The following is a 121,896-nucleotide window of genomic DNA, read 5'->3' on the forward strand; positions in this document are numbered from 1 at the left end:
AGGACAAACCTTGCCAATCTGATTTGGCTAATGGTTGGCCATTTTGTTCAAAGGATGTCAAGGCAAAGAAGCAATCACAAGGTAAAACAATGTTCCAGCATATGATTATTCCATGCTGTGCTATAGTGTTTTTTATAGTGTTTTATTCCCTGTACAGCTCCTTGACGCTTGGACTAGATTACAGGGTTTGCAGAGCACACTGTCGGCTCAGCTTGTACAGCAACAGGTTTCGTGCTGCGATCCTGCACCTTGACTGGGAGGCAGAGGTCCATTTATACAAGATGGACTTGGGCTCCATAATATCCGCACACCCACTCCTGGCAGGGATCCGCAGTCCTCTTCGTATTCATGAGTCAGAGCCGCGTATAGCTGGGGATTCGGTAAGCCTTGTTCATCCGTCATCTAAAATTATCTCACAATACGGTGTTGTCAAAACCACCGAATATTGAAATCTACTCATGTGTGACATTAAAAATTAAAGAGCACCTGTATTCTCAACACTACACAGACCTGGAAGAACACCGTGTGGATATTTGTATTAACCACTTCAGCCCCGGAAAGATTTACCAACTTCCTGACCAGGCCATTTTTCGCGATACGGCACTGTGTCGCTTTAACTGACAACTCCGCAGTCATGCGACGTTATACACAAACAAAATTTAATGTCCTTTTCCCCCATAAATAGAGCTTTCTTTGGTGGTATTTGACCACCTCTGCGGTTTTTTTTTTGTGCGCTATAAACAAAAAAAGACCGACAATTTTGGAAAATAACATTTTTTTTTTTACTTTTTGCTATATATATATATATATATATAAAAAAAAAGTTAAAAAACGAATTCCTTCTTCAGTTTAGGCAAATATGTATTCTTCCACATATTTTTGGTAAAAAATAAATAAAAATAAATAAATCGCAATAAGCGTGTATTGATTGGTTTGCGCAAAAGTTATAGCCTCTACAAAATAGGGGATATATTTATGGTATTTTTATTATAAATTTTTATTTTTACTAGTAATAGCATTGATCAGCGATTTTTAGCAGGACTGCGACATTGCGGCGGACAGATCGGACACTTTTGACACTTTTTTGGAACCAGTGACATTTACACAGTGATCAGTGCTATAAATAGCCACTGATTACTGTATAAATGTCACTGGGGGGAGGGCGATCAAGGGGTTAAGTATTCCTTAGGGAGGTGTTTCTAACGGTGGGGGGAGAGGACTGACTGGGAGAAGAGAGAGATCGCTGTTCCTGATCACTAGGAACAGCAGGGCTCTCTCTACTTCCCCGGCAGAAAGGCGATCTGTCTGTTTACATTGACAGATCCCCGTTCTGACATCCCGGCCACGCGCATTGGCTCCAGCGGCGCGCACATGCCCCCTAAGTGGCCGACGTACAACCTACGCCAGTTTGTGCAGCCGTGCTACAGTATAAGAACGACGGCTGGTTGGCAATAGACCTTGGATATAATTTCATTACACTTACTATCCTGATCTGCATGCTTCTACCTGGTCAGTGAATCTAAAAGTAATAAAGCCAGGGGATGAGCATAAAAGCCTGGCAAATGGCATTCCCACCCAGCCTATAGGGGCTCCCCACCCCAGTACTTACTGCCACACTTAACAGTGCTCACGCAATCATTAAAAGAGACAGTCTGCAACTCCTTGCTGCTCTTTAAAATCTTCATAATTTATTGGTTCTCCATAAAAGGACACATTGGGGTTAATTTATTAAAAGGCAAAAAAAAAAAAAAATTTGCTCCAGAGCTTAGTAAATGAGGTAAAACTGCACTTTGCAGTAGGCAATCCCCCCTTTTTTTATTTTATTATTATTATTGTTTTATATACTTTTATTAAAGGGCCCAGAGGTCCCCAGATGGAAACCCCCCCCCCCTCCTTTTTAAAAAAAAAAATATTTTTTATATATATATATATATATATATATATATATATATATATATATATATATATATATATATATATATATATATATATATATATATATATATATATATATATATATATATATATATATATATATATATATATATATATATATATATATATATATATATATTATATAAAATGTTATAATTTTTTTTTTATTAAAGGGCCCAGAGGTTCCCAGGGCCCTGGATGGCAACCCCCCCCCCTTTTTTATTTTTCTATAAAAAAAAATATTAATTTTATTTTTTATATTTTTTTTTTATTAAAGGGCCCTGGAGGTCCGTGGGCCCCGGATGGCAACCCCCCCTTTTTTTTATAAAAAAAATGTTTTTAAATGTTTTCTTTATATATTTTTTTCTTTTTTCTGTTTATTAAAGGGCCCAGAGTTTCCCAGGGCCCGAAGGTCCCCAGGGGGCAACCCCCCTTTTTTTTTATTTATTTTTTTTATTTTTATATATACCGTACAATATATATATATATTACGGTATATATAAAAAAAAAACAATATATATATATATATATATATATATATATATATATATATATACACTAAAAGGGCCCAGGGGGAGCCTGCACCTTTCTAAACAAGTCAGCGCGGGGAGCCTGCGCCTTTCTAAGCAAGTCAGCGTGGGGAGCCTGCGTCTTTCTAAACAAGTCAGCGTGGGGAGCCTGCGTCTTTCTAAACAAGTCAGCGCGGGGAGCCTGCGCCTTTCTAAACAAGTCAGCGTGGGGAGCCTGCGTCTTTCTAAACAAGTCAGCGCGGGGAGCCTGCGCCTTTCTAAGCAAGTCAGCGTGGGGAGCCTGTGCCAAGTCAGAGCGGCCCCAATACTTTCATTCACCACGCAAATAACTAACTTTGACGTTCTGAAGAGTAAAAATGCAATCCAAAAGCACTTAATATTAATATGTGAATTCATAATGCTAGATTACTGCAGGTTACTAAACTCCAGAGAATCGCTGACCCAAAAAAAATGGATTTGCTAAGCAACAGTTTGGAACGAATTCTGGTAGATGAATGAAATAAAAGACATTCTAAACAGCAGCAGTTCGAGGAGAAACTTTACTACAATTATTACTATAAAACGTACAGAGATCACACCAACATCGAGAGGCCGTGAATATTATGTGTTGCTTGTAGAAACCCCCAATTGTCAATTTTCTCATTATGACCCAAAATGGCGAAAGGCACATCATTCTCGCCCAGAAGACAAAAAGGGAACAGTTACTCGAAAAACGGTAATTGATGGTCGGACTTTAGAGGCAAGACGGGAATATCAAAAAATATAAATTTTATTACAAAAAATAGAAAATTTACAAAACAGATCAATAAAAAAACATAGGATATATGATATGGAAAATATCCTCTGTGCATCGTCTACGCATTTCGCCATTGGGCTTCCTCAGGACGAGCAGAATAAAGTAATAGTAGAAAAATACATTTCATTATCTTAGAGTAATCCGGATCACATGCATATATGTCGAGAAGAACAGAAGTTCCATATATAGTAGAAAAGAGCCAGAGATATCTCCAAAAACTCAAAAAAAGGGGCTCCCTCTACCTAGAGTGTCGGTTGTGGAAGTGCACCATAAGTTCAGAGGACCAGTTTTAATGGTTCAAAGATATATGAACATTGGCCCAAACTTGCGCCGGCGTAACGAGTTCTCCTGATTCAGAGAACTCGTTACGCCGACTGCAGCCTAAAATCTGCGTGGCATAAGGCTCTTATGCCACGCAGATTTTAGGCTGCATTCTTGCGTTGACCGCTAGGGGGCGCTCCCATTGTGGTGAGCGTATAGTATGCAAATTGCATACTTACGCCGATTCACAATGTTGCGCGGGCCCTGCGTACGCAAGGTACGGAGTTTCCGTACGGCATCTTTAGCGTAAGGCTGCCCCTTCTAATAGTAGGGGCAGCCAATGCTAAAGTATAGCCGCCGTTCCCGTGACGTGAAATTTGAATTTCACGTCGTTTGCGTAATTGATTTGTGAATGGCGCTGGACGCCATTCACGTTCACTTTGAAGCAAATGACGTCCTTGCGACGTCATTTGCCGCAATGCACTTCGGGAAAGTTTCCCGACGGAGCATGCGCTCTACGCTCGGCGCGGGAGCGCGCCTAATTTAAATGATTCCCAATTTTGCCGGCGCGCCCTCGCAATTTACGGAGCTACTGCTCCGTGAATCGAGGGCAGCGCAAAATATTTGCGTGGGCTTAGGGCAAAATCGTTGCCCTGCGCCTCCGCAAATATAGCGCAGATCTCTTTGAATCTGGGCCACTGATTCCAAGGCAGAACAAAGAGAGAATAGCGGAGACACGTAGGTGTCCGATAAAATGCAGCCAGGTACATCAAACCTAGATCCAAGTACCTGTGTACTAGAAGCCCTCAAAAGGTGAGACAGCCAGAACAATATTATAAGCTGAGTGACTCTGTATGCCCCGGGGGATATCACAGGCTATTCCCCCGGGGCATACGGCGTCACTCAGTTTTGGAGTTTTTAGAGATATCTCTGGCCCTTTTCTACTATATATGGAACTTCTGTTCTTCTCTACATATATGCATATGATCCGGATTACGCTAAGATAATGAAATATATTTTTCTACTATTACTTTATTCTGCTCGTCCTGAGGAAGCCCAACAGCGAAACGCGTAGACGATATTTTCCATATCATATATCCTATATGTTTTTTTATTGATCCGTTTTGTAAATTTTCTATTTTATGTAATAAAATTTATATTTTTTGATATTCCAGTCTTGCCTCTAAAGTTCGAATATCAATTACCGTTTTTCGAGTAACTGTTCCCTTTTTGTCTTCTAAACTTACGGATGTGGCATATGTGAGTGCTCCCCCTTTTTTTCACATTTTTTTAATCATTCTGCCCACTTCCTGTGAGCCCAACCTGCCATAGTCAAACCCATGGAGGTGCATCATCCTGCAGGTGGTGTTTACTATAGTAGAGGACTGAGCAGCACTCACACTTCATCATGTGGGCACTGCCCGGTCCAAGGGGAAGGCCCACCACCCCCCATGACCGAGAAACCTTCCATGATACTAAACCAGCCAGAAGACTCTGGGCCGGCTCATGCAAGTGATGCACTGCTTGTTTTTTTTAAACTTTATTACAAACCTCAGACATGAAATATGAACAAAGCATATCACTCTATAGCAGTGGTCTCCAAACTGCGGCACTTTGCTTGCCTTCATCCAGCACACTGACACCAACAAGGGGGCACTATTCTTCCCACTGACACCAACAAGGGGGCACTATTATTCCCACTGACACCAACAAGGGGGCACCATTCCTTCCACTGACACCAACAAGGGGGCACCATTCCTTCCACTGACACCAACAAGGGGGCACCATTCCTTCCACTGACACCAACAAGGGGGCACCATTCCTTCCACTGACACCAACAAGGGGACACCATTCCTTCCACTGACACCAACAAGGGGGCACCATTACTTCCCACTGACACCAACAAGGGGACACCATTCTTCCCACTGACACCAACAAGGGGACACCATTCCTTCCACCGACACCAACAAGGGGGCACCATTCCTTCCACTGACACCAACAAGGGGGCACCATTCCTTCCACTGACACCAACAAGGGGGCACCATTCCTTCCACTGACACCAACAAGGGGGCACCATTCCTTCCACTGACACCAACAAGGGGGCACCATTCCTTCCATTGACACCAACAAGGGGGCACCATTCCTCCCACTGACACCAACAAGGGGGCACCATTCCTTCCATTGACACCAACAGTGGGGAACCACATCAGCAATGGGGCATAATTCCTTCCACTAATACCAATGATGGGGCACTATTCCTCCTTCTACTGACTACAGGCACTATGTCATTGTTTTACTTCCACTGGAAATGGGGCATTTTCTACTTCCACTGGCCCCTCTAAAGTCTGGAGGACAGTAAACCGGCCCTTGCTTTAGAAAGTTTGGAGACCCCTGCTCTATCTGCTATCAGCATGAATCATTTCTGAAAAGTTTTCCTGACACCAAGAGAAAAAAAAGTGACTGGGGAGGGAGCTCCAGCACACAGCCTGTGATTTGACAAGGGTGTGTGGGTCCCTTCCCTCCAATTAGCTCTCAGAGCTCTCCTCACTGAGCTCTGCAGTGTTTAATTTCATCTCTCCCCCCCCCCTTTTTTTCTGGAAGCTCAGATAAGCCTTATCACTTAAAACAGCTGTAGAGAACCTGCAGATAAACAGGTACAACTTATATAGGAGGATTTGTTTCATCTCTGTGTATCACCGGAGACCAGTCACTACACTGGGTATATGTCAGGGTTTACAACCCATTTAAATTATACTTCAGTCAACCCTAGGCGCAACAGCATGTCACAAATGTAAGCCTGCATTATTTTATCACATCACACACAAGCAGTGTATTAGTGTGAACAAGGGCCCGGATTCAAAGAGCAATTGCGCCTGCGTAACCATAGTTACGCAGCACAATTGCTTACTTGCGCCGGCGCGACGAATGCTCCTGATTCAGGAACCTCGTTACGCCGACTGAAGCCTAAGATATGCGTGGCATAAGGCTCTTATGCCCGCATATCTTAGGCTGCATTCTTGCGATGGCCGCTAGGTGGCGTAAGGCTTGCCCTGCGCCTCCGTAAAAAAAAGCGCAAAGGTACCTGAATCTAGCCCAGGGTCTATACAAAGCAAGGCTTTTTGTCTTGTCCTTGCATTGGGACTATGTTGGGCATCTCTGCCAAAATAGGTCTGGTGTTAGGGTTGTCCCGATACCACTTTAAGACCGAGTACAAGTACCGATACTTTTTTCAAATACTCGCCGATATCAATACTTTTTTTTTTTTAATGTCATGTGACAGTTTTCAAAGCACTATACAGATTAGGTGGCACCAATATGCAGCACTGATGGGCACTGATTAAGCAGCACTGATAGGATTAGGTGGCACTGATTGATGGCTAAAACTGACAGATGGCATTAATAGGTGGCACTGACAGGTGGCTGGCACTGATAGGCATTGGGCACTGATAGGTGGCATTTATGGGCACTGAAGAACAGGCACTGAAATGCTACAAGAGGAAAGGCTGCCTGCGACGCCCATCTTGGTACTCCTTGCATTTGGCCACATAAAAGCAGCAGTGGCCATCTTGTTACACCCAGGCCGAACTTTTTTGGCTGGGTGTAACAAGATGTCCGCTGCTGGCTTACTGCGGCCAAGTGCAGGATGTACCAAGATGGGCGTCTAGCCGCCGACGTAGACACGGCACGTCACTTTCATTGTTCTGCCCACCGATTTCCGGTTGCGCCGGGTTGCCTAATCTCTCCCAGGTATCGGATCTGGCATCAGGAGCATTTATGAGAGTTCAAGTACTTGCGCAAATGCTCGGTAGAGGGACAACCCTAGCTGGTGTGGACAAGCCCTTCACTGAAAAGGGTTGAGGGGGCTTTAGGGATAGGAGGGGAGGTAACCAGGGGGATTTACTAAAACTGGTGCAGCTGTGCATGGTAGCCAATCAGCTTCTAACTTCAGCTTGTTTAATTAAGCTTTGACAATGAAACCTGGAAGCTGATTGGTTTTTACGCAGAGCTGCACCAGATTTTGCACTCTCCAGTTTTAATAAATGAATCCCACAATGTATCCATAGATGGAGCTTCACTATAAAGGTTTATAGTGAATATACATACACAAAAAGAGAAAAGCAAAGAACTATGGGCCAGATTCACAGTAGAGATACGACGGCGTATCTCCTGATACGCCGTCGTATCTCTGAGATACGCTTGTCGTATCTATGCGGCCGATTCATAGAATCAGTTCCGCATAGATAGCCCTAAGATCCGACAGGTGTAATTGACTTACACCGTCGGATCTTAGGATGCAATTCCAGGCCGGACGCTAGGTGGCGATTCCATAGCGGTCGGCGTAGAATATGCAAATGACTAGTTACGGCGATTCACGTACGTACGCTTTACCCGTCGCTCTAACTTTACGTCGTTTCCGTATAGATACGCTGCGTAAAACTAAGGCTGCCCTCTAGGTGGACTAGCCAATGTTAAAGCGGGGGTTCACCATATTAAAAAAAAAAAAAAATGTTTTTTTTATTCTAGCATAAAATTCGGCATCGTAGCGCGAGCTACAGTATGCCGGTCTTACATTTTTTATCCCCGTACTCACTGTTTAATCCTACCTAGACGATTCCGACTGCCCACGGGGAATGGGCGTTCCAATCCAGACGGAAAGTGATTGACGGCCGGCTCTGGCGCGTCACGCTTCTCCGGAAATAGCCGAAATAGGCTTGGCTCTTCACGGCGCCTGCGCATAGCCTGTGCGCAGGCGCCGTGAAGAGCCGAGACCTACTCCGGCTGTCTTCGGGGAGCGTGACGTGCCAGAGTCGGCCGTCAATCACCCTCCCTCTTGCTAGGAACGCCCATTCCCCGCGGCAGACGGAATCGTCTATGTACGATTAAACAGTGAGTACGGGGATAAAAAATGTAAGACCGGCATACTGTAGCTCGCGCTACGATGCCGAATTGTATGCTGAAATGTTGTTCAGCAGGGTGAACCACCGCTTTAAGTATGGCCGTCGTTCCCGCGTCGAAATTTCAAAAATCACGCCGTTTGCGTAAGTCGTCCGTGAATGGCGCTGGACGCCATTTACGTTAACGTCGAAACCAATGACGTCCTTGCCGCAGCGTAACGTAGTTCTTTGATAATCTGGCCCTCTATTTCAATTAACTGAAGTACCCCAAATACACCGCACCCCTGCCCACCCCCACAAAAAAGCACTCGCCAAATAGCACATTTTGTAAACAGTGTGCCATTGGGGGCCACGCCTGACCTTGCATGCCTGTCAAATTAAGACAAGCGGCTGTGTCCATGAAGCAGATGTATCTCCATTCAGTAATATAAGCTGCACCAGAGGAACTCCATCCGTATAAACAGATGACTCATTCATGCTGGACGGGCCTAGTCCATGTGAATGAAGCCTAAGTGCACTTCAAAACAAAGTGCATTCATCCTTGATGTCGCTTTCCCCTGACCTAACATAACGCCCCCCTCCCCTCCCGCCACAATTATCTTCACCAACAGCCCCAGTTCTGACCTGGCTCTGTGCTCCTTCACTTCTAAATATTCTGAATAGGTGATGAATGGATAAGTGAACTTTAACCACTTCACTTCCGGAACATTTACCTCCCTTCCTGACCAGGCCATTGTTTTTGCGATACAGCACTACGTTATTTTTACTGACAGTTGCGCAGTCATACGACACTGTACCCAAATACAATTGATGCCATTTTTTTCCCCCCACAAATAGAACTTTCTTTTGGTGGTATTTGATCACCTCTGCGTTTTCAATTTTTTTGTGCTATAAACAAAAAAACACTGACAATTATGAAAAAAATATATATACTTTCTGCTATAAAACATATCCAATAAAAAAAAAAAAAAAATTTTTTAGCCCAGTATGTATTCTGCTACATATTTTTGGTAAAAAAATCCCAAAGCGTATATTGATTGGTTTGCGCAAAAGTCATAGCGTCTACAAACTATTGGATATATTTATGGTATTTCTATTTATTAATTTTTTAACCAATTAATGATGGCGATCAGCAACTTATAGCAGGACTGCGACATTGTGGCGGACAAATTGGACACTTAGTGACACTTTTTTTTGGGGACCAGTGACACTAATACAGTGATCAGTGCTAAAAAATATGCACTGTCACTGTACTAATGACACTGGCTGGAAAGGGGTTAACATCAGGGGCATTCAAAGGGTTAAATGTGCGTTTTCTAACTGTGGGGGAGGTGCCTTTACTAGGGGAAGGCATGGATCCATGTCCCTGCTTTGCAGAGACACGGGATCCATGCCTTCCCTACTGACAGAACAGAAACCTACCTTGTTGACTTTGGCAGATCACCTTTCTGCCTGTGTACAGAACGATCATCCTGTACACAGTGCACTCCTGAACGCTGCATTCTGTATGGTGCTCACCCCATGATTGACACACCCTGAACACTGCAATAATGCACCCCTGGTATTTAACAATGTTCCTCAGCCCCGGAAGGACCAGGCCATTTTTTGCGAAACGGCACTGCGTCACTTTAACTGATAATTGAGTGGGCAAGCGATGGTGTACCCAAATAAAAGTAAAAAAAAAAAAATTCCCACAAATAGAGCTTTCTTTTGGTGGTATTTCATCACCTGTGGTTTTAATTTTTTGCGCTCTAAACAAAAAAAATTATATATTTTACTTTCTGCTAGAATACATAGCCCAAAAAGATATATAAAAAAACTAAATGTATTTATCAGCTTAGGCCAATATGTATTCTTCTAGATATTTTTGGTAAATAAAAATCCAATAAGCCTATATTGATTGGTTTGTGCAAAAGTTATAGCGTCTACAAAATAGGGGATAGATTTATGGTATTTTTATCATTATTATTTATCATTTTTTTCTACTAGTAATGATGGCAATCAACGATTTTTAGTGGGAAGCGACATTGTAGCTGACAGATCAGACACCTAGCTGACATTTTTGACACACCAGTGACATTATTACAGTGATCAGTGCTAAAAATATGCACGGACATTGTACTAATAACATCAGGGGCGATCGAGAGGTTAACTGTGATTACCAACTGTATGGGGGATGGTGTGACTGGGGAAACACATAGGTCCATCTTCCTGCTTAGCAGGAAAACAGATCTCAGTGTCATCCCCTGACAGAACGGAGATCTGCCTTGCTTACTTCCGCAGATCCCCGTTCTGTCTCTGCAGGGAACAATCTCAGGTGGATATCGAGTCCGCCGGACACGCTGATTGGCTCCCCCACTGGCCAATCGGAGCGTGCGTGCGGCCACGAAAGCTAGTGCACGGATCGCCATAACGCTGCAGCGATTTGCGCAGCTGAGCCACCTTGTAGCAGTACATCTGCGGCGGGTGGTCGGCAAGTGGTTAAGACCATCCAACTGTCAGTGTCATTTAGGGTCAGTTGGTGGGCTCAGAGGTTCCTACACCGATTCTCTGAGGAAAAAAATCTCTGCTTACGTGAGGCAAGTATGTATCTGTGGAGGATGGGTCAGAGGAAGAGGCCACTTATCTTTTAATTACCTATTCAGATTACTCAGAAGTGGAGGAGTATGGAGCCAGACAGGAGCAAGGTCACATAGAAGAACATTAAAATAAAACCCTTTATTAAACTGATTTCATTGAAATGACACCGGGTCACTTCCTCAAATCTAGCGGCTCCATCCGGCGTTATCAGCAGTTCCATATACTTTTTTTTTTCCTCACAGAGCCAGTCCATTTAGCATCATGATGTTGTATGAGAATAAGCGATCCATTAGGAAACATACTACTGTATGTATAAAGTAACACAAAGGTTACTGACCAGGCAAATGCAAGAATTTAAAAAAAGGAGATTCCAACTCTGTCCTTACAGTGAAACAAAACTGTGTTATAAAACTAAAATATTTTCTATCCCCCAACACCTATCTACAACTTAAAGGAGAACTAAAGTCTGCGATGCTCAACTCTCCTTCATCAATGCAACCCTCGGAACTAGGGTTGCCACCTCATCCCTTTAAAACAGAACACATATGAATTACACAGGTTCTGTGGCTGATTAAGGTGGTAATTGAACTCAAGTGGAGCCTTATCTAAATTAAATTAGCCTCAGAACCTGTGTAATTCATATGTGTTCTGTTTTAAAGGGATGAGGTGGCAACCCTACTCGGAACTCCCTCACTAGCTACATCCGTCCTGTGTAAATGGAGTCACTAAAAAAAAAAAAAAAGGGGGGGGGGGGGGTCTCGGTCAGTGTTGTGGGGGAAAAAATGCAGTGGTGTCGTTATTAGTGAGAGGAAATAATGCTCTTGTGTCAGTGGTGTCACTGGAAGGGATGAAGGCCCCTGTGTTGGTGGTTTTGCAGGAAGTAAACAATGCCCCTGTGTTGGTGGTGCCACAGGAAGTAAATAATGCTCCTGTGTCAGTGGTGTCGCTGGAAGTAAATAATGCCCCTGTGTTGGTGGTTTTACACATACCTCCCAACTTTCGGAGATGGGAATGAGGGACACCTATTAGCAAAAATATGTAGGCATAGGACACACCCCATGCCACGACTCCATAAAGGTATATTATACAAAAAAAATGATTAGTTGAACCCACTACCACAGAAAATCCTTTATATTAGCTTTTGGAATTCACAAATGCAGAAATTTAGAAATTGGATGAAAGGTTTAGTTCTGGAAAACACTTTTTGAAAGATGAAAAGTGCACTTTATATACAACTATTATAGATCAGACCAAAATGAGGGACAAATAAGGAGGAAAGAGGAACAGAGGGACTTTGTTCCAAATCAGGGACAGTCCCTTGAAATCATGGACAGTTGGGAGCTATGGTTTTACAGGAAGTAAACAATGCCCCTGTGTTGGTGGTGCCACAGGAAGTAAACAATGCCACTGTGTTGGTGGTGCCACAGGAAGTAAACAATGCCCCTGTGTTAGTGGTGCCACAGGAAGCAAACAATGCCCCTGTGTCGGTGGGGTTGCTGGAAGAAAATAATGCCACTGTGTCAGTGGTGTCGCTGGAAGTAAAAAATGTCCCTGTGTTGGTAGTGTCACAGGAAGTAAACAATGCCCCTGTGTCGGTGGTGTCACAGGAAGTAAACAATGCCCCTGTGTCGGTGGTGTCACAGGAAGTAAAAAATGCCCCTGTCTCGGTGGTGTCACAGGAAGTAAAAAATGCCCCTGTGTCGGTGGTGTCGCAGGAAGGAAATAATGTCCCTGTGTTGGTAGTGTCACAGGAAGTAAACAATGCCCCTGTGTCGGTGGTGTCGCAGGAAGGAAATAATGCCCCTTTGTTGGTTGTGTCAATGGAAGGAAAATAATTGTCCCTGTGTCGGTGGTGTCACTGAAAGGAAAAAAAATGCCCATGTCAGTGAGGTCACTGGATGCTGCTCAGTGTACATTCAAACAAAGTTTACAGAATGGAAAGAAGCTTTTATTGCAAAAAAAGGACATATTAGATCTCTTCTGCAATAAACAGCCTCCCAGCTCATACATTTCCTTTTATAAGAAATTCTATGTGAAGCTGCTCTGAGCTGTGAAACCCTCTCCTGTACCTGCTCTGCTACCCGAGGATAGCTGCAGCAGGGAAAGTGACAAAAGGAGAGATATGGTAACACAGCATAGCTCTTTTTTCTTTGCTGTATTTTTTCCCAGGCCTGTGCAGCAAGTGCCAGTTCACACCAGAACGCAGTATGGGAAAAGCACGTTCCTTTCCGCACATTTCCCACACTGCATGTGTATGCACTGCCCTTGCAATCTGCATGCGGGTGCCAATGCATGGTCACTGCCATGCCAAAGGGTAATATCTGGGTTACCATGGTACACATAAAGTGGATTTATAAAATATATATATATATATATATATATATATATATATATATTTTATTACACACACATTATTATATATTTATAAGTGTATTTTCTTTTATTATATTTTTATTTAGTATGTATACAAGAATGCATGACAATCATATAGCTTTGATGTTTGGCCAACAGAAATTACATAACCGTTTTTATTATTTTTAAATGCCCAAAACCTGTTTTAAACCAGTGGTGCACCGAAATAAAAATTTTGGTGCCGAAACCGAAATTGACATTTAAAAAAAAAATATAATATATATATATATATATATATATATATATATATATATATATATATATATATATATATATATATATATATATATATATATATATATATATATATATATATATATATATATATATATATATATATATATAAAATATATATTTTTTTAAATGTCAATTTCGGTTTCGGCACCAAAATTTTTATTTCGGTGCACCACTGGTTTAAAACAGGTTTTGGGCATTTAAAAATAATAAAAACGGTTATGTAATTTCTGTTGGCCAAATATTTATTATTATTTTTTTTTTTTTATATATATATATAAATAATTGTAATATATTCGACTTTTTAATTAATATCATGAATTTAAATGGAAATTCAATTATTGTCGGACATTATTGGAACCTTTTAAAGCGGTGTTAAAAATCCTGCTTGCTGCACATTTGACAAACCGCACCTCCCCACACGACCTATGAAAAACAACATGAGCAAGGTAAAAATCGCTGCTAAATCTTTTTCCCTCCCTCTATTTTCACCTGGTGATCTGCCCAGTAACACACTTCCTGTATTAGAGTGCCTCCACTCTGGATGAAGGAGTACTGGGACCTTGGACAGCAGCACTGTCAGTCTGGGGGAGGGGAGTGTTAGATGTACTAACAGATTTAAATATACTAACAAACTGAAGCCAAACTGAAGCTAAGACTTGTAAGCGGTTACGGCACACTGATTTTTGGGGGATAAAGGTTTTACATAAATAAATAAAATCTGATCATTGCAAGCACCCCTGTCAGTGGTAAATGGTTTATTTCAACCCTCTAACTGCAACAGAGCTTGTTCTTTTGAAAAAAACTGACTGTCAGCCTGACAAGTCGCGTTCCATTCAGTACAATTAAACCGTTTTAATAGAAGCGACTTAAGTCGCTTTGTATAGAAAAACGTTCCCTTTACTACTTTGGGCGGCGACTTCAAGGAGGCTAGCATTGACTTCTATACAGAAGTCGTTTTGCAAGTCGCGCTGAAGTCACACTGTACGGGACGGCTTCAGAGTCGGCGAGTCAGGCGACTTTGAAGCCGCACCTGTGTGAACTGGCACTTACGGTTAGGGGTGCAACGGATCACAGTTGATCCGTGATCCGAACGGGTCACCCCCTTCGGATCGGAACACACTGTGATCCGCGGATTGCCACGGATCCGGAGCTAGGCCGAAGCCGCGGCCTTTCCTAATGTTACGGCGGCGGCTCCGGAGCTAGGCCGTAGCCGCAGCCTTTCCTAATGTTATGGCCGCGGCTTCGGCCTACCTCCGGAGCCGCGACCATAACGCTAGGAAAGGCCGCGGCTTCGGCCTAGCTCCGGAGCCGCCGCCATAACATTAGGAAAGGCCGCGGCTTCGGCCTAGCTCCGGAGCCGTGGCCATCTTGGTACACCCGGCGGAGGCCCTCCTCTGTTTACACCCACAGAGGAGGAGCCCGCACTCGTGTGACACGCCGCTCGAGACACTGTCAGTACTAGCTGGGGGGGGGGGGGGTCCCTGCACTGTACTGTACTCAGAAGGGGGTCACTGCACTCAGAAGGGGGTCACTGCACTGTACTCAGAAGGGGGTCACTGCACTGTACTCAGAAGGGGGTCACTGTACTGAGAGGAGGGGGGTCACTGTACTGAGAGGAGGGGGGTCACTGTACTGAGAGGAGGGGGGTCACTGTACTGAGAGGAGGGGGGGTCACTGTACTGAGAGGAGGGGGGGTCACTGTACTGAGAGGAGGGGGGGTCACTGTACTGAGAGGAGGGGGGTCACTGTACTGAGAGGAGGGGGGGGGGGTGTCTGCACCGAGGGGGTACTATAGTTGGTGGGGGGGGGGGGGGAAGATGTGGATATTACAGTGGGGGGGAGATTTTTTTTTTTTTTTGCCGATCCCAAAAATGATCCGATCCGTGACTCCTGATCCGAGGAACGATCCGAACCGTGAGTTTTTTGATCCGTTGCACCCCTACTTACGGTGCAGATCACCAGATAAAAATAGAAGAAAGCTAAATCAGCCATCACATCCATAAATTGGTAAGCTGCAATATAATAAATGTTTGCTTTGGGGTTTAATACTGCTTTACGAGTAATGAAAGAAAAAAAATCAGATGACGCTCAGCCTTGTGATTAGTCATATGCTGTATAGTTCTTTATTAGAGCTCCAGAAGCTATAAACAATGTATGTCTGCCTTAGGTTCCTGTTTCTGATATGTTGTTCCTGTTTATGCAATATTACAGCAAATCTCTGTCTTAGCAATGGCTGTGTGCCAAGTTCTAAGGCTCCATTGACAGCGGATTGGCAGTGCGACCAAACACGCACATTTCATGCGTTGCTTTTAGGGCAGCCCATTCATTTCCATCGCCTGCCCTATGCCCAAAATCACGACACACCAAATCGCATGGCTCACTGGTGGGAACGAAGCCTAAGCCGCCTAGGTTTACATTGAAGCCATTTGGCATGCGATTTGATATGTCAAATCGCATGCCAAATCGGCGGCTATTGCCAGCAATAGAACAGTCTGAACCGGTGGGACATGACTTTGCCGTACTGATTTCCAAAAGCAGTTCCTGTACTACTTTTGGCAACGTCGGGGGGCGATTTGTATAGACATCTGCAGGAACCCGCACAGACGTCTGTCAAATCGCCTCCTGAAGTCGGACTGCATTGCCAGGTTGAAAGTTCAGCTGAACGCACACACCAGGGTGGATTTGATTTAAATCATGATAAGCTAGTAAAAAGGCTTGATTTAAATCAACTAAAATCCTAAATCATAATTTTTAAAGAGCAACTGTCATCTCTGTCCCCCAGACTGATTTAAAAAAATAAAAAAAAAAACATTAATTTTTATCCACCCTGACTCGCATAATTTCAAACCCGTCCAATAAGAGCCTAGGCTTATTATATGATCTGGGACTCCAGTGTGGTCATTGAGCTTGCTTTCCACTTGCAAGTCTGCGGTCATGGAAGGCAGGGGAGACACGTTTAATTAAAGAGAATCGGTTTTAACAATTTTATATCATATAGGGGACTATTCGTCCCCTATGCGATAAAAATAAAAATAATTTTTTTTTTTTATAAAAAAGCAGTTAAAAAAAAAATAGCAACCCAATAAATTTTAGCCCACCAGGACGTGAACTCACAAAAGTAAAACGCAACTGTTGAAGGCGAATATGTATGAAAATGTTGCTTGCGATACACAGGATAGATTATCTATCATATATATATATATATATATTCAATAATGTGACCGAGCCTGGACACAGATGGTTTGCGTCCTGGGTCATAAATTGTTGGCCAAGTACATGCTGGAGGCTGTTAAAGTGGTTGTAAACCCAATCTGACAACTTGCACCTACATGTAAGCCTAGATTAAGGCTTTCCTGTAGGTGCAAGAAATATCTCCTAAACCTCCACGGTTTAAGGAGATATTTGCAGAAAACACTGCACCGTTGTCTACGACGCGTGAGTGTCCCGGTTTTATGAATGGGATCATGCCGGTCATACTTTAAGCACCTGGTGTGTATGTGCCCATAGCATAGAGGGGCACAGCAGAGAGTCTTGTGGAAGAAGGCCTGATATATGATCTTCTATACAGACCCCCTGATCAAATTATAATATGTATGTGTATGACCAGCATTAATGGAAACCTATCCAGAGTAATTATTAACCCAGGGCTCGACAATTTTTTTTTTTTGTGAGCTGGCGCCATCTGGTGGTGAGCCGTTGGTATTACAAGTTATTACCACCAGATGTGTGAGCTGGCGCCATCTGGTGGTGAGCTGTTGGTATTACAAGTTATTACCACCAGATGTGTGAGCTGGCGCCATCTGGTGGTGGCTGTTGGTATTACAAGTTAAGCATTACAAGTTAAACAGCAATTCTAATATCATTTTTCACTATTTTCACTGCCATCTTCTTCCCTCTAATTAGAACCCCCCAACATTATATATATTTTTTATCCTAACACCCTAGAGAATAAAATGGCGATCGTTGCAATACTTTGTCACGCCGTATTTGCGCAGCGGTCTTACAAGCGCACTTTTTTGGAAAAAAAATTACACTTTTTAAAATTAAAAAATAAGACAACAGTAAAGTTATCCCAATTTTTTTTAATATTATGAAAGATAATGTTACGCCGACTAAATTGATACCCAACATGTCACGCTTCAAAATTGCATCCGCTCGTGGAATGCCGACAAACTTTTACCCTTTAAATTCTTCATAGGCGACGTTTAAAAAAAAATCTACAGGTTGCATGTTTTGAGTTACAGAGGAGGTCTAGGGCTAGAATTATTGCTCTCGCTCAAACGATCGCGGTGATACCTCACATGTGAGGTTTGAACACTGTTTACATATGCAGGCGCTGCTCACGTATGTGTTCGCTTCTGCGCGCAAGCTTGTCGGGACAGGGTGCGTTTTCTGGCTCCTAACTTTTTTAGCTGGCTCCTAGATTCCAAGCAAATTTGTCAAACCCTGTTTTAACCTATCCTGAAACTACCCGTCCTTGCAATCTTCAGGCCTCCATACATGATAGAACTGATCTGGAACGAGCTCTAGTGAACTGTTGTGAACTTTTTTAAACTTTCAACACACAGATCAGCAGCTCAAAGTATTTTGGCCAGTGACAGCCAGAGAGGAGGAATTTTCAGGAGGCCAGCACAGGCACCATGTATAGATTTAGCTCAGATACTTTGAAGAAAAATCACAGCGATGATGAAACTACAAGAATGCGACAAAATGCAATGTAACAGTGCAGAAACCCATAACAACCAATCCTCTGCCTATATCCCACATAGATAGAAGTAACGTCTTGTACATAGTCTCAGAGAAGCACAACACGTCCTACGGAACGCATTGCAGCCGGTCTGATATAGATTACACTGCAGAGCCAACAGTCTTGGCACATCGTAAACATCCAGATCCCCATACGCCTTGTCATGTTGACTGACCCCCATACGCCTTGTCATGTTGACTGACCCCCATACGCCTTGTCATGTTGACTGACCCCCATACGCCTTGTGATGTAGACTGACCACCATACGCCTTGTGATGTAGACTGACCACCATACGCCTTGTGATGTAGACTGACCCCCATACGCCTTGTGATGTAGACTGACCCCCATACGCCTTGTGATGTAGACTGACCCCCATACGCCTTGTGATGTAGACTGACCACCATACGCCTTGTGATGTAGACTGACCACCATACGCCTCGTGATGTAGGCTGACCCCCATACGCCTTGTGCTGTAGACTGACCACCATACGCCTTGTGCTGTAGACTGACCACCATACGCCTCGTGATGTAGACTGACCACCATACGCCTTGTGATGTAGACTGACCACCATACGCCTTGTGATGTAGACTGACCACCATACGCCTTGTGATGTAGACTGACCCCCATACGCCTTGTGATGTAGACTGACCCCCATACGCCTTGTCATGTAGGCTGACCCCCTTACGCCTTGTCATGAAGACTGACCCCCATACGCCTTGTGCTGTAGACTGACCCCCATACGCCTCGTCATGTAGACTGACCCCCATACGCCTCGTCATGTAGACTGACCACCATACGCCTTGTCATGTAGACTGACCACCATACGCCTCGTCATGTAGACTGACCCCCATACGCCTCGTCATGTAGACTGACCACCATACGCCTTGTGATGTAGACTGACCACCATACGCTTCGTGATGTAGACTGACCCCCATACGCCTCGTGATGTAGACTGACCCCCATACGCCTTGTCATGTAGACTGACCCCCATACGCCTTGTCATGTAGACTGACCACCATACGCCTTGTCATGTAGACTGACCACCATACGCCTTGTCATGTAGACTGACCCCCATACGCCTTGTCATGTAGACTGACCACCATACGCCTTGTGATGTAGACTGACCACCATACGCCTCGTCATGTAGACTGACCCCCATACGCCTTGTGATGTAGACTGACCCCCATACGCCTTGTGCTGTAGACTGACCACCATACGCCTTGTGATGTAGACTGACCACCATACGCCTTGTGATGTAGACTGACCCCCATACGCCTTGTGCTGTAGACTGACCACCATACGCCTTGTCATGTAGACTGACCCCCATACGCCTTGTCATGTAGACTGACCACCATACGCCTTGTGATGTAGACTGACCACCATACGCCTCGTCATGTAGACTGACCCCCATACGCCTTGTGATGTAGACTGACCCCCATACGCCTTGTGCTGTAGACTGACCACCATACGCCTTGTGATGTAGACTGACCACCATACGCCTTGTGATGTAGACTGACCCCCATACGCCTTGTGATGTAGACTGACCCCCATACGCCTTGTGATGTAGACTGACCCCCATATGACAGTTGATGTGCCATTACCCTCTACACACCTGACACCCCCCCCCCCCCCATAGTGACCCATGTTCAGCACCTTCCCCTCCCCCGGTATACATTGATTTTACAAGACCAATGAAAAAACACTCCGGTGACAAGCCGTAACCCATAGCAGCCAATCACCTGTCCCCATTCTGAATGCTGGAACTTAGTTGTCGCCCCCCACAATGATATGGAGCTCAGACTGTATAAAGTTGCGTGCCCCATTTCTTCAAGTGACCATCTCCCAGCAATACACCTGTGTGAAAAGGCTCTGATAGAAGCAGCCATTCCTAAACCCCAGAGAAATGCTCAGTGCCAGGCTTAGCTGGAATAAGGGCATGGCAGCATCCATCACAGCCTTACCACACAGGCCACACATTCCTTTTTTAGCAACCATAACAAAGCCCGGTAGCTGGCAGCAGCCAATCAGTGATCTGCTAGCAGTGCCCTGGCTGAGCGGAGCCGCAGAGAGGCGGCATGTGATTGGTCGGTGCGGTCTCACCTGCACACAGTGATGAGGTTCTTCCTCTCCACCCCGGCATTCCTGGAGGAGTTCTTCTTCCTGGAGAGGCTGAGCGCTGCCATCTCCTCCTTTGTCTCCGGAGAAGTGATGACAGTCCGGGGCTGATGATCAGATCTCCATTCAGCGCCTCCCCCCCCCTCCTCCTGTCTGATCTCACTCCGGTCCCCGGCGGATCATCCCCCCCCACCGGGTGTATACAGGGACCGGGGGACGGGTGTACACAGAGCGGGGACGGGACGACGTGTGAGCTCCGTACAGCACGGGGATGGATGGAGGAGAGCGGACTGATCTCATGTGACTGAGCGGAAGTGAGAGCGATCTGCCTCCGCTATCAGTGTCCGGCCTGTGCTGGGGGCTCACTGTCATCTGACTGCACCCCGGCACACAACCCACTGGAGGGGTACAGGGAGAGAGAGACACCTGGAGGGGTACAGAGAGAGGCATACACCTGGAGGGGTACAGAGAGGGAGAGACACCTGGAGGGGTACAGAGAGAGGCATACACCTGGAGGGGTACAGAGAGACATCCACCTGGAGGGGTACAGAGAGAGGCATCCACCTGGAGGGGTACAGAGAGACATCCACCTGGAGGGGTACAGAGAGACATCCACCTGGAGGGGTACAGAGAGACATCCACCTGGAGGGGTACAGAGAGAGACATCCACCTGGAGGGGTACAGAGAGAGGCATCCACCTGGAGGGGTACAGAGAGAGAGAGACACCTGGAGGGGTACAGAGAGGGAGACATCCACCTGGAGGGGTACAGAGAGAGAGAGAGACATCCACCTGGAGGGGTACAGAGAGAGAGACATCCACCTGGAGGGGAACAGAGAGGGAGAGACACCTGGAGGGGTACAGAGAGAGAGACATCCACCTGGAGGGGTACAGAGAGAGAGACATCCACCTGGAGGGGTACAGAGAGAGACATCCACCTGGAGGGGTACAGAGAGAGACATCCACCTGTAGGGGTACAGAGAGAGAGAGACATCCACCTGGAGGGGTACAGAGAGAGAGACATCCACCTGGAGGGGTACAGAGAGAGAGACATCCACCTGGATGGGTACAGAGAGTGACATCCACCTGGAGGGGTACAGAGAGAGACACATCCACCTGGAGGGGTACAGAGAGAGACATCCACCTGGAGGGGTACAGAGAGAGAGACATCCACCTGGAGGGGTACAGAGAGAGACATCCACCTGGAGGGGTACAGAGAGAGACATCCACCTGGAGGGGTACAGAGAGAGACATCCACCTGGAGGGGTACAGAGAGAGAGACATCCACCTGGAGGGGTACAGAGAGAGAGACATCCACCTGGAGGGGTACAGACAGAGAGACATCCACCTGGAGGGGTACAGACAGAGAGACATCCACCTGGAGGGGTACAGAGAGAGACATCCAGCTGGAGGGGTACAGAGAGAGAGAGACATCCACCTGGAGGGGTACAGAGAGAGAGACATCCACCTGGAGGGGTACAGAGAGAGAGACATCCACCTGGAGGGGTACAGAGAGAGAGACATCCACCTGGAGGGGTACAGAGAGAGAGACATCCACCTGGAGGGGTATAGAGAGAGACATCAACCTGAAGGGGGTACAGAGAGAGACATCCACCTGGAGGGGTACAGAGAGGGAGAGACATCCACCTGAAGGGGGTACAGAGAGAGAGACATCCACCTGGAGGGTGTACAGAGAGAGACATCCACCTGGAGGGGTACAGAGAGAGAGACATCCACCTGGAGGGGTACAGAGAGAGAGAGACATCCACCTGGAGGGGTACAGAGAGAGAGAGACATCCAACTGGAGGGTGTACAGAGAGACATCAGGTAAACCAGAAAGTGCATCTCCCCTGCAAGATATAATAGTCTATGGGAAAGTGCAGCTAACCCACAAGTGCAGGTAAACCACTTCACATTAGTATGGACGCGGGTTTAGGCCCCTTTCACACGATTGGTCCAATTAGGTCCACCTGTCCGTTTTTCAGGTAAACCCTCCATTCATTCCTTTTAGCTAGATTCAGGTAGGGGCGCGCAACTATAAGGCGGCGTAGCCTAGCGTATTTACGCTACGGCGCCTTAAGTCAGAGAGGCAAGTACTGTATTCTCAAAGTACTTGCCTCCTAACTTAGGGCGGCGTAGCGTAAATGCGGCGGGCGCAAGCGCGCCTAATTCAAATTCAGCTGAGGGGGCGTGTTTTATGTTAATATGCTTTGACCCGACGTGATTGACGTTTTTTTGGAACTGCGCGTGCGCCTACATTTCCCAGTGTGCATTGCGGCTAAGTCCGCCGCACGGGCCTATTGATTTCGACGTGGACGTAAACGACGTAAATCCCTATTCACGGACGACTTACGCAAACGACGTAAAATTTTTGAATTCCGAAGCGGGAACGGCGGCCATACTTTAACATTACAAGTCCAGCTATTTGATGGAATAACTTTAGGCGGCCTATCTCTTACGGAAACGGCGTATCTGTACTGCGTCGGCCGGGCGTACGTTCGTGAATAGGCGTAACTAGTGATTTACATATTCTACGCCGACCGCAATGGAAGCGCCACCTAGCAGCTAGCCAAAATATTGCAACCTAAGATAGGACGGCGCAAACCGTCGTATCTTAGATAGGTTTAAGTGTATCTCTGTTTGAGAATACACTTAAACTAACTCTACCTGAATCTACCTATTTGTGTCCCTTTACACCCGCCTAGGTCCAATCCGATCCGCAAAAGAACAACTTTTCTGAGTTTCCGTGTATTTCTCACCCTATGTACCCAGATGCAGTGTGTAGCCAAGTGAAGGAGATGGAGGATGCTGCAGCTGGAGGTAGAGAGAGATTCTGATGAGGAGCTGTCCAGCACTCTCCTGCTGAACTAGAGCCATCTTTATAGTTCAGCAGGAGAGTGCTGGACAGCTCCCCATCAGCATCCTCCGTCTCCTTCGCAAGGATACACACTGCATCTAGGCATGTGCAAAAGGGAAAAAATTGTTTTGTTTAGTTTCGTTTTAATTCGTTATTTCATTAATTTCGTTAAGTTAGATTTGTTACATGTGTTAAATTCGTTTTCGGAATTCGTTCGTCTTCGACCGAATTTCGAAAAATCCTGTCGAATTCGAAAATATTTAGACCGGATTCGATAATATTTCAATTGGATTCGAAAACAAATTCGAATCGAATTCGAAAACAATTCGATTCGAAAACAAATTTGAATGAAAATTGAAAGCAAATTTGAATCAAAATCTAATAAATATAAATCGATTTTTAAAAAAGAATACAATAAAATAGAATATAAAATAATAAAAAAATAGAATGAAAATCAAAGAATAGTAAAGAACGGAATGGAATTTAATAGAATGTAATCAAATACAATAGAATATGACCTGGCTTCCTCTATCTATCTTCCATTTTCTGAAATTCGAAATTCATATAGAATGAACTCAAATTCGAATAGAAAAATATTAGAAGAGTAGAATAATAAAAAAAAAGAAATATATATATATATTTTATTCTACTCTATTCTAATTTTTCTATTCGAATTTGAGTTCATTCTATATGAATTTCGAATTTCAGAAAAGAGAAGATAGATAGAAGAAGCCAGGTCATATTCTATTGTATTTGATTACATTCTATTAAATTCCATTCTTTTCTTTACTATTCTTTGATTTTCATTCTATTTTTTTATTCTATTCTATTTTATTGGATTCTTTTTTAGAAATCGATTTATATTTTTAGATTTTAAATTCAAATTTGCTTTTAATTTTCATTCGAATTTGTTTTCGAATAGAATTTGTTTTTGAATTCGATTTGAATAGAAGTTGTTTTCGATGTTCGATTTGAATTCCATCCGCGGGTTTTCGATTCGAAAACGTTCGTTCGGATTCGGTAAATTTGTTAATATTACAATTCGGGAATTCGTATGCATCCGAATGTCCGAATAATGAAAAATGTGTCCGAATTTCGATTCGGAACGAAACAAAATGCACATGCCTAACTGCATCTGGGTACAGAGGCCCAGATTCACAGCCGAGATACGACGGAGTATCTCAGATACTCCGTCGTATCTCTCAGAGTATCTATGCGACTGATTCATAGAATCAGTTACGCATAGTTAGCCCTAAGATCCGACAGGTGTAATTGTTTTACACTGCCGGATCTTAGGATGCAATACCGCGGCCGCCGCTGGGGGGAGTTCGCGTCGTAAACCAGCGTCGGGTATGCAAATTAGTAGTTACGGCGATCCACAACGGTTTTTCGCGTTCGCTACGTCGCTGCTAGTCTAGTTTCCCGTCGCAAAGTTAGTCGTCGTTTTTGGTGCCCTAACTTTACACAGCACACTAGTGCTGTATAAAGTATGGCCGTCGTTCCCGCGTCGAAACGTGAAAATTTTTCCTTCTTGCGTAAGACGTCCGAGAATACGGAAGTACGCTACGCACGTCGCCGTTCGAAAAAATGACGTCACTTCGCGCAAAGCTTTGAATTACGCCGGCGGCCGCCGGCGGAAGTTTTCTCACAAGTGCTTGGTGAATCAGGCACTTGCGATGAAAACTTGCGGCGGTGTAACGTTTCTATGATACGTTACGCCACCGCGATTCTACGTGAATCTGGGCTATAGGGTGAGAAATACACACTGATTAAAAAAATACTGATGACTTGAGACCCAAATGCAAATTATTAAGTGAAAAAAACAAAAACGGAGTGCAAAAAAATAGTCCAAGTGAAAAATAAAAATGAGTAAACAAGGTGACTAATAAATCTATATCTTGATGGAAGGGGACCAAACATCAATCCAACGCCGAAAAAAATCAAGGAAAATATTTCTAGATTGGCCGCTCACCTCCAGGTATGACCAAAAGGTCCAATAAGGCTGAACAGATAGCAGATGGGGAATCCTGCTGATACGCCTACGAAGACACCCTCCGATACCAAGACAAGACATTACTCCAGATGTAATCATGGGATCAGAACATCATGCGATCATCGCTGTGTGTTCCCACAGGTCTAAGCAGGCTCGCTCCAATAAGAAATCTTCTTGTAGTGCGGTATTGCCAGTAAAATTAACACTTTTATTAAAATATCTGCTTGCATGAAAGTAAGATGACATCCGCAGTTAAAAAATAGGAGTAGTGACACAACCGCCTCCTCACCACGCTTCCGTTCTCAATAGACATCGGAAGTGATGTCACAAGGCTCCACTGACGCCTTGCGTCACTGGTCACCTGATTTCCTCAGGGATCTTCCTGCAGGTTTGGTGAGCTTTCAGAAAGTGCATCTCCCCTGCAAGATATAATAGTCTATGGCAGGGGTGGCAAACTCAAATTAATCGGGGGTCGCATTAGCAGTATGGTTGCCCTCAAAGGGCCGGTTGTATCTGTAAGACTACGTGTCCACTATTATCATAAATAATTGTCACTGCATTTGTTTATTACTGGTTTTATGGAGCGCAGGATTCAGGAGTTTGCTATGGACCGTGTGCAATATCTGACCTCTGCACCCTCCACTCTCCTTCCATCCACCCTTGGATTGGGATGGGGTAGGATGAGATGGGATGACATGGGATGGGGTAGGATGCCGTAGGACGGGATGGGGTGGTATAGGATGGCATGGGGTGGGGGTGAAGTGGGATGGGATGGGGGTGGGGTATGGTGGGATAGGGTGGGGTAGGATGGGATGGGCTACCTGACATACATGAACCTACCTGACATACACAATGACTTCACCTACCTGACATCATGTGTCACAGCATCCAGCCAGACAGAAAGTGTTGTCATAGTGTTGTCATATTCTGCTCCCTAGTGCATGGTGTCGAGGAGGCTTGTAATTGCCGCATTCTGGAGTCTGCGGCGCCTATGATGGACGTCACACGTCCCGCGGTCCTATGATTGGATCTCCAGGACGTCCATCATAGGAGCCGGGTGTACCAAGATGGCCGACCACTCCAGAGCAAGGCCGAAGCCGCGGCCTTTCCTAAGGCTGAGGCAGCGGTGTGCTCCGCGGATCACGGATTGGTCACGATCTGTTGCATCACCAGTGGCAACAGACGGCCCGTTGCGTGGGCCACATGGCAAGGTCTCGCGGGCCGGATTCGGCCCGCAGGCCTTGTGTTTGCCACCCCTGGTCTATGGGAAAGTGCAGCTAACCCGCTGCATCCACAGTGCAGGTAAACCACAGCGCATCAGCATGATGATGTCAGCACATCGCTCCCACCGACGCGTTTCATCACAATGTGACGTCGTCCTGGGGCCAAAGTACATTTTGTAGCACTCTGCCTGTGACAGGAGGTGGCGCTATACAGGAAGCATTGGCTCTGCTTCCTCTAGTGCCAGCTCCATTCTTCAAGGAGATGGCGGTCTGGGAACCCGCGATCTGGGCTTGCTGACCCACCATCCCAAGGCAGGAGGTGGCGAGCCACATCAGAGTGCACCGTGGGCCAGCGGTTGGGCACCCCTTCTATAGGGATGCACTAAAAAGTGACTTAGCTTGGGTATAGAGGCTTAAAGATCTCTATAGGCAACCTGGACTCCAGGCTACTCAAATGATTGCATGAAATTAGGTCTACTCATAGTGTAGATTTAGGTGATGTCCCCTCTGGCAGAATCTTTTTTGGTCTTATGGAGCTCTCCCTATTAGCTTATGCTGCTGGCCTTTTATTTAGAAAGTCTAGGTTTCCATTCCCACATGGGCGTATCCCTTTACCTCTTCCTTTCTATATTAGTTTCTATGAGAGAAGCATTTTCTAGCTCAAACTCTAGATGGCACATACCATAGGGCAAATATTAAGAAATGTATTAAAATATCTGCTTACAGAGGCAGAGTAGTGGCACACTCGCCTCCTCACCACGCTTCCGTTCTCGATTAGAAACCGTAAATGACGTCACAAGGCTCGACCCGACGTGTTGCGTCACTGGTCACCTGACTTCCTCAGGGATATTCCTGTGGGTTTGGTGATCTTTCAGAAAGTGCACCTCCCCTGCAAGATATAATACTCTATGGCAGGGGTACTGAATTAAAATTCACGGGGGTCCAGTCGGAAAAAAATTCTTCCAGCGGAGGTCCGAATGCCAAATTGGTGCTATGACGCCACATGATATCCTCCACTTGACAACCTCCCATCACAGCGCCCCCCCACCACCACACACATGCACACACCTTTATGACCCACACACATCGCACTTTTTTTTCTTTCAACTTTATTGAAATGTAAAAATACCTTTCATTCATTTTTATGCACCACAGTTCAATTGCGGTGCATAAAAACAATGCATTTTGCAACACACTGCTCAGTACGCAGGGGCGCTGTTGCAGTGTGAACAGGACACATAGAAAACAATTGTTTTCTATTGCCCTTGCAGAGACTGACGCATCACAGCCCCCCCCCCCCCCTCATCACAGACTGACCACCAAAATCACAGACCCCTCATTACAGCCTAATCCCCCCCCATCACAGACTGACCCGACCCATCACAGACTGACTCCCCCATCACAAAATGCTCCTGACCCATCACAGACCTCCTATCACAGACTGACCCCTCCCCCAAACCCCCAACCCCCTATTACAGACTGACCCCCCCAAATCACAGACCCCCTATCACAGACTGACCCCCATCACAGACTGACGTGACCCATCACAGACTGACCCCCCATCACAAACTGGTCCTGACCCATAACGGACCCCCTATACATAACAGACCCCCTATACAACAGACTGACCCCCCAAATCACAGACCCCCTATCGCAGACTGACCCCCCAAATCACAAACTGGTCCTGACCCATCACAGACTGCCCCCCCATCACATTAGGGGCGCATGCGTGCCGTCGGAGGCGCGGGTGCGCCCCCTGCTCGCCTCTGGTACCGACACGTGGGCGCGATCACCGCTGGGCACATGCGATCACTCGTTACAGAGCGAGAACCGGGAGGTGTGTGTGTAAACAAATTACAAAGCCGGCAAATTTGAAAGTACGCCGGAGTATCAGCAGATACTCCGGCGTACTTCTTCTCTGAATCTGGCCCTTAATGTTCACGCAAAAAGATAAAAAGCTGGCTGGCTACGATAAAACGCCCGGCCTTCCAGGAATTCAAACAGCGTGATGATGTCAGCACGTCACTCCCACCGACGCTTTTCATCACAATATGACGTAGTCCTGGGGCAAAAGTTAATTTTGTATCACTCAGCCTGTGACAGGAGGTGGCGCTATACAGGAAGCATTGGCTCTGCTTCCTCTAGTGCCGGCTTTGTTCTTCACACAGATGCTCGGGTATGGCAGGCCGGGGCGATCTAGGCTCGCTGATCTGCCATTCCCATAGCAGAAGGTGGCGGGCCACCTCAGAGTGCACCGTGGGCCAGCGGTTGGGCACCCCTGCTATAGGAATGCACTAAAAAGTTACTTAGCTTGGGTATAGAGGCTTCAAGATCTCTGTAGGCAATCTGGACTCCAGGCTACTCTAGTGACTGCATGAAATTAGGTCGTCTACTCATAGTGTAGATTTAGGTGAAGTCCCCTCTGGCAGAATCTTCTTTGGCCTTATGGAACCCTCCCTATTAGCTTATGCTGCTGTCCTTTTATTTAGAAAATCAAGGTAGCCATTCCCACATGGGCGTATCCCTTTACCTCTCCCTTTCTACATTAGTTTCTATGAGAGAAGCATTTTATAGCTCTAACTCTAGATGGCATGTATGTCTCAAGGTCAAGCTATTGTTGACTTCTATTGATGTAGCCTGGGTGCAGTGTGCCTCTAATGCCGCGTACACACCATCACTTTATGTGATGAAAAAAAACGACACTTTCTGTGAAGTAAAAAATGACGTTTTTGAAACTTCAATTTTCAAAGACGAAGTTGCCTACACACCATCGTTTTTTCACAATGATCTTGCAAAGTGAGGTTACGTTCCACCACTTTTTTCCATTGAAGCTTGCTTCATAAGTAGCTTCTGGGCATGCGTGGATGAAAAAACGTCTTAGAAAACGATGTTTTTTGCTACACACGGTCAATTTCTGTGAAGTAAAAAGTGCACTTTTGAAAAACGACACATAAAATTGAAGCATGCTTAAATTTTTTTTGGTCGTTTTTTACAAGACATAAAACAACGTTTTCCCCCACACACAGTCAATTAAAGTGACGTTTTTAAAAACGTCATTTTTTTTCATCACATAAAGTGATGGTGTGTACGCGGCATAAGGCCCCGAACACACGACCGAACATGTCTGCTGAAACTGGTCCGACGGACCAGTTTCAGCAGACATGTTCGGTCGTGTGTACGGCCGACCGGACAATTGTCCGGCGGATCGGACAGCTTCCAGCGGACAAATGTTTCTTAGCATGCTAAGAAACATGTCCGCTGGAAGCCTGTCCGTCGGACATGTTCGGTCGTCTGTACAGACTCACCGGACATGTCCTCTCGGCCCAAAGCCCTCGCATGCGTCGGAGTGATTCGACGCATGCGTGGAAGCATTGACCTTCCAGGGCCGCGCACGTCGCCGCGTCATCGGCGCGGCACCGCGTATCCTGTCCAAGGGGATTTCTGTTTGATGGTGTGTACAACCTTCAGACAGAAATCTCCGAGCAGACATGTCCGCTGAAAACGGTCCGGCGGACCGTTTTGAGCGGACATGTCCGCTGAAAACGGTCCGGCGGACCGTTTTCAGCGGACTGTCTGCTCGTCTGTACAGGGCCTAAAACAGTGGAAGCAGCTAAAATGTGTACATTGCCCATCTAACAATTTACATTTGGCCCAATATACAACAATAGTATCTATTTTTGCATTGTTTTATAGGACAGCATGTGAAAACAGTGTTCCAAAGGCATTTGTCTGAGAAATGTTCACACAAGAACACGGATGTTTATTCCCTGAAAAACAGATTTTTATATGCAAACAAACCTATATTATATAATGTATATACTATACTATATCTACAGTGGGGATCGAAAGTTTGGGCACCCCAGGTAATAATGTGCATAACGAAGCCAAGGAAAGATGGAAAAATCTCCAAAGGCATCAAATTACAGATTAGACATTCTTATATGCCAAAAGAAGTTAGCCCTAATTCTTATATGTCAAAAAAAGACTATTGTTTTTCTGCTGTATGACCAGCACTGTCTACCCAGCAGTAGGCTGTGCCAGACTCCATAGATAGGTTCCTGTGTGGAAGGTAGACGCCCAGAGTGGCTAGGATTTCTTTTATGTTTGATTTTGTTTATGCTGTTTGGATGCTTGCACTTGTTTCCAGCAAGATGGAAGAATAAACCAAAATCTTTGTTTTCAACCGTCTTCGACTGCCTTTCTGTATAAATTCAGTGTGTGGTGAACCCATCCAAGGGGTCACACACCCCGCTACCGAGCTAACCCTTACAATATATATATATATATATATATATATATATATATATATATATATATTGTATAGCTGATGTAATACAACCCTACATCACCTTTACACTTAACCCCCCATAATACTCCCTGTAACCATTTTACTAACCCCTCTTGTAATCCTAACACTAACTCTGTTATCCTAACACTAACCTACCCTGTAAGCCTAATTCACATAACTGACCATCACACTAAACCTTACTTTTTTTTTCAAAATGTTATTTAAAGTATTTTCAAGCAGTATGTGTACGTGCAAGGATCATGTTGTACAATGATCCTTAAAGATTTATCTTATTGCAGTGACAGACAAAGATCAGTACACTTTAATAACGTAATGTTCAGTATGGGCTCATTCACACCAGCGTTGGTCCGCAAAAAGCAGTGCACGGTGGATCACTTTTCACAGAGCAGCTCAGATGCTGGCAGGCATTTAGGAGACGATACTGTTGGCTGATCGAAGGGAAATCATTTGATTCTCATATCCATGCTAAATAGTATAGATGGAGTAATCCCCAGTGCTTTTTAATTCAAGTACAAACAAATGGCCACTGTCTCCACCTATAACTGGCCTTTGCATCATTGAGCACATGGAAGGGTGACGCGTGTCAAACAAAAGAAAATTCCCAGCTCATGGTTCAAATCTTGGCCTGTTCAGCAGGAGCCAGCCGACATTCGAACCATTAATGGGCAGGCTAAATGTACCAAGTTGATCAGTCGATCAACTTGGGTACAACCAGCCTGCCAGATTCTCTTACGATTATCGCTATGCAGCTGGGGATGACTTGCCCTGCCCCCGCCAGCAGCAGACAATTGCTCGGCAGGAGGGATTCCCCTGTCAGCATTGTCTGTGTTGATGGGGGAACCATGTGGATTTGTTTCCTGACAAACGATTTTTCATGGGTTTTGATTGGTGTCTTTGAATCATGTAGGAGGAAAAATGAGGGGTTCTTGGGACACATCCACCTTTGTTTCAACAGTCCCTAAAATCCTTAAAGTGACTCTAAATTCTGGTTTTAAAGAAAATTCTATTTAAGTATAAATTCCTAGCTCAACAAAAAATCCGTTATTACTCTCAGCCTCCTCCAAATCTCCCAATTCTTTTTTATTTTCTGCTGTGATCCAACTTTCTGAAAGCCCCTGTACACTCTGGCCCCCCCAGAGCTCTCCAGCCCCTCTCAGTGCTCATCAGCCCCCCTGTACTCTCGGGCCCACAGTGCTCTCCAGCCCCCCCCCAGTGCTCTTAGGCCCCCCTGTGCTCATCAGCCCCCCTGTACTCTCGGGCCCCCAGTGCTCTCCAGCCCCCCCCCCCCCCCAGTGCTCTCAGGCCCCCCTGTGCTCATCAGCTCCCCTGTACTCTGCCCCCCCAGTGCTCTCCAGCCCTCCGTGCTCCCAGGTGCCCCTGTGGTCATCAACCCCTGTATTCTCTGGCCCCCTAATGCTCTCCAGCCCCTCCCAGTGCTGTCAGGCCCCCCTGTGCTCACCTGCCCCACCAGTGCTCTCCAGCCCCTCCCAGTGCTCTCAGGACCCCTGTGCTCATCAGCCCCCCTTTACTCTCCGGCCCCCAGTGCTCTCCAGCCCCTCCTTGTGCTCTTAGGCCCCCCTGTGCTCTCCGGCCGCCCATGTGCTCTCCGCCCCCCGAGTGCTCTCCAGCCCCCCATGCTCTCCACCCCCCGTGCTGTTCTCCTTCCATGTTCTCTGCCCCTGCTTGTGCTCTCAAGCCCCTGTGGTCCCCGTCCCCTCAGTGCTTTCCAGCCCCCCCCAGTTCTCATCAGCCCCCCTGTACTTTCCGGCTCTCAGGCTCCCCCAGTGCTCTCCATATTCGGAGATATGTTTATGTCCGAATACACAAACTACAATATAAACAAATTTTACCGAATGCTCTGAATAATGTAACGAAATTCGTCCCAGTTTCTGAAATTTGGACTGAAATTCGAATCGAATTTTACATTGAACTCGAATCGAATTCTCACTACACATATTGCTGAAATCAAAGACAATGGCCCGGATTCACATACATCGGCGCATATTTATGCGGGCGTAGCGTATCTAATTTACGCTACGCCGACTCAGCGCACAGAGGCAAGCACTGGATTCACAAAGCACTCGCTCCCACTCGCTCTTAAAGATACGCTGGGTTTCCTCGGCGTAAGCCAGCGTAGGTGAAAGTGGGCGTGAGCTATGCTAATGAGGCGTGTCCCCATGCAAATGATGGGCCAAGCGCCGTCCCGTGGCCGCATCCCAGTGCGCATGCTCAGAATCATGTCGAAACAACTGCCTAAGATACGTCGAATCACTGCCTACGACGGCTTGTGTTCCCTGGTCCACACCTTTGCATAAGTTGCGCCTCCAAAATGGGGAATAACTTTACGCCGGACGTACGACTTATGCAAACCGCGTATATTATGCGCCGGGCGCAACTACGTTCGTGAATCGGCGTATCTCCCTCATTTGCATATGTGCATGGAAATGGGAGCGGAAAATTCACCCAGCGGAAATATGCGCCCACGATACGACGGCATTGGATAGAAAAAGGTCCTGGACTGCCGCACTCCTTAAAACGATGTCTTTATTATACAAATAAAATCCAAAAAACAACCAAAGCGATGCAGTTAAAATGAAGTGAACAAAATGAAAAAGGTGATTTCACATCATGTGATGCTTACTCGTAGCTAGTGAGGAGTGCGGCAGTCCAGGACCTTTTTCTATCCAATGCACCTACCTGTGCATAGCCAGCACCCTTTTGGTTTAGTGGGACGGAAGCAAAGCCAAGGGATTAGCAGTTTTTAGAGCGGTATAATTTCTCACGATACGACGGCGTAGGCAAGTTACGTCGGTCGTAGGAAAGCCTATTTTTAGGCGTATCTCAGATTGTGGGCACGGCGCACAGATACGACGGCGCATAGTTACACTTACGCGGCGTATCTCGAGATACGTTGGCGTAAGTGCTTTGTGAATCCGGGCCTGTGTGTTTTATTAGAGTACCATTTCTAAAGGTGATTTAAAGAGTCATTGTAATCATTTGACGAATGACGATTTTTCTTTTGTTTGTTCACTTTGCTGCATGTGAATTAAAAACTACATAACATTTTAATTTCAAGCAATTCGAAAATTTATCGATTTGATCGTTTCGAATTGAAAAAATCTGTAAATTCAGAGAAAATTCAGAATACGAATTCCGAAAACGGATTTAAAAAACAAATTAAACAAATCAACCAAATTTAACTAAATGAAATAACTAGATTAACGAATCAAAAGGAAACAAAACAATTTTTTTCGTCATGCACATGTCTACTTTCAATGGTACATTTAAAGTGATTGTAAAGTCTTTTGCACAGAGCAGCCCTGATCCTCCTCTTCTTGGGTGCCTCTTTGCTGCTCCTTTTGAGTGCCCCCATACCTGCAGCTCCTTGTGTCCAGTCAGAAATCCAGGATGGGGAGGGGAAGGGGACGGGGGGAAGGGATATAATAATTTAAGGAAGAATTGTTTAAAGCTCAGTATAAACAAACAAAATACATACTGGTTCTTTTGATACATAGGGAGCTTTATAAAGTAAAAACTATGTATTAATAAAAAAAAATATATATATATATATATATAAATATAAAAAGTACCCACAAATGATGCGAAGCCTAGACGGAGACATAACAAGCAATTCGATTGTGAGCACGTCTCGTGATCGGTGGAGTCTGAAATGGAAAAAAAAAAGAAAGAAATGGAGCTGCAGTTTGGCCCCGCCCCTCTCTCTCCTGTTAGGCTGACTGAGTTTGATTGACAGCCGTGGGAGCTAATGGCATGGCTGCTGTGTCTCAGCCAATCAGGAGGGAGAGTCCTGGACGGCTGAGGGACTCGTGGACATCGCTGGACAGAGATGGGGCTCAGGTAAGTATTGGGGGGTGTTGGGGGGGCTGCTACACAAAGAAGTTTTTTTATGTTAATGCATCTGAGGCCTCGTACACACGACGGGACATGTCCGATGAAAACGGTCCGCGGACTGGCTGTACAGACCATCAGACCAAATTTCCCGCGGACAGCGAACGCGGTGACGTGGCTGCGCCGTCGCCACGACGATGACGCGGCGACGTGCGCGACCCTGGAAGGTCAATGCTTCCATGCATGCGTCAAATCACTTTGACGCATGCGAGGGCTTTCGGCCGAGCGGACATGATAATGTTGTTTGCTTCCTAGGAAATGTGAGAGCAGATTATGAAGAAAAATAATACTGACTTGAGCACGAATGAGTACAGATCACTACATGTCTGATAAACTGGCGAGTGATTAAATATACGGAGGCATTACTGGGAAAATGAAAGAACACTTCTATCTGGCAAATTAAATTGACATCTAAGAAACTGCAAAATAATGAACTTTTAAGGAAAAATAAACTGCTGATAAATGAACATGTTTGGAATACTGAAAGCAATCTTATTAAATCAAACACTAAACAGGAAAATGATTACCCGACCCGGCACAGTGCACACAAGACTAAATGATTGTTTTTTTGGTAGAGCTCCATAGATTTTCCTGTTTTCTGAAGCTCGTATGATCTTTTCATCATTTCCAAACTTTCCAGATCATGGCTAGGAATTTGGCCAGATGAAAAGTGGAGCTTCTGGTTCTACTTGAATTTATAAGTTTTTAAGAATATTCCTATGGAGCATACACTAGGGGGCGCCATATGCTCCATAGGAACATGGAGAAAACCACCTGAAATAATCCACTTTGGAAGTGGTTGCTCTTTATTGGCCAGATTCAGGTAGGGCAGCGTAACTTTGTGCGGACGTAGCGTATGGTATTTACGCTACGCCGCCGCAAGTTAGAGAGGCAAGTGCTGTATTCACAAAGCACTTGTGTCCTAAGTTACGGCGGCGTAGCGTAAATGTGCCGGCGTAAGCGCGCCTAATTCAAATGAGGAAGAGGTGGGCGTGTTTTAGGGAAATTAAGCATGACCCCACATAAATGACGTTATCAACGAACGGCGCATTCGCCGTCCGTGGACATATCCCAGTGCGCATGCGTCGGATAGAATGCCTAAGATACGCTGAACACTGCCTACGACGTTTTCTGTGTTTTTTTGTTTATAGCGCAAAAAAGAGAACCTGCAGAGGTGATTAAATATCACCAAAAGGGGGAGCTGCGGTGGCTCAACGCGATTGGCACTGCACTGACAAGCCATTCACCTCTGCAGCTAGAGGTTCGGATCCCGGTCTCAGCTACATGTGAATTGAGCTTGGTGGTCTCAGCCCGGCTCCCGGGTGTGCTATGCAAGGTAAGCTTGCGCTTAGTACGCCCACCCCCCTCCCGCAAAAACCCCCACACTTACACGCACTCGAAATTGGGTTAACATGCATGCACTTTGACCACGCGGTCTCTAAAAAGAGAGGCAAAGGACTAACGGGGCTGGTTGAGCGGGCTAGATCCTCTCACTCCCTTACAGGGAGTCCCTCTGCCCCGTTGGGCTTCAAAGCGGAGCAGGTAGGGCAGGCTATGTGGGAGGACCCCCTCACACACCCACCATTGCCACCCGGGGCATGGAGAAAGGTGGCAGATTGCCTCTGGGGGAGGCCTGCCTACTCCCAACTCCTGCAGTCCGGCTCCTCTCTCGAGTACACGCACAAAATACACTTAAAAAATAAAAAATAAAACTATCACCAAAAGAAAAGTTCTATTTGTGGGAAAAAAAGGACATATATTTTGTTTGGGTACAGTGTTGCACGCCCGCAAATTTTTCAGTTAAAGGGACCAAGTGCCGTGTTGCAAAAAATGGCCTGGTCATTAAAACTTTCCGGGGCTGAAGTGGTTAATGATATTTTCTGAGAAGTGCCCAAGTGATACATTGGAAGGATAGAGAAGTGCTTATGTTGTGTTAATTCCTGGAGGCACATGCTATAGTAACTTGAAAGATTTAATTCCATTTGTAGAGATAAATTAGATTTGTAAAATTATTTTCTACAAATGCGGCATCGCAGAATGACTCAACGCACGTTTCCTGCGAATAGAGTGTACGCACGTTTCACAGCTTCTAAATATAACTCCATCTTAGAGTAAGTGTCTGCCGCAAAGTAACTCCAAAGCTGAGATGCGGCCTGATGTAACGAAGCGCCTATTAAATGTAGCTATATATGGAGTAATAAAACTCATTAAGGGCCCATTCAGACTCGTTGCGTAAATGCAAAGCGTTATCATGCATTAAGATAGCACATTGATATGAGCTGGCAGGGCACCCCTAACCTACGTCATTACAGACAGGACCAATTTGTATGCAGTGTTTCATAATGCATGGCATGTGTGTTGTGCTGTGCTGCCCACTACTGTAGGTTTGCGCTGGGTGGCATTCTATTTAAATGGCTGCACTGCAAACTGCATTATTGTGCATTGGTAAAACACACATTTAACCACTTCCCTACTGGACCCTTTCACCCCCTTCCTGCCCAGGCCAATTTTCAGCTTTCAGCGCTCTCACACTTCGAATGACAATTGCGCGGTCATGCAACACTGTACCCAAATTTAATCACTGCTGGGTTTTTTATTTTTCCCCCCAAAAAAAGAAAGAACATTTCTGTAAATTTTGAAAATAAGTAAGGCTGCACTGTAAGGCTGCACTGATTGGGCACTGATGAGGTGGCACTTATGGGCACTGATGAGGTGGCACTGAAGGTCAATGATTAGGTGGCACCGATGAGGAAGCACTAATATGCCACACTGTTGGGCACTGATAGCCGGCACTGATGGGCACCGATAGGCGGCAAGGATGGGCATTGATGGACAGCACTGATAAGCAGGCACTGATTGGCGCTGAAAAGCAACACTGACTGGCATCACTAATGGGCACTGATTGGTGTCACTTATGGGCACTGCTGGGGCTTTACTGTAATCAGGGCACTGATTGGTGTCACTGATGGGGCTTTGCTGTAATCAGGGCACTGATGATCAGTGCCCTGATTACCTTTCCTGGTCTCCTCCGCGAGGCGAGCTGATAAATGGCACTTCCTTGTTTACATGTGACTGGCTGTCTGACTCAGGGGAGCCTGAGAGGATCGGGAATGCGACTCATGTGAGTTCAGACCAAGGATCTAGGGCAGGGGTGCCCAACCTTTTGAAGAGCGGGGGCCACTTAAGTGACTTGGTAACCGGTCGCGGGCCACAATGAGCGGAGCGGGTGGACAGCAGCCCACTCTACTTTATACTCAAGTCTTTTTTTTTAGTGGAACGGATTGGAGGTAGGCGTTTGTGAACAGACACAAGTCTATTTACATCTGCCACTCCTTAGAGGTGAATGGAGGGTCCGATTGGGTCAGACTGATCAGAGGCCTAAGGCGGTTTTCACACTGATGCACTGTTTACCGGCACCGCGGGTTCACCTGTGGCTTTCCTGCAGGTTAGATGCACTTTGCCATAGAGTAGTGATAAACTTACCTTTAATAACAGTATTCTATTCTATTCTATTCCATCCCTGAGCATGAGATCGCGGGCCACATCAAAGGGCTCCGCGGGCCACTGGTTGGGCACCCCTGATCTAGGGGCTTGTTCTTTTGTAGGCTACCCCTCTGTGCTAGAAAAGTCAGCTACCGGGTGCAACAGAAAGGGAGGTACTCTCCAGTATCCTGAAGAGCAATAGTCTATCCTTCTCATAGAGGACTTGCTCAAGAGTGCATGTTTCTTCAAGTAGAAATTCCAGTCAAGTTAAAGAAGTTGTTCTCCTTGTAATTACTGAAGTTGAATCTGGAGTTTCCCCCCCACATTCCCTTCCCTATCCAAGTTCTCAATAAAACATCAAAAACAACCAAAAACCCTTAGTCTGATTATACAACAAACAAGCCTAATGCCGCGTACACACGACTGTTTTTCGGGTTCTAAAAAATTACGTTTTTAATGGTCTAGAAAAAACGTTTTTTTTTCAACCCGATCATTAAAATGGCCTTGCCTACACACGATCGTGAAAAAAAAATGCTCTTTCAAAGCGTGGTGACGTACAACACGTACGACGGCACTATAAAGGGGAAGTTCCATGCGGATGATGCCACCCTTGGGGCTGCTTTAGCTGATTCCGTGTTAGTAAAAGACGATTTGTGCTTTTCAGTCTGTTACAGCGTGATGAATGTGCTTACTCCATCCCGAACGCTAGTTTTACCAAAACGAGCACTCCCATCTCATGACTTGTTTCCGAGCATGTGTGTTTTTTTCACGTCGTTAAAGCCCACACACGACCATTTTTTACAACCTTAAAAACGACAACCTTAAAAACGTTGTGAAAAAATAGAGCATGTTCGAAATTTTTAATGCCCATTTTTTACATTGTGAAAAATGCTCTGGAGCCCACACACGATCGTTTTAATGACATAAAAAAAAACGTAATTTTTTAAAACCCGAAAAACGGTCGTGTGTACGCGGCATAAGTGTATGCCTGGCTGTGGAAGATACTGTATACCGACCTAGTGCAATTCCATTATAATTTAACACTTATTAGAAAATAAAAGGTGACACATAGAATAGCCTAGCCATTACGGACACCTTCTGGTCTCCTTGCACAGCCTAGCTCTGAGGAAGGGGGTGCGCCCCTAAAACGCATCAGCTCTACACTGTGATTGGTCCTTCAAATGTCTATACACTGCATGTTTTTATGGCTTATTGAAAGTTGCACTTTGTTAGTACCCACTTTTTATGATTTTTTTTATTCAATAAAATATCATGTAATAAAATATTGTAATGCACTAGGTGTGCGCACCTCCCATTTTGTTTTTAAAGAGAGAGATGCCGCTCAGGTGTGGAAATCCTCAAAATGATTGCTTCTCCCAGAACCACGGGTGCAGGCAATGCATGTGAGATTGCAAAACAAAAGAACGAATTCTTCTGGACAGCCGCACTCCGAATAAAAATTATTGTAAAATCCAGATAGAAAAACAGCACTACATGGCTATGATTAAACACTAGTAGCCAGATTCAGGTACGGCGGCGCATCTTTCCGGTGGCGTAGCGTATCGTATTTACGCTACGCCGCCGTAAGTAAGTGAGTAAGTAAGTAAGTGAGGCAAGTGCTGTATTCACAAAGCACTTGCCTCCTAAGTTACGGCGGCGTAGCGTAAATGGGGCCGGCATAAGCGCGCCTAATTCAAATGAGGATGAGGGGGGCGTGTTTTATGTAAATGGACGGTGACCCGACGTAATTGATGGTTTTTACGAACGCCGTGTACATATCCCAGTGTGCATTGCTCCAAAGTACGCCGCAAGGACGTATTGGTTTTGACGTGAACGTAAATTACGTCCAGCCCCATTCACGGACGACTTACGTAAAAATTTCAAATTTCGACGCGGGAACGACGGCCATACTTAACATTGACTAGGCCAGCTATTTGTTGGAATAACTTTACGCAGGAAAACACCTTACGTAAACGGCGTATCTTTACTGTGACGGGCTCACGTACGTTCGTAAATCGGCGTATCTAGTCATTTGCATATTCTACGCCAAACTCAACGGAAGCGCCACCTAGCGGCCAGCGTAAATATTGCACCCTAAGATACGACGGTGTAGGAGACTTACGCCGCTCGTATCTTAGCCTAATTTAAGCGTATCTGGTTTCCAGAATACGCTTAAATTTACGACGGCGCAGATTCAGAGTTACGTCGGCGTATCTACTGATACGCCGGCGTAACTCTCTCTGAATTTGGCTATAAGTATAGTGTGAAACGTGTCAGCTCTGCCGGTGTGCTGTGACATGTAGTGCTGTTTTTCTATTTGGATTTTTACAATAAAGGCAATTTTTATTCGGAGTGCGGCGGTCCAGAAGAATTAGTTCTTTTGTTTTGCAATCCCATTTTGTTTTTCTTGTAGTTTCCATCAGATTACCCCATCTGAGGAAGGCAGCCTCCACCCAGTCATGGATGCTTTATTGTTATCCCTGTTGCCCTCTACTTTAGAATACCCTTTAGCGTTGGAAGTGACTGTGTTTAATTTAATCTCAGTATAAATACAACTGTTCTGTGAAGCCCTCATAGGTTTGTTCGAGAACCGTAGTGAACAAACAGCATCACGAAGGCCAAGAAACACACCAGATAGGTCAGGGATAAAGTTGTAGAGAAGTTTAAAGTAGGGTCAAGTTATAAAAAAATATCCTGAGCTTTGAGCATGTCACGGAGCACTGTTCAATCCATAATCCGAAAATAAGAGAGTATGGCACAACTGCAAACCTACCAAAACATGGCTGTCCACCTAAACTGACAGGCTGGGCAAGGAGAGTATTAATCAGAGAAGCAGCCAAGAGGCCCATGGTAACTCTGGAGGAGCTGCAGAGATCCACAGCTCAGGTGGGAGAATCTGTCCACAGGACAACTATTAGACCCCATACACACTATTAGATTTTCTGCAGATTTTTGTCTTCAGATTTACCAAAACCATATGATATGAGGTCAAACCTTAATGCCGTACACACCATCACTTTATGTGATGAAAAAAAACAACATTTTTAAAAACGTCAATTTAAATGACCGTGTGTGGGGGAAAACGTTGTTTTATGTCTTGTAAAAAACGACAAAAAAAAATTGAAGCATGCTTCAATTTTATGTGTCGTTTTTCAAAACGTCGTTTTTTGTTTCACAGAAATTGACCGTGTGTAGCAAAAAACGACGTTTAAAAAGACGTTTTTAAACCCGCGCATGCCCAGAAGCTAGGTATGAAGCGAGCTTCAATGGAAAAGAGTGGTGAACGTAACCTCGCTTTGCTAGAACATTGTGAGAAAAACGATGGTGTGTAGGCAACATCGTTTTTGAAAATTGAAGTTTCAAAAACGTCGTTTTTTACTTCACAGAAAATGTTGTTTTTTTTCATCACATAAAGTGATGGTGTGTAAGCGGCATAAGAGTTTCAATTTGTATGCAATCAGGCAGGCCCTTGCACAACATGGTTTTGGTAAATCTGAAGACAAAAATCTGCAGAAAATCTAATAGTGTGTATGGGGCTTTAGTCATACACTCTGGGAGGTTCACCTTCCAGCAGGACAACAACCCTAAACATACAGCCAGAGCTACAATGGAATGGTTTAGATCAAAGCATATTCATGTGTTAGAATGGCCCAGTCAAAGTCCAGACCTAAATCCAATTGAGAATCTGTGGCAAGACTTTCCATCCAATCTGACAGAGCTTGAGATATTTTGCAAAGAAGAATGTGCAATAATGTCACTCTCTAGATGTTCAGAGTTGGTAGAGGCTTTCCTCAAAAAAGACTTGCTACTGTAATTGCAGTGAAAGGTGATTCTACAATGTATTGACTCAGGGGGGCTGAATATAATTGTACCCCACACTTTTCACATATTTATTTGTAAAAAATTAATTTTCCTTCCACTTCACAATTATGTGCCACTTTGTGTTGGTCTATCACATAAAATCCCAATAAAATACATTTACGTTTTTGATTGTAACATGACAAAATGTGGAAAATTTCAAGGGTTATGAATAGGTGTGGAGACCATTGTCCTCATTGTCATGGTCAAGAATCCAGTGGTGAGATGATTGGAGCTTTGTGACATGGTGCATTATCCTGCTGGAAGGAGCCATCAGAAGATGGGGACACTGGAGTCATAAAGGGATGGACATGGTCAGCAACAATACTCAGGTTGTCCGTGGAGTATAAATGTTGCTCAATTGGTACAAAGTGTGCAAATAAAATATTCCCCACACCATTACACCACCACCACCAGCCTGAACCGTTGATACAAGGCAGGATGGATCCATGCTTTCATGTTTATGCCAAATTCTGACCCTACCATCTGACTGTTGCAGCTGAAATCAAGACTCATGAGACCAGGCAAAGTTTTTTTCAATCTTCTATTGTCCAATTTTGGTGAGACTGTGTGTATTATAGCCTAATTTTCCTGTTCATTGATGACAGGAGTGGCACCCGGTGTGGTCTTCTGTTGCTGTAGCCCATCTGCTTCAAGGTTCAATGTGTTGTGCATTCAGAGATGGTATTCTGCATACCTTGGTCGTCAGAGCTTTTTTTCTCAGAAAATAGGTGCAGGAACTCAACCACGACCTCGTTCAGATTTCAAAAACAGTAGGAGGGTCTTAAAGGGGCATTAAATACCAGAATTGCATTACATACAGAGTGCAGAGTTCAGGGGGTTACACACAGAGTGCAGAGCTGTCACTTGTAAACACAGAAACCAAACTTCTGTGTTTACAAGTGATTGTGGAGAGCAGGCACCAAAGGGTCTGAGCCAGAGGTGGTGGAACTGAGTTCCCCCAAGTTCCCCCTGAAAAAAAGCCCTGTTGGTCGTAACGAGTGGTTATTGGAGTTACTGTTGCCTTTCTATCATCGCAAACCAGTCTGCCCATTCTCCTCTGAACTCTGACGTCAACAAGGTATTTTCCTCCACAAAACCTCCGCTCACTGGATATTTTCTCCTTTTTGGAACGTTCTCTGTAAACCCTATAGATGGTTGTGCTTGAAAATCCCAGTGGTTTAGGAGTTTTTGAAATACTCAGACCAGCCCGTCTGGCACAAACAACCATGCCACGTTCAAAGTCACTTAACTACTTGCCGACCGCCCACCGCCGTTATACGTCATCACTTTAGAGATGAATATCTCGGTAACGGTAGCAGCTGCTGCCACAATCGAGATATTCATCTCTTCTGTGGGCGGCCGTGTTAACGATAATGGCGGTCTCCGCGGCGAATCCGCCGCGAGATCGCCGTTATCGGTGGCGGGAGAGGCCCCCTCCCGCCGCTGTTCCGCGCCCTCCGCCGCTTACCGGAGCCGTCGGTAGCGGCGGAGGAGATCGCGACCATCCGGCAGCTGAGCGGGGACGAGACTGAAGGAAAAATCTCCTTCGCCCGTCCCCCATAGCTCTGCTGGGCGGAAGTGACGTCAAAACGTCAGTCCCGCCCAGCGTCTTAAAGAAACATTTTTTTTTTTGTCATTTGAAAAAATGACATTTCCAAATTTTTTTTTTTTTTTTGCATTTAAGCCTAAATATGAGATCTGAGGTCTTTTTGACCCCAGATCCCATATTTAAGAGGACCTGTCATGCTTTTTTCTATTACAAGGGATGTTTACATTCCTTGTAATAGGAATAAAAGTGATAATTTTTTTTTTTTTTTTCAGTGTTAAAAATTGTAAAATAAATAAAAATAAATGCGAAAAGCAAAAAAAAAATTTTTTAAAGCGCCCCGTCCCGACGAGCTCGCGCGTAGAAGCGAACGTATACGCGAGTAGCGCCGACATATGAAAACGGTATTCAAACCACACAAGTGAGGTATCGCCGCGATCGTTAGAGCGAGAGCATTAATTTTAGCCCTAGGCCTACTCTGTAACTCAAAAAATGCAACCTGTAGAATTTTTTAAACGTCGCCTATCAAGATTTTTAAGGGTAAAAGTTTGACGCCATGCCACGAGCGGGCGAAATTTTTAAGCGTGACATGTTGGGTATCATTTTACTCGGCGTAACATTATCTTTCACAATGTATAAAAAAATTGGGCCAAATTTATTGTTGTCTTATTTTTTCATTTAAAAAAGTGATTTTTTTCCAAAAAAAGTGCGCTTGTAAGACCGCTGCGCAAATACGGTGTGACAAAAAGTATTGCAATGACTTCCATTTTATTCTCTAGGGTGTTAGAAAAAAAAATATATAATGTTTGGGGGTTTTAAGTAATTTTCTAGCAAAAAAAAATGGTTTTGTCTCGTAAACACCGACTCTGAAAAACAGGCCCGGGGCTAAAGTGGTTAAATCCCCTTTCTCCCCGATTCTGATGCTCAGTTTGAACTTCAGCAAGTCATCTTCACCACGTCTAGATGCCTAAATGCATTTAGTTGCTGCCATGTAATTGGCTGATTAGCAATTTGTGTTACCAACCAAGCAATTGAACAGGTGTACCTAATAAAGTGGCCGGTGAGTGTATAATGAGGTTTAGATAAATTGGTTTTGTACAGGGCTTTTTTTCTCAGAGAAAAGGTGCAGAAACTCCCCCCTTATGAGTCCCCCCCCCCCCCCCCCCTTGTCTACATGCCCTACGATCCTCTGAGCACTGTCCCTTGGTACCTACCCCTTTTTACCTCTCAGTACTGCCCAAGTAGAATTTTGTGGTGCTAGATAATGTGTATGGAATTTGCTCTTATCTAACAAGAAAAGCAGAAAATTACAAACATTTAGTGCTGGAGGTGCCGGAACTGCGTTCCCCAGCGTTCCCCACTGAAAAAAAGCCCTGGTTTTGTATATAAACACTCAGTAAACCATTTTATTTTACAAGTAGTACACTGCCATCTTCTGGTGAATATAAAGTACAGCATTGGTAAAAGACCAAAGACATTGAAGTCACTGAACTGATGATATTAAGCAATAATTTCAAAGGAAAACAAAAACTCTCATATCTCTTGCTTGTGCCATCAACACACACAAACAACACACTGATAGGATGTAATAACTCCATTGGGATCTGCAGTATTTGACATACATATATAGCTAGTGGTCACTTGGTGAAGCATCATGGTCCTTGGTCTTTTCCTGGAGCCATTTTGTATATTTCGTGTTTCAGTGATAGAGGATGTGATAGACTCACCCGGGACAGAGGCTTTTGGAGGGGACTGGATGCTAGCCTCTTGCCTACTGATTATGGGCCCTGGATTTTAAGGGAACAATACTCTTTGAGAGGTGTGTGCCTGGGGGGACCTGTAGCTGGCCAGCTAGAACCTGTCCTAGGTAGCTAATAGAACCTACATCTATATACAGCTAAACCTGCTAAGAACCTAAATGTAGTGCACATGTTTATATGTGAGAGACAAAAGCAAAGTTATTCACTGTGATTTTATGCTTGAATGTCATATAATAGTTGTATGTTGTGTTCTCAGAAGCAAAAGAAAAAATATGCCTTTAAGAATCGTTTATTTTCATACCAGAAAGCATAGAGTTAAGCTTTTGTGACTCATCAGGAGTCTGCCCAATCACAGCTAATCTCACATTGAGCAGAGTCTTGACCTATCACAGCTACCTTTGCATCCATTCTGTCTGGGAGGTTCCTAATACTATACATGTGCTGCAAATTCATTCCACATGAAGACAGAGAGCAGAGCAGAAATACAGAGTTCAGTTTTATGGAAGCAAGGGCCTAAATAGGTACATTACACAAGTTACATATATGTTTTTATTGTAAATAGTGTGATCAGAACTGTATACTGATCTAGTTGTGTGTTCACTTGTAGTTCCACCGAACTAAGCTATCGAACTAAGTCCATTCAGTCATTCAAACAAAGTCATCTAACCGCCCTAACTGTAGTTCCACCAAACTAAGTCACATCCATCCATCCACTTTAACAAGCTAACCGAACTAAAGCAACCCTGCAAACCAAATTGCAAACCACAGTTATACCTTTCAGAGAAATCCGAGAATGCTTTGATAACTTACAGAGAGAGAGAGAGAGAGAGAGAGAGAGAGAGAGAGTATAAATACTGAAGAAGAAATATATCCACCATTTTATGTTGAATGACAAGATTGAATATTTGAACCGCCATTTTGTGATACTTTTTCAACACGTGTTTGTACATGGACTGAAGTTAATAAAGAAGTTATTTAAGCATTTGGTGTGCTCTTTAAACCTTACTGTTTCCATAGAACGGCAATAGAGGAATTTCAGAGTAATAGACAGTCTTGTTGGACTGAAAAGTCAGAGATATCACAATTCTTCTAATGCCACAGCGCATGAGGCACTTTATAGTGTTGCGCCTGCCACAGGACCCTTGAAGTAATGTTACTTTGGATTCCATGTCTCCCCAAGACACACAGACTAGGGACTTTATGCCATATTAGAAATAACATAGTGACTGCTTCACACTGCAGGGACTCATAGCAGTTGTTGATGTGATCAAATTTCTGCAGAAATATCACCCACACATATGCATTCTCCAGGAGACTCATCTGATAGGGTCCAGGATTCTTGGTCTCCGGAGGGAGTGTGGGTTGGAGCCCACTATCATTCTACATATTCAAACTACGCCAGGGGAGTAAGTATCTTGATCCGTAGGTCCCTCCCGTTTCAGATACTGGAGGTGCGAACAGACCCTGGGGGCAGATTTGTGATCCTGCACGCCTTGGTGTATGGGAAACAGCTAGTGTTGGTGGGGTTATATCTGCCACCTCCAGCTGATGTACAACTTTTGTATGACATTATGCAGATTGTGATGGGGTTTATTACTCAGGAAGTTATACTGCTGGGGGACTTCAACCTGGTGCCCTCACAGGACCTGGACAGACTGCACCCTGTGGCCCGCCCATCCATAGACTTACAACAGTGGGCAAACACGTTCGCTTTGACGGACGTGTGGCGCCACTTTCACCCACAGGGCAGGGAGTTCACCTGTCACTCTGCCTCTTATCGAACCCTTTCCCATATAGATCTGGCGTATGCATCCTCTGGTGCCTTACGCCGGACAAGGGAGGCACAGCATTTACCCTGCGGAATTTCAAAGCATGCCCCCCTTTGTCTCACTATCTCCCTAGCCAGATCTCCTGGTCTGAAACCTTGGCGTCTTTCCAGGTTCTGGGCAATAGATGAAAGGATACAGGAGTCAATGGTGGAGGCTATTTGTAATTTTTGGGTGTTAAATGGAGAATTTGCTAATGCCACAACCCTCTGGGACACGTTTGAAGCCTGGACACGGGGGGGAAATATTTCCTGCATCTCTTCCCTGCAGAGAGAGGCTGCTAGGTCCCTGGGGGAGTTGGAGAGGGAAGCTGCTAGGTGTGAGGTAGTATACATTGAATCTCCTGATGCCACTAATCACCTGAGGTGGCAGGGAGCCCTGCGGGACCTCTCCCTGTATAATATTAAACAAACCAAAAAATCTATGCTATACTCTACACAGAGAATATTTGAACATGGTAACAAAAATGGCAGACTTTTGGCATGGTTGGCAAGGGGACAAACAACCTCCACATAGCTAGTTTTCACAATGCCCAGGGGCGCCTGCTGTCCACCCCTGCGGACATCTATTCCAGGTTCCTTGAATTTTTTCAGGAAGTTTACACCTCTAGGACCCAATTCTCCCCTTCTTAGCTGCAGGAGTATTTGGGGTCTATCCCTTTCCCTGCCTTTTTAGATGTCCATAGGACTCAACTTGACGAAGATATCTCCCTGGAGGAGGTTCAGGCTGCCATCGTGGGGCTGCAGGGTGGTAAAACCCTGGGTGCGGACAGTTTACCTACAGAGTTCTATTCCCAACATGCAGAGCTCCTTGCCCCTAGGCTTACAACTCTCTTCTCTGGACTCGCGAGAGCGGAAGTCTTTCCAGAGTCTATGGAGGAAGCTATCATTATCCTGATCCCCAAGCCCAGTAGGAATCCCAGGGACTACGCGTCATACAGACCCTTTTTATTGCTCAATGTAGATGCTAAAATTTTTGCGCAAATACTAGCCACACTTTCGTCTTCCTTTATTTTCACATTGATCCATGTCGACCAGACTGGATTCATGCCGGGTAAGGGCACAGATATTAATATTATGTGCCTCTTTCTCAACCTGTCCCTGACCCATGACAAGGCTGGCTCCCGGGTGATCGCCTCCCTGGACGCTGAGAAGGCGTTGGATTCTGTGGAGTGGGAGTATCTTTGAGGGGTGCTGCAGCACTTTGGTTTTGGCCCTAACCTTCTGCGCTGGATACAATTACTCTACCGGGCGCCGAGGGCTAGGGTGCGTACCAATGATTGGATCTCTGACTCCTTCCTGCTGCACAGGGGCACTGGCCAGGGGTGTCCTTTATCTCCCAGTCTGTTTGCCCTGGCACTGGAACCCCTGGTGATTTTACTCAGGGAGTCTCTGGAGGTTCGGGGGATGCAGATTGGCAGCCTGGAGGAGAAATATCCCTCTATGCGAATGACGCACTCTTGTATCTGCATGATGCCGGTCTGTCCTGGACCGCTGCCCTTTTGATAGATTTGGAACTCTATCGGGCATCTGCATAAACTGGTCTAAATCGGTCCTTTTCCCTCTAGATAGTCAAGCCCTTGTTCTGGCTAGCCCCACGCCTCTGACCTGGGTTACAGAGTTCAAGTACCTTGAGGTTAGGGTGGCTAGGGACCAGTGGCGGTTCGTCCATAGAGGGCGCTGGAGCGCCGCCCCCTCTGGCTCTCACCGCCACTGAATCTAATAACATAGATTCATGCATTGCACGAATCTATGTTATTATCGCCGCTGCCGCTGTTCTATTCAGATGGTCGGCGCTCATGTCCGGCCATCTGAATAACGGCAGCTGGTTGGCTGTACGGAAGTGCCTATTAGAGCCAACGACTCTGATAGGCTTTTCCGAGTACAGCCCTCAGGTCCCGGAAGCTTATACAAGGAACGCACTAGGGATGCGCTCCTTGTATAAGACTGACAGGCGTCTCAGCCAATCAGGTTGGCCGGTTCTGGCTACCGGTAACCTGATTGGCTGAGACGCCTGTCAGTCATCGAGGGCAGTAGAAGACATCGAGGGACGTGGATGGCTGACTCCAGTAAAGGTAAGTGCCGGGCGGGGGGGGGGGGGAAGGGCAATTTACAGGGCACAGCGGCGACATCACTGGGCACAGTGGCAACAATAAGCACAGTGGGGAGACAATGGGCACAGTGGGGACAATTAAAGGGCACAGCAGCGACAATTAAAGGGCACAGCAGTGACAATTAAAGGGCACAGTGGTGACAATTGATGGCACAGTGGCTGTGTTTGATGGCATGGCACAGTGGCTGCGTTTGATGGCATGGCACCGTGGTGACAATTAATGTCACAGTGGCTGCGTTTGATGGCATGGCACAGTGGTGACAATTGATGGCACAGTGGCTGCATTTGATGGGCACAGTGAGGCTGCAATTTTTTTTTCCGTTTGCGCCCCCCCCAAAAATTTTGAGCACCAGCCGCCACTGCTAGGGACACTGCCCAGTATTATAGTCTCAATATATTCCCCCTGCTCCGTCTCCTCAGAGAGAGATGCCAATCCTGGTCTGGAATTCTGTTGAACCTCCTGGGCCATATCAACATCCTGAAGATGGTGATTCTACCTAAATGTAATTATCTTTTCCGGAATTGCCCGGTCTGGATCTTTCTTTCAGGATGTATTATGTCCTTTATATGGAATGGCTCTATACCTCGTCTTGCGAAGTCCACACTTTATTTACCAACGCACTTGGGGGGTACGGCCCTCCCGAACCTGCAGGTTTACTGCATACACACGATTGGAAATTCCGACAGCAAAAGTCCTATGTGAGCTTTTGAACCAAAATTCCGACAGTGTGTATGCTCCATCGGACTTTGGCTGTTGGAATTTCCGCCAACAAAAGATTGAGAGCTGGTTCTCAAATTTTTTGCCGGAAAAAATTCCTATCGTCTGTAGCATATTCGACGCACAAAATTCCGACGCATGCTCGGAAGCATTGAACTTAATTTTCTTGGCTCGTCGTAGTGTTGTACGTCACCGCGTTCTTGATGGACGAATGTTCAGAGAACTTTTGTGTGACCGTGTGTATGCAAGCCAAACTTGAGCGGAATTCTGTCAGAAAAACCAACCAAGATTTTTCCGACAGGAAAATCCCAACGTGTGTATGCTGCATTGGAGTTAAGCTGGCCATACACCTATAGATTATCTGCAGATATTCTATGATTAGATGGAAAAAGTGCAACAGATTTCTCCATGCACGCTATACTGTGTGGATGGAGGAATCTCCTACTGGGCCAAGCTTCAGTATCTTGCTAGTTGGCCCCGCTGGCTCTCAACCTAAACAATGCCTGTACCCAATCAGAATGTTCAGGTATTGTGAGAGCCAACTAGCAAGATATGGAAGCTTGGGCCAGTGGGAGATTCTTCCATCCACACAGTTCAGCGTAGATGGAGGGTAGACATGTGCACTGCCAAAAAAAACGTTTTTTTCGTTTATGTTATCTTCGTTTTTTTATTTTTTTTTGTAAATCGGTAAATTAAAAAAAAAAACAGTTTTTTTTATTCGTTTTTTTTATTTTTTCGGAAATTCGTCAATTCGGGAAAATCAAAAAATATTTTTTTTCCGCTTTATCCGTTTTTTTGCTTTATTCGGGAAATTCGAAAATTCGGAAATTCAAAAATTCGGAATTTTCGAATTTCCGAAAAAGCAAAAAATGAAAAAAACTGAAAAAAACGAAAAATTCAGAAAAAAAACGAATGAAACGAAAATAAAAAAAATCGTAAATTCAAAATTTTTTAGATTTTCGAACTTTAGATTTTTGAATGTTACAATTTCGAAATTTCGAATTTTTTATCGAAAAATCGAAAATTGAAAATTCGAAAGTTAAAAATTCGAAAACTCGAAAATTTCTAAATTTCGTAAATTCGAAAAAAAAAAAGAAAATTCGAAAAATCAAAAATTGAAAATTTCGAAATTCGAAAGTTTTTAACTTTCGAATTTCGAAATTTTCAATTTTTCGATTTTTTATTTTCGAATTTACGAATTTTTTACTTTCGAATTTTAATGTTTCATTTTCGAATTTCGAATTTTTCATTTTCGAATTTTCGAATTTTTTATTTTTTTTCGAAAATTCGAAATTTCGAAAATGAAAAATTCGAAAATTCGAAATTCGAAAATGAAAAATTCGAAAATTCTAAAATGCGAAAATGAAAAATTCGAAAATTCGAAAAATCAAAAAATCAAAAATTCGTACATTCGAAAAAAAAAAAAAAATCGAAAATTCGTAAAAATAAAAAAATCGAAAATTCGAATATTTGAAATTTGAAAATTTGAAAATTCGAGAGAGAAATTCTAAAATTCGAAAAAAAAAAAATCGAAAATTCGAATTTTCGAAAAATTCGAAATTTAAAATTTATAAAATGAAAAATTCGAAAATTCGAAATTTTGAAAATCGAAAATGAAAAAATCAAAAAATAAAAAATTCGAAATTCGAAAATAAAAATGTAAATTTCGAAAATTCTAAAATTTTGAAAAACGAAAATGTTTCGTATTTCCGAATTTCCGAAATTCGGAAATACGAAAATTTGAAAATGAAAAAATTCGGAAATACGAAAATTCGGAAATGAAAAAAATCGGAAATTTGACATTTCGGAAGTCCCAAAATTCGGAAATTGAAAAATTCGGAAATACGAAAATTGGCATTTTCGGAAATACGAAAATTCGGATATTCGGAAATAAAAAATTTGTTAATACGAAAATTCGGAATTAACGAATTCCCAAATTTTCGTTAAAAAACTAATTAGAAACTAAACGAATTGCACATGTCTAATGGAGAGATTTGTTCCACTTTTTCCATCTGACCATAGAAAATCTGCAGATAATCTATAGGTGTATGGCCAGTCTTAGTTACATTTTGGCTAAACTTACACTTTAAGTTGCATCTGCACTGATGTAATACTACTTTGTTATAGTACTGTTTGTTTCATGAGGCTCCTTTACTAACATTTGGCTGTTTGACTGCTCCACATTTTACAATCCTTGTTGACCTTCATTGGTATCTTCATTTATTTTGAAACTGTATTAGTCCCAGTGGTATGATTTCCTTCTTCTGCTGATCTATGAGGTTGGCTGGCTTTGTCTCCGCTCATGTTGGACTGAGTTGTATAGTAACCAGCGAGTGATAGGCACCTTTAAGTTGCAGTAGCTGTTGATGTGTTCCCAGTTCTACAACCTTCCCGTTCTGGATGACGGCTATTTTGTCTGCATTCTGAATGGTGGAGAGTCGATGGGCGATCACTATACAGGTGCGCCCCTCTCGAGCTTTATCTAGAGCTTCCTGTACCACCTAGAAGGAAACAACAGAAAGAGTTCTTAACTGTAACACAGGTGAGGTTTAAACCCTGGCAAGAGAACCTCCGATAGAAAGAAGTGCTTTGCAGATCTGAGATAATATTCTCCAAAAATAATACATACACTATATTACCAAAAGTTTTGGGACACCAGCCTTTACACGCAACATGAACTTTAATGGCATCCCAATCTTGGTTCATAGGGTTCAATATTGCATTGGCCCACCCTTTGCAGCTATGACAGCTTTAACTCTTGTGGGAAGGATGTCCACAAGGTTTAGGAGTGTGTCTATGGGAATGTTTGACCATTCTTCCAGAAGCACATTTGTGAGGTCAGGCACTGATTTTGGATAAGAAGGCATGGCTCGCAGTCTCCGCTCGAATTCACTACAAATCTTTTAGGGCTAGATTCTCAAAAGAGATACGACGGCATATCTCCAGATAGGCCGTCGTATCTCTGAGTTGCGCCGTCATATCTATGCGCCTGGGGGGTTATCCTCAAAAGAGATACTCCGACTTAACTGCTGTTCAGTCTGTGTGTAACTTTGGAAACGATCCTCAAAAGGCTTTTTCCAAAGTTAGACAGAAGATCCGGCATGTGTAATTGAATTACACTGCCGAATCTTAGGATGCAGTACCGCATCCGCCGCTGGGGGCATTTCGAGTCGAAATGCCGTTGCTAGTATGCAAATTAGCACTTAAGGCGATCCACAAAGCTTTCTAGCTTCCTTTTTGCGCCGTAAGTGTTATTTTGCAAGTGTAAAATTAGGGCTCGTTCTACAAAGTGTAAAGTTAGTCACACCTTGTAAAGGCCCATTCCAGCGACGGCATTTGGTATGCTTTCCCGAGGGAGAACTCCACGTCAATTTGTAAAAACAAAACCGGCATGGGTTCCCCCCCAGGAGCATACCAGGCCCTTAGGTCTGGTATGGGTTGTAAGGGGACCCCCCCTACGCCGAAAAATCGACGTAGGGGTCCCCCTACAATCCATACCAGACCCGTATCCAAAGCACGCTACCCGGCCGGGCAGGAAGGGAGTGGGGACGAGCGAGCGCCCCCCCCCCCTCCTGAGCCGTGCCAGGCCGCGTGCCCTCAACATGGGGGGGTTGGGTGCTCTGGGGCAGGGGGGCGCACTGCGGGCCCCCCCACCCCAGAGCACCCTGTCCCCATGTTGATGAGGACAGGACCTCTTCCCGACAACCCTTGCCATTGGTTGTCGGGGTCTGCGGGCGGAGGCTTATCGGAATCTGGGAGTCCCCTTTAATAAGGGGGCCCCCAGATACCGGCCCCCCACCCTAAGTGAATGGATATGGGGTACATCGTACCCCTATCCATTCACCTGGAGGCAAAAAGTAAAAGTTAATAAACACACAACACAAGGCTTTTTAAAATATTTTATTATTCTGCTCCGGAGGCCCCCCCTGTCTTCGTTATTAGCTCAATTACCAGGGGGGGCTTCTTCTTCCGCTCTCCGGGGGTCTTCTCCGCTCTCCGGGGGTCTTCTCCGCTCTCCGGGGGGGGCTTCTCCGGACTCCGGGGGGCTTCTTCCATCTTCTCCCCTCTTCCGCTCTTGACTCGGCGAACCCCGGTTCTTCTGCAGATGTCCGGTGCCTTCTTCTTCAGCGCTGGCTGCCTGCTATGTTTGTGTGTTAGCTCGATTAGTAACAGGCAGCCAGCGCGGTCTTCTGTGGCGTCAGGGTCTTCTCTTCCTTTCTTCCGATGTTGCCTCGTCGCCTGTTGTCGCTGTAATGATGGAAGCGCGCCTTGCATCCCATTTATATAGGCATCACCGTCCCATCATGCTCCGGCAGGTACCCACGTGGTGGGTGCCTACCCACGTGCACCCACCACGTGGGTACCTGCCGGAGCATGATGGGACGGTGATGCCTATATAAATGGGATGCAAGGCGCGCTTCCATCATTACAGCGACAACAGGCGACGAGGCAACATCGGAAGAAAGGAAGAGAAGACCCTGACGCCACAGAAGACCGCGCTGGCTGCCTGTTACTAATCGAGCTAACACACAAACATAGCAGGCAGCCAGCGCTGAAGAAGAAGGCACCGGACATCTGCAGAAGAACCGGGGTTCGCCGAGTCAAGAGCGGAAGAGGGGAGAAGATGGAAGAAGCCCCCCGGAGTCCGGAGAAGCCCCCCCCCGGAGAGCGGAGAAGACCCCCGGAGAGTGGAAGAAGAAGCCCCCCCTGGTAAAAGAGCTAATAACGAAGACAGGGGGGGCGTCCGGAGCAGAATAATAAAATATTTTAAAAAGCCTTGTGTTGTGTGTTTATTAACTTTTACTTTTTGCCTCCAGGTGAATGGATAGGGGTACGATGTACCCCATATCCATTCACTTAGGGTGGGGGGCCGGTATCTGGGGGCCCCCTTATTAAAGGGGACTCCCAGATTCCGATAAGCCTCCGCCCGCAGACCCCGACAACCAATGGCAAGGGTTGTCGGGAAGAGGTCCTGTCCTCATCAACATGGGGACAGGGTGCTCTGGGGTGGGGGGGCCCGCAGTGCGCCCCCCTGCCCCAGAGCACCCAACCCCCCCATGTTGAGGGCATGCGGCCTGGCACGGCTCAGGAGGGGGGGGGCGCTCGCTCGTCCCCACTCCCATTCCTGGCCGGCCGGGTAGCGTGCTTTGGATACGGGTCTGGTATGGATTGTAGGGGGACCCCCTACGTCAATTTTTCGGCGTGGGGGGGTCTCCTTACAACCCATGCCAGACCTAAGGGCCTGGTATGCTCCTGGGGGGGGAACCCATGCCGGTTTTTTCTTTGAAAATTGGCATGGAGTTCTCCCTCAGGAATGCATGCCGCTGTCATTTTTTTTTTTCCCCGACGCAACTTTAAGCCGTCGCGATCCTCAAAACTCGGCGTAACGTAACTTCGCGCATGCGCAGTACGGCCGGCGCGGGAGCGCGCCTCATTTAAATGGGACTCGCCCCATTTGAATAGGAACGCCTTGCGCCGGCGGAATTTTAGTTACACAGCCTGAAATTTCTAGATAAGTGCTTTGTGGATCAGGCACTTAGGTAGAAACTTTAAGGCAGTGTAACTTAAATTGGATTTTTTAAGTTACGTCAGGTTTTTGTGGATCTGGCCCCTGATTCTTAGAATCAGTTACGCATAGATTTCCCTTAGATCCGACAGGCGAAAGGCTCTTACGCCGTCGGATCGTAACTGCATATTTGCGCTGGCCGCTAGGGGCGTGTATGCTGATTTACGCGTCAAAATATGTAAATCAGCTAGATACGCAAATTCACGAACGTATGCCCGGCCTGACGCAGTACAGTTACGCCGTTTACGTTAGGCTTTTCCCGGCGTAAAGTTACCCCTGCTATATGGTGGCGTAAGTGCGGCGTACCAATGTTAAGTATGGCTGTCGTTCCCGCGACAAAATTTGAAAATTTTACGTCGTTTGCGTAACTCGTCCGTGAATGGGGCTGGACGTAATTTACGTTCACGTTGAAACCAATACGTCCTTGCGGCGTATTAGGAGCAATGCACACTGGGAGATTTCCACGGACGGCACATGCGCCGTTCGTAAAAAACGTCAATCACGTCGGGTCACAGAACATTAACATAAAACACGCCCCTCTGTCCCACATTTGAATTAGGCGGGCTTACACCGGCCGATTTACACTACGCCGCCGCAACTTACGGAGAAAGTGCTTTGAGAATACAGCACTTGCCCGTCTAAGTTGCGGAGGCGCAACGTAAATCGGATACGTTACGCCCGCGCAAAGATACGCGGATGTACAAGAATCTGGCCCATAGTGTTTAGTTCGCCTTGTGAGCACACAAAAGAGGTTCTCACATACAGTTGGACTCCCATGAACAAGGATTTTGGAGATTTAGAGGACAGAGGGGTTAATTTACTAAAACTGCAAAATCGGTCACAGCTCTGCATGGTGGCCATTCGGTTTCTAACTTCAGCTTGTTCAATTTAGCTTTGACAAAAAACCTGGAAGCTGATTCCTGAAAGCTAAACTTTTATGATAACCTTAACCAAAACTTAAATTTTATATTAATTCCATAAAATTATATATTTACTTTATAAGGCACTAAAAGGAGCAGCACTGACTTTATACATTCTTGTGCAGACATTTAGGAATTCCAAAATCTCAAAACCAAATGAAACTTACAAGAAGTGGCTGTTGTTTTTTTATGGGGGTGGAAAGCAACTACCCCCCCCCCCGAGTGGCACCCCCCTCCCCCCTGCTGTTTTCCAGTTGGTCCGGAACTTACCCCATCTTGCAGCGCCTCGGCTCCGAGTCCTCTCCTTCATGGTGGCTTTCAGCTCCTCCCCTCCTCCTCATAGGTGTCCAATAGGATCACCTGCCCTTTTAGCCAGTCGGGTGATCGGTATCAAAACCCATTTCTTTATTGGCCGGGAGGAGGATCAGTGTTACAACAGCGAATATTGATTTGCGGTTGTAACACACCTGGGTGGGCTCGGATCGCGCTCTCTGCGACCCTAGCCCACCCTATATTGAACCCTATTAGAACCTCTGGCTCTAATTAGTGCCTAAAAAAAAAAACAGCCCCTCTGCATTGGAATCCATGCACCGGTCGTATGGATATGGGAGGAGCCGATGGATGGGGGGGGGCCCTAATGTCTAAATTACTTTAACCAATTTAGTGGACAATGTAGACAACTATGGAGTTTGGTATTGACTAAGTACATTAGGTAAACTGTCCTCATTTGCAAGGTTGGTCAAATACATTACAGATCCTTTGGTCACTTTGGGCTTGCCATCAGTAAACTAGTGGACATTTTTGGTAATGACAGATACTTCCTCCAGATTCAATGAGGCAATTAAGCTGTTTGACTAGAAAGTATTTTTCTATCTTCTTATAGAAATTATTCACACGACTGTGACCAATTTGTTAAGAGTTGGCCACTCGACATCTACTATATTACTTTGTTTTATACCTATCAAATAATTACCGTATTTGCCGACGTATAAGACGACCCCCTAATTTTCCAGCCAAAATGTTGGTTTTGGGATATACTCGCCGTATAAGACTACCCCCTTGCTACTAGTCATGCCTCGCCTCACGGTGCCACCATTACATGCCAGACTGTGCCACTACATGCCAGACTGTGCCCCATTACATGCCAGACTATGCCACATTACATGCCAGACTGTGCCCCATTACATGCCAGACTATGCCCCATTACATGCCAGACTGTGCCCCATTACATGCCAGACTGTGCCCCATTACATGCCAGACTGTGCCCCATTACATGCCAGACTGTGCCCCATTACATGTCAGACTCGCTGAGCAGACCTGGGGGGTTTTCTGCCCTTGGAAATCAGTTATTCCACTGTTCGGTAAAGTATATCTAAAGCCCTTACCTTATCCTAAGACATGGATTGCAGACATGCAGAATCGCGGCCGTACGTTTTTTTTAAAAGCCGCGCCTCCTACGTCTTCTGTTCCGTGATAGGCAGAAACACTCAGCTTCCCAGGAGGCACTGTGTTCAGTGTTCGCCTATCACGGAGGCCCTCTCGTCCGAGGACGAGAGGTCCTCCGTGATAGGCGGACACTAAACACAGGACGAAAGGGCCTCCGTGATAGGCGGACACTAAACACAGGACAAGAGGGCCTCCGTGATAGGCGGACACTAAACACAGTGCCTCCTGGGAAGCTGAGTGTACCGCCTATCACGGAACAGAAGACGTAGGAGGCGCGGCTTTTGAAAAAACGTACGGCCGCGATTCTGCATGTCGGTAGGATAAGGTAAAGTTAGGTTACCGGCGTATAAGACGACCCGACTTTTAAGAAGATTTTAAGGGGTTAGAAAGTCGTCTTATACGCCGGAAAATACGGTAGTCTTTGTCTGCCCAGTCATTTTCATTTCTATTTACCTTTTCACTCTCTGTGTCCAGGGCGGATGTAGCTTCATCCAGCAGTAGAACTTTTGGTTGCCGGATAAGGGCTCGGGCTATGGCGATCCTCTGCTTCTGACCTCCAGACAGTTGGGTGCCCTTATCTCCAACACGGGTGTTGTATTTCTGTCATAACAGAGAGATGTAGTTATCATGGAGTTAATAATAATAATAGTTTTTTTTTCTAATACATTGTGAATCCCCCCAACAGGACTGTATTTAAAATTGTAAAAAATAATCAAAATTGTAAAAAAAAAAAAACATAGTAAAGCTTTGTTCACATGTACAGTGTACTCCGGTGTGAGGTCACATTTATCTACACTGGGATGCACAGGTGTTCTGTACATCCCTGTGCAGGCAGTACCCCATGATGTAATTTGAAACGCAGTGGGTGTACAGACACAGCTGCTACTCCCGATTTAACATCCATGTTCTGGGGCCATGCACTTGCATCCACACAAATATGAGATTTGGACCAGCAGCTGCATCCTAATTGACATCAATAAAACTGCCTGCAGAGGGATGCAAAGAACACCTATGCATCCCTGTGTGGGTAAATGGGACCCTCTATGGGCATACGCTTTACAACAGGTAGATATGTCAAAGCAACTTCCCTGTGCCACTCTGCATGTGGAGGAAACTGCTTCTGTACCATAGACTGCTGCCTCCCTGTACTTTGCCCTTCTGACCCACCCCCCAGTACTGTGCCCTGCTGCCCATCTGTACTTTGCCCTTCTCACCCCCCCCCCCAGTACTGTGCCCTGCTGCCCATCTGTACTTTTCCCTCCTGACCCCCCAGTACTGTGCCCTGCTGCCCCCCCTGTACTTTGCATTCCTGACCCCACAGGACTGTGTCCTGCTGCACCCTTGTACTTTTCACTCATGATCCCCAATACTGCGCCCTGCTGCCCCCATGTACTTTGCCCTTCTGTCCCCGACAGTACTGTGCCTTGCTGCCCCCCTGTACTTTGCCCTCCTGACCCCACAGGACTGTGCCCTTCTGTGCCCCTGTACTTTTCATTCCTGGCCCCCAGTATTGTGCCCTGCTGCCCCCTTGTACTTTGCTCTCCTGACCCCCCCCCCCCCCCCCAGAACTGTGTACTCGTGCCCTAGTAATTGACAACTATGAGTGTTATGTAGCCCTAATACACACCTTCTCCTTGGGTGACAATGCTGCTCAGTACGTTTGTCACCGTAGGGCAGGCGATATGTTAATGGCAAGATTACCAGTTCAAAATAGGGGAAAAAACTGTAAAAAAATAACGCTAATGCAGCCATTACATCTACAAAGTGGTAAGTTGCAATACTATGAATTTTTGTTTGGATACACTTTAAGTTGAACATGACTTACATCAGGTAGAGACTCTATGAAGCTCTGGATATTGGCCTCCTTGGCTGCCTGTTCAATCTCCTCTTGCTTCACCTTTCGGCTGTTGTCTCCATATGCAATGTTCTCTGCTATGCTGCAGTCAAACAGCATTGGCTCTTGGGATACAGTGCCCATTTGTGCCCGCAGCCACTGGATGTTCAAAGCCTTCACATCAGAACCATCTATGCACTGCAAGAGATACACAAGAATAACTATTAGATAATAACCAACAAAGATACAACATAACTAGAGGTGATACAGTCACCATTTTAACATTTTTATAGGCACCACTGACTCTCCAGGTTCTATCTTATAAGCAATACAGTCATGGCTGAAATTGTTGGCACCCCAGAAATGTTTCCAGAGAATCAAGTATTTCTCACAGAAAAGTATTGCAGTAACACATGTTTTGCTATACACATGTTTATTCACTTTGTGTGTATTGGAACAAAACAAAAAAAAAAGGAGGAGGAAAAAAAGCAAATTGTACATAATGTCACACAAAACTCCAAAAATGGGCTGGTCAAAATTCTTGGCACCCTTAACTTAATATTTGGTTGCACACCCTTTGGAAAAAATAACTGAAATCAGTCGCTTCCATCAATGAGCTTCTTACAACTCTCCCCCGGAATTCTGCACTACTCTAAAGGCCCATACACACGGTCTGACTTTTTGCCAACAAACTTCAAAATTAGCAAGTTTTCAAACTTTGCAAACTGCTCCAGGTCTCTCTTAGGCCTTGTACACACGGCCGAACATGTCTGCTGAAACTGGTCCGCAGACCAGTTTCCGCGGACATGTTCGGTCGTCTGTACGGCCGACCGGACAATTTTCCGGCGGATCGGACAGGTTTCCAGTGGACAAATGTTTCTTAGCATGCTAAGAAACATGCCCGCTGGAAGCCTGTCCGTCGGACATGTTCGGTCGTCTGTACGACTCACTGGACATGTCCGCTCGCCCGAAAGCCCTCGCACAATACCTAATTTTGTCCCTTTACAAAGAATTCATGAAATCTCATCTACGATATGAAATTTTATTTTGGGGGCCAGTTTACAAAAAGGATGTCAAATCAATGGAAAGAATACTAAGTGGAAAGGACAAATAAATGAATAAGGGGCATAGAGGTCCTCAGAGGAGGTGCAACTTTGCATATGGAAAGAGTTCTATATTGTAGGAGCTGTGAAATTATAGAGCGGCTATACTTAAAACACAAGTTCTAGTCAGGACTAGGCTCATCTATTTTGAGAGAATCTACTTATGGGCTCTTAAACTCAAGCCTGGACCTCATATCACCCCTGGCTCTGCAGGTATAATACAAAGCTAAGTGTTCAGGAACTATGCACCAGCCCTCCAAGGTGGGAGTAAATGACCTAATCTTTAACTACTTCTGGACCTCCCACTTTGGCAGGGCGGCCCGGGTGCACAAAACAACGCACCTGTACTGTGTTTGCGCTCCCTGGTCTGGAGCATGCGCACGCCACTGGCGAAACGCTTCCACTGTGATTGGACACAGCAGGAGCCAGTCAGTGGATCTGGCGGCCGCGATCGTTCGGGGTAATGACAGAACGATGATCTGCATATGTAAACAAGGTAGACCATCGGTCTGTCACAGAGCAAGAGAGAGATCCGAGATTCCTACTAACTCGGAACAGAGATCTCTCTCTTTGTCTAGTGGCAGCATCCCCCACATAGTTAGAAAGCACACATAGGGAACACGTTTAACCCTTTGATTGCCCATGATGTTAAGCCCATTCCCTGCCAGTGTCATTTATACAGTGTCAGTGCATTTTTTTTAGCACTGATCACTGGTCCCCAAAAAGTGTCACTTAGTGTCCAATTTGTCCGCTGCAATGTCGGAGTCCCGCTAAAAATCACTGATCTCTGCCATTACTAGTTAAAAAAAAGGCCCTAAATCTTTCCCATAGTTTGTAGATGTGATAACTTTTGCGCAAACCAATCAATCAATTGGATATGTTTTATAACAGTGGTTAAATAGATGTCATTATTTATCAATTTTATGAGGTCTGGGGAGGACAGACAGTGCATTTAATATTTTCAGATTTACTGATGTAATAACCTTAATCGTGGGTCTTTTACATAGAGGACATGTTACACATATAGTAATGAAGCTGCTTTATAAAGACATTGGTACTGGATCCAAATCATGAAATGCATTACCACTTCTCCACTCTGCGGATCGTAGAATCTTTCCAGGAGCTGAATGGATGTACTTTTCCCACATCCACTGCTACCCACTAATGCCAGAGTTTCACCTTTCTCCACAGTGATGTCCAAACCTTGCAGCACTGCAACTTCTGGCCTGGTTGGATAGTTAAAGTGAATTCCCTTGAAGGTGATATTTCCATTGCATTGTGGCTGCAATAGACACAAAAGCAATAATAAGGCAATAATCCAAAGGAAGTAGACACTTGATGGTATAACACACTGGTGGCTCATGTTCTTCAAGAACAAGCAGTCAGATTATTTGATGACCTTTCTTTCATCCATTTTCGATTTAGCACATGTCAGATCCCTATACTTTCAGATAATCTCCACATTGCTGCTAATATGGCAGTAATCAGGTAGGCTGGGCTGCCACTGTTCAATTCTGATCTGACTTGTAGGCAGGTGTCTACTAAATGGTCTACCTACCTCACTTTATTATTTTCCTTGCAATGTGTTTACACTTGGCTGCATTGAGTATTCTAATCATATTTGGTCTGAAGTATTCTGGTTAGGGAAGGGTTAAGTGGCTGCCACCCTTCTCCCTGGTGTTCATGGCACCTTGTGGTGGGACATACAGTAAATACCAGCAGAGGTGGACCTTGTGGTTGGTCGGTCGGTCGGTCAATGTATGGAAAGAGTCAGGGGAACTTGCACTGCTATGTGATTGGACAACGGGAACCCAATCGGGGTTCCAGGAATTGGATGTTTTGCTAATTGTTGGACTTCAACCAAATAACCAAGGTATGGACAAGACCACTGGACAGGGGCTGCCTTAACGCCGCCTCAATTGTTTACATGCAATTTCTCTATCGGCCCCTAGGGGTACAAGGAAGCATCTGTATTCCTCCCATAACCCTGCTAACAGACTGCTAAGGGCACATTTCCTATGCTTCATCAATATAATCATTTGTACTCTCTACACAAGGAGATAATACTTCATATATGAAATCACTGCAAAAAAAATTGTGTTTTGAGATAATCCCCTCCTACAGTATGTGGACAGACTTCTACATGGCTTAAATTTTGTCCGAAGTGTGTTGAATCGGCTGTTATCCAAGCCGATTATCCGGCTGTTATTGGTGGCCCCGTCAGCAACACCTGGCTTCACAAAAGTCATTTAAAATTCAGCTGAGCTTCCCATTCTTACCGGCCTGTTTTCCTTACCTCACCTTTCTACTCAACCAATCCCCCTCTACAACTTTGCCTTCTTTTCACATTATTTCCTCCCTTTTTTTTTGAAAACCATGTATTATTTTCCTTCCACTTCACACCTATGTGCCACTTTGTGTTGGTCTATCTCATAAAATCCCAATAAAATACATTTAAGTTAATGGTTGTAACATGACAAAATGTGGAAAATTTCAAGGAGTGTGAATACTTTTTCAAAGTATTGTAATTGCTCTGGACCAGCTTCCTGATAGTGGCAATGGCAGAACATGCCTACATTGTGAGCACTGGCACAGCCGCCTCATGGCAGAATCACTAGGTATAATATATTGAAAGTTATAGTTTTAAAAAGATTGCAAAATATTTTTTACTTTAATTCTCAATTCTAAGCCAAGATTGAATTGTCCACATAGACCCCACCACTTCAAGGCTCCAATTGTTCCCTCAACTGCAGGGCTTGCCTGGTGCTGATCAAATAAGCTTGTCTAAGCTCCAAAAGATGTGTCAACCACATCTGATCATCCGTGATCAAACAACGATGATGTCACTCTTAGAAAAGCTTTATTGCGCGTTGCGCCAAACCATACATGCCACAGAGCCCCACCATGGGACTACTCTTACTGGCGCAGTTCAACCCAACAGGCTTAGTTGTAGAGACTAAGGCCCGGATTCACGTAGAGCCGCGTAAAATTGTGTAACGTATCTGATTTACGTTACGCCTCCGCAACTTACACAGGCAAGTGCTGTATTCTCAAAGCACTTGCTCCGTAAGTTGCGGCGGCGTAGCGTAAATCGGCCGGCGTAAGCCCGCCTAATTCAAATTTGGTTTAGGGGGCGTGTTTTATGCAAAACTACTGTGACCCGATGTGATTGACGTTTTTGCAGAACGGCACATGCGCCGTCAATGGAAATTTCCCAGTGTGCATTGCTCCAAAGTACGCCGCAAGGACGTCATTGGTTTCAATGTGAACGGAAATGACGTCCAGCCCCATTCACGGACGACTTACGCAAACGACGTAACTTTTTCAAATTTCGACGCGGGAACGACTGCCATACTTAACATTGGCTGCACCTTTTACGCTGGGAAAAGCCTAACGTAAACGTTGTAACTTTACTGCGTCGGCCGCGCGTACGTTCGTGAATTCGCGTATCTAGCTAATTTGCATATTTGACGCGGAATTCGACGGAAGCGCCACCTAGCGGTCAAACAAAAAAATGCAGTTAAGATCCGACGGCGTAAGAGACTTACGCCTGTCGGATCTAATGGATATCTATGCGTAACTGATTCTAAGAATCAGACGCATAGATACAACGGGTCAGATTAGAACTTACGACGGCGTACATGGCGCTGCGCCGTCGTAAGTCCTTTGAGAATCTGGGCCTAAGCCTGTTGGAGTGAAACATGGGTTTGGTGCAAAAAAGTTGTACTAAGCCAACACTGTTGAAACAATATGCAATTAACTAGTATCTCTTGGATCTCAAATATCATTAAGAAGGCACTCTGTGACTGATGCAGTTGCCATCCACCAAAACCGAGAAATCAATGTACTCACAGGTGTGTTTCCAGCAGTGCTGTAGCTGTCTATGAGAGGTTGTCTCTCCAGCAGGCTGAATATATAAGCTGCTGACACTTTAGCTTTTGCATAGTCTGGAGCAAAGGAGCTGGTCTGACCCAAAGCCATGGCTCCAAAAACAATGGCTGCAAATACCCTGAAAGAAACATCAACAACAGCTTATAAGAATATCAATCATTCATGTAATTTAGCCAATGCTTGCAACACTAAATCATTGTTTAACGTGCATGATCCAATTTAAAGTTGAATTCAAGATAAACAGCTAAATACGTTGGATGGAATACATATATGGCTGCGAGAGATGGGTCATTTTTATCCAGAGATAAAAAATAGTGTATTATTTTCACAACAGCAGCTAGAAATATTGTACAGACTTGCTGCACATTACGTAAGCAGTTGTACTTGTCCAAAATGTAAGAGGAAGAGGAGAGGCCGTTTTTATTTTGAAATGTAAATTAGCTTATAATGTCAGAGACGAAAGCCTAATATATTTTACAGACACATCAATTAGGCAGCTTTACTAGGCTGCCATGTAAGAGGGAGAGATGAGTCAGGTTTTTATGAAGAAATACAATTTATGCCTTGTACACACAACCAGTTTTCCTGGCAGGAAAACTGCCGGGAACTGCCATGAGAGCTTTTGGCCGGGAATCCCGGCCGTGTGTATGCTCCATCGCAGTTTTCCTGACAGGAAAACTGCAGGGGAAAAAAAGAGAACACCAAAGACTGAAAAGCGCGAATCGTCTCTCACCAAACTTTTACTAACACGAGGATCAGCATAAACAGCCCAAACGGTTTGAATGGAACTTCTCCTTTATAGTCCCGTCGTTCGTGGTGTACGTCACCGCGCTTTGGACGGGCGGTATTTGGCCTGAACGTGTCTATGCAGGGCAGGCTTGAGAGGAATCCTGTCTGAAAAAACGTTGTTTTTTTTCCTGCCAAGAAAAAAGGGTTGTGTGTTCAGGGCATAACAGTGTATTATGTCAGAGACAAGAGCAAGAAATATTGCACAGACACACTGCACATCAATTAAGCAGTTTTACTAGGCCACACTGTAAAAGGGAGAAATTAAGCAGTTTTTATCAAGTAATAAAAATTGCAGTGTATTGTGGTAGAAATAAAGGCCAGAAATATTGTACAAACTTCTTAGTCAGCACTGAACTGTTGGAGTAGGACACATCTTGAAAAGGGCAAACAGCATGCAGCTTTTTATTGAAAAAAAATCCACATCTAGAATAGAATTCAAAGGGCAGAACAAACTAAGCTTAAAACAACTTCCACCTCAGTTCTAATGCCGCATACACACCATCACTTTATGTGATGAAAAAAAACGACATTTTCTGTGAAGTAAAAAACGACGTTTTTGAAACTTCAATTTTCAAAGACGAAGTTGCCTACACACCATCGTTTTTCTCACAATGTTCTAGCAAAGCGAGGTTACGTTCACCACGTTTTTCCATTGAAGCTCGCTTCATGAGTAGCTTCTGGGCATGCGCGGATGAAAAAACGTCGTTTTAAACAACGTTTTTGCTACACACGGTCAATTTCTGTGAAGTAAAAGTTGACGTTTTGAAAAACGACACATAAAATTGAAGCATGCTTCAATTTTTTTTGGTCGTTTTTTAGAAGACATAAAACAAAGTTTTCCCCCACACACGGTCAATTAAAGTGACGTTTTTAAAAACGTCATTTTTTTTCATCACATAAAACGACCGTGTGTACGCGGCATTACACCTAAACTAACCCTGTCACTCCAGTCTGGTCAGGTGATCCCCTTGAAAGCGGCCTGAGAGGGAAACAACCAACAATGAATGCCCTATAGCAAGCCTATGGGTGGCATTCCATCCATTGTGGGCATTGTCGCCTCTCGCCTGAGGAGATCATATGGCCAGACCACAGAGCTCTGATAATAGGTAAATATATGCATCTGCCTTTTATGTAGTTAAAAGGTAGGTGGGAGACATTTTAGTCATGGTAAGTTCGCATAGTAGCCCCAGTTTAGGATCAGGGGGCTACAAATATGGATTTTTTTTATTAACTTTTTTTTATAAAGTCAGAGACCTTCTCTTCTCTTTTATATCTGATGGTGCTTGGAGTATATCTGGAGAATGATATGGATATATAGCAAATTAATGTTTCTATCTGTGAGCTGTTTTAGACTGGATTGCAATAAATGCATTTATATTAAGGGAAATCAGTCAAATACTTACAGAAACACATTTTCAAAGGTCATGTATCCTTGCACCGCTAAAAAGGCACCAAACCTAAAACTAGCAGCATACGCAAAGAACATGATAGCCTGGGATAATCCATAGGAGAAACCTTGCATATGGGCGTTCTTGATGGAATTCCTGTAACAGAAAGACTGTGTAAATACTTCACGATTTTATGCTAAGTGTTATAGTAGATAGCCTGTATAGTCTCCTAATAATGGTACCCCCAGATGTTATGGTGGGACAATTGGAGTCTCTCCTCCATCGGGCAGGAAGAAGGAGGTCCTTCTCTCACAGACCACCAATGTAAGGGGGGGCCTTCCAAAATTACCTCCAATGTAGGTGAGTGCAGCATTGTCAGCCTGCCATGTACACTCCTTTAGGCTGGGCTCACATATATGCAAATTGGATGCAGGTTTTCCCACATAAGGCGATATGTGAACCCGGTAAAATATGTAGCAGAGACAATCCGCGCTAGCCCCTCAGCAACGCACACTGGTGCAAAAATTGTCAAACCAAAAAAGGGATGATAAAAAATAAAAATAAGTGAAGAAATATATGCTGCACCTAAATTCAAAAAGCCTAATCCTGGGCTTAAGCAAATATGGAAACAAAGGGAAAAAAGTGCGCTTCCTTTCCCTGTCGATGCCCATTCGGGAGAAACGCAGCGTCGGGTGGAGCCAGAGTCGCTGACGTCACCAGGCCTACAGCTGATCGGTCTGAGCCGAGGCTGTGTTTGTTTTTGTCAGCACATGTTTTCAAGTTTATCTTGATACTTTGTATCAGTGCAGTTTTAGATGCCAATTTTTGTTGAATCTATTAATGGAATAAAGAGCAACCCCTTTTTATGACATATTGCACTATAAAGCATTTTTTCTACCTTTAAACCTACACGTTCCTATACCACTTGGTGAGGCTGCTTGCACATTGGAAGAATCGTTTCGGATATCACGGCAGATTTGGTCCCGGTTTCCTAATCAGAGGAGAGGACGGTGATACATCCGGTTGGATCCAGTCGAGGATATCCCAGCTTATGAGCCTTTCTTATCCCTTTGGGGGTCCAACAAATCTGGTAAGCAGCCATCTATCCATTTATTGATGCATGGAGTTTTTCTGGTCATAAGCTGTCTGCATTTCAACAGTCATCCAATCGAGGATTGAGATCCCATTTGAGCCAACGTTTTGATGTTATCAATTAGGACTCATTCTATTTCATCCTTCTGTGATACAGAAATAAGGACACTCATGCAATTATAGTTTACTTTTTCTAATTGTTTTTATGGTAGCGCACTTTTTTCCCTTTGTTTCCAGATATGTGAACCCGACCTTAGTTGATCATTGGGCTGCCTCTGTGATAGACCTGTTATGCAACTCTATAGAAATGCTGCTGCTAATTGCTGCAGGGCAGAGACGTAGCACTATTAGCCTACACGAGGAGAGCTGAAACTGTCAGGATCTCCAGAATTTTTTATTTTATTTATGGATTTACCAAAAAATTATGGGCTTAAAGGGGTTGTAAACCTTCGTGTTTTTTCACCTTAATGCATCTAAGGTAACCCCCTCGGAAGAGTGCTTCCCAGAAGGGGTTATCAAATGTGGGGAGGAGCCACGAGAGCCGCCATGGGTCCCCAGAATAGGTGGATCGGGGCTACTCTGTGCAAAACGAACTGCACATTGGAGGTAAGTATGACAAGTTTGTTATTTTAAAAAAAAAACTAACCTTTAGTGTCACTTTAACCACTAGCCGACCGCGCACCGTCATTATACGGCGGCAGGTCGGCTCTCCTGGGCGAGAGCCCGTAGCTATACGGCGGCTCTTTGAGCCGCCACTAGGGGGCGCTCGCCCCGACTCCCGTGCGTGTGCCCGGCGGGCGCGATCGCCGCCGGGCACACGCGATTGCTCGTTACAGAGCGGGGACCGGGAGCTGCGTGTGTAAACACACAGCTCTCGGTCCTGTCAGCGGGGGAAACGCTGATCTTCTGTTCATACAATGTATGAACAGATGATCAGTGTTTCCCCTAGTACGGCCACCCCCCCCCCCCCACAGTAAGAACACACAGGGACATACTTAACCCCTTCCCCGCCCCCTAGTGTTAACCCCTTCACTGCCAGTGGCATTTTTATAGTAATCCAATGCATTTTTATAGCACGGATCGCTATAAAAATGCCAATGGTCCCAAAAATGTGTCAAAAGTGTCCGAAGTGTCCGCCATAATGTCGCAGTACCGAAAAAAAAATCGCTGATCGCCGCCATTACTAGTAAAAAAATATATTAATAAAAATGCCATAAAAATACCCCCTATTTTGTAAACGCTATAACTTTTGCGCAAACCAATCAATAAACGCTTATTGCGTTTTTTTTTTACGAAAAATATGTAGACGAATACGTATCGGCCTAAACTGAGGAAAAAAAAAGTTTTTTTATATATTTTTGGGGGATATTTATTATAGCAAAAAGTAAAAAATATTCATTTTTTTCAAAATTGTCGCTCTATTTTTGTTTATAGCGCAAAAAATAAAAACCGCAGAGGTGATCAAATACCACCAAAAGAAAGCTCTATTTGTGGGAAAAAAAGGACGCCAATTTTGTTTGGGAGCCACGTCGCACGACCGCGCAATTGTCAGTTAAAGCGGCGCAGTCCCGAATCGCAAAAAGTCTTCTGGTCTTTGGGCAGCAATATGGTCCGGGGGTTAAGTGGTTAAGAAAGTTGTATACAGTGAGGCATAATGCCAAACTTACTGAAAAAATGGTTCATGCATTTTCTTACCTATAAGGACCTTCCAGCTTTTCTTCAAACAGGTCTTCAAATTTCTGCTCTCGGGTTAAAGATACAACTGTCCGAATGTTTTCAATAGCATCAAGGGCAACCTTAGATGCAAAAAAACGTAGTATATAGTTTATACTTTGGTTTTCTTCATTCAAATATATTTAAAGCCAACATTAGAATAGAGAATGAAAGGGTTATAATGAAACTTGTCAATGTTATTTATTATTGGGAAATTTCCCTTCACTTTGTCTCCTGGAGACATGAAGTGATATGAAGTGTGTCCTAAGTGAGGGGGAACTCCTGCCTAATGCCGCGTACACACGGTCGGAATTTCCGATGAAAAAAGTCCGTTGGGAGCTTTTCTTTGGATATTCCGACCGTGTGTATGCCCCATCAGACTTTTTCTGTCGGAATTTCCGACGAACTTAGGCCCTGTACACACGACTGGTTCATCCGATGAGAATGGTCCGATGGACCGTTTTCATCGGTCCACCGCTGAAGAGGCCTGATGGTCTGATATGTGTACACACCATCAGTTCACAAACCGATCGGGCCAGAACGCGGTGACGTAAAACACACGACGTGCTGAAAAAAACGAAGTTCAATGCTTCCAAGCATGCGTCGACTTGATTCTGAGCATGCGCCGGTTTTGAACCGATGCTTTTGTGTACTAACCATCGGTCAGTGGTCCATCGGTTCGATTTTAAAGCATGTTTTAAAATTTTGGACCGAAGGAAAACAGACCGATGGGCTATACACCCGGTCGGTTTGGACTGATGAAACTGAACCTCGGTCCATTCTCATCGGTTTTGTCTGACCGTGTGTACGCAGCCTTAGATAGAAAGCAGGTTCTCAATTTTACAGACTGAAAAAATTCCTATCAGAAAATCTGTTCGTCTGTATGCTCAGAAACAATTCGACGCATGCTCGGAAGCATTGAACTTATTTTTCTCGCCTCGTCGTAGTGTTGTACATCACCGCGTTCTTAACGCTCTAAAGTTCAGAGAACTTTTCTGTGACCGTGTATATGCAAGCCAAGCTTGAGCGGAATTCCGTCGGAAAAGCCATCCAACTTTTTTCTGACGGAAATTCCGCTCGTGTGTACAGGGCATTAGTTCTTCACAAGGTTTATCTTATTCCATTGACATTTGTAAACTTTTGACCATTTGCCATCTTTTTCTGTACTGGAGATAATACTCACCAGGACAAGTAGAGTGGGTGAATCTTCCCAGTAGGGACACAGACAGTAATAAAAACATGATTTAAGGTAGCTTATTCACTTCTTTGGGCTGCACTGCAATGGACCAAAAACACAGCCACCACAATGCTCAGCATGTGCATTATGCGCTTTAGCATGGGTCTGTTGGCACATAGTGCACTCTTGCACTTATGTCACATTCTAAGTGGATGGCACCAAGACACAGCACACCTGTTGGTGTCAGGGCTACGATAAGGGGGTACAGCAAGTTAGGCTGGATAGCAGGAGGGATCATATCATCGACAGGAAGTGGTGGTGGAGGTGGGGGGGGGGGGGGGCGGTTCGGGGCTCTCCCTGCTGCAGCAAAAATCCATATTCCCCTTCTCTCCCTCCTGCTGGCTTTCAGCAGCAACAGGGAGAGTGATAGAGGGGATCAGTTTCAGCAATTGCCTCCCCCCACCGCACAGATCACCCCCTCCTGTCCACTATCGGATTTCCCCCTGCTGCCTTGGCCCCCTTGTGTGCACCCCCATTTACTCATCCGATTACCATTTGTGTCAAAGGTTCCCTTCCCCCTGCTGCCCAGGCCCCCCTGTGTACCCCTTTCCCCATATTGCTGTCAGCTTTCCTCCTCTCCCTCCTGCCTGCAAACAGGGGGATAGTTCAGAATGGAAAGCAGGGAAAGGGGCCAGTAAATATGTCATTGACATGCCCCTTCCTTTGCTGAATGAGCACAATGAGAGATTGGTACTGATAACTCACAGTGTTCATTCATATCTGAAGCATAGTAAACTGTGTTTACTATGCTTCAGTTTGTGAATGAACAAGAACCTCTGTAGAGAGCACTTCTTGTTCATGCATGTGCAGTGCAGCTGAGGCTGCAGAGAAAGGGATTGGGAATCAGTAAATTCTTACTGGCGATTTTAAATGCTGCTTGCACAACACTGTGTGTGAACAGCTGCAGCTGTCAGATTTATACAAACTAATGACAGGCCCACAAGCAAAAATTGATGAGAAAAACTAGGACAGCCGCATTCCAAAAAAGAGTTCCTTTTTAATAAAATAGGTCACAAAACTGACATGTCACAGCAGAAATCAGAAAAACACAGCTGACACGTTTCACACTGTCATACAGTGCTTAATCATGATTAAGCACTGTATGACAGTTTGAAACGCGTCAGCTGTGTTTTTCTGATTTCTGCTGTGACCAGTGGCGGAACTACCGCCATAGCGACCCACGCGGGCGCTATGGGGCCCGCAGCTGAGTGAGGATCAGGGGGGCCCGGTGAGGATAAGAGCATCGCCGGCATGGTCTCCCAGCCAGGGGAAGAGAGAGGAGAGGAAGTGGCGAGCTGTCCGTATCAGCAGAGAGCCGAATTGCCCGCTGTAATAGCTTTCATTAGAACTTCCAGTGTTCCCGGGCTCATGTCACATAGCTTTACCTCTTGGTCCGGCACCATTGATCGACAGAACGCCGGTCCAGTGTGGGACATGTGACGTCATCAAACGGCGCTGGGCTAAGAGGTGGGGCTATGTGACGATGAGCCCCGGGAAGACGGGAAATTCAAATGAAAGCTTTTACAGCGGGCAATCCCGCTCTCTGCTGATCCGGGCGGCTTGCCTCTTCCTCTGCACAGGTGAGGCTGTATTGGGCACAGGCAATGCTGTATTGGGCACAGGTCACGCTGTATGGGGCACAGGCAGTTCAGACTGTATTGGGCACAGGCAGGCCAGGCTGTATTGGGCACAGGCAACGCTGTATTGGGCACAGGTCATGCTGCATTGGGCACATGCAATGCTGTATTGGGCACAGGTCACGCTGTATGGGGCACAGGCAGGCCAGGCTGTATTGGGCACAGGCAGGCCAGGCTCTATTGGGCACAGGCAGGCCAGGCTGTATGGGGCACAGGTCACACTGTATGGGGCACAGGTCACGCTGTATGGGGCACAGGTCACGCTGCATTGGGCACAGGTCACGCTGCATGGGGCACAGGCCACGCTGCATAGGGCACATGTCACGCTGTATGGGGCACAGGTCACTCTGTATGGCGCACAGGTCACGCTGTATGGGGCACAGGTCATGCTGCATTGGACACAGGTCACGCTGTATGGGGAACCGGTCACGCTGTATGGGGCACAGGTCACGCTGTATGGGGCACAGGTCACCCTGTATAGGGCACAGGTCACCCTGTATAGGGCACAGGTCACGCTGTATGGGGCACAGGTCACGCTGCATTCACACTAGGGCGGCTCTGGGGGGCCCCATACAACATTTTGCTATGGGGCCCTGTGATTTCTAGTTACGCCCATTTCAGTTTTGGGACCTATTTTATTAAAAAGGAACGGTTTTTTGGAGTGCGGCTGTCCTAGTTTTTCTGATAAATTTTTGCATGTCATTGCATTGCCGGCACCCAGGGTTTTGGATTTAGTGAGAGAGTCCTTTTGGTCTATCGGAGTGGTCACCCTTCTCCCTACAATGACAGGCCCAGCTGTTGTTCACATGTGACATTTTACTCACCTTTCCTGCATTTTCTAAATCTGCTTTGTCTTTTATGGCATGTCCAGTGAACATCTTCATCCTGATGACAGAAGAAATGGCCAGGATTGGTATAATGACCAACAGGAGAAGAGTCAACTGCCACCCATAAATGAAAGATATGATAATGGCAGTACCCATGTTTGCAATGTTCTGGGAGAGTGATGCCAGTCTGGCCCCTGTAGCCTGTAAGACATAAAATAGACGATAGTGTCCAATGAAATCCGAGTATTTGTACATGTCACCAGTCATTATTTCCCTAGTGAATGAACCACGATTTTTATTTGTTGATACTGAATTATGGGGAAAGCCGTAACAGCAAAGAGAAGTATGGATTGCGGTATACTTTGACCAGAATAAGGACAGTAAGTGGTGTGCTGCAGAGCAGAGACCCTACATTTCCTGCTGTTATTTTTACTACACCTCCCTGCTGCCCTACGTCAATTTTGTTTGGGAGCCACGCCGCACAACCGTGCAATTGTCAGTTAAAGCGACGCAGTGCCGAATTGCAAAAGTGCTCTGGTCTTTGGTCAGCCAAATGGTCCGGGGCTTAAGTGGTTAACCATATATAGTCTGGACAAATGTTAGCCTTCATGGGAGCCTTACAGCACCACATTCAGCTGAAAATTATGTTTCAATTATGTAACAACATTCACACCTACGGGGAAATTCAGATTCTTACAAATATCCATTCATGACTGATTTATTAAAATGTTCTGACTTGTTCATAGGACAAAACAGGAACCAAACAAAGAAGGGTATTCATTACTTACTCCTTGAACCTTTGAAGCATCAGAAGCCAGCCTTGTAGTTAAGGCACCAGTGCTGTTTTTGAAGTCATCAAACCATCCAATTTCCTTTAATGGAAAAAGTGCAAAAGACAAGAATTAGCAAGACTTAAAAAAAAAAAGCACAGATTTAGAAATTTGTTGCATCATTTGCCTCAACTCTCATCACAACTCTATCTTTAATTAAAGAATAACTACACTTGCAAACAAAGGGCCAGATCCACAAAGAAGTTACGTCAGCGTATCTATTGATACGCCGCGTAACTTCTAGGATGCGCCGGCGTATCTTTTTTCTGTATCCAGAAAGCAAGATACGCCGGATTTTTGCTTAGATACGACTGACGTAAGTCTCTTACGCCGTCGTATCTTAGTTGCATATTTACGCTGGCCGCTAGGTGGCGCTTCCGTAGATTTACGTGCATAATATGCAAATTAGGTATATACGCCGATTCACGAATGTACGTGCGCCCGGCGTATCTATATGCGTCGTTTGGGTAAGGCGTCAGACCGGTGTAAAGTTACCCTGCTATAGTGAGGCGTACGCAATGTTAAGTATGGACGTCGGGACAGCGTCGAATTTTCCGTTGTTAACGTCGTTTGCGTAAAACATTCGCGAATAGGGCTTTGCGTAAGTTACGTTCACGTCATCTAGGCATTGAGCGGGCGTAATTTATTTTGAAAATTCAACGTGATACTGAGCATGCGCACGCATGCGACATTCGAAAAAAGCATAATTTACATGGGGTCATGCTTAGTTTACATAAAACACGCCCCCCTGTTCCTCATTTGATTTAGGCGCGCTTACACTGGCACATTTACGCTACGCCTTTGTAACTTTAGACGCAAGTGCTTTGTGAATACAGCACTTGCCTCTCTAATTTGCGGCGGCGTAGCGTAACTACGATACGCCCGCTTATATTTACGCCTATCTACGTGAATCTGGGCCGAAATGTAAATTACTGCTCCTGAAAGTAAATACACTCTAACCCTTCACCTCGACCAGTGCCAGAACAAGATCATTTAGCACCCAAGGCAAAAAAGGCCAACGTGTGCCCCCTTCTCCATGAGCTATGAACTATTTCAGTAGCAAAGGTTTAAAGTCCTACTCCTTTTGAACCCCTCCACTTTGCTGAAGTACTGTGCTGTGAACAAGGCTTGTGCCGGAACACATCTGCTTGTCCTTTTTATACTTACAATAAAGACCACAGATGATATATCGTGAGTCAGTGCCGGCTTCTTTTCAGTTATCTTCAACCTTGCTGAAGTACCCAAGAAGGCTGTAGCCCTGTACACATGATCGCTTTGTCCGATGAAAACAGACCGATGGACTGTTTTCATCGGACAAAGCGATCGTGTGTGGGCCCCATCGGTTGTTTTCCATCGGTGAAAAAAAAAAATAGAACATGTTTTAAATTTTTCCTATGGATAAAAAAACGATAGAAAAAAACGATCGTCTGTGTGGAAGTCCATCGGTCAAAAATCCACGCATGCTCAGAATCAAGTCGACGCCTGCTCAGAAGCATTGAACTTCATTTTTTTCAGCACGTCGTTGTGTTTTACGTCACCGTGTTTTGGCACGGTCGGATTTTTGACCGATGGTGTGTAGGCAAGACTGATGAAAGTCAGCTTCATCGGATATCCGACGAAAAAATCCATCAGATTAGATTCCATCAGATATCCGATCATGTGTACGAAGCTCGTGTCTTCTGCCTGCCCTATGGCCAAGCCCTGATCTTAACAAACCCCTATCACAAAAGCAGGAAAATGTCAACTTGACAAAAACCAATGATCCATGGAAACAGCTACCTTTAGGCATGCCTATCCTACGTGACTTCAGTCAGCGAACTGTAAGCAAACCCTGAGAACAATTTGCATCCAATGGGATGCCAGCAGTTCCTTTCGTGATATAGCTCCCTATCAGATCATTCCCATGTTTTAAAAGCAAACTGAAAAAAAAGATTTGAAAAACAGGCAATGTACAGAGTGCTCCTAAGATGCTAGGGAGCAGGGTACCAAGAAAGTAGAAAAATGTTATCATTGTGAATTATGAAGGTACGGCTTCGACATCAAATAGATGTTATAGTTTTCAGAAAAAAGACACCATGTTGGCCATGGATTCTCATGGAATACCCCTAGTGGCTAAAAGGGTAGTTTCTCCAAGCCAGAAAGAACTAAGTTAAAGCGGGAGTTCACCCGAAAAACAATTTTTGACATTAGATTGAGGCTCATTTTGTCTATGGGAATCGGGTGTTTTTTTTTAAATCGAAGCAGTACTTACCTTTTTAGAGAGCGATCTTCTCCGCCGCTTCCGGGTATGGTCTTCGGGACTGGGCGTTCCCATTTGATTGACAGGCTTCCGACGGTCGCATACATCGCGTCACGAGTAGCCGAAAGAAGCCGAACGTCGGTGCGACTCTATACGGCGCCTGCGCACCGACGTTCGGCTACTTTCGGAAAATCGTGACGTGCTGTATGCGACCGTCGGAAGCCGTCTGTCGGAAGCCTGTCAATCAAATAGGAACGCCCAGTCCCGCAGCCCATACCCGGAAGCGGCGGAGAAGATCTCTCTCTAAAACGGTAAGTACTGCTTCGATTTAAAAAAAAACACCCGATTCCCCTTGACAAAATGAGCCTCAATCTAATGTTAAAAATTTAGTTTTTGGGTGAACCTCCACTTTAAGGTCCCAGGGAGCACATGGTGGCACAAGGGGGCCTGATACACAATTTTTTTTAAATAAAGGTTCTTGTAAAGAAAGGCAAAGCTGGTGGCCTTTAGAATGGATGAATAAGGTAAACACTATTAAGATTCTGAGAGGCAGATTCTGGTCCAATATGATTTAGGAGGTTATGGTGACAATGTTAATTTACGGTATTGTATCTATGGATTAGCAGCATAGTTGCCCTAGAACAGGAAGTGTTTTAGGACTAAAGAACGATTTTCATACACTTTAAGCATTTTGCCTGGGCTGTATTTTAAAGCCGTCTCCAAGACTATTAGGCTGCGTACACACGGTCGGTCCAAACTGATGAAAACGGACTGAAGTTTAGTTTCATCGGTCCAAACCGACCGTGTGTACAGCCCATCAGACATTTGTCCTTCAGACCAAAGTTTTAGAATTTGCTTTAAAATCGAACTGATAGACGGCTGACTAATAGGTCAAAACCGATGGTTAGTACACAAAAGCATTGGTTCAAAACCCGCGCATGGTCAGAATCAAGTCGACGCATGCTTGGAAGCATTGAACTTCATTTTTTTCAGCACGTCGCTGTGTTTTACGTCACTGCATTGGACGCGATCGGTTTTTGAACTGATGGTGTGTACGCACATCAGACCATCAGTCTGCTTCAGCGGTGAACCGATGAAAACGGTCCGTCGGACCATTCTCATCGGATGGATCGTCCGTGTGTACGCGGCCTTAGTGACCTCCCAGATCTTGCCAAATGATACAGAAAGGTTATAGTTACATTTTCAGGCTGTGTGACATCACAGAACAGAATAGAGCTGTACATACAGTATATACAATTCAGTGGCTAACCTGTCTCAGCATCGCTTTGAATGTCAGAAGTCTCAGCCTCTTTGTAAGGATCTCCCCTGCTTTCCCAAATGTAAATCCCTAAATAAAAAAAAATAAAAAAAGGCTGAGAATATACATATACATACAATATAATGAAAGCGTTAAATAAAATGTATAGAGGCATTGTGTATATTTTTAGATCCTGTTACTGTTGCTGTGCAGTTCAATACGCACCAAAATAGCTAACTATACACATAGGCCCGGATTCAAATACATTGGCGCATAGTTATGCTGGCGTAGCGTATCGAATATACGCTACACCGACGTAGCGCAGAGCGGCGAGCACAGTATTCACAAAGCACTTGCTCCCTAATCTACGCTGGGTTCCCTCGGCGTAACTCGTCGTAAGTGGCAGTGGGCGTGAGCCATGCTAATGAGGCGTGACCCCATGTAAATGATGTACTGAGCGTCATAAAGATACGAATAACGTACAGCGCATGCACCGTCCCGTGGACGCAACCCAGTGCGCATGCGCAGAATCACGTCAAAACTACTCCATAAGATACGTCGAATCACTGCCTACGACGTGAACGTAACCTACGCCCAGCCCTATTCACGTACTACTACGTAAACAACGTAAAATACGACGGCTGTTCCATGGTCCATACCTTTGCATGAGTTGCGCCTCCTATATGGGGAATAACTTTACGCCGGACGTACGACTTACGCCAGGGGTGTCCAAACTTTTTTCAAAGAGGGCCAGATTTGATTAAGTGAACATGCGTGAAGGGCCGACTATTTTGCCTAAGTGTGTTCGTCTGAGCACTAATACACGGCCCAACAAGAATTCTCTTGCCTTTGTGGCTGTGTGTGGTGAAGAGATGAGCTTGGGCGTGTTATTTGGATCTACTGTATATATTTTATTTGTGGCCCCAACGAATCCCAGAGCGCTGCTTAGGACTAAGGATGAGCTTGGGCGTGTTATTTGGATATACCGTATTTATCGGCGTATAACACTCACAGGATTACCATTGCCATGTATGCAGCCTCACCATTGCCATGAATGCAGCCTTACAATTGCCATGAATGCAGCCTTACCATTGCAATCAATGCAGCCTCACATGTGCCATAAATTCAGCCTCACATGTGCCATAAATGCAGCCTCACATGTGCCATAAATTCAGCCTTACCATTGCCATCAGTGCAGCCTGAACGATGCCCATCTGCAGCCTCGGAGGGCAGAGGGAGGGGGCGGGACGAGTGCCAACAGATTACAAACAGGAGAATGCCTTGTTTATCCTGTGGCCTCTTTAATAGACAGAACAGTCGTCCAATGGCATCCCAGGAGACGGGACTTACAATACAAACGCTGCTGAGTAAACAGGAGATTCTCTTCATGTAATCTGACGGCGCTCGTCCTGCCCCCTCCCTGTCCCCTCCAAGGCTGCGCCAATAAATACAGTATATATCTTTTGTGGCCCTGGGGGCCACAAACAATATATACATCCAAATCCCCAGGGGGGCCATATTAAATCAACAGGGGGGCCGCATTTGGCCCCCGGGCCTGACTTTGGACATGCCTGACTTACGCGAACCGCGTATATGATGCGCCGGGCGCAACTACGTTCGTGAATCGGCGTATCTCCCTCATTTGCATATGTGCAATGAGGCGGCCAGCGTAAAAATGCGCCCACGATACGCCGACGTAGGAAAGTTACGTCGGTCGGAAGAAGCCTATTTTCAGGCGTATCTAGTTCTGTGGGAACGGCGCACAGATACGACGGCGCATAGTTACACTTACGCTGCGTATCTCGAGATACGTCGGCGTAAGTGCTACGTGAATCCGTACCATACAGTAGATTTCTTTACTTCCGCCCAGGTCAAAAGAAAAAAATCTCTTAAGCATGGATGGAGGTCCCATGTGGATTATTGTATTCTGACAGCTGGTACCTATGGTACCAGTGAGTGTATTTGATTAGACAATTTTCCCCGGCTCCTTAAGAAAAATGTAATAATTGATTTTTGTTGAGCTGACAGGGCCACCCACAGATCATATCGCGACTGATTCTGCAGAAATCACCTGCAATTTGACTTAAGACTCAATAATGTAACAAATCTGGTCTAATACAGTACATCCCTTCTGCAATACAAGTCTGAGATGAGGGGTGTGGCTGTTACTCAGCTCTGTCAGCACAGAGCACTGCAGTGTGATAGCAGGAAGAAAAAGGTTTCTAAAGCATTTTCACACAAAAATCTGTCAAAAATCATAACTTGTGTCAGTATAGGTCTATCTAACTTAAATTAGGCTTTAGGAGTTACTTCTATCATGTTGTCTGAATGTGACTTCCTGTTCTGTATATAAATGACACAAAGTAATAACACTGGGCAAATAATACCAAATACTTGCCTGTAGGAAAAAGGTCACAAAAGAGATTCCTCCAAGGGCCACAAACATCAGTGAGAACAAATTGCTTCTTGATCTAATTTCATCTTCCTGTCCTGCAAATACCTGAAAAATAGATGATATTACATTGCAGCAAAGCTATTTTACCACTGTGGCAAGAATGGTGCGAGGGTTAGAACTCTTGTAAGGTTTTACTACTGACTGTGGCCAACAGGGCAGAATTGAGGGGAAATCTGGGAATACAAAAAAACTATTTTAAAATAACAAAACTACATTTCTACACTCTAGACAAAAAACGTATCCGACCGTGTATTTCCCACTGGAGTGTTAAGCCTTATACCTTTTGGCATAGGGCCATGACCATTGTAAAAAGGTTTCCACCATATCTGCTGGGTAAATATTTATTTTTTATTATGAAGGATTTAACAGGTGTAGGTGGAGCACACATACTGGGCCAGATTCACTAAAGAGATACGACGACGTATCTCCTGATACGCCGTTGTATCTCTGAGATACGATTGTCATATCTATGTGCTTGATTCTTAGAATCAGGTTACGCATAGATAGTCCTAAGATCCGACAGGTGTAAGTGACTTACACCGTCGGATCTTAGTCTGCAATTCTAGGCCGGCCGCTAGGTGGTGAGTCCATTGCGGTCGGCGTAGAATATGCAAATGACTAGTTACGCCGATTCATGAACGTCCGCTTTGCCCGTCGCTGTAATTTTACGTCGTTTCCGTAGAGATACGCGGCGTAAAACTAAGCATGCCCTCTTGGTGGTCTAACCAATGTTAAGTATGGCCGTCGTTCCCGTGTCGAATTTTTAAATTTCACATCGTTTGCGTAAGTCGTCCGTGAATGGCGCTGTACGCCATTTACGTTAACGTCGAAACCAATGAGGTCCTTACGACGTCATTTAGCGCAATGCACGTCGGGAAATTTTAGGGACGGACCATGAGCAGTACGTTCGGCGCGGGAACGCGCCTAATTTAAATGGTCCCCGCCCCATTTGAATTAGGCGGGCTTGCGCTGGGCGGATTTACGCTATGCCGCCGCAAGTTTACAGGTAAGTGCTTTGTGAATCAAGCACTTACGTTGTAAACTTGCGGCGGTGTAACGTAAATGGGATATGTTACGCCGCCGCAGCGTAACGCATTTGTATGTGAATCTGGCCCACTGTATGTTCGAACACCCAAAATCATAGTAAAAAATTATGGCAGAGAGATTTCACTGTTAGGAGTGTCCAAGACAAAACAAAATCAGGGGGTGAAGGCTACCAGCCTTCATATACAGTGGAGAAAATAATTATTTGATCCCCTACAGATTTTGTAAGTTTGCCCACTTACAAAGAAATTAAGGGTCGATCATTTTTATCATAAGTGTATTTTAAATGATAGAGACAGAATATCAACCAAAAATCTATAAAAAACACATAATACAAACGTTATAAATTAAGCTGCAGTTTAGTGAGTAAAATAAGTACCGTATTTGCCGGTGTATAAGGCAACTGGGCGTATAAGACGACCCACTAATTTTCCATCTAAGGCCTTGTACACACGACCGAACATGTCCGCTGAAACTGGTCCGTCGCATGCGTGGAAGCATTGAACTTCCTGGTGCGCGCACGTCGCCACGTCATCGTCGCCGCCATGTCGCTGCCACGTCACCGCGTATTCTGTCCGCGGGGAATTTGGTCTGATGGTGTGTACACACATCAGACCAAATGATCCCAGCGGACATGTCCAATGAAAACTGTCCACCGACCGTTTTCATCAGACATGTTTGGTGGTGTGTACGCAGCCTAAAAGGTTGGTTTTGGGATATACTCGCCGTATAAGACGACCCCCTTCCGGCACACCTCACTGTGCCCATTGCCTACATCACTGTGCCCATTGCCTACCTCACTTTGCCCATTGCCTACATCACTGTGCCCATTGCCTACATAACTGTGCCCATTGCCTACATCACTGTGCCCATTGCCTACATCACTGTGCCCATTGCCTACATCACTGTGCCCATTGCCTACCTTACTGTGCTGATCTCCATACCTTATCCCTGTATGCAGAGTCAGACTTCGGCCGTCCATTGTTCAAAAGCCGCGCCTCCTCCTAATCCTGTTCCATGATAGGCGGAACACTCAGTTTCCCAGCACAGCTTGTGTTCGGTGTTCCGCCTATCACAGACGTCCTCTCGTCCGAGGTCGACCCCCGATTTTTGGGGGATATTTTTAAGTACAAAAAGTCATCTTATACGCCGGAAAATACAGTATTTGATCCCCAAGCAAAACATGATTTGTTGGAGAAACCCTTGTTGGCAAGCACAGAGGTAAGACGTTTCTTGTAGTTATTGACCAGGTTTGCACACATCTCAGGAGGGGTTTTGGTCCACTCTTCATTACAGATCTTCTCTAAATCCTTAAAGAGGTTGTAAAGGTTAGTTTTTTAGGTTCCTTTAAGCTAGTGCATTGTTGGTCCACTTACTGTTTCCTTCGATTTCCCTTCAAAATGTTTTTTTTCTTTGTCTGAATTTCTCACTTCCTGTTCTTCCTCAGTAAGTTTGCCCCCATCATCCGAGCCGTTCTGGCTGGGGGTTAGTCAGCCAGAACAGCTTACTGAGGAGGAACAGGAATTGAGAAATTCAGACAAAGAAAAACAACATTTAGAAGGGAAATCGAAGGAAAAGGTAAGTGAACCAACAATGCACTAGCTTAAAGGAACCTACCGTATTTATCGGCGTATACCACGCACTTTTTTGCTCTGAAAATCAGGGCAAAATCGTGGGTGCGCGATATACACCGATACCCGTGCGAGTTTGAGTACTGCGCCGGCATATACCGAGCGCAGTACACTCGTGTATAGTCGGGCAGGCTCGGCTCCTCTCGCGCTCACGTCCCGGACGTACAGGACGTGAGCGCGAGAGGAGCCGAGCCTGCCCGACTATACACGAGTGTACTGCGCTCGGTATATGCCGGCGCAGTATTCAAACTCGGCGCGGGAAAGCGGGGATCGAGCGGGGAGAACGCCGCACCCGACGAAGAGGACACCCGAAGCCGCAGACGGACGCCGGACCCGACGAGGCTGCCGATGGACGCCGCGCAAGACACCAAAACTGTAAGTACTAAAATGTTTTTTTACAGGAATGTCGGGTCCACTTTAGGGGTGCGCGCTATACGATGGAGCGCGCAATACCCCGATAAATACGGTATTTAGAAAATGAAAAACAAACCTTTACAACCCCTTTAAGTGTTCTTGGCTGTCTCTTGGCAACTCAAAGTTTCAGCTACCTCTATAAATTTTCTAGGCCACTCTATGACCTTAATGTGCTTCTTATTAAGCCACTCTTTTGTTGCCTTGGCGGTATGTTTTGTGTCATTGTCATGCATTGTCAAGACCTATCCACGACCCATCTTCAGTGTCCTTACTGAGGGAAGAAGGTTCTCATGTAAGGCCCCATACACACGAGAGGATCCATCTGCTGAAAAATCTCAGCGGATCGGTTTCAGCGGATAGATCCCCTGGTGTGTACGTTCCAGCGGATATTTATCCGCGGATATTTCCGAATTCCAGCAGATAAAAATTTGTAGACATGCTTACAAATCTATCCGCTGGAATCGGCACCAGCGGATCGATCCGGTGGTCTGTACAGACTCACCGGATCGATCCGTCCGAACCCATCCTTCGCATGCGTCGTAATGATTCGACGCATGCGTGGATATCCTTATATGACAGCGTCGCGCATGTCGCCGCGTCATCATCGCGGCGACGGCGCGACACGTCACCGCGATGGGAATTCGGCGCGGATTTCGATCCGATGGTGTGTACACTCCATCGGATTAAAATCCGCAGAGGATTTATCGGCGGATACGGATAAAATATATGTCAGATGAAATATAACACTAGGCTTATTGCATGACACTTACCCTTTAACAACTAGTAACTGAAAAACAGAATAAGACGATGAAAATAAAAAAATATTATATATCCACCATACCCCAATAATCCTGGAGAATATAATAGCGAAAGCGGGCCGAGTACCACCATTGATTATGGCACAGATAACTCCCACCACAAAATACAGCCACTCCGGTTTATTTAGCTTCAGGATCTTGAAGAATGAGATTGGTGGGGGTTCATCACTCTGTGAAACACAAAAGACAACAGTTATATTATGATTTTATTATATTATCATTATTGTGATTGATCCTAACCATCCTGTCCCTAGAGCAAAAAGTGTAACATGTCCGAATGCTACATTGTTCATTACATTATATCAGCTGCCAAGGAGCAAAGCAAGCAGCGCTGGCCAATCATTGACTCTGCTTAATGCCCCTTACACACGATCCGAAAATTGTACGAAAAATGCTGCTTTCTAAGCAATCGTGCGATAATCGGATCGTTAGTGCAGAGCTTTTGAGAGCCGATCATGACAGTTTATCCGATATTATTCTATGGGACATGCATATATTTTTTTTGTATGATACCAGATCGTACGATTTTCGTTTAAGCAGTACAGCTGTCGTTCGAAAATGCAATACAAATGCATTACAACACATGACATCACTTCCAAACTTTTATTCTGTCGTACGAGAATTTTCATGACTTTTCACTGTTTAAAGTTTTTAATTAACATAAAACACACCCACCTCCTCCACATTTGAATTAGGCGGGCTTACGCCGGCCCAGTTACACTACGCCGCCGTAACTTAGAGCGCAAGTTCTTTCTGAATACGGGACCTGCCGCTGTAAGTTACGCCTCTCATGCCGTCCACAGCACCCAGATACCATCAAGCTTTTTGGTACATTTTCTGTTTATATAGGTCATTTTATATAACGGTAAAGCACTATTGATGGAATTTTCCCAAAAAGTCATTGTTGGGGGTGATGCAGAGTTTCATTTCAGTAGAAAGGATTTTTTTGCGTAATACCTAAGGTAGGATATCAAAAGTTTAGTACAGCGGGGCCTCTGATCATCCTTGTGAATACCCAGGAGAGTCAGTTCAGGAGACATTGCCAGGGACAGTTGAAGGCGCTCATTAATGGCTTCAAAAACTGCCGCCCAAAACTGCGCCACCTTGGTGCAACCCCAAAACATATTAAAGTATGTGCTAATTTCCAGTCGGCATCTGGTACATTAAATGGTTGGAAAAAATACTGCGCAGGTCTAATATATACGTGAACAGTGAATCACAAAGTGAAAAATAATTGAATAAAAATGCTGCTGCATCTAATATGTCGGATATAAACATAAATAGCAAATAAAAAAAGGAATAGCTGCGCTGCATATATGATGATGTGAACTTAAAAAAACATAGATTGAACAATATGCTATATATAGTGCACAAAGAGCACCAGTGCAAAATCAATATCTAATACACAAGTGAAATAATAAAAAGTCCGTATGGGTAGATGTATCCCAAAAGTTCAAAAAAAGGGATGTGACAGAGATGACAGAAGATTTTCCGAATGGGTGTTGACAAGTCCAGAAAAAATCTTGTGAATCAGTAAGACTGATGAGAGTAGCCTCCACACTTATATCCTAACTGCTTATTGAAATGATAGGACCTCTAATGAGATCAACAACGCATGTAATCAAACAAGCCAGCCCAAGAAATCCAGGAATCCTGTCACTCTGTCTGTGTCTCCATAATATTACTTGTCAGATCGTCTTTCCTCCATAGGCATGACCCAGAAAAAAACCACTAACATAGCGTAATAACGTCTAAACAGTTTAATGATTAAAAGTAGATACACTCACATGAATGCAGATAAAAAGTGTGTATATTCTATGCTGTAGCCGGCCGGCTCTGCTATCCGCTCGTCCTTCCGGATAGACAGCGTGGTACAACTCGTGGTGACGTCAGCACACCGCTCCTCCCTACGTCGTTTCGTCACAACAATGACTTCTTCCAGGGGCACGGGAAGAAATCATTGTTGTGACAAAACGGCGTAGGGAGGAGCGGCGTGCTGACGTCACCACCTCTCATTAAAGGTCCTATCATTTCGGTAAGCAGTTAGGATATAAGTGGTGAAGGCTACTCTCATCAGTCTTACTGATTTACAAGATTTTTTCTGGACTTGTCAACATCCATTCGGAAAGTCTTCTGTCATCTCTGTCACATCCCTTTTTTTTAACTTTTGGGATACATCTACCTATACGGACTTTTTATTATTTCACTTGTGTATTAGATATTGATTTTGCACTGGTGCTCTTTGTGCACTATATATAGCATATACAAAAAGAAAACGATTACCCCCAGACGGGACTTTTAAGGCCAGACTCCAGTAGGTATGTATAAATTAATTTATTAGATGTTTACACCAAAATGGGTTGACACTTGTTTACAGAATAGTTCTGGATGTTAGATTACAAAAATCTTCTGGAACAGTCAAAAAAATATATAATAAGAATAAAAAACATATAAAGAATGATGATAAAGTGACACCTGGGGCACACGTCCCGTGTGTGGACCCAGGAAAAACAAAGAACAAAAAATAATAATGAAAATTAAACCTCGTGACAACACAATACAAATAGATTAAAAAACACTCTGTAGAGAGCAGTGGAGAAATTCCCGACGCGTTTCTGGTCTATTGATGGAGCAACAGACCTTCATCAGGGGCCACAGGAGTGTATGGTTACAAACTTTTTTTCTCTCGTTTGTGGTAGACAGAGGTTTGAAAAATGACCCTCAAGTTTTGGGCTATGGATGTCCCCAGAGCCGACTTATGGGGTCCTATGGGTAGAGAGAGAAAGGGGAGGGATGGCTCCGACTGATCTCAGACACACGGTGTCCCAAGTATGGGGCTTATTGGGGGCAAGAGCACCCTGTGAGCTGAAGGGAGTAACGCTGGTATCACAATATACCCCAAACCACGGCATTTGGCACCAGGTTCCCCTGTATACATCTAGCTCGGGATTCACCCGAGCAACGATAAGAGGATCGTCCGCATTGGACTCAGTGAACCCCCTGACCTGCTGCACTCTTGCCCCCAATAAGCCCCATACTTGGGACACCGTGTGTCTGAGATCAGTCGGAGCCATCCCTCCCCTTTCTCTCTCTACCCATAGGACCCCATAAGTCGGCTCTGGGGACATCCATAGCCCAAAACTTTTTTATTCTTATTATATATTTTTTTGACTGTTCCAGAAGATTTTTGTAATCTAACATCCAGAACTATTCTGTAAACAAGTGTCAACCCATTTTGGTGTAAACATCTAATAAATTAATTTATACATACCTACTGGAGTCTGGCCTTAAAAGTCCCGTCTGGGGGTAATCGTTTTCTTTTTGTCTAAACTACCAGGGATGTGGCCACCCCCCCAGCTCAGGAACATATGAACCCCTTTTATATATATAGCATATTGTTCAATCTAAAGGGCCCAGAGGTCCCCAGGGCCCCGGATGGCAACTGTTTTTTTAAAATGCTGAATGCACCTTTTTTCTGCAGGAAACGAAGGCATGGCAGCCCATTCAAATCGATGGGCTGCTGTACCTGCACAAATGAGGACCGCCAAAACATACATGTGAACCAGCCAGGCCCAAAATAAGCTGGAGGGGGGCCCAAAAAAAATGTTTTCCCAGGGCCCAAACCATATTAAAGACGGCACTGGGCGTATCAATAGATACGCCAGCGTAACTGCTTCGTGGATCTGGCCCATACTGTTCAGTACACAATCATCCAGCTGCCATTAATCACCATTTCTTTATCCTTCTCTTCCTGTTGGGTGTCTTGTTTTTCTGAAGTTCTCCCCACGCTTTTCCGGCTAGACAATCTCCTGACCAGTTTTCCCCCTGAGTGATTTAAGTCTGGGGTATCCTCTGGTACCCCATCATTTCTGTTTTCATTATCATCATCCTCTGCCGCTTCTACAGCCTAAAAAACAAACAGAGCTTTAGAAAACAGAATTATATGCATTGATTATGCCTGTGCTTTACAACATTATGGAATGGGAAAAAGAGACACCTTTTAGATCCAACACAATGAAAGCATATGTAAACCCTAAAAATGTGCTCCTTTTTGGTCTGTTAAGGATAACATTGGAATAATTTTGTTTAGTTTTATGCAATTGTTTGAGTAGCCTGGAGTCCTGTTTGTTATGGAAATTGCAAACTATAACCCAAACTAAGTAACTTTTTAATATATTTTATTGCATACAGACCATTGTAAATGGTTATTTGCTTGGAAAGTTAGATAGTGTGTGCATGTGTGTGTTATATGCACATTTGTAGTACTCTGTATACCTTGTATTGTTTTCCTACAATTGTAAGTAGTTTGTATATACAGCATTCTTGTTTAGTAAGCACACTTATATACTACTGGGGTTTCTGCTTCCTTGCTTTACCGCAAAGTAACCTAAAAGATATAATCAAAGCAATTAAAAAACTCTGATGCTGCGTACACACGACCGTTTTTAACGTCCTAGAAAAAACTAAGTTTTTCTCGACGTGATTGTTGTCAAGCCTGCCTTGCATACACACGATCGTGAAAAAAAAAATGCTCGAGCAAAGCGCGGTGACGTCCAACACGACGGCACTATAAAGGGGAAGTTCCATTCGGATGGCGCCACCCTTTGGGCTGCTTTTGCTGATTTCGTGTTAGTGAAAGTTTGGTGAGAGACGATTCGCGCTTTTCAGTCTTCATGCTTTTCAGTCTGTTACAGCGTGACGAACGTGCTATCTCCATTACAAACGCTAGTTTTACCAGAACGAGCGTTCCCATCTCATAACTTGCTTCTGAGCATGCGTGTTTTTTTCCCGTCGTTAAAGCCTACACACGACCGTTTTTCACGACGTGAAATACGACAACGTGAAAAACGACGAGAAAAATTAGAGCCTGTTCTAAATGTTTAATGCAATTTTTCACGTCGAGAAAAATGCTCTGGAGCCCACACACAATCGTTTTTATTGACCATTTTAAAAAATTTAATTTTTCACGTCATCAAAACCGAGTGGGAGTGGTTAAGTGCTGGTGAATTAAAGCACATCCTCCTAATGCAAGAATTAAATGGATATTTACCTGCATGCTGACAAGTTTATGGTAGATTCCATCCCTTTTCATGAGCTCGTTGTGACTTCCCTGCTCTGTGATGTTGCCATTGTTGAATCCAGCAATACTGTCTACATTTCTAATTGTTGATAAGCGATGTGCGATTATAATAGTAGTCCGGCCTGTTCTGACCTGTATAGAGGAATATAGACATGAGACAATGTGATCTATATGGAGGTGAGATCTATAAAAAAAAGGTGCATACTGTTTTCTGTTGTGGCTTTCAAGCTTCCAGTGTCACCTACCTGCTTATAAATCTTCTTTTTACATTACAATACTGCCACTATATACCTTTTTGGCTGATCTGTATACCACAGTCACGTGATAAACTGCAGGGTTTGCTGAGTGTTCAGGTAGAAGGAGATTTCCACTACAGCCCGTGTCCTCATGCTGTTATGGGAGGCGGATCATCCATGAATGAAGATGTGACATCCCACCCACTGTGTTCTTTTTTAGTTACTGGGCATGGAGGAGGAGGGATGGACTGGACTGTCATTTAGGATCTGTATACACACACAAATGTGTGTCAATACCATGTGTCAATATGAAAAGTTCATCTCAACAAGGAAATGTTCTCTCCAGCAATAGAGACCAAACTGAGCATGTGAAGCTTTACTACCCAAACTGTGTCTTATTTGGCCTTGCCAAGAGAGACCCTGCAGAAGGGGAGGATCTGTCCTTACAGGATCTAAGAACCTTTCTACACAATACAGGGGATTAACCCCTTAAGTTCCACAGTGAGTAGAACAAGTTACAAACTTACATGGCATACTGTATGTCAGGGGTACCCTGTTCCCATCTTCCAACTAAGGCCTTAGTACACACGAGAGGATTTCACACACCATCAGATCAAAATCCCCGCGGAATACATCCCTGGAAGGTAAATACTTCCACGCATGCGTCGAATCATTACGACGCATGCGAGGGATGGGAGCGGATGGACTGATCCGGTGAGTCTGTACAGACGACTGGATTCCAGCGGATAGATTTCTTAGCATGCTAAGAAATTTTATCCGCTGGGAATCCGTCGGCTGGATTTTTATCCGCCTGAAAATGTCCGCTAGGCCGTACACACGACCGGATCTATCTGCTGGAACTGATCCACGGATCAATCCCAGCGGATCGATCCGGTCATGTGTACGGGGCCTAAGACTCCACCCACACCAGATTATAAAGGGGTATGGTCTCCACCCATGTCTGTACCCATAGGGTTTCGTTCTGCATCAGTGAAAACAAGAGAGGGCATGAACATTGTTTACAAAATTAACTATTTATTATTTGTATCAATGGTAATATTTTTTTTTTTTAATTTCGGTGGTAAGTTGGCATGGACAACGGACACTTTCTCTACTTCCATATTTATAGGGACATAAAGATACCTTATCCAGGGCGGCCTGGACGATGGCTTCACTCTCTGTGTCCAGAGCGGAGGTGGCCTCATCCAGAAGAAGAATTTTAGGATTGCGGACCAGCGCCCGTGCGATGGCGATCCTCTGCTTCTGACCTCCGCTCAGTTGTGTTCCTCTCTCCCCCACAAGAGTGTCAAATTTCTAGAAAGAAACAAAGTGGGTGATTAAGTGGTCCCCTGAATTGTAGTGTGACCTTGTAACACCAGGCAGGGCTGCTGATAGGGGGGGATCACCAGTCCTCCTGTAGGGGGCCCAGGTATACAGGATGGCCCAGACAGCAGAGGGAACCGGTGTGGTCGGCCGGAAGGTCAATTACAGTAGGATGCCCTGCGTGTCTCTCTGCAGCAGCTGAAAGACGGTTACTCTTCTTCCTGCTGGCCTTCAGCTGCTGCAGGGAGAGACACACAGGGAAATGTTCTTGTAATTGATTCCCTCTTTTGTGTATCACTGTGCTGCCCCCCATGGCACTGCCTGCTTACCTGTTTCGTACTAAAAGAAACAAATTGTAAAAAAATATATTTTTTTAAATTGTGAAATAAAAAAACTTTAAAAAATTTAAACTTTTTTTAAATTAAAAAAAAATGTTTAAAGATTGTGTACAAAACTATTTAAAAAAGAGCGAATTCACTGGGGGCCCTGCCAGGTAGGCTGTAGGGGGCCCCGTGATTTATAACAGCAGCCCTGGAATTTCTAAAGGGCCACATAGTAGTTAGGGGCACATTTATACACCAGGTGAGTTCTAGGTTACTGGTGGTGTTCACTGTCTGACCATAGTTGCATATCAGACAATCTAAAAAAAAACACCCATTATGACTATCTCTCTATCCATCTCTTCATCTCCAAGAATTTCGCTGATTTTACTTACATCTGGTAATTCCATGATGAAATTGTAGGCATTGGCTTGTTTGGTGGCCTGTTCAATTTCCATCATTGTGACATCATCTCGGCCATATCGTATATTCTCTGCAATTGTAGTGTCAAAGAGAACTGGTTCCTGGCTCACCACACCAATTAGTTCTCGTAGATACCTAGTGTTGAGGTTGCGAATATCTCGTCCATCAATTGAGATCTACAAAAATATTATATTTATAAAGATTTATAATTATAAGCAATATTACTGGTGTATTATAAAATTATGAATTATGTTCAGTCTTTAACCACTTAAGCCCCAGACCAATATGCTGCCTAAAGACCCAAGGGGTTTTTACAGTTCGGGACTGCGTCGCTTTAACAGACAATTGCGCGGTCGTGCGACGTGGCTCCCAAACAAAATTGGCGTCCTTTTTTCCCCACAAATAGAGCTTTCTTTTGGTGGTATTTGATCACCTCTGCGTTTTTTTGCGATATAAACAAAAATAGAGCGACAATTTTGAAAAAAATTCAATATTTTTTACTTTTTGCTATAATAAATATCCCCCAAAAACATATATAAAACATTTTTTTTTCCTCAGTTTAGGCCGATACGTATTCTTCTACCTATTTTTGGTAAAAAAAAATCGCAATAATCGTTTATTGGTTGGTTTGCGCAAAATTTATAGCGTTTACAAAATAGGGGATAGTTTTATTGCATTTTAATTTTTTTTATTTTTTTTACTACTAATGGCGGCGATCAGCGATTTTTTTCGTGACTGCGACATTATGGCGGACACTTTGGACAATTTTGACACATTTTTGGGACAATTGTCATTTTCACAGCAAAAAATGCATTTAAATTGCATTCTTTATTGTGAAAATGACACTTGCAGTTTGGGAGTTAAACACAGGGGGCGCTGTAACATTTAGGGTTCAGTGTGTGTGTGTTTACAACTGTAGGGGGGTGTGGCTGTAGGACTGACATCTAGACATGTGCACAGCAAAAAATTTCGTTTATTTCTGTTTCGTTTCTGTTTGTTTATCGTGATTCGTAACGAGTCGTAATTTCGTAAGACGTTAGTTATCGTATTCGTACTCTTTAGTATTTTCGTAACACTCTTTTTTCCGTTTCCATTTTTTTCTGTTAGTTTATTTTTCGTTGAATCGAGATTCGTATTTTCGTTATATTTTGTATTCTGCCGCGTTCGTATTTTTAAAATGATTTTATTCGTTCCTTCGTTTTTACGTTAGTTTAATTTTCGTTGTTTTGCTATTCGTATTTACATTATATTTTCCATCATGCCGCGTTCGTATTTTCGTAAGAAATATATTTTCGTTGCTTTATGATCATTCGTATTTTCGTGTCTAATTTCCTTTGATTGTAAAAACGCACTTTTGTAGATTTTATTGCATTCGTAATTCTGTTAGAATACATTTTACGTTTATTCGACACACTACTCGTCGTAATTTTGTAATTCGTACTTTACTGTGATTGACTTGACTGTCTTAGTTAGCACACACACCCTGTCTAGAATGAAGTCTGACATAGAAGAAAACTAAAATATGTCAGATATTACAAATACAAATCTAGAAATTAGATGCACTGCAGTCTAACACAGAAAAAGACACAATGATCCAGGAGGTAATGAGAAAGAAGCTCATTGGGGGAAGGAACAAACCTCTTCAGAGGAAAGGGACAGCGCTCAGTGGCTATTGGTCAATGTCCAGAAATATTTCAGTACTAACGAAAGCTAATTTACATTATTTCGTATTTTCGTTGTTTTCATTTCAGTTTTCCGAAGATTCGTAATTTATTTTTCGTTAGTTTTGATTTTCGTTTTTTATTCTTTGTTCGGCATTTCGGTTGTTTTCTTTTCGGTCTTCGAATATTAGTAAGTTTGCATTTTCGTTCATTTTGTTTTTCGTTATTATTATTTTTTTTGGGTTCGGTATTTTCGTTGTTTCTATGTTTTCGTTTCTTTCATCTTTTGTATCTTCGTTGTTTTTCATATTCGTTATTTTGAAAATATCGTTATTCGTTATTAATTGAGCTAAACCATTCGTTCATTCGTATGTTAACGAATCAACTAAAATAACGAAAATTGACGGAAAACGTATTCGTAACTTAAAAAATTGCACATGCCTACTGACATCATCGATCGAGTCTCCCTAATAAAAGGGATCACTCGATCGATGCGCTGCCATAGTGAAGCACGGGGAAGCCGTGTTTACACACGGCTCTCCCCGTTCTTCAGCTCCGGGGAGCAATCGCGACGGAGCGGCTATAAACGAATAGCCGCGCATTCGTCCCGGATCGCTCCCCGAGGCTTGCCGACCGCCGCATGTACCGGGGGGGGGTCCCGATCGGACCCCCCACCCGCGTCAAGCAGAGGACGTATAGGTACGTGCATGTGCCTGTCCGTGCCATTCTGCTGACGTATATTTACATGAGGAGGTCGGCAAGTGGTTAAGTATATTCACTTGACTATGGGATGCCATTTGTATTATATTGCATTAGGGCACAGTGTGGGTCACTTTTAAGGATGAGCAAAGAGTTTGATCTGAATATAAAGTGTTCCTAAACCCACAACAGTACAATTAGTCTGTATATGCAGTAATGCATACTTGTTACTGTACACTCACGATGGAACCTAAAGGGTTAATCATATGCATTGTGTAAACGGCTGTTTGATCCTGTCTTCTCCGTTCTTCCCCTTCTTCCACAGTCCCCAAATTAACTCCTGATAGAACAGAGGCTAGGGGTCAAGCTGCACATGCTCAGTTTGGTGTGTATTGCTAGAGAGGGCCAGGGCCAATCAGCACTGTCCAGACAGAGTCAGGGGTCCTGTCAGTCAGAGCAGAATGAAAACTCCTTCTACAAGCTTTAACCAGTCACAAGACTGCTATATACTGCTGATGAGAAAAGGTAATTAGCAGTTTATACCATGCATACCCAAGCTCATGCAGTTTTTAATTCATGTGTTTTTTTCATATATTTGTACGTAATAAAGAACTTTTTTTATATATATATTCTATTCGGTCCAATTTTTTTCCAGCTGCCTATAGGCCCTTGGGAGCAATTTTTCAAATCAATCATATTTTGGCCTAGCAGCACTTTCTCTCCACCCAGGTGGATGGTTTTCACTTGTTTAGCAGTTTATATTTACTAAAACGATTGCATTTCCATGTTCTGTGTACTGTGAGAGGCCAGATATAGTGAATGCAGAGTGCTGGGTTTAGTAACACTTTAATTTTGGACTGAACTTTGGACGCTTGGATTAAATGTGAGTTTAAGGGAAGTTCAGGAAGAACATGCCAAGCATTGCAAACACTTGTCATTGGACAATGTTACTTTGGCCATTGATGTTTTTTTAACAAAGTTGGAACTCTATAAAAGGTTGCTGTCTCTGCAGCGCTTAGTCAGTGTGTGGGAGAAATTTTAAACAGACGCTAATCTTTTTAAATATTATTTGCAGATTCAATATGCCTGCTTGAACCCTAAGAAATCATGCAACCATGATCGATTTTAACAGAGATACATTGGGCTGGATTCACAGAGACTTACTCCGACGTATCTGTTGATACGCCGCGTAAGTTCTAGGATGCGCCGTCGTATCTATGTGCCGTATACACAGTACGAGATACGGCTGAATTTTGCCAAGATACGACCGACGTCGTGCCCGTCGCTGTAATCTACGTCGTTTACGTAAGGCGTTTTTCCGGCGTAAAGTTAAACCACCAAAAAGCTGGTCTAAGTCGTTTAGGGTATGGACGTCGGAACTGCCGTCGGATTTTACGTTGTTTACATAAGTCGTACGTGAATGGGGCTGGGCGTAAGTGACGTTCACGTCGTACGCATTGAGCCGTCGTATCTTAGGGAGTAAATTCGACGTGATTCTGAGCATGTGCCGTTCGTTCGGCCATGCATTTACATGGGGTCACGCTTCATTATAATACAACACGCCCACTGCCTTTCTACTTTGAATTACGCGGGCTTACGCCGGCCCATTTACGTTACGCCGGCGAAAATATGGGAGCATGTGCTTTGTGAATACTCAGCTTGCCTCTCAATGTTATGTCGGCGTAGCGCATATGAGATGCGCTACGACTATCTAAAGATGCATCGATCTCTCTGAATCCGGGCCGTTTTCTCTAAACTGTCCCAGGACTTATGCCCCGTACACACCATCACTTTATGTGATGAAAAAAAACGACATTTTCTGTGAAGTAAAAAATGACGTTTTTGAAACTTCAATTTTCAAAGACGAAGTTGCCTACACACCATCGTTTTTCTCACAATGTTCTAGCAAAGCGAGGTTACGTTCTCACCACTTTTTCCATTGAAGCTTGCTTCATAACTAGCTTCTGGGCATGCGCGGGTGAAAAAACGTCGTTTTAAACAACGTTTTTTACTACACACGGTCAATTTCTGTGAAGTAAAAAATGACGTTTTGAAAAACGACACATAAAATTGAAGCATGCTTCAATTTTTTTTGGTCGTTTTTTACAAGACATAAAATGACATTTTCCCCCACACACGGTCAATTAAAGTGACGTTTTTAAAAACGTCGTTTTTTTTCATCACATAAAGTGATGGTGTGTACGGGGCATTAGGCCTCGTACACACGACCGGGTTTCTTGGCAAAAAACAGCAAGAAAACTGCTTCTTGCCGAGATTCCCGTTCGTGAGGCATTCAGGTTTCTCGTCTGGAAATCTGGCCAGAATCTCGACGAGAAAAAAAGAGAACCTGCTCTCTTTTTTCTCGTCGAGATTCTTGTCGGCCTGTTTCCTGACGAGAAACCCGAGAGTGCGTATACTTACCTGTCGCCATGGAAACCCGCGCATGCTCGAAATGACTTTGACACATGCGCGGTAGCTTCCATGGCATAGGTATGGTGAAGCAAGATGGCGGCGACGGCATCGAATGTGACGAGCGCATGCTCGTCATACGCGATGACGTCAAAGCGTTCTTTCCTTTCAAGAGAACTGCGGTATTTTTGAAATGAAAGTCAGTACACTCCGGCGGCAAGAGTTTCTTGCCAAGAATCTTGTCAGGGAAAACTATGGGTTTTTCCTGACGAGATTCTCGGACGTGTGTACGAGGCCTAAGATGTGCATATGTTAGGCCAAAATACAGTCTAATCGCTAGTGTACATATACTTTCAGGCCCCATTCACACCTTTGCATTAATATCCAATTTTAAAGAAGTTCTAATTAACTGGATTGCATTTAGTTTGCTAAAGCACTGTTTATCTCAATGAATTACATAAAACTTTACATTTTTGCATCCTAGTGTTGCTGATGTTTCATCAGATTAGGCGACCCGTCAGAAAGTGTAACAGAAGTGACATTTTCGTCGCCGCCATCTTGCTACACCCTGCATTCGTCCATTGTAAGGATACACTGAGAAGGGGGTAAGCGGACATCTTGTTACACCCACGGGAGTTTTACATTGCACACGTTTTTTAACAGTAAACTGAGTTTGTATAGTGAAATACACAATACAGTACTTATAACTCCGTGTGAATGTTTACATGTTAAATTTTAAAAGCAGCAAACTTCTGTCAGATTGACAAACCTGTAAGATCAGCCCGCTTGCCGCAGCTTTTAAAATTCAACATCTAAACAGTAAGATGGCGGCGATGATACGTCACTTACGTTACACTTTCAGACGGGTCGCCATATCTGACGAAACACTGGCCTCCTCCAGCCTTTATGCCATTTCCCATTTTTTACAGCCGCTTCCTGAAAACAACTTTGGTACTTACATTAACATGGTAAAACTTACATGAGATTGTAGTAATTTGATTGTTCATAGGTTTTGTTTGCCTGACAACGATTGCTGTCTATTTTCACATAAAAAAAACAACAACATTGGGCTAGATTCAGAAAGATCTGCCTATCTTTAGGCGGGCGTAGCGTATCTCAGATACACTACGCCGCCGTAACTTAGAGCGGCAGGTCCTGTATTCAGAAAGAACTTGCGCTCTAAGTTATGGCGGCGTAGTGTAAATGGGCCGGCGTAAGCCCGCCTAATTCAAATTGTCCAGGCAGTGGGCGTGTTGTATTAAAATGAGCCTTGACCCCACGTAATTGACGTTCCTAGCGAACGGCGCATGCGCCGTACGGGAACGTATCCCAGTGCGCATGCTCGAAATCACGTCGGAAATAGTCAATGCTTTCGACACGTACGACTTACGCAAACGACGGAAAATGTTACGCTGTCCCGACGTCCATACTTAACATTGGCTACGCCTCATATAGCAGGGGTAACTTTACGCCGGAAAAAGCCTTACGTAAACGACGTAAAAAAATCCGCCGGGCGCACGTACGTTTCTGAATCGGTGTATCTAGCTCATTTGCATATTCTACACGGAAATCAACGGAAGCGCCACCTAGCGGCCAGCGTAAATATGCACCCTAAGATACAACGGCATAGGAGAATTACGCCGGTCGTATCTAGCAACATTTAGTCGTATCTCAATTTGAGCATACGCTTAAAGATACGACGGCGCGGATTCGGACTTACGACGACATATCTACTGATACGCCCATCGTAAGTCTTTCTGAATCTAGCCCATAGCGTTTTGCTTTTAGACCAAAAAGTTAAATTTTAGTCTCATCTGACAAGAGCACCTTCTTCCACATGTTTGCTGTGTCCCCCACATGGTTTCTCACAAACTACAAACAGGGACAATGGCTTTCTTCTTGCCACTCTTCCATAAATGCCAGATTTGTGGAAAGCACGATTAATAGTTGTCCTGTGGACAGGTTCTCCTACCTGAGCTGTGGATCCTCCAGAGTAGCCTCTTGGCTATATATCACACAGAACTGTCAGGTAATGTGTGAGTCAACGCCTACTGGCAGCTATAAGGTGGATCATAAGGGATCAATAACAGGGAGGGGGGAAACAACAAGGTTGCCTGAAGAAGGAGGCGGTGCCTCAGAAACGCGTTGCGGCCTGCCCCCGTCCTAATTTGCTCTGAGAGCAGGTGTGAGAGCCGGAGACGTTGCTGGTTATACAGATCCATTCTGCAGGTCTGAGCTTATCCCCACAGTGGTCTTCTCATCCCTTGTGATGGCTGACTGCTTGATTGGTGATCCACATCCACCCTGTGTGCAGCTTGCAGGATACTTTTATGTAAGTGTATCTGAATAAAGTGTTACTTGCTTTTACTATCACACTGACCCAGGCAGTGTTTTTATGGGCCTCTTGGCTGCTTCTCTGATTAATGTTCTCCTTGTCCAGCCTGTCAGTTCAGGTGGAAGGACATGTTTTGGTAGGTTTGCAGTTGGGCCATACAATTTCCATTTTTGGTGATGGATTAAACAGTGCTCCGTGAGATGTTGAAAGCTTGGGACAATTTTGTATACTGTAACCTAACCCTGTTATAAATTTCTTCACAACTTGGTGTGTTCTTTGGCCTTTGTGATGCTGTTAGTTCACTAAGGTGCGCTAACAATCCTTTCAGGGCCTCACAGAACAGCTGTATTTCTACTGAGATTAAATCACACACAGGTGGACGCTATATACTAATTAGGGGCCAGATTCACATAGAATAACGTTTCTCCTCGGCAGCGTAACGTATGTGATTTGCGTTACACCGCCGCAGGTTTACAACGTAAGTGCCTGATTCTCAGAACTCTTACCGGTAAACTTGCGGCGGTGTAACGTAAATGCGCTCGGCGCAAGCCCGCCCAATTCAAATGGGGCGGGCACCATTTAAATTAGGCGCGTTCCCACGCCGAACGTACTGTGCATGCTCCTATTCATTTGCATTCTACGCCTAGTGGCCGGCCTAGAATTGCATCCTTAAAGTGGAAGTAAACCCTCCTATTGTTTTCAGCCAAGGAAGCTGCCATCTTGGCCTCTGTTTAATCTGCAACTGCCACGATGCTGCACATGTGATCAGTTATGAAACCAGCCATTGGTTGTTTTGACAGTTTGGTTGAGAGCACAAGCAAATGTGACATCTAGCATTTCCGGCATGCCGGGAATGTTAACTGTTTTTTTAAACTATCAAATAGATGGGTTTACTTCCGCTTTAAGATCCGACAGTGTAATTCAATTACACCTGTCGGATCTTAGGGCTAGCTATGCGTAACTGATTCTATGAATCAGTCGCATAGTTAGGACGGCCCTAACACAGAGATACGACGGCGTATCAGGAGATACGCCGTCGTATCTCTTTTGTAAATCTGGCCCTAGGTGTCTTCTGAAGGCAATTGGTTCCACTACATTTTAGTCAGGGGTATCAGAGAAAAGGGGGCTGAATACAAATGCACCCCACACTTTTTTAGATATTTATATGTAAAAATAATTAAAAACCATTTATCGTTTTCCTTCCACTTCAGAATTATGTGCCACTTTGTGTTGGTCTATCACATAAAATCCCAATAAAATACATTAATGTTTTTGGTTGTAACATGATAAAATGTGGAAAATTTCAAGGGGTATGAATACTTTTTCAAGACACTGTAACTAACAGGTACGTTATAAGGTCTAGCAATCAAACAAGGACACCCAATGTCTTAAAAGAGGAAACAACTCTTGCTGTGCATTTTTCAATTGTGTTTTTGCATATATGTTTTTGCATATATATATATATAAATATGTTGGCTTCTTTTTTTTTTTTTTTTAATGGCTGCATATATACTGTATCTAAACAGAGCACAATGGCCAACATGGATCTTTGGCAACAATGCATCATTTTGCTTTATAGATGTGAATTGGCCTAAAAGATAATGGGAAGATTCAAGTTGCACTTACTGAGCCTTCCTCTGGATCGTAGAACCTCTGAATGAGCTGGACAGTGGTACTTTTACCGCAACCGCTACTCCCAACTAAGGCCACAGACTGGCCACTTTGGATCTTGAAGTTCAACCCCTTCAAAACCTGCCAGGAATAGAGGTGAAATTAGCGCTACATGGTTTATTATTGCATGTGGGCATTTGTGAAGTGAATACAATTGCTGACCTGGACATTGGGTCTGGATGGATAAGTAAATTTCACATTTCTGAACTCAATATCTCCCTTTATCTTGTCAGGTTTATGTCCTACTGTGGAAAAACTGTCAATCTTTGGTTCCTGAAAGAGATAATATTGTTGGATAAGACTGAAGCATGGTACAAATCCTCCCATATGGGGAACCAATGGTGAGTTAGAATCAAGTCGACGCATGCTTGGAAGCATTGAACTTTGTTTTATTCAGCACGCCGTGTGTTTGGCGTCACCGCGTTCTGACCCGATAGGTTTTTGGAACGATGGTGTGTACGCACATCGGACCATCAGGCCACTTCAGCGGTGAACCGATGGAAATGCCCCGTTGGACCATTCTCATCGGTTTGGAACGACCGTGTGTACGCGGCCTTAGTGTACCCGGACAGGCCTCTCTCACTGACCTGGCAGCCGGAGTATCACTCGAACCTTTGTAGGATAAAGTCTCTGCCACAGACCCTCCTGAATGAACTTGGACTTGAGGAAAAGTCTCTGCCACAGACCCTCCTTGAAATGAACGCCAGGGAGACACCTCTGCCACAGGCCCTCTCTGATTGCAGTAATGGAGGCAATCCTCCTTACGTGAATTACGCCTGGATCTCCTTCTTTACGTCGCCCAGGTACTGACAGGTGATCAATCCTTCAGTGTCCGGCTACCTTGATCCCTGGTGGTTTGTCAAAATCCTATTGGACCGCCAGCCTCTCATTGGCGCTCCTTAGACAGACTCCGCACCGTACAGGTATACCGCTTGAGATCCTCAAAGGTGGGAACCCAGTCGATCACTCGGTCCCTGTCGCTGCTCAAATGTTCAGGACCAACATGGTCCCGGAACCAGGAACACCGCGTGGCACGCACGCCCCGGCCAGGTAGGCCATAACGCTGCGGCGCCGTGATGTGGCCACCCTAAAGGTGGGTGCCACACTAAACAAAGAAGACCCAGAACCAATGGCGTCTGCCCAATAAATACCCTCCCCCAGCATGCACAGAAAGGCTCAACCCTCCTGATTGGCTGCTGGGGAAGAGCACCCAAACCTTGACTCCACTGCTGCCATCTACTGCACTGGGGTGGGAAGAACAGTCCAGCACAACAGAATGAGCCCACAGCACAGCCAAGCTGAGACAGAGACCCTGTTTTGAACATAACAATTTGGATCAGAGTTTAACTACACTCTGATCCCCTCTGATCCCCCTCTAAAGTAACCAGGCGCTACATTGGGACTATATAAATCCTGTATAATGGCAATACAGATAATAGTTTTTATTAGGAACTGTCAGAAATCTTACTTACGTTATCAATAATCTGGAATACACTGTAAGCTGCTCCTCTCGCTGTAGAAAAAGCTTCTATATTGGGGGCAGCATGACCAAAGCTAAAGGCGGCAAATGTTACTGAAAAAAACACCTGAAATCAGAAAAGTTAAAAAATAAAGTGTATGTCAAGGTCAAAATAATAATAAAAAAACGTGCAGTACATTTCTGGAGATAATGTACATTCCTTCATGTTTTATCCCTTTAAACACACTGCAAGTATTGAAAAATAACTGTTGATGTGCCAGAAATATAGTGTGCTCCTATCTTCTTCTTTAACAACACAGTGTATTTTCAGTTCTTAATTCAAAAGAACGTGTTGTCAGCCCTGCCTACTTCATTTCTCATGGACTACAAAAACCACAGATCCTTCCTCATCTCCTCTCCTCATTACCATAACCTCTCCTTATGCACAGGTAGAGAGCACGGGAAGTCACCAGATCACAAGATGTCTAGCAAAATCAATAGTTGGTTTTTGTACTTGTCAACCACCTATCATATACCCTTGTGTTTATCAGACCAAAAGGGAGCAAATTAAAACAGGCCATTGTTGGGGTTTACAAACACTTAAAATATTATTTATTCAAAGACTTGTTTATTTATCATGGACTACAGGCTCTATAGGGATGAATTATGAGTGTCATGTATCCTATACTTTTGCAATGCAACAGGGTCTTGCCAAAAGAACACCCAATATGACATGGTAAACAAAAATGAGCAGCGAGCTTGCGGAAAAACATCACTTCCGGTGGCTGTGTATTGCTACGCGTGTCGTCACAGTCATGCCCTCATGAAGTTACGTGACTGTGGCGACACGCGTAGGAATACACGGACACCGGAAGTGATGTTTTGCCGCAAGCTCGCTGCTCGTTTTTGTTTTACCCAGTTGTAACTTGTAAATGTGAATACCTGTATTGTTTCTGCTGTCATAAATAAACTTTTAGCCAGACATACTTGAGGCTTCCTGTTTCTCCAAAACGTTCTCTACATTACCTGATGCCCTGAGAGTAATCTAGCTGACCTAAGCCCTCTAGGAGAAGTAAACATAGAGGAAGGAATAATTAGGCCATATATAGACCGAAAACCATTAGGAGGGATCGTTGAAGGATATGATACCTTGATCACCCACGACTACTTTTTTACGCTGTTTGCCTTAAGGTAAGAAGCTAGTACACCTGTGGGTGGAAACGCACTGAAGATAACAATCACTGGAGTCACAGTGTCACATTCTTTTGAGATTCAGCACATTAAGTCACCAGGAATTCTCTGAAGTCACTATTCATTCATCAAGTTTGTAAAATTTCAACACTTGCACTTTATTATGTGTGGACTCAATGAAATATACTGCATGAATGTTTATTTATATAGATTTTTATAATTACTATTTAATATAAGTAATTTTGAAGTTTTTCTGATGAATTCATGATTATTTACACATTCACTTTATTTATTTTTGGCACTTTTCTTGTCATGTTAGCATTTTAAATTTCGTTGGAGCGCAGCACCATATATTCGTTTTCTTGTACTGTATTTTTTTGCTTGGTGTTTGACCCATATGGTGTCAGCTGCAACCAATATTAACATTTACATTTTAGGTAGCTTGGTATATCGCTACCTAAATAGGTATATCTATTACTATATGATGGGATTTGTAGTTTCACCACAGCTGGAGGGCGGAGGCTGCCTACCCTGATCTATTGAATAACTCTTCCCATCGCACAATGTCTCACTCCTAATGCAGCAGCGTGCCCTAAGGATTTTCGATAATCTAAAATAAAAGCAACTCCATCATACAGATTGTTTTTTCAGAGTCTCTTCCAGAGTTTCTGAGAGCTATTGTATATTAAAGTGGAAGTAAACCCTCCTATTGTTTCCAGCCAAGGAATCTGCCATCTTGGCCTCTGTTTAGTCTTCAACTGCCATGAAGCTGCACATGTGATCAGTTATGACACCAGCCATTGGATGGTGTAACAGGAGGGCCCCTGGAACCTAGAATCCCTTAGAAAGTATGGGATACCCTTGCTTCAGCTCCCCATGCACCTCTTATGTCTAACCCCCCCCCCCCCCATGCACCTCTTATGTCTAACCCCCCCCCCCCCCCCCCCCCAGGTCCATTAGGGGCACAGGCTGACCGAGAAAACATATCTTGGACTACTTAAAATGGGACAGTAACATTCATTAACAATATCTCTCAAGAAATATAGAAAAATGAACATGTTATCCCCTGTACACTGTGAGGGCTATGCCCAGGAAGTATAACTCCTTATTTGGGCATTCCAGGAAGTTCAATTTAAGAGTCATTAGATCTCATTGTTGCTTGTGCTAATTGACCCTGCAATTGTGTGAAGGTGTATTTATGATAATGTGTATTGTAGTTAGGGAGTTAGGAGACAGCAAGACTAGGACCTGAAAGGTCATGCCTATGAGTCACCTATGCTGTCTAAGGCCTCATTCACACGGACGGGCCGTTCGGGCCCGTCTGTCAGTTTTGACGGCGGACCTGAACGGCCGCTACATGCATCCCTATGGAGCGTCGGATGTCAGCGGAGACATGTCCGCTGACATCCGACCCTATCCGATCCGCTAAAAACAGACGTATGGGGGGCACGTTCCCATCCGTCCATGCGGATCGGATCGGGTAAGATCTGATGAAAACGGACATGCTGTCCGTTTTCATCAGATCGCTCCATAGGAGACAGCGGTGCCCGACAAGCCCCTCCCCGCTCAGCGGAGATCTGCGGACTGATCTCCCGCTGAGCTGGCGGACTCCGTAGAAACGGAGTCCGCCTCGTGTGAATGAGGCCTAAGGGATTAGTTAATGAGCTCATGTTATTTAGGTTCCTGATCACAGGTGTATTGCTAGAGTAATATGAGCAGGTTGTAGGAACCTCCTCTTTTTCTGTATATAAGACTGTATTCCTCAATAAAGATTGATATTCCTGCTTGAACCTCAACACGGAGCGTTTTCTCGTATTTTGGGGGAGAATTATTTGTATGGGGTCTTATTCGGCTGGTTGGAGTGTCTGGTAGCTGCCTTGGTGTTGGGAAATGGAATGTCCTAAACAGCGTTAACCCCTCTCATACTCTGGGTACTGTTACAGATGGTTTGACAGCTTTGTTGAGAGCACAACCAATGTGACAGTTACATTCCTGGCACGTGCCAGGAATGTAACTGTTTTTTTAAACTGTTAAATCTATGAGTTTACTTCCGATTTAACCTAGTGAGCAATTCTTTGAGCCTAAGCCCTGCCCTTGCAACTAAGAGCCATCCACTCATTGATCCCCTATCCAATGAGAGGTCCTCAGTGACTTACATACCGGCACTCTGAATAGATAGGGGGGTTGCAGAAGAATGGATCTTAGCTTCTTTGGGGCTGGGGCTAGTCCAAAGTTGGGAAGGTTGTGGTCTTAGTAAAAAAGTGAAATCCTCCTGGGAAAAGAGGGGAATATGGTTCTTTGCGCAGTTTTTATGAAGGTGAGGTACTGAAAACATATGCACAGTTATGCAGGGAATATCAACTAGCACCGCAGGGTTTTTATCAGTATCTCCAGCTTCGGCATGCTCTACAGAAACAACAACAAACACGATCGCTGGCGGTAATACCACCGTCACCTTTGATGATGGCGGTCTTGCAAGCAGAAGCTCGGAGAAGACTGATAACAAAAATATATGAGGGACTTCTTATAAAAATACAGAACCATGCTGCCTTCAGAAGTCGTCAGAAATGGGTAGAAGACATCGGGGAGATAAACGAGGAACAGTGGGAAAGGGCACTTGAATCTGTTCCGGTGGTGTCCGTATCAGCGTCTCACAAATTATCACAACTTTTTATTCTTCACAGGGCCTACAGAACAGCGCCACAATTACATAAATGGGGAAGAAGGGATACCCCTATGTGCCCAAAGTGCAAAGTCCAGCAAGGGGACTTCATACATTTAATCTGGAGATGCCCAAAAAAAGGGAGAAGTACATAGGGATATCATGTTAAGGAAACAATGTTGTATAATGTACTTTAATAGATGTGTAATGGATGCCAAATAGGCAGATGTATGTATTAAACTGGAAAAAAAATAAAAATAAAAATAAATTGGATTAAAAAAAAAAAAGTGAAATCAAGAGACTGTCAAGAGACAGAGAGGACTTTTCTGGTAGGAGCATGCATATTGAGGTATTAGCTTTAACATTAACCAAAGATGTGTGATAAAACCTTTGTCATACCGTCAATATATCCCCAGTGCTGAAAGCTTCATGGATAACCAGGGTGGTCCCATACCAAAATGCCAGCCCATATGCTGAGTATATGGTTAGGAATGCAAATCCAATTGACACATTACTGGTGATTGCCTTTTTGATTCCAATGTTCTTGGCATCTTCCAAATTCTTTTCATACCTGCAAAGATGGAAAATTATTTAATCAGACAGTCCAAAACGATTGCCCCATGGTAGTAGATTTTCCTTTAATATCCCTTATGAGAAATCCAATAGAGAGAGTAATCCCACAGACAAGAGGGCATTTTACCATCAGAGTCAGCAACAGAAATATGCAGTTTGCTGATTCAACCCCTCAACGTATTTTCAGAACTGACAATCAAATTTGGGACAAGTCACCCCCAATAAAATGTATTAGAAAAAAAGATTTGTATTGAGCCTTTTTTGAAAGTGTTCTGGGTATAAAGTTATATACAGTAAAATAGAAAACAAGAAGATTTTTCTTCACCTTTCAATTTCCTTATTTTGTCCACCAAAGGCTATGACTGTCCGGATTGCTGCCAAGACTTCTTCTGCCACCGCTCCGGCTTTGGCATAGGCTTCTAGCTCTTGATTGGTAAATGCTGCCATGATCTGAATATATACATTTTCACATAAAGAATAACATGTGATCACTATTTCTTCTACAAAAGGTAGTAGTATTTAAATAAGTGTAGGAAATGAGATGTGTCTGTGTTGCTACAGAATTTGTCACCTTGTCCGTTCAGGGCAATGTGATATAGTCTATTAGTAGTCCACTTCCCTTCCACCTATACTTTCATTCTACTTCCTCTTTGCTGCATTTCTTAGCTAACCAATCGCCTGGCCGTTGGCCCTTGCCCAATTGTTAGGCCTGAACACTTTCATGTGGGGGATGAGATCAGTTTTGACAGTGGACATTACGAAGCTTACACATGGTTTGGAACCAGGGCTTTAATGGAGGGTTCCGAGTATAGTGAAGGTATGGGTGAGGTAACCTGTCACTTTACCCTGACTCTCTTAAATTGGTTTGGATGAGTGGATCAATATGCTGAAAAGCCTGCACTTTAATTCACGATCCAACAACTTTTTACAGCCCCTTTTCAGACATGTACTTGTTCTTCTATGGCTGCATTTATTTCGGATATCAGTGGTGATGCAGATGCTAGACAGAACGACCGCCATCAGGGGGGTACAGGCAGTACTCAAGTAAGGGGCCTGAGCATCCCAAGAGCCCGCTCCACCTACAGCAACTTTTTTTTATTTTTTTTTGGCAGCAGACCAGTAGCACAAGAAATGAATCTATCACCTGCTGCTAGGGCGAGGGGTCGTTAGCAGTAAAGCGCTGCTAATTTTAGTGGTGCTTTACCACTGTTATAGTGGCACTTTTTGGCTGCTAGGGGGCGCTTTTTCTAATGTCCTGCAAGTGCACCGCCCCAGTGTGAAAGGGGTCTTGGACTCTGGGTAATGTTGGTGGTCAGGCTGGGGGGGAGGGGGGCCCAGGCCTAAAGCTGTGTAAGGGGCCCCAACATTTATGATGGCTGCCCTTCTAGACAGTGAGCTGTGTGTACTGGAGTGCATATCTCATAGAGACTATCATGTGGACTGCAAGTGGGATCTTCAATGGTGGCATATGCTCTGCTCAGCTAAATTCACCATTGAATGCAGAATTCATTAGCTGAATCCTACAGGATTAAGCAGAACCTTGCAATCTTTTGAATCTCAAATATTAATGCATAATATACATTTGAAATAGGACGCTCCTTTCATTTTTTTAGAAAACTTTTGACAGTGTAAAATGTGAACTTACACTATAAATGACATTGCTTGAAAATCTCACATCACTGCAACTGTAAGGGCTAGTTCATACAGATGAAGGATGGAAATGGTCATTCGGCATTATGTTGTACATGCTCCACTCCACCTGTCCTGTGATGATTGGATTGCCTGGGGGCCCACAAGGAACCATCTGGCTCAGTGCACTTTTTAAGACCTAGTGGTTGGGAAGGAGGACTTAGCAGATGCAGAAAATGCTCTCTTTTGGCATTTTGATATCTGTATTAGCCATAAGATATGTCTTACCTTTGACCACAGAGCTGCTGACAGTCCCATAAGTGGACTGATTGCCAAAACCACCAGAGTTAGCTTCCACCCCTTCACAAATCCGATAACAAAACCTGTCAGGAAGGTAGCGGCGTACTGAAACAGCATGGCAAGCTGCTCACCAATACCATCATTTATTTTGGAGACATCGCTGTAAAGAAAGCACAACGATTTCATACAATTAAACATTGTAGACAAACAATGTGCACTTATTTAAGTTTTTATATACAGGTGCATCTCATAAAATTTGAATATCATCAAAAAGTTCATTTATTTCAGTAGTTCAATTCAAAAAGTGAAACTCATATATTTTATATAGATGCGATACACACAGAGTGATATATTTTAAGCATTTTTTTTTTTTCATTTTGATGATTATGGCACTTACAACTATTAAAAACCCCAAATTCAGTATCCCAGAAAATTTGAATATTAAATAAGACCAATAAAAAAAAAGAATTTTGAATACAGAAATATTGACTTACTGAAAAATATGTCCATGTACAGTATAGTATGCACTCAATACTTGGTCAGGGCTCCTTTTGCATGAATTACCGCATCAATGCAGCGTGGCATGGAGGCGATCAGACTGTGCGACTGCTGAGGTGTTATGGAAGCCATGGCTTCTTTGATAGTGGCTTTTAGCTCATCTGCATTGTTGGGTCTGGTATCTCTCATCTTTCTCTTGACAATACCCCACAGATTCTCTATGGGGTTTAGGTTAGGTGAGTTTGTTGGCTAATCATTCAAGCACAGTGATACCAGGATCATTAAACCAGGTATTGGTACTTTTGGCAGTGTAGGCAGGTGCCAAGTCCTGATGGAAAATTAAATCAGCATCTCCATAAAGCTGGTCAGCAGAGGGAAACATGAAGTGCTCTAGAATCTCCTGGTAGAGTGGACCAACACCAGCAGATGACTTGGCCCCCCAAATTATCACTGACTGTGGAAACTTCACACTGGACCTCATGCAACTTCTGTGCCTCTCCACTCTTCTTTCAGATTCTGGGACCTGGATTTCCAAATGAAATGCAAAATGTTCCACAGTCTGTGATGAGGGAAATGAGGGAACATAGCCTTTCAAGACAGCACAGTAAGGGGATCTAGTGGGTGGGGAAATGCTGCCCAACACACCCCAATGGGGCTGGTGTGAACGTGTCCTAAAAAGTTCAGCTCCGTGTTTTATAAACCCTATTTCTACATATAGTTTGTAATTACCGTATTTATCGGCGTATAACACGCACCCTAACTTTAAGGCTGGCTTCACACCTATGCAAATTGAATGCGCATTTCCCCACATTCAATTTGCATAGCAGGAGAATATGACTGGCTCCCTATGGAGCCAGTTCACATATCTCCACAGCGGGTCCGGTGCGGTGTGTCGGAAAAACGCGTGCCTTTTTTAGTGCGTTTTAGGTTCGATTTCAGCCCAAAATTCGGGCTGAAATCGGACCTGAACCAGCACCCCTGCTGTGCGCAGCTTGCGGCGGCAGCGGTGTGAACCCAGCCTCAGCGGGAAGTTTCAGGAAAAAAACTTTCCACAGCCCCCTGCGTATAACACGCAGATACAGTTTATCCTCTATTTACAGGGTAAAAAAGTGAGTGTTATACGCCAATAAATACAGGCCCAGATTCAGAAAGGACTTACGACGGCGCAGCGCCATGTACGCCGTCGTAAGTCCTAATCCGAGCCGTCGTATCTATGCGCCTGATTCTTAGAATCAGTTACGCATAGATATCCATTAGATCCGACAGGCGTAAGTCTCTTACGCCGTCGGATCTTAACTGCATTTTTTTTTAAACCGCTAGGTGGCGCTTCCGTCGAATTCCGCGTCGAGTATGCAAATTAGCTAGATACGCGAATTCCCGATTGTACGCGCGGCCGACGCAGTACAGATACGACGTTTACGTTAGGCTTTTCCCCGCGTAAAGTTGCCCCTGCTATATGAGGCGTAGCCAATGTTAAGTATGGCCGTCGTTCCCGCGACGAAATTTGAAATTTTTACGTCGTTTGCGTAAGTCGTCCGTGAATGGGGCTGGACGTCATTTACGTTCACGTCGAAACCAATGACGTCCTTGCGGCGTACTTCGGAGCAATGCACACTGGAAAATTCCACGGACGGCGCATGCGCCGTTCCGCAAAAACGTCAATCACGTCGGGTCACAGTTGTTTTACATAAAACACGCCCCCCTGATCCAAATTTGAATTAGGTGGGCTTACGCCGGCCGATTTACGCTACACCGCCGCAACTTACGGACCAAGTGCTTTGAGAATACAGCACTTGCCCGTGTAAGTTGCGGAGGCGTAACGTAAATCAGATACGTTACGCCCGCACAATTTTACGCGGCTGTACGTGAATCTGCACCACAGTATATACGTACTGTACATAGGGGCAGTCACATTTGCATACACATGCTTGATTTGCACACTTACTGTACATGATGTCTGTGCTTTACTGCTCCTTCTTACAATGCAAATCTATAAGTCAGATAGCTGATTGAAAAAAAAATGCTTTTGCTTTAAACAAGGGAATACTATCACTTTAAAAAAAATGTTTTGGCAAGTTTGGACCAAAGAAACTATTTAGAGCGGTGGTTCACCCTGCTGAACAACATTTCAGCATACAATTCGGCATCGTAGCGCGAGCTACAGTATGCCGGTCTTACATTTTTTATCCCCGTACTCACTGTTTAATCGTACCTAGACAATTCCGTCTGCCGCGGGGAATGGGCGTTCCTAGCAAGAGGGAGGGTGATTGACGGCCGACTCTGGCACGTCACGCTCCCCGAAGACAGCCGGAGTAGGTCTCGGCTCTTCACGGCGCCTGCGCACAGGCTATGCGCAGGCGCCGTGAAGAGCCAAGCCTATTTCGGCTATTTCCGGAGAAGCGTGGCGCGCCAGAGCCGGCCGTCAATCACTTTCCGTCTGGATTGGAACGCCCATTCCCCGTGGGCAGTCGGAATCGTCTAGGTAGGATTAAACAGTGAGTACGGGGATAAAAAATGTAAGACCGGCATACTGTAGCTCGCGCTACGATGCCGAATTTTATGCTAGAATAAAAAAAAAAAATTTTTTTTTTTTTAATAGGGTGAACCCCCGCTTTAAAGTGATAGTATTTCTGGAATCAGACTTTACAAGATACACTCTCAGTGAAATAAGCTGTGTTCTCACTCGCTTAGTCTGGTGTTTAGTTGTCCTGCGTCGCTGACATCGAACCAGCTGATATCCTGCCGCAGCACAGCGTGGAAAAAGTTCTGTCTGATCTTCTTACTCTGCCGTCCAGCAGCCAGAGTCCAGCATGAGATCTGAAAGTAGGCAGCAATTAGAGCCCCTCCTCCCAGACCGGTGTAGTAATAGGAAAACCTGACAATGGGACATAAACATTAATTTATGACTTTATATAGAGACGACATTTCTGCAGCATTCAAACCAATCGCACCAGGTCCCACCCTCGAGGAGCATACAAGCATTTTCCCCACAAAACACCCTTAACATTTTCCACATTTTGTCATGTTACAACCAAAAACGTAAATGTATTCTATTGGGATTTTATGTGATAGACCAATTTACAAATAAATATGTGAAAAGTGTGGCGTGCATTTGTATTCGGCCTCCTTTACTCTGATATCCTTAAAGCGGGGGTTCACCCTAAAACTACTTTCTAGTATTACAATTAGTGTTGAGCAGAATATGCCATATTCGATTTCGCGATATATCTCGAATATATATTCGAATATTCGAGATATATTCGCTAAATTCGAATATTCGTGATATTTTATCGAAATTAAATGATTGCGATTTTTCGCTATTGCGAATGCGAAAATAATTGCGATTTTTTGATAACTGCGGTAGGAGCACTCTGATTGGCTCAGAATATTCGTGATATTTTATCGAAATATCGCAACATGCGAATGCGATATTTACTGCGCAATTTCGACAAATGCTGTAGGAGCACTCTGATTGGCTCAGAATATTCGTGATATTTTACAATACAAAATAATTGCGAATATTCGGCAAATGCGGAAGGAGCACTCTGATTGGCTCAGAATATTCTTGATATTTTACAATACAAAATAATTGCGAATATTCGGCAAATGCGGAAGGAGCACTCTGATTGGCTCAGAATATTCTTGATATTTTACAATACAAAATAATTGCGAATATTCGGCAAATGCAGAAGGAGCACTCTGATTGGCTCAGAATATTCGTGATATTTTACAATAGAAAATAAAAAGTGTTTTGCATTGGTGGTGATTCTTTACTCTATCCATCTGTCACAGCCGTTTGTCAATCAAACACCTTGAAGATTGAACACGTTCATGCTGCATGCTTTGGACTTTTTTTCACTTCACATATCAAAGACATTTTTATGAAAGATTATTTTTCTATTATTGGGACTATATTTCCTTATATATTTGTTTTACTGTGTATTTCACAAGTTATTTGCGCTTGCTTATTTTATAATTTGCCCACATGTCTTGTCACTAGACATATTTTTTATTCTTGTAGAGCGACTCCATTTTCTGTCTTGTATTAAATTATGTTGTATAACATTTTTGAGTTGCTGCTGTATTCTCCCCTTTTTTTAAGGTATGCGCAATTTTTTCCTTCTTACAAAAAAAAATAATATCAAACATACAAATATTCATAACAGAAACATACACAAAGCCCCCCCCTTTTGCATCAGAGACAATCAGAGTTCTCCTACCACAGTTATCGAAAATTCGCAATAATTTTCGCATTCGCAATAGCGAAAAATCGCAATTTTTTTTTTTCAATTTGGCAACATAAAAGGATCGCCTCAGCTTAGCTACTCGGCCCAGGGTCTCTAATCATACCAGCAATGCTTTTAGACGTCGATAGGATGTGATCTGTATTAAAAATCAAATTGAAAAAATGCGAATATTCGGAATTGCGAATATTCACCGTGAAATTCGAAATATAGCGCGATTTCTCGAATATGCTATATTCGAGTCGAATATTCGCAATGCGAATATTCGTGAGCAACACTAATTACAATGTCCCAACACATTACAATACAATTAGGCCTATTTTTTTTTTTTTTATGCTGTACATACCTCGGTACGGCTAGTTCACCCGGGTTGCGAATCCCGCGGGAGTGGGCGTTCCTAACTTGCTGGTGATTGACATGATGACCAAAAACGAGCTCCCCCCGTCGCATAAGCTGCGTCACGATTGCCGAAAGAAGCCGAACGGCAAGTCGGCGCTATACTGCGCCTGCACACCGCCGTTCGGCTCCTTTCGGCAATCGTGACGCAGCTTACGCGACGGGGGGAGCTCGTTTTTGGTCATCACGTCAATCACCAGCAAGTTAGGAACGCCCACTCCTGTGGGATTCGCAACCCGGAAGCCGCGGGTGAACTAGCTGTACCGAGGTATGTACAGCATAAAAAAAAAATAGGCATAATTGTATTGTAATGTGTCGGGACATTGTAATACTAGAAAGTAGTTTTAGGGTGAACCCCCGCTTTAACTAAAATCGATTGAACCCAGATGCCTTCAGAAATCACCTATTTAGAAAACAGAGACCACCTTAGTAAACAAACAGCATCATGAGGGCCAAGGAACACACCAGCCAGGTCACGGATAAAGTTGTGGAGAAGTTTAATGCAGGGTTAGGTTATAGAAAAAAATATCCCAAACTTTGAACATCTCACAGAGCACTTGTTTAGTATGGCATAACTGCAAACCTACCAAGACATGGCCGTCCACCTCAATTGACAGGCCGAGCATGGAGAGCATTAAACAGAGAAGCAGCTAAGAGGCTGCAATTGATGGGCACAGTGGTTGCAATTGTTGGGCACAGTGGCTGCGTTTGATGGGCACAGTGGCTGCATTTGATGGGCACATTGGCTACATTTGATGGGCACAGTGGCTGCATTTGATGGTCACAGTGGCTACATTTGATGGCACAGTGGCTGCAATTGATGGGCACAGTGGCTACATTTGATGGCACAGTGGCTGCATTTGATGGTCACAGTGGCTACATTTGATGGCACAGTGGCTGCAATTGATGTTTGTTTTTCCAGAATTTTTCAGTTTGTTTGCGCTCCCCCAAAAATGATGAGCCCCCACTGATTGAAACTCACGTATAATGCAATCCGCAAATATTACTTACGTGGTCATTTGTTCTTGCAAGGATTCTGTTATATTCCCTTCAGCTGCTGTTGACATATTTTCTAAAGATCAATGAAATAATTGTTAAATTTCAGTAATGACTAAACCTTGTAGTTACAAAGAGGTTATTTCGGCCTGTAAGGCCCCGTACACACGAGAGGATCTATCCGCTGGAATTTATCCGCGGACCGGTTTCATCGGATAGATCCCCTGGTTTGTACGATCCAGCGGATCTGTTTCCGCGGATATTTTTCCCGGCGATGGATTTCCAGCGGATCAAAATTTCTTAACATGCTAAGAAATCGATCCGCTGGAATCCAGTCCAGCGGATTGATCCGATGGTCTGTACAGACTCACCGGATCAATCCGTCCGAATCCATCCCTCGCATGCGTCGTAATGATTCGACGCATGCGTGGAAGTCCTTATATTACAGCGTCGCGCACGTCGCCGCGTCATCATCGCGGCGACGGCGTGACACGTCACCGCGGAGGGAATTCCGCTGGGATTTTGATCTCATGGTTAGTACAACCATGAGATCAAAATCCGCCAGAGGATTTATCCGCGGAAACGGACCTCCGGACCGTTTCCGCGGATCGATCCTCTGGTGTGTACTAGGCCTTAGGCCTCTTGCACACAGACTCCTAAAAGCACCGTGTTTTTTTACGAATCCAGGCACTTTTTTTTACTGATCTAAATGCAGCCCATTGGGCCAGATTCATGTAGAAATCTGGCGGCGTAACGTATTCCATTTACGTTACACCGCCGCAAGTTTTCAGCGTAAGTGCTTGATTCACAAAGCACTTGCCTGTAAACTTGCGGCGGCGTAGCGTAAAGCCGTCCGGCGCAAGCCCGCCTAATTCAAATGGGGCATGTATCATTTAAATTAGGCGCGTTCCCGCGCCGAACGTACTGCGCATGCTCCGTTTTGAAATTTCCCGCTGTGCTTTGCGCGAAATGACGTCGCCCCGACGTAATGTTTTGAATGGTGACGTGCGTTACGTACTTTCGTATTCCCGGACAACTTACGCAAAAAAAAAAAAATTGAAATTCGACGCGGGAACGACGGCCATACTTTAACATGGGCTGTCTAATTTTACACCACCAAAATAGCAATCGCAACTTTACAACGGGAAAAGCCGACTAGCGACTACGTAAGAGAATGCGACGAACGCGCGTACCTTCGTTGATCGCCGTAAACAGCTAATTAGCATACCCGACACGGAAAATGACGCAAACTCCACCCAGCGGGCGCCAAAGTATTGCATCCTAAGATCCGAAGGCGTACGAAGCCGTACGCCTGTCGGATCTTAGCCAAATGCCATCGTAGCTTTGTTTGTGAATTCAAAATAAAGATACGACGCGGCAAATTTGAAAGTACGCCGGAGTATCAGCAGATACTCCAGCGTACTTTTTCTGTGAATCTGGCCCATTGTTTTTAATAGGTTTGTACACATGTAAATTTGTGCTGCCTATAGGTCAGTAAAAAAAAAAAAATCTGTGTTGCCGGTCAGTATTTTTACGTGCATATAAGCGTAAATACGCATATAAAAATGCAAATAGGTGCTTGCGCCAAACTCCTTTGATTAAATAAAAGCTAAAAGAATTTTTATGTGTGTGTAAGCATACGCTCAAATATGCACATGTTCAAGGGGATGCCCTCACAGGGGGGGGACTAGAGGCCCCAACGTGTATAATGGGGTATGTGAAGGACTATGAAGTATAATAGTATGAGTAGGAGGGGGCTAATGACGATTATTAATAGGTCGATTGTGTTGTCAGGAAAAGGTATATTACATATAAAGGTAGAGGAGGTTACATGATGTAGGAATTGTATAGAATGAATACTGGTATATACCTGTAATGAAATGTTTGTTTCCTCTGCTGTCATTTGTTTGTTTTAAAATCAAATAAAGGATTAAATATGGCAAATATGCACATGTGTTATAGAGCCCATCATCACGTTTTCTTCTGCCAGTTCACACATCAGTACTGTGTGCAAGTAACCTAATAAATGTTTAATACAACGCCCATAGGTGTGCGCAGCCTTTGGCATTAGGGTGTGCACCCCAAAGTTCAAACACACTCTACCGATCACTCGCGATCTTCATTCAGAGAGGGAAGGGTCCGGTAAATGGCATATTTACTGGCCCCTTCCCCCCCCCTCATCCTATAACATCCACAGCAACAACCAGTGGGAGAGGAGGGAAGGCAGCAGTGCTGTGGGGGGAAAGATGGGGAGCCAGATCAGTAGGGGAAAGCTGTTCTGCACAGGGTGATTAGGGTGTTCCTGGGCACACCTGGCACACCCTGTGCGCACATCTATGGTCCCAATACTTTTGGTAAAAGTGAATTTACACTGCCTGCACTTAAAACAATAACAAAATTGTATTCATGAATGCAGAGCTACATTATTTGTCTTTGATATCAGCTTGGAGTGCATCTTTAACCACTTCCATACAGGGCTTTTATACACACCTCCATACCGGGCCTATTCTGGCACTTCTCTCCTACATGTACAAATCATAATTTTTTTGCTAGAAAATTACGCAGAACCCCCAAACATTATATATGCTTTTTTAGCAGACACCCTAGGGAATAAAACGACGGTCATTGAAACGTTTTATTTTGCACGGTATTTACGCAATAATTTTTCAAGCGCCTTTTTTTTTAAAAAAATTTTTTCAAGAATTAAAAAAATAACAAAATAGTAAAGTTAGCCCAATTTTTTTGTAAAATATGAAAGATGATGTTACACCGAGTAAATAGATACCTAACATGTCACGCTTTAAAATTGCGCACACTCATGGAATGGCGCCAAACTTCGGTACTTAAAAATCTCCATAGGCAACGCTTTTTTACAGGTTACCAGTTTAGATTTACAGAGGAGATCTAGTGCTAGAATTGTTGCTGGCACTCTAGCTGGAAAGCATGAAATCGGTGAAAAAAAAATCACCGATCTCATGCTTACTGCAATTGCGGCTTTGTTTACTTACGGGGACCCGGGCGTGACGTCATCACATCGCGCCCGGGTCCTCCGACGGTCATAGAGATGACTGGTGACCATCTGGTCACCAGTCATCTCTATGCTTCCTGCCAGCGCCGGACGATTCGTTCTCCGGGCCCCCGATGGCACAGGAGAGCCCGGAGAAGCACCGGATGGCGGCGGGAGGGGGGGGATGTCCCCTCCCGCCGCCTGTAAGAACGATCTAGCGGCGGAACCGCCGCTATGATCATTCTTACGTTGTGCAGAATCGCCGGCAGAAGAGAAGGATATCTGAATGATGCCTCTAGCTGCAGGCATCATTCAGATATCCACCCGCAAAGCCCAGGACGTCATATGACATCCACCCGGATCGTTAGAGGTCCGTTGTGGACGTCATTTTACAATGGGCCGGGCGGGAAGTGGTTAAATGCATGTTTTTCATATCTCGACTGACAAAGGCACTTACTTGTATCTTTGCCCTCAGAAACAAAACTGTTTGTCATATCGCCAAATATGATTGTCATGAGAGGGAGGGCAGCTCCATGGGCAACTGCTGCGATCGTCCCAACTAGCATCAACAGCCAATCCAGGGGCCCAGAGTACCGGAACTGAGAAATACGACAGACATGGCGACTTATTTAACAGGGGAGAGAAAACAACAGTCACAACAGAGAGACATCACTTTGCATCAGAGAAATCGAAACAAAATTCATTTCAAACTTGTTCTACACTAGTAGAATTTTGTTACAAATTTTCGTTTTAGGAATGTTCATTCAATTTTCTTATTGTTAATGTGGTGAAATCAACATTTATTTTAGACCACAGTGACAAGAAAATTCAAAGGAGCAGGATGGAAAACGTTTCTCGAAAGAATAATGCCGCGTACACACGATCGGATGGAAATTTTGGAATGGAATTTTTCGTCGGATATCCGATGAAGCTGACTTTCATCAGTCTTGCCTACACACCATCAGACAAAATTCTGACCGTGCCAAAAATGCGGTGATGTAAAACACTACAACACACCAAAAAAAATTAAGTTAAATGCTTCCGAGCAGGTGTCGACTCGATTCTGAGCATGCGTGGATATTTCTCCGATGGAGTTCCACACAGATGATCGGTATTTACTATCGTTTTTTGTTTTTTTTCATCTGAAAAATTAAAAACATGTTCTATTTTTTTACACCGATGGAAAAAAGTCTGATGGGGCCCACACGATCGAAAAAAACGATCTTGTGTACATGGCATAAGGGACCTTTCAGTGGACTGTATGTCAGTTTTTTCATTCATCCGTTTACGGATGAAATATGGACATACATGTATGCCAGCTGACAGCTCAAGAGGCACTACAAGTCCCAGCATGGCAGGATAATCAGCACTGGTGCCCTGGATTGTATAGGGCAGTCCAAGGACATCTGGCATCTTTAGAGGCACTACAAGTCCCAGCATAGCAGGATCTATCACCACAGGTTGCTCTGGATAGGCACTACAAGTCCCAGCATAGCAGGATCTATCACCACAGGTTGCTCTGGATAGGCACTACAAGTACCAGCAATGCAGAACCAACCGCAGGTTGATTTGGGTTGTACAGGGACAGCTGGCAGTTCTGGAGACACTAGGTACCAAGGGAAGTATTAGTCTTGGAACGCATAGCCCAGTGTTTGTATTGTCTGTAACGTCACTTCTGTGACATTATCTGAAGGTTTCACTGCTCTGTATTGTCGAAAATCGTTTGGAACGCATCACGCATGCGCAGTGCGAAATTTCTCAGCGGAACGTCACTTCCGTAGCAAGATAACGAAACACCGTCACATTCGGTCACAAATTTCAAAAAAGTATCGGTGAGCACTTGAAAAAAAGTATCGGTACTTGTACTCGGTCTTAAAAAAGTTGTATCGGGACAAACCTAGCGCAAACCTAGCAATATATGCTTATTGGGATTTTTTTACCAAAAAACCAACCTGTAGCAGAATACATATTGGCCTAAATTGATGAAGAAATTTTGGGCCAGATTCACAGAAGAAATACACCGGTGTATCTACTGATACTCCGGCATATTTTCAAATTTGCCGCGTCGTATCTTTAGTTTGAATCCTCAAACCAAGATATGACGGCTTTTGGCTTCAATCCGACAGGCGTACGGCTTCGTACGCCTTCGGATCGTAGGTGTAATACTTCGGCGCCCGCTGGGTGGAGTTTGCGTAGTTTTCCGCGTCGGGTATGCTAATTAGCTGTTTACGGCGATTCACGAAGGTACGCGCGGCCGTCGCATTCTCTTACGTCGTCGCTAGTCGGCTTTTCCCAGCGTATAGTTAAAGCTGGTATTTCGTGGCCTATCTTTAGACTTGCCATGTTAAAGTATGGCCGTCGTTCCCGCGTCGAATTTCAATTTTTTTTTTTTTTTGCGTAAGTCGTCCGTGAATAGGTAAGGACGTAACTCACGTCGACGTTCAAAAAATGACGTCGGTGCGACGTCATTTCGCGCAAAGCACAGCGGGAAATTTCAAAACGGAGCATGCGCAGTACGTTCGGTGCGGGAACGCGCCTAATTTAAATGATACACGCCCCATTTGAATTAGGCGGACGGATTTACGCTACGCCGCCGCAAATTTACAGGCAAGTGCTTTGTGAATCAAGCACTTGCCCATAAAACTTGCGGCAGTGTAACGTAAATGCAATACGTTACGCCGCCGGAATTCTACGTGAATCTGGCCCTTTATTTTTGTATTTTTTTTATTGGATGTATTTTATAGCAGGAAGTAAAAAATATTGTTATTTTTTTTTTGCTTTTTTGAAACGGTTGGTCTTTTTTTGTTTATGGCGCAAAAAAAGTGGTATTGGGACAACCCTAGTTTAAAGAAACTTTAAAATAAAATGTTTCCAGGGGTAAAAACCGCAGAGTTGATCAAATACCACCAAAAGAAAGCTCTATTTGTGGGGAAAAAGGACGCCAATTTTATTTGTGTACTGCTTCGCAGTCTGATATTCTAGTTTTTTTTAAGATACTGGAGAGTAAAACCTGCTGTCAGTTTCTTATATCTCCTTGGGACTCTAATGGTGAAATCCCTATTGACCTTGGTAAATACATTTTTATTCTTTTAGGTATATGACAATTCTGTCCATAGCAACCAATCAGGATCCTTCCATTTTCAACTCATCACTGTAAAATTGACAGTTGGAAGCTGATCAGTTGCTATGATGAGCAGCAAAAGTGTTCTACATTTTTTGGTTTTCATTTATAAGTAACTCAGTGCTCTGGATGCTTTTAATCGTGAGCCTCATATTGATACCTTTGATCCTTACCATTGTGAGTGGTCCCACCATTTTGGCTTTTTCTTTTTTCTTGAACTTGGTGACAAAGCTTTTATTTTCTCTGCAAAAAAAAACGTTTTTGTTTTTTTTTGCCAAACTTAAAAAGGTAATCTTTTCTGGTTATTTATATATTAAATTGGAGCTATACTCTACAAAACATTGCTTGGACTTGAATCATTGCAGTGTATTTACCTGGTACATTCGTAACATCGATGGGATGTTGAAAATGGAGCTGGGATGATGCAAACGTGCTGGTGGGGCGTGGCTTGTTTGGAGCCCTGGCTGAAACTGCCACATGCTTCACAGTGGATTTTCAGTGATGTGCGGATTATGGGATACTTTTTTTGCCACTGAGATTGCTCAGCTGGTGTTAAAAAAGGAAAAACCTTCTGGTAGTAGTCAGTGTGAGAAAGGTCTGGTAGCCAAGTTCTTGGCTAAGGATGGAGAGTGACAGAAACACTGGCTGCAGGTGCTCTCTGTAGCTGCTGCCCTGTGGTGCTGAACTGGTTAACAGCCATATCAGCAACAGGAGGGAGCTGCTGAGCAGGAAAAGTTCAATAGACTGAATCAAGCAGCACTGCACTGTGGGAACTGTAGTCCAGAGGAGGGAGAATAATCAAGAGCTTTTGAACTGCATTTCCCAGAGGGAAATGCCAGGAGCAGGGGAAAGAGCTGTGTTTTCTCTGTACAGGCCCTGACCTTCTATTGCCATGAGGGAGACTGGAGAGTGCACATCGCTGTCCAGCGCTCACCACTAGACTTGTGCACAAAACAGAAAATGTTGTTTCGTTTTGTTTTAATTCGTAAAATACATAATTTCGTTCTGTTATATTTGTTATGTTACATTAATTCGTTTTCGGATAATTCGTTATTTCTGTAGAGTGTCGATATTCGTCATTTGTTTATTGAAGCCATTATAACACACAATGACAATATATCTTCTCCTCTGCTCAAATACAATACAACACCCTTCTCACTCAGTTCTCAGGAATGCACTTTGCCAGTAATCCAACCCCCAGCACAAAATTAATCAGCTGATTGGACTGTAAGATTTACTGAGTTGACATTTTGCTTCTTTAGACCATTAATAAATGAACAAATCATGTTGAATTAATTCGTTGTCTTGCTATAATTTTTTTAGTTTTAGTTGAAATTCGCTATTTTTTTTTCTTTCATCATTTAGCCGAATTTCGATTTGTTACAAAACAAATTGCACATGTCTATGCACCACCACTGCTGCAAAA

General features: G+C 44.4%; 2 protein-coding genes across 6 annotated transcripts in view; both read right to left on the reverse strand.

The window, feature by feature from the left end:
* Positions 1-20,855, reverse strand: part of RUNDC3B (RUN domain containing 3B) — a 307,618-nt gene extending 286,763 nt beyond the window's left edge. Inside the window, exon 1 of one of the 3 annotated variants that reach the window (XM_040352420.1) lies at positions 20,496-20,851. In XM_040352420.1, coding sequence (XP_040208354.1) covers positions 20,496-20,578 — 83 coding nt within the window. In that variant the 5' untranslated portion in view covers positions 20,579-20,851. Of the gene's footprint in view, positions 1-20,495 lie in introns of all 3 variants that reach the window. The other 2 variants (XM_040352418.1, XM_040352419.1) reach the window with 2 other exon arrangements.
* A 31,382-nt stretch (positions 20,856-52,237) lies between these two features.
* LOC120939953 (ATP-dependent translocase ABCB1-like) lies at positions 52,238-117,943 on the reverse strand. Of its 3 annotated transcripts, XM_040352421.1 has the most exons (25): positions 117,807-117,943; positions 114,358-114,418; positions 111,390-111,581; positions 108,197-108,368; positions 106,605-106,729; positions 106,106-106,277; positions 101,867-101,980; positions 100,557-100,667; positions 100,350-100,475; positions 91,592-91,795; positions 90,697-90,867; positions 89,288-89,449; positions 87,968-88,144; positions 84,261-84,407; positions 80,274-80,375; positions 77,888-77,965; positions 74,337-74,420; positions 73,546-73,749; positions 69,830-69,930; positions 67,058-67,198; positions 64,827-64,983; positions 62,059-62,256; positions 59,863-60,069; positions 58,491-58,637; positions 52,238-52,606 (listed from the first exon to the last, which is right to left on the reverse strand). In XM_040352421.1, the coding sequence occupies exons 1-25, from the start codon at positions 117,913-117,915 to the stop codon at positions 52,406-52,408; spliced, it is 3,663 nt and encodes a 1,220-aa protein (XP_040208355.1). In that variant the 5' UTR covers positions 117,916-117,943; the 3' UTR covers positions 52,238-52,405. The 3 variants fall into 3 exon arrangements, with proteins under 3 accessions (XP_040208355.1, XP_040208357.1, XP_040208356.1); XM_040352422.1 differs by lacking the exons at positions 52,238-52,606; positions 58,491-58,637; positions 59,863-60,069; ... (2 more) ...; positions 67,058-67,198; positions 69,830-69,930 and having other exon boundaries at positions 73,546-73,606; positions 73,701-73,749; XM_040352423.1 differs by lacking the exons at positions 77,888-77,965; positions 80,274-80,375; positions 84,261-84,407; ... (11 more) ...; positions 114,358-114,418; positions 117,807-117,943 and having other exon boundaries at positions 73,546-73,606; positions 73,701-73,749; positions 74,337-74,351.
* Positions 117,944-121,896: the final 3,953 nt, after the last annotated feature.

Source organism: Rana temporaria, chromosome 5, assembly GCF_905171775.1.
Source record: "Rana temporaria chromosome 5, aRanTem1.1, whole genome shotgun sequence".
Lineage (NCBI taxonomy): Eukaryota > Metazoa > Chordata > Amphibia > Anura > Ranidae > Rana > Rana temporaria.

Coding starts and splice junctions, on each gene's coding strand:
- LOC120939953 (XM_040352421.1), bottom strand. CDS start 117,915: ATGCTAGTTGGGACGATCGCAGCAGTTGCCCATGGAGCTGCCCTCCCT. Junction 101,981..106,105: donor GCACTGGGGATATATTGACG/GTATGACAAAGG, acceptor TTCTGATTTCAG/GTGTTTTTTTCAGTAACATT. Junction 80,376..84,260: donor TATTCTCCAGGATTATTGGG/GTATGGTGGATA, acceptor TCTATTTTTCAG/GTATTTGCAGGACAGGAAGA.